General features: G+C 32.6%; 3 protein-coding genes across 9 annotated transcripts; all 3 read left to right on the top strand.

The window, feature by feature from the left end:
• Nucleotides 1-50278: 50278 nt before the first annotated feature.
• On the top strand, nucleotides 50279-126277 carry LOC122720186 (follistatin-A). 7 transcript variants are annotated; one of them, XM_043946712.1, is made up of 8 exons: nucleotides 50279-50293; nucleotides 55665-56116; nucleotides 88237-88425; nucleotides 88770-88988; nucleotides 89581-89817; nucleotides 112990-113286; nucleotides 119386-120324; nucleotides 124997-126277. In XM_043946712.1, the coding sequence occupies exons 2-7, from the start codon at nucleotides 55885-55887 to the stop codon at nucleotides 119502-119504; spliced, it is 1293 nt and encodes a 430-aa protein (XP_043802647.1). In that variant the 5' UTR covers nucleotides 50279-50293; nucleotides 55665-55884; the 3' UTR covers nucleotides 119505-120324; nucleotides 124997-126277. The 7 variants fall into 7 exon arrangements, with proteins under 7 accessions (XP_043802647.1, XP_043802653.1, XP_043802652.1 ...); XM_043946717.1 differs by lacking the exon at nucleotides 50279-50293 and having other exon boundaries at nucleotides 55629-56116; nucleotides 119386-119573; nucleotides 120202-120324; XM_043946716.1 differs by lacking the exon at nucleotides 50279-50293 and having other exon boundaries at nucleotides 55630-56116; nucleotides 119386-119630; nucleotides 120202-120324.
• Nucleotides 126278-137493: 11216 nt separating this feature from the next.
• On the top strand, nucleotides 137494-139067 carry LOC122720262 (putative GPI-anchor transamidase). Its single transcript, XM_043946844.1, has 4 exons — nucleotides 137494-137766; nucleotides 137846-138451; nucleotides 138530-138640; nucleotides 138721-139067. The coding sequence occupies exons 1-4, from the start codon at nucleotides 137707-137709 to the stop codon at nucleotides 138955-138957; spliced, it is 1014 nt and encodes a 337-aa protein (XP_043802779.1). The 5' UTR covers nucleotides 137494-137706; the 3' UTR covers nucleotides 138958-139067.
• Nucleotides 139068-139614: 547 nt separating this feature from the next.
• On the top strand, nucleotides 139615-140511 carry LOC122720221. Its single transcript, XM_043946778.1, has 2 exons — nucleotides 139615-139641; nucleotides 140167-140511. The coding sequence occupies exons 1-2, from the start codon at nucleotides 139615-139617 to the stop codon at nucleotides 140509-140511; spliced, it is 372 nt and encodes a 123-aa protein (XP_043802713.1).
• Nucleotides 140512-144179: the final 3668 nt, after the last annotated feature.

The following is a 144179-nucleotide window of genomic DNA, read 5'->3' as shown; positions in this document are numbered from 1 at the left end:
CATTTGATATTAATTTAAGAATAATTTTTAGACGGTTTTCATTTCAAGTATTTTTATTAACAATTTTTAAGAAACGTTTTGATATTTAATATTACTAATTCTTTCTAATAATAAAACTTTATTTGATAAATATAAATCATGATTATAATCAATATCAACATAAAATAGTAAAAATAAATTTGGACCAATCATTTTTACGCTTCGTCGTTTTTTTTTTAATCTTCAGGTTTACATAGCCATCAATTAGCACTTCCAAAATACGATGTCGTAAATTTCTTTGAAAATAAACCGAGAACCAAATTATTCAACCACGAAAAAAATACGATATTTCTCGAATCGTATTGATGATGACGAATACGAATTGACCATTTTATCATTTATCAACTAATCTTATTGCATCGATATCATTTTTGCACCACGAGTTTATCTTCTGATTAATCATTCATTCGTAAAATGTTCGATTTTATTTTATTTTATATTACTTGTTTGCAAAACGTACGAAAAGATTAAACGTGAATTTAAGAAGATGTTTTTCGAGGAGTATTCCATCTTACTGTCGCAAGTTTAGTATTCTCCCACTAGAAGTTCTCTAAAATATACGTTTTGAGACCCTAAACTCTCTAGAGAGCACTGTCAGGTAAACTTAAGTCTGGAGTACTTGGTCGAGAAGCGCATAAGAGCAATTTCGCGACGTAAAGCAGAAAATCTTGTATATTTTACTCTTTTTTAGACGTGCCCTCGAATACTTCGGTAGAAAAAACGGAATACTTTATAAAATACTCTAAGCATCTTGCGTGACATTCGCGTAACAAGCGTGCAGAATAGACTGTATAATTATTAGTGCGTACAAAGTACTAAAAAATAAATACCGAGCATCACGTAAAAAGTTAATAATAATTTATCTTCTTACAGAGAAAAATGTTTTTATAATTCCTGTGCGATGAACCTTTAAATCTGTTTTAAAATTCATAGATTTATAATGAATAGATATTAAAAAAAAAAAAAAAAATATTGCAGAGTTTCTCATTTGTAACTGTTTTAAGAAAAATTTTTTCTATCAAAAATATATAATATTCTAAAATATATCAAAATTCTTTTTAGATTTTTTCACTCCTAAAAGAAATGATTTTTAATAAACGATTGTAAATTTTTTCATCGCGCTAGAACTTTTCTATAAAATTGAAGAAAACGATTTTCGTGTAGATTTAATAGATAACTGTACAATTATCCAATCAAATCAATAAAATATTAATAAAATTTTGCAAGTGACAAGTTATCGATCCCAAGTACTCCACCAACATATTTAATAGCAAACAAATAAAAGAAAACCATTAAATTATAATTATAATCATCAGGGTTAAAAATTATAAATTAAATTTAACGAAATCAAATCAAAAAAAAAAAATGGCCGCCGATGGTCACGTAAAAATCGTTCACCGTGATCGTTAACGTGAACACTCAGAATCCCTTCGAATCCCCCCAACGAAGAATTACACATCCGCCAAGAGGAAGCGATACGCTTGATAGAGCCCTTGGCGCTCCCCCTTACAACGGCGGTAGTTCACGGGGCAAGAAGTCCCGTGGATCCGCGACGGAGCGTGTATAAAAAACGGCTAAGGAACAACTACGACGAGAAGAAAACGGGAAATAAAGAGGTGGAAAAACACGAGGGCCAAGGTGGTGGGGTGAGAAACGTAGAAAGGGGGGAGGCAAAAAGAGAAACTTAGTCACGCATACAGAAGGAAGAAGTGAAAGGCACTCGTATCTGTGCATCCACGGGATAGAATGGTATTTCGGTCCCCCGAGGTTTGAAAGCAGAGAGAGAGAGAGAGAGAGAGAGAGAGAGAGAGAGAGAGAGAGAGAGAGAGAGAGAGAAGAAAAAAAAAACGGACACTGCGGACAGGACGTCTCAGGAATCTTCGAAAACGTCGCTGACTAATTTTCAGACGGTTCCCTCTTCTCCACCACCCCTTCTCTCCCTCCTTCTCCCTCTCCTCCTTCACCTTCTTTCTCTCCCTCTGATCCGCGCTCTCCGCACCCTCCTTCCCTCTTTCTCCCACCCTCGTCCGCCGTTCCTCTTGCTCTCGTGCCCGCCGCGATAAAAAGTCAATTTTATACCGGTGGGCACCCGGAGCTAATAGCGTCTACCCGCGGGGCACCGCTCGAGTGGACGCCACGAAACTATGTTTCGATGGCCGTTCGCGGACTTTATGAGCCTTATAAAAATGGCACTACGCAACCACGGGCACGGGGGGGCAAAGGGGGAGGGAGGAGAGATTGAGTGAGAGAGCGACCGACGACGATTCCGGGGATCTCGTCGAGGACGGGGCCCGGGAGTGAGTCACGGGGGCGACCGTCTCGACGCCGCGATCTCTCAGTTCAAATAGAAATCATCGGTTTCGAGGAATCTTACCTTGTCCGCATTCTGTTCCCCGTTCTTTCGTCGCAAAATTTTTCCCCATTTTCTCCCGTTTACTTTTGCATAGCTCGTGGAGGAGTCGCTCTCTCCGAGTTTTGATCACTGTCGCTTTTGTCGCTCTATGCTGCTATGATGATTGATTTAAGGATAGTTGATTTTTGGATCTAGATTTCGGAGGATTTAGTTGCCCTAGCGTTTCATTTCAAGCAAATATTGGATTTTTATAATTTTGAAATTTTATATTTCTTATTTTTTCCTTTGCATCTCGCTTTGGAGTTATTTTATGGAAAATTTTATGATCAGAAGAAAAAATATAAATAGTTAATAAATAGAATTATTGTAGCATCTTATTGCAAGATTACAATTTATACTACAATATATTTTGAATTAGGGAATAATTTAAAAGTTATATAATCATTAATAAATAAAATAATCAATAACAATTAGGAATTAGAAAATTTTATCAATGGCAAAATCGATTAATTCGTTCAAAATCTCGAAACGATTTTTTTCCATTTCTGACTCCTGAAAGTTACGATTCGTCCAATGATACTTTCCACCGTCTCGATCGGAAAGCGTGGCTGATGCGGACCTCTGCCGAGTGACCAGTGTGTAACCATAGCTTTGTACGAAGCAATGAAGGGGTTTCTAAGGAAAAAGGGAACGACCAGAAAGAAAGAAAAGGAAAAAAAATAAAAGAAAAGAAGGGAGAGGAAGAGAGAGAAAGAGAGATAGAGAGACAGAGGGAGGAAGGAAGAGAGAGAGAGAGAGAGAGAAAGATAGACAGAGAGAGAGAAAATATACAACACGAGCGAAAGGGAAAGAGGGAGAGGGGGAACAGAAAGGAAGAGGAATAAAAAGAGTGAGTTCGTGAAGTCACCTGCGTACACGTTCGTAGCAGGTACTCAAATTGCATGGCAACAGCACTCGCTCAATCACTTTCTCCCCTCTCTTTCCTTTCCTTCCCTCTTGTGGCATACCTGTCCTTTTCTCCCTCTCGTAAATTCTCCCCTCGAAAGGTTTCGTGGTACGTGCAGATGCGCGCCTACTCGTGAAATCAGTCAAGGTCCTCCTGCCAACGACGAGAAGAAAGCGCCCCTAACCATTCAGGGACGTACGCAAGGGATGCTTCCGGATGCTTTGACTTTCCACAAATCGCAATCACAACTCGCGCTTATTTCTTTCTCTTTTTCTTCTTTTTTTTCTTTCTCTTTCTCTTTCTCTTTCTCCTGTACTGCGGGGCAGTAGTTGATTTTTCCGCCTTGTCGCCCATCGACAGCTCGACAGAGTCAGAATTGTTTCGAATTTTTATGAAAATGAGGATACGTGTTTAACGAATTCGATGGAAAATTGATACAAGTGCATTTCTTTTTTTTTTTTTTTTCGAGTATGAAAATTAATGATAAAGTTAATATTCATTTTAAAATTTATTGTTCGTATATATGTATGTTTGAGTAATAGGAAAAAAATAATGTAGTTTTTTCTCTTCATAAAAGTGGAACAGATTTACTTTGGAAATATTACATCGTGATGATTTAAAATATATTTGTTTCATTTGACATGCGATCATGAATATTTTTCGAAATTTATTACACGTAAAAATTAAACTTTATTAAAAATAACGTGATCCTTTATATTGACGTAGAAATGAAATTAAAAAAAATATATATATCTGAAAATATTAATATACGTAACAGTATCTTTTAGCAGATAATATCGAATTTACGCTTGCGTTAAAATGATTAATTAGTTTCCTAATTCATTAAATTATAGCGATGTTTGAGAAACTTCGAGCTATTAGATTCATATCTAATATTCATTCAATTTTGTTCAGTTTAGTTTTTTATCGCAAACTTCCACTTTCGTTTAGAGCTAATTAATATTAGTTTTAAAATAAAATCAAAATACAATATACATGTATATTTTTTGCGGTCGAATTATCTAAAATTTATAAATCAAAAGTAACTTAGAGAATTATAAATTCAATTAGCTTTGCTATCTCGACTGAAAAATTTAATTCAACGCAACAAAGTAGTAAATATATTTCTGAATAAAATTATAATTATTCTTGCGAAAAATTGTAATTTTTATGATGTGTGAAACATAATTTTTACTTTTTTCTTTTATTTCTGTACAAAGTTAAAGATATTTATTGAAGAAACAATATCCTATTCAAATCTAATGCAGAATTAAAATTCTTTCCTCTTTTTATTATAATTATGAAAATTATAATATACAAATATTTTATTTTTATTCAATAATTTAATGGCTTCTTAAAAAATAAGTTTTATAAATTCCTCTTCTTTCTATATAAATATTAATTTTAATAATTTTAAAAAAATAAAATTGAATTAATAATAATAAAATATTGAATTTAAAAAAAAGACACGAAAAAAGTTTATTCCTCGAGAAAGAAATTTTTCATGCGAGTCGTTATATATCACGGAGTGTATACGATTCATTGAAAACGCCAGCGCAGCTGAATAATTCAACGAGGTCAATCTTCTTAAAGGATTAGCGGGCTTAGGGTGGAGTAAGGGTGCAAAGAGCAACCGATTAATCGATTATCGAAGACAATAGCGTGGATAGATGCTTCTACGGCGATTTCCCCTCGATTTCCCCTCGACTCCCCCTCCCTCCTTCTCTTGAGTCAGTTAGACGTTAAACACGTTCCACAAAAGAATTGAAAGAAAGAAGAAAGAACAAATTTGTATCTGCGATGTCCATAGATGTGTGCACGTATAACATCGCGGCGAGTTCATTTCCACGCCTCGAAATGCATAATTGAAAGACGAGGAGAGCATCGTAAATAACCGCACTAATTGTTTCTAGCCTCGCCAATTTCCTGCCTTCTTGCACGTCCGTTCCCCTCATTCATGTTTGGCCTCTTGCTCCTCTTTCGTCTTTTCTTCTTTTCTCCCCCCCCCCCCTCTTTTTTTTTCTTCCCTTCTCTTCTTCTGTTTTTTCCCCCCTTTTTCTTTTGCATCGTCATCTTCTCCTTCTCCATCTCCTTCTCCTTCTTCTTCGTTTTCTTCTTCTTCTTCTTCTTCTTTTTCCTCTTCGTTGCTGCCTCGCAGCACGCCGAAGCCACTTCGCGTCGCTCGTGTCTCTTTTTCACTGTGCCCTCCTCTGCAGGGATTAGCTCCGTCTTGTATCGTACTCGTTGTCATCGTCTCGTCGTGAAAAATCGCGTTTCCAAACGTTGGAGGATGACTGGAATCGCGTATTCAAAGGATTTTTATCGTTTTTTATAGATTCGAAGACGTTTATTAATGGAAAGAAGATTATGATATCTAATTTTATGAATATTGCTTTTTTCGCATTGTAACATCTTTTATTCTGCGTGGAATATTGTGTAATTAATATGCGATTTTGATTTTTTTTTTATAGACATAAAATAAAGAAATGAAATTTTTAACTTCGAAAATATCGATAAAAACGAATTATTTCTCTCTCGTGAAACGTGTATATATTTTCCTTTAAATGTTTTATTTATACATTTGCTTAATCATTGAACTAAATATAATGATTAAATATTAATATTAGGTAAAGTTATTATATATTATTATTAAATATCAAGTATTAAGTAAGAATAATTAAGTAAGAAATAAAATCATAATTATTATACTTAAAATAATCTTTCAAATAATGTTATTTAAGATAAGCTAACGCAGCAAATGAAAAATATAAAAATCCTGTTTCAATTATTATTTCGTAAAAAATTTACTTCAATAATGCTCAAATAATATTCAAGCCCAAATTTCTTTCTCTTGTTTCTTCTAAAAATGCGCTTTCTAAATGTCCCACGCTTCGTTGTGCCCCAAAAAAATTCCACCCAACTTGAGATTGTTCTTTTAATCGATCGACTGAAACAGTATTCTTTTTTTCCCTTTCTTTTTTTTTTTTCTGCCTCCTTTCGTGCGTAATGCAATTACTAAAGTTTCCTGCGATCGTACACTCGGTTGCCGATACACAACACGGATCGCCGGATGTCTAAGCTTCGCGAGACGAAACATCGGTGTAATTATAATGCGAACGTTCCACCATTGGAACGACTCGAACTGTTTCTAAAATGTTCCACCACCAAGATTCGCGATGCGAATATATCTGTGCCCGACTGTGTCCCTGTTCACGGGTGGATGTCGGTGGTTCGAAATACCTGCGGAGGGAATAAGATACCTGCAGAGGAGTGCAGTGACAAGATGTCATTATTAGGTAAAGGTGAAAACGGAAATCAACGATTAAGGGTTGTTACATTGGAATCGAGGAACGGGTCGCGTTTTTTACGATCGATAAACAGTGTAATTGTAACTGGTTGGTCTGACAATTAGCCATGTCTGCGTGCCACTGTAAAAAATTCGTATCGTTTCCTGCAATTCCGAGGCGTTTCCCTTTTTTTCCTCTCTCTCTCTCTCTCTCTCTTTCTTCTTCCTGGGAAATTGAGCGAGCAGAATGACACAGTAAGTAGGTAATTTTTGATGGATCCTAGAAATCGAATTAGGATAGATACTTTTAATTTTTTTACAGGTTGATCGAAACTTGATTTCGAAATTTTTCTTTTCTTTCAATAGATATTCTATCATTATAGTATCAGAGTTAAAATTTTAATAAATTCGATCTGTAAATTTAGATCAATCTTAAACTAATATAACGATCATTTTTTTTGATCTCATTACGTAAAAAATTCGTGTTAATAAAAATCAACAATCTCCATTGGATTGTCATTATTTGAATAAAAAAAAAAAATCACGTTGAAAATCATTCTCGTAAGTTGCAATAATTGTACAAATTATTCAAACTTCTTCGAAGTTTGTTGCAATTTAAAGATCTCGGTTTCAAAAAAAAATTTTATTCGAAAGTCTCAGAACTGGAATATGCACGATGATTTTTTTTTTTTCTTTCCCCCTTTTTTACTGGTTAAACAAGTTGTAATTTTCGCGTGACGAGGATTTACAGTAATACCAGTATCGACATTCGAACGAGTTGGACTTGCCGTGAGATTAGAGGCATTCACGCGAATGGAAATCGGTCTTGAAAGTTACAATTGCACCGGTAGCCGATCTTCCTGTTGCTCTTCCGTCATTACCACTACGGACTTTTCCAGGTACCGCTTTTCTTGCGTGAACCGCCATTGGGCGCGGTACTGGGCTATCATTTGCCTCGAGTATACGTACCGTCAATTTCTTTGTAATGTTTTGTACAAAGTGAAGCTTTCTCACGACAACAAGTAAGCAAGATGAAATTTTTTACCGTGGGTCATTAACGGATTCTTGTGCCTGTTCTCAGTCACGTATCAAATTGTACATTTCATGTAATGGACGAATCTAATGCTTCGAATTAGAGTCTGTTTCTCACGAAAATAGTATAGAATTTCTAATAGTTGTTTAAGTCCTTTAAGGTCTGAATTGTTTTATGATTATTCTTCAAACGTTTTATAGTTTGAATACTTGAACTGAATTGAATTGAATTGAATTTGTTCAAATAATGGATATTTTATAGATGTTCTCGTTTATAGACTAGATAATGAATGAAAGTTTCGTGAAAATTTTTTTTAATGTGCTTGATCAACTTAAGGATGATGAGATTAAATCACGATTTAACGCTTCCTCGTTTCTTTAAAAAGAAATGTATCAACTATATTAAAATATTTCTTAATTATTTTTCGATTTAATTATATTAAATTTTCAATCTATGTAATTACAATTATTAAATTATGAATAATTTCATATGTAAGAAAATTTAAATCACGAATCATAAAATCCTAAATTTAATCTATCCTTTCAAAATTCAAAGAAATATTTATACATTGGCTATCTAGAAATAGGCAAAATTTCTATTTGAAATTGACAGATTACAAATTACTTCAATGTATAACTTATCATTCAAATCAAATCAAATTATTCGAAATTTTAACGATAGCTATCCAACTCCATATTAAATCCTATCCTGCATCCACAACCATACACCTATCCGTCTACCCATCATCAAGCCTCCTCTAAATCCTCTAAATCGAGGGGAATAAAATCGAGAAAGATCGATTTACGCGGTGGAGCATCACCATGGATGTACAAAAAGGCCGTACAAGTTCGGCCAGGAAACCGGATGGCGATCACGGGCATGCCCGTTAACTTTGTCGAGCGACAAAGCGGCGGCCAGTTCTGGCTGAATAATAACGCTGCGGCCTCGGTCCGCGTTTGTCCAGCCGCGTTTGCGCACCTCTAATGGACGATCGTGGCGGGCCTCGTGCAGCGTAAGCGACGTAAGCCCCCGGTACGTAAGCCTAACGTAATTGAAGGCTAGGAATGCGGACGCACGCATGAGGTAGCAGCCGGTAGACAGAGCGCGCAAGGGGATACGCTTTTGCCGCGCGGTGCTACCGCGTTCGTAGCGTTCGTAGCCCATGCCTCTGAAACATTAATGCGCGTGTCCCTGTTACGGCAGGGCGTGCGTGTGCCGCGTTACACGTTAATTAAGCGGACGAAAACAAGCGGCGGCCGACCCGTGGAAAGCTGGATGGCGCGGAATTGGATGCGATTGGAAATGACATTGGAATCGAGGATGGATGGATGAGGTTGGGTTCGAGAGTGGCGTACGAAGCACCGTTGGAAATAGATATTGGATAATTTGAAGAAAGGTGAATCCATCGTTTGGTCTATCGAGGATGATCATTGAGGAGAATTGAGGGGGGGGATGTTGAATGAATGTTTGTCTTTTGGATTGGATGGTGGATTTGGAGGAAAGTGGATGGAATGATTTGGATGAATGATTCGGGAAATTAATTGTTGGTTATTGTAGATGAAAAGGATGGAGAAAGGTATTGAAGCAATTGTTGAATAGTTTGGAGGAAGTTAATTCAGTTGGTGGGTATTGTATCATTGATGAAAAGATGGAGGAGGATGTTGAATGTGATTGGGATGGATTTTGTTGGAAGAGAAAACGATATAATGATCTATGAAAGAAGATAAATATTATTGTAAAGAAATGGAAAAATTTTTTCTATGAAGGGGAGGAAAATTGTGTTACTTAATTACTTATGGGATAATCATTATTTATAGGAAAATAGGTTGTTGCATATTAAGGGAAAACAAATGAGATTAATTGTCGTTGAAATGTTCTTTTTTTGAAAAAATATGTGATAAAGAAAAAAAAGAAAATTGTAACAATATTAAGTAGATTATTGTTGAAAAGAAAGCAATCGATTTAATCGTGAAATAATAAAAGAAATTTTATAGATATTGAAAAAAAGAAAAGGATTCAGGATGTTGTTAAATGTTATTAAGAAACAATAAATAAAGTAATAGTTGAATGGATTATCGGAAAGAGAAAAGATAGATCAATTTTGATAGGGTAATTTCTATTGTTATAGAGATTTATTAGAATAGAATTGTTTAGAATCGTTAATCTACTTTATTCCATTAGAATTGTTGGAATACAATCAGGTAGATTTGATTAGATCTAGAATTGTTAAGGTAGAAAATTTTTATTTTCGATGAATAAAATTGAATCGATTGTCTTTGATGTATTGTTGTATAAGAAAGAAATGGAAGGTAGAATTATTACAATTTGTTTTACTGTTATGATAATTTATAATAATTTCATAACTAGGTAGATTGAATCATGATATGACCTCGCGATAAAGCTTAAAAAAAATTTCCTGTATACTAATTAATTTGATTTGATTGAAGATTAATTTGATTGGTTGTGCCTCTGGATAGTTACACGGAATATTAAAAAAAGTAAATTTGATAAATAAAGTATATAGATACAAATAGGTGTGGAAAGTTAGATGCAAAGATAGGTGTGGTTACTATATAAATTTGTATATATGATTAACTGATAAGATCTAAATTAAGGAAAGATGTTTATCGTAAAAGATAACTTTATATCCTCATTATAATGTATCTAATAGAATAGAATATTTTTAGAATTATATAAATTAGTAATAACTGTTCATTATATGTAATTTATGAAACAATAAACATATACTTATATGTACATATTATACTAATATATATATATATTTATAAATATGTATTCAAATAAATATTGAAAATAAAGAATATTTCTGGAATATATTTTCATATAATTAAAAATCACAAGTTTTTTTTTTGTAAATTTTTCTTTCTCAAACACAATGAATCTTACATTACACTATAATTAAAAGTAATAAACTAATATAATAATATCAATAATTATCAATGATACTCATATGAAATAAAAAGAATTATATTCTTTTGAAATATAACGTATATTATATATTTTTCATGTATATATTCTTATATACATGAATATTATTCAAATAAATAGTAAAATCAAATAGAAATATAATATAATCTAGCTATAATACTTACATATTTATGTTGTATATGTACATATACAAGCTACGTTATATAAATTTTCTTTTTTTCTTTTCAATCGTTCAGATTTTAATATAGCAACATTAAAAAGAATATCAAACCAATACGATAATTATAGAGAATAAAAGGAATAAGAAATATATATAACATATTTCATAAGAACTGTACTGAGATCACGTATATCCATTGCTAGAGTCTTACCTTAGACATATGAATCTCGACTTTAATTGAAGTGGTCAGAGGTATTAATTAGCCGAAGTAATCAACGATGTGAAGGGATATGGGTATCGGTGTGAAATGAGTAGGTCGGTGATAGCGAAGTAAGACGTCAGACCTCTTTCTCTTTCCTTTTCTTCTTCTCATCGTTTTTTTCTCGAGACCAAGGAGACGATATATCGTTCGAACTCGCGGAATGTGATCGTGATACGTTTATATGGGCATCGGTATCAATTAACGTTGCTACAGGTATTAATTAGTATTAACGGCCGTCTATGTATGTCGCGAAACGTATGCCTGTGCATATTCCAAACGCGTATTGATCCACTCTACGTTTCGTAGAGGATCTCTACGAGCGAGTATCCATCGACTGTTATGATTTTTTTTCAAATGTATTTTTAATTTTTAATGTACATAAATTTTAATATATTCGAATGAAAATTGTAAATAAGTGATAGAATATGTATATTTTGGATAATAGGATTCTTAATAATATTCTTGATTGTCAGAGGTATAGGGGTGTTAATTCTCTATTTGATTAAGGATATATTTAACTTCAGTTCATAATAATAAAACAATGTTATATATCCTTAAACTCTGAAGTAAATAGTGAGAATATTGATCTCGATAATTGTCGTATTCGTGGTAAAAGAGGATGATATATGAAGGTTAATTACACGTGAAATTTACAAGTAAATTTACATATTACATTAAAAATATAGACATAATGAATAATAAAAACCCTTACATGATGTTTCAATATCATAAATAACTGTACTTTCAAGAAATTTATTCGTGAAATTTAAGTTAAATATAAATCAATACCTAGCAATAAAAGATATATTTCTACAATTCTGAAATTCGAATTTGCGTGTATGTAACAAAATATCATCGAAACATCAAATCAAAAGGAAGTTTCGTTCTTCGTCCCATCTCTCGAAAACATTTCTTTTAAGATCAAGCTCCTAGTTCCTCAATGATATCAATAGACCGATAAAATGAACTCTTAACGATACACTTCGAGACAGAGACTGTCAGAGTTCCGAATACTTGTTGTGATGTATCCACCTCGTTTGCTTTTCCTCCTACGCTAGATTAACGTGCAAAACAGGAAGAGCCACTTGTCATAGATTGGGCGGCCCTTTCGTGGACACGCTGTGGCCCTAGTCGGGCTAACAGCCGCGCAACCTACATATTGACCAACACAACACCTTCGTCTCAAAAAAAGAACACGTGTACGACACGAGGTCTTGGACATCGTGTGAACACGATGTCCAAGACGCAGCCCAACACAGGAAGGAATGTCAGCTCTAATCGAGAGATTTATATCGAATAGAATGAAACGTTGACCCTTTTAGAAACTCGACCATCTTGGGTGGGATCTTGCTCGAATGATGGAATAGGGAAAAATGTTTAACAATTTGAATTTTTAATCGAATAATTATACATTAACTAGAAATGGGAAATTTGACATCTTTCGAGATCTTGAAATTCTCGCAGAATATTTAATTTTCTTTTTTTCTTCGATTTCGATGCCTAGAATTAAATTTATTTTAATTAGAATTTAAATTTATAGAACTAGAGTCATTTTTTTTTTTTTAATTTGTAAAAAATCATAGATTTCAAAACAGAAATAGCAAAAGTTTCGAATACTCTAAACTTAATCCTTTTTAAAATAATCGTCAGAAGAAGTTAAACATCTATTTTCAATCGTAAGTTGTTATTTTTCACAAAAGAATATTTTCATCTCAAAAATAAAAGTTAATTTTAATTAATTTAAATAACTTTTCGTTCATTTCATTTTCCTCTTTTTCCATTCATCAGCAATCAGCTCACATCACGCTTGATTTAAAACCAAGTTGCATCTCTCATAATAACTCAAAAAAAAAAAAAAAAAAATAAATGGATTCCTTTTGCTTCAACATCCGCAATTTTCCGCGGCATCATCATCATCGACACGTGCTATACATCGAAGAACTCTCCTCGATCCTTAGATCGTTTACTCGTGCGTAATCGCGTTTGTAAATATACGAACGATCGTAGCCGGCGCGAGTTCCACGGCCAATTAGGCGACGCTTAAGCAGAATCTCGTCCGAGAGGGACCTTCCCGGGATCGCCGATTAAGAGAAACCGCGCTTTCCGATAGACCGATAATTCTTTCATGCAGACTCCACGATCGATCGTGACCGGCCAAGCCGATCGAGGCTTGGCGGGATTTTAATGCGTTCCACCGCGTGATCTATAATTGTTCGATGAAACGGCCCTTTCAGACGTCGACGATTGAGCGATTCAGGCTTGCCCCGATCGCCTCGGATCTCTCGCTCTCTCTTCGTCCGTGAGCGTTCATTGTTTGGTCACTTGATTGCTAATGGTATCTTGGGACCGCGTAATGGTACGCTGTTACATTTTATTGATGTGTTTATGCATTTGCTGTGTGTAGCTTGTGGCTTTGGTGAGCTCGGTTATTTAACGTTGTTTTATTTAATTCATTTTGGAGGAAGCAGCTGCGTAGATTGTAATTGAAGCGGGTATATAGGGTACTGTTCTGTAGGAGGGAGGGGAGGGGCATATAAAATGTAATTATCGCACGTTCCTTCTGATAGGGTATTTTATGCTTCCTTGGGGGCGTGAATTAATTTGAGTTTTTGTTTTAATATTAATGTTGTTACGGTTGTGCGTGTAAATAAATTTCTATGGAACATTTTTAACCCCAATGTCTTGTAATTATTGGTAATTATATTCGGTGAAAAGAATGATAATTTACGCAAAAATTTATTAATTATAATTGCCTAAAATGGAAATTAAATGTCGCATGTATTTGAACATGTTATAATTTAATCATTTAAATAGAGATTAAATCGATGAATAATCTTTTTAAAGAGTTTTCATCAACACCTACACCTGTGGTATCCATCCATTAAGATGGTTAAAAATAATCAAACAATATATATATATATATATCTTCAAACTACCGATCAAATAAACAATCGATTACCACCACAAGGAATAGATGGCGCGCGCATATTTTCCAACTCACCGTCTCCATTTCCTACGTTTATCGCCCGGGAAAAATATCGAGATTATGCAAACGTTCCCCGTAACGATCCGTTCCCGATAATCGCTCGCATTCCCCTCGGCTTCTTCAACGTGGGGCCGCGTGAAATCGATATGAAATCGGATCTGGCGTCTCGATAGTACCCCCACGATCGATACGCGGTGGTCGGAACGCGGCGTAAGAATGCGGCTTCGATCGATATACATTATCAAAACTGTGGCGCGGTGCAAGTGTAATATCAGTTAGTTGTGTCTTCGGCGTGCATCGAAAGACAAAACAACCGGGGGACGGAGGGGGGGGAGAGGAAGAAGAAGAAGGAGGAGGAGGAGGAGGAGGAGGAGGAGGAGGAGAGTATTCACGGTTCGTGAGCGGGACCGTAGGAGAGAGACCGTAGGCGACGCTGGCCTCTGCACCAGACGTGACGAGATAAGCAGATTAGCGCCGGTACCTCGAGTTATCAAAAGGGGACGACGAGGCTCTCGGGGGGAAGCAAGAACTAGACGTTTGAAATTTGTTGATATACGTACAGGGTATCTCGTCGTCGTATGTGGGACATTGTATTATGTTGATTAAATTTTTATATCGGATAAAGCTTTAGGGGAGATTAGGGTAAGACGATGCTACGAGGATGAATCTACTATGAAGAATACTAGAATCTACTATGTTTATATTTGAATTAATAGGCAGACAGAGGCGAATTGTTATTATTTTTATTATTAAAATTGTAAAATTATAAAATGTATAAAATTAGGGATTCTGAATTGAACAAATTTTTTAATGTATAAAAGGAACAAGGAAAGTATCAATAATTGCAGTTTTTTCGATATACTTTCGCCAGTTTTATGGGGTTTTTATTGTTTTATAATTTCTTAAGTGTTTTCGATTTCGTTTCAATACTAAACGTGTTTAAATTTTCTCGGATGAATTATTTTGTGGGAGATGATATGTTTATTCACAAAAATTGGGATAATGTGTTAAATTAGGGATCTTGAATTGAACAAATTTTTTAATATATAAAAGGAACAAGGTGTATCAATAATTGCAGATTTTTCGATATACTTTTGCCAGTTTTATGGGGTTTTTATTGTTTTATAATTTCTATAATAATATAAGTGTTTTCGATTTCGTTTCAATACCAAACATAAACGTGTTTAAATTTTGTCGATATTGTATATTGTATTATATGAAGGTGTCGAATTCGAAAAAATTTTTAACAAAGAAAAATTCTGTTTAAATCGTTCCGGTAATATTTGAATAATGATATTTCTAGTATTAGTTGGGCTCAATCTTGCGTTAATGCAACATTTTATTCTAAACTTTTTCTTTTTTTCTGACAATATATAAGTAATTGTATCATATATTTTTACACGATATGTAATTATAAAAAGGAATTTTAAAAGCGTGATGAATTTTTTTTTCCATGATTTTTATCCTTTTCTAGCTAGGATTAACAATGTTGCAAAATTTTACGCAAATCACTTCAAATTTAGTAGTAGATTCATTTACATACCTAATATTCCTAATATTCCTAATATTACGCATAGATAATGCTGTAGTACGAATAATTGAGGATAGCAACGGTGTAATTTTACTAGGAAAAAAAAGAAAAAATCGCGTAGGCAAATGAACGATTACCGATATTCAAAAGCGGAAACGCGCTATTGAAAACTACTTACACAAGGCTGACGTAAGAAAGTGGTCTCAGTTCAATAAACCTTCTTCAACTGACTACGAGATTGTACATTGTACCGTATATCCTTTGAATAATGAAACAGAATATAATAATGACTCGATATTTCAATATTTTTACTAGATTAATCCTAATCCGTTATTTATTTTATTAAATTACAATATTCTTGCATTGTAAGAATTTATCACTATTAATTCTATTAAAAAATTTTTATTATTATTATATATAATTTTATTATTATATATAAATATATTTATTATATTTTTATTATTATATTTTTTTTTTATTATTATATTTATATACTTTTTTCAATCTCAATCTTGATGCTAGATTAATTATTACGTTTGAATTATAATGAAAAAATGATTATTATTAAAAAATCATTTATAATATTAAAATTTTATTACAATGTTACTTAATTTAACATGGGTTATGTTTCATATAAAAATCGTTATAATAGTTATTTTTATTTGTAACTATATAGAATATAATAGACATTATTATCTATATAACAGTAAAATAATTAAAAATAATCTATCTTTATGGATATTAAAAAAAATATTGGTCGTAAATAATTATACATATTTAAATATTTTATGTTTGACAGATTTCTAATATTTTTTTTATTTTTCACAAAAGATTAATTCATCTCTAGAAGATATAATTGTATAAAATTATAAAAGTTTATAAAAGAGGAGAAAGTTAGTTGGCTATTATAAAAAAGAATTGTACTTTAAAAAATATTAAAAAACACTGATTTATAGGATAAATATTCTTTGAAATATTTGCTGGATATATTAATTATATCTGTATTGAATTGATTAATACTGTTATGAATTTCGATTTTTCTTTAACATTTTTCTTACTCTATTTCTCTGTGCCCTTATATTTCCCTCAATTTTGAAAAAATCGAAAAAAATCGACGATGGATATTTTTAACAAGCATCGAATACATAATATGCAAAAAGAAAAAAGTCCAATTGAAATATATCATTTGTTAAAATCCCTAGGAAAAAAATCCCTATGACAACGTGTAACATATAACATATCCACGAACACATATATTAAACGAAAAATAAAAAAAAATCAACATTTCTGCGTTACAACCGTAACACGCGTTGAAATTTCGAAAATTTCTTACATCCTCCTCGATCCACGTCCCCATCTGCATCTACTCCATCTCACAGTAGGGATCCCACGGACGCGAGAGCCTCCTTCAGTCGTTGAGCGCCGCGAGAAAAAAAGAAGAAGAAAAAAAGAGAAACAAGGAATGAAAGTGCAGCAGCCCCTAATGTATTCTAAAACGCAACCGGTGGCCTTCTTCTACCTGAACGCTTTCTTGTTTCCCAGAACAGGAAAGCGTGATGATCGATCATGCGTGATTTCAGTTCGCGGATACACGTAACCGTTCATTCAGCTGGACGTGGCCGCCACTGTCCACCTATAAATAGGTAGTCTCATTGAGACAGGTTCCAGAAAGTGGAGCCACGGTCCCGCTTCGGGCGATACTTGCCTCTTCCCGGGGACAAAAATATCGCGTAGGTGCACGCGATATTTCCGCCAAAAAGGCGAAAGGGGGAGGAACACGCGTGCTTCTTTAATCAAAGCAACGTGGTCCAAGGGGAGGTCAGCTTCCATTGTGATACATCATCGTTTACTGTGATATTTTGATATATTGAAATTATGAGGTAATAGAAAATAAGGCTAAGTCTTGTGGATTGTTATTGTACCAAGGAATTTGTCTAAAAATTTTGATTAATGAAGATTAAAGAATAATAATAAGGGTTATATATATATGGAATTACTTTTTTTCTCTGTTTAAGGGAATAATATTAATAAATTGTCATAGTATTCTATCGATTATTTGTATCTTTAGTTGAGAATATTTTTTATAAATGTTGAAATATTGAATCTTTTATATAATTTCGTTGTTATTTTAATATTATTATAAAATTGTATTTAAAAATGGATTATTATTGTAGGGGGAATTTGTCTAAAAATGGAAAATTTTGATTAATGAAGATTAAAGAATAATAAAGGGTNGTTATATATATATGGAATTACTTTTTTTCTCTGTTTGAGGGAATAATATTAATAAATTGTCATAGTATTCTATCGATTATTTGTATCTTTAGTTGAGAATATTTTTTATAAATGTTGAAATATTGTATCTTTTATATAATTTCGTTGTTATTTTAATATTATTATAAAATTGTATTTAAAAATTAGAAATGTATTGAAACTTTAAGGATTGGTTTCTGATATCTTTCAAAATGATATTCTATAAAAGAATAGAAACAAGAAATTGCTTAAAGATTTATTCGAAAAGTTTCATTAAAGAATTAGTTATTCAGAATTGAGCTTGTAATAAAGTGTTTGAAAACTTTTGTAATTTGTAATTGATTTTTGTACTTTTGTAATTGTCTATATTCTGTGTATTATATCTTGTATAAAATAAATGTTAAATTATAATAGTGAAGTTATTTATAGATTATTTTTGTAATTCTTATTTAATAAAAGATAAAACGAGAGAATGTGATATTATTATAGATAAACATATATTTTTGATCAGTCCTTCATGTCAAGTTATCAAGAGATGATTATCAATTTAAACCAGATTATATAAAGCAGTTTATTGATGGCTCTGCTTTGTATATTACAATATACAATTTGCTTTTGATAATTCAATCGAAATTTAACAATTTTTTATTAAATCTCAAGAAAGAAGAAGACTTAATTAACCATCTAAATAAACTGAAAAATACAAATCCTCCTTTCTTTGCCATCAATCTTTCCAAACGATATATCTTGTCACACTAATCTCTTAAATGTTCTAAACAATTTAGCACAATTCGAGTTTACTTTAATCATCATCATTCCAAAATGATATATCGACAAACAACTCTGACAATTCTCAAACGTTCTCTCAACTTCTAAAAATCCTATTCCACGCTACTTAAAATCGTCTTTTTAATCGCGATTTTCCACAGTCATCGAAGGATGACGGTCGTTTAGTAACTCGAACGAGAAACGAGATCGAGCTAGGAGCGTTAGCGTCACGAGTGTATTACACGTTCGCACAAGCCCTTGCGTAGTTTCCACGAAGTCATTATTATTGCATTAGCCGGCGGCCGAGCACCGATTTGAATTACATATAAGTTTGCAAATTGGAGGAACGGATAATTACGACGTGGACGGCTAGCCGGCGCGAACTCGTTCCCGTCGTCGACGTTCGGGCCTATGTCGACGTGCAGCCCACTGACACGCGTGTTCCTCCGTCAAGATTTGTATTTTTCCACGGGCCAAAAACCCGTGGACAACCGTATGCCGTGATGAATCTCTCTTGGATACCCACGAGATGGATCGGCCTTGATCGAACGAGCGGAGCGGATTTTGCGCGCGTGCAATTACCACGTTTCAGAATTGCGGACAGTGGGATTCTGTTCGAGCTCAAGGATTTTTCGCGTGTCCCTGTTGCACGCGTGTGCGTTTTTTTCTTTTCTTTTCTTTTCTTTTCTTTTTTTTTTTTAAACAGCACGGTGTCGGATGAGAAAATGATGATATGTTTCGTAAATTAATCATGAATTAATCATAAAGCCCGGGTGTAATTTATACCCGTGGCAAAAATGATTGCGCGTTTGAAAAATGATTTTTTCCAAGGAACATCGCCCCTGCCTTTTGGAAACGTGTTACGTCAAGGATTCGTATTGGACGGTGATCTATGGATTTGTAATAATACGGTTGGCTGGGTTTATAAGGATATAATTTCTTCATTTTGTTGCGGGGGATTTGCTGCGATTTTTGAATTTTGTGGAAACGAAAATGAAAATTTTGATGAAATTACGTATCGTGTAGTTGGATTCCCTTGTTAAAAGATTAAAATAAAATTATTTGCGAATTAAGCATGTTTTTATATGGAAATAGAGAAAGATTGATTATGATATTCAGTTTATTATAAATATATTAGAGGAATATTATTATTAGATGTTAAAAAGGATAATTCCATAATTTTCTTAAATTCTGTTTATGGATATATATTATGAAATTAAATTTTTTGAAGAAATAATGAAAATATTCTAAAACTTTATAGTATTCTTGGATTGTTGTTTAATACATTATCTTTTATCGTTCATTTGATACTTGTGTAGAAAAGGGGGAAATATGATTTCAAAAATAAAAATGAAAAAGTTGTAATCTTCCTTCTTAACATTTTTCTTCCTCTTCGATGTTATCTTCAATATCCTCAGGCTTTATTACATAAATTCACAAGCCATAACTTCGTCAATTTTCAAGATACATCAATGAAATTGTAGAAAAATAAAATAGAAAATAAAAATGGAAAATAAAAAAAATAGAAAATTAATTTGTCACTAGGCAAATTTTTATTGTTTTGTTATTAATCTTAATCTTTGCATTAATAATATTACTACTTCTTGTTAAACGTTTAATTACAATTTTATACTCATATTGAGTAATTTTAAATAAATTCAATTTTTCCAAATTTCACGAAATATAAATTTGTCTAAAAGATCGTTTCACAATTTCAGAAATTAATTCTTTTACAGTAATTAATAATTTGCTTATTTTAAATTCTTCATAATTTTATTACGTTGTTTAAATTTCCTCTCTATTCAATGTAACTGCAATGCAAGAAAATTTCAATGTTTGTGGAAGACTGGATAAGATTCATGTTTATTGGAGGCTGCAATTCGTTGTGCACGTGGATAGCGACATGCACATTGCACGCACGTACGCACACGCTGGGCACATGACACGCACACGCGTACGCACGTGTGGAAGACGCATCGAGCCGATTTAGCGAGGCAATCGGGCTGGACTGGTAATTAGCAACGGTTATGTCAGCTGAAACTTGTCGAGTTCTCATATATCTACAACATGATTCACGAATGGTGTCCCTTTGATGATTAGGATTATGATGTATTATCTTGAAGTTGAATTTTTTTGAAACAATTTTATTTTAATCTTCCACAAAATCCTATTTTTCTTTATTCTTGAAAATTTTTTCATCTCAAATTTTTTCAACGTTCTCGATTTTCAAAAATTTCGAGAAAATTCAGACAATGGAATTATATTAAAATAAGTAAGTGTTGAAATTCTTAGTGATAAAATATATAAAGAAAGTAATTTTTATAATTTTTCTCAATATCACTATCTATATACATAATCTATAAAATCTTATCTTATTAAATGTTTTTATATCATTATTAATAGACATGTCACATAAATTCAAAATCTTTAAATATCTCACAAAAATTATTATAAAACTATTTACATTATGAGTTTTCTTATTATAAAACATCTTTTTCCAAACCTCCAAATTAATAAATTCGTAATGGCCATGCATATACCAAATTAATTACATTCAATTGCATTAAATTTCCTATTATTTATTCAATAATACTCTTATATAATTACGAAATTTCCATTTAAAAAAACCTAATGGAAAAACGCATCATTAGAGAATAAAGAATACGTTAAAAATATACTTTCTGTATCCACTTGTACATCTCTCAACGCAGAACCGAGTGGTACGCGGCGACGTGTTAAACAACCAAACGAACGATCCACCAACGTATATATACCGTTCGTAAACGATCCTGTACACGTAACGAGCCGTACTCCTTCGCGTATTGGCGCGCGCGTACGTAATACGTACGCGAACTGGTCCGCGTAAGCGCGGGCGCGCGCTCGCGGCCGCGACATACACGTGTAACGCGATAGCTATGTAGCATAGAGTTACGCGAACCCAATAATACGTCTGACGGCTGTCTAGACGGGGCCACGAACGATCGGCCGTGTGCGTGTAATCCAACGGGCGGCCACACCGTGGCGCGCGTGTGCGCGCGAGGCCGTACACGTACTTACTTATGTGCACGTTAATGGTTGGCTAGAGAGAGAGAGAGATAGAGAGGGAGTGAAAGAGAGAGAAAGAGATGGAGGGAACAGTGGTTAGAAGAGTGGAGGGGAGGTGTGTGCCGGCTCCAACGTATCCTGTGCGTATCCTGCGGACCTGTTAGACGCGAAAGGATTACACCACTCGCGGGGAGTAACTGGACTGGCTGTGGGGAACAAGTTTTTTTTTGATTCGGTTACACTCGTGCGGTCGGTAGACAGGGTTTATCCAGTTTCATGTTCAGATTCGATGTCTTTGGGAATGTTTCCTAGGGATGAGTCATGGATGAGAAATAATAAGATTTGAGAATTTTTGGTATGAAATAGGAATGATAGGAAATTTTTTTTAACGTTTAATACGTACGACAGATAAGAAGAGTATTTGAATTTGAGTGTATGTAAATGAAATTATTGACGTATGCATGTTATATTGATATTATAGAGAGTGTTAATATATTCGTGGGATAGTTTTTGAGGATTGATTTTTAAAATAAACACAAAAAAAGTCAAAAGTATCATTAAAATAGCAATGATAATAGCAAATAAAAATTAAGAGTTTACGAATTTTTAGAAGTGTGAATAAAAATCTACAATAATTCTGTAATTATTTAAATATTAAGTAAAATTAACATGGCAAAAATATTACAATAGAATACTCTTCTTATTCTATGAAGATTCTTTAACTTTCTATGGAAGTCAAAATCTCTCAAAGTTATCGAATTACTCTCTCTCTCTCTCTCTCTCTCTCTATTTGTTCATTCGTATAAATAGGAAAAATAAAGGATATGCATTTCACGATCAGCATAATCACGATACCATGGTTCGTTCACCTTTCAGTTAGAATCACGATCGTAATTACTTCTCAAGGAAGATACAAGATTCGAGATTCTTTTCATTATAACTAATCAAGTTTGGTATTAACCCTTTTGTTAGATGATCTCGGATACGAAGGCAGGGCCAAACAAATTATAAAAAAGCTGTGTTCATCAGTGAGCGTTATTGGAATATAAAACTTCAAAATGAGTTTAAGGTATCGCATTTACGCGACTTAACGGGTTATCTTTTATTATTAATCTCACGTCGTGTAATTCATTCAGCTGTGCCCTCTCGAGGTCTAATCAATTAAATCTGCTGTACTCATCGAACAAATTATTTCCTTTCCACTCTCCATCTCCTCTTCTTCCTTCGTCCCTTCTTTATTTTTTCTCTTTAATTTCTCATTTCCCTTTTTCTCTCTTCTTCACGCGTACATTTCGCACGTTACACGTGTACGTTAACGTAACGTTCACCTTATAAATTGGCAACGAATGTGTGTATAGGAAGGATTCGAATACGAATATATATGTATATATTCGTGCAGATTTATGCAGATAAATCGATTGAAAATGCATGATCTATGGCCCCGTGTTATTTCACGTGCTTATTCCAATCATTCGTTCAATTATCGATGATAGATCTGCACGCGTTACACTGTAAATTACGCCACGATGGAGCTTCATTATGGCAGAACACAATCAGACGGATATTTTTTACTCTCGTTAATTATTTTTGACAGCTGGGCAAATGGGTGGCTTGTAGATCATCCCGATAACCATTGCATCCATGTTAAATTTGATTTTTCCCAATCTCCTTTTCCCATTTTCTTCTCTAATTAGATTGGTCAAAAAGTTATTATTATTATTAGATAATTCATATGAAATTGAACTGTCGTTTCTCGAAAATTTATTTCTTGTCACGAGATTTTTTTTATAATTATCGAATTATTAAGTTAATGAAGTTACGTGCTTTTTAAAAATTAGTAAATAAAGATCTCGAAGATCCTTGGGTTTTTCTAGAAGAATTGTAATTTGTTGATAAGATCGATTATACGAGCACGAGATAATCTATTTAAAAACAATTAAAGAGATTGTAGTTTAAATCATGATGAAGTTTTAAAAATAGAAATTTAATTTAAGAGAACAGTGAAACTGCAAGTGAAACAGTATTTTAAATAGGACGAATGATAATATTAATAAAATAACATTTAATAATCACAAATATATTATTTGATTAATATTAACATTATAAATTCTAAATAATATCATCATTTTTATTCTTCTTTAAAATTATTACTTTCTTTTAAAAATCCTACATTTTTTACTCCATCGAAAAAGAAGATCAAAGAAAACTCAAAATTCAAAATGAAACTTATATCTCTTTAAAATAACTTGGACATTGAAAAATTGATCATTTCCTTGCCTCACATTATTTGATTCATAAATCTCTTCTTATACATAAATCTGGAAACTGTTTCACGATGAATCAAAAAATTTTCACGAGTTAATTACGCATTACTCAGCCTCTGCGACTTTAAATTAAACAAATAATGATGAATAACGGTCGTCATTAAATTACTGCTGTATTCGATACTCGTGAAAAAGGGCTAATAAGTTCGTTCAATATCTCGAAGACCATCAATGTCGACATGCGCTATAAACTATATAATCCCTTCTTTTTCCCTTTTCCATTTATTTTCACCTCAATATTATACTATAAATCACAATAATAATACCCATGGCGTGTTTCGCGAAGGAAAAAGAAGCCGAAGAAACGAAACTCGAGATAATAAAGCCTACCAATTCGTGTGTTTACGGCAATTTACGTAAATTTATTACATGTACACAAGATATACAAACAGCTTAAAGAAAGATACGGGCTTGTAATATTGATGAAAAATAAATCATCATCGACGATCGACTATAAAACATGACCGGTCTGGTAAACACGAGTGAGATCACAGTACTTACAGTGCTTAACGGCGAAACGTGACGTCTGGCTCGATGCATAAACGAAATCGAGGAAAACACGAAAAAACGCTAGATGGCGGCCAGGTAGAGAAACACGGTACGCCTACTTCCTCTCGGAATAATCCATGCCCTCTAATCCATGCCTGTGTACGATAAAGTAGAGCTCTCGAACAGGAAATAAATAGAAAAAAAAAGAGAGAGAGAGAGAGAAAAAAAGAACGAGTGAAAAAGATTGAAGGAATATATGAAAATAGTTCGTAAAATGTATCTCGGAAGATCCTCTTCTCACGCTACCAGACACATTGATAATAATCGTAATTATTATGTAATAGGTGGTTGATTTCTTGGGATATAATTTGACATTCCCCATTCATTCGATATTCTTTTGTTTAATTTTTATTCTTTCTCTTATTTCACATCCTCGAGAGATAATTTTTTCATATATCCGATGTCTATTTCTGCTAAAAAATCTTAGAGCATCTTTTATTTTTGATGAAATTTTAACGTTAAATGTAGTGACTTTTAATTGTATATGTTTTTTTTTATTATATAAACTTGTATTGTAAACTTATGTATTGTATTGTAAAATTATGTTGTAGAATATACATATCACTAAAAATGAGATTTATATATTTCATTTTGGAAATTAAGTATTTTTTCTTTTATTTATTATATATCACAAATATTATTGTGGAAATATTGCGTGTATCTATTATTAAAAGAAAAAATTAGCTCAAACAAGTGATTTAAGTGATTTTTTTCAAAATTGAAGCTAATAATTTGTTACAATACATTAAACCAAGTTATTAATATTACAATATTTTTTAAATATTTAGAGTAATTTAGTAAAAATATTTCAAAATCGGTAAATTATTAAGATGAAATGACATTTTTAGATAAAGATGTTACTTAAATATTGTAAATGATGAATCGTTGAAATGTTAATTGTGATGAATATTATCAAATACTTAAACGTACGTATGAGTTATTAAGTATGAGTTTGATATTAATTACGTTAAATTTCAAAAGATTATAGGAAAGGATAATGCACTAGCTCGTAAATTATGTTTACGTAAATTATTTTAATCAGGATTGAAACGAAATTAGTATTTCAATAAAAATTCGTACATATAATCAAACAAGATTATGGTATAAGATTACGATATACGATAAGTAAGATTATTTTAGATTTATTTTTAGGTAAGATTGAGTTTAAAATTACTTTAGTACTTATTGCAATGAATAAAAATCTGTTTGTATTCATTTTGAATTTTTTAATCCATTTTTTCTCTATCAAGATCCTAATTTATTCTCATTCATAATCCCTTTATCTTTTATTTTCCTGTATTTATTATTTTATATTAAATATTTGTTGTTTTTGTAACATAATATATGTTTTATATATGTATAGTATTTCTCTAACTTTATAATTTTTCTTAAAACTAGAACAATTTTATTAATTTATTAAATAAATTAACAAAAATGTTTATATCCAGTTTTATATCCAGTTTTTAAAATTCCCTTCAAATATTTATTCTTTAAATCCTTTTTGCGCAATGTTTATTACAATGAAATATATCTTTTCTTCTATATTTATTTATTTTAATTTATCAACATTTTCATTAAAAAAATTTAAATAATTATTTTTAAATTTTTCATAAATTATAATAATAGTTGGTTATTATATTATAATTGACGCCATTCTTACTCTATTATATCACTTCTTATAAATTCCATTTAAAGAAAATAAAATTATTATAGATTAATTCATGAATAATATACTTTTTCTAAGAAAAAATTCATTTCTAACATGAAATTCATCTTGATAGAGATTATATGAAAGCGTATTATAAAATTTAATAATAATATCGCACAAAATCGCATAAAAAATGAACGATAAATCAAAATAACGATAAATTACTCACCATAAAAAAATAGAGATTTTAATAATCAATTATATATAATCATATTATATATATCAATTATATAAATAGTTAATTATGCATCATCTATTTTTATTCTATAATAATTTACAATAATATAATTTTTATTTTACAAATAAAACTTTTTATATCAAAAAATTCTGACTAGATTTGGAATAAAAAGAAAACGAAAATACGAAATATATAGAAAAGTGATATTAACATCTATCAAACGTTAAATTTAGAAGATAAGAGGGAAATTTTTTTCCCACAATTATATTCTTCATTATCCCAATCCCACCTGATACGAGATACACGTACATACATATATTTCGCTATTTATATCGAGATCATAATATCCGTATACCATACCTCATTCAAAAAGAAAAGAGTTAATCGAATATTCTCACAAGGATCACAGGTCAGTATCGGTTGGAATCACGCGCTCGGTCTGGCCGCGTACGTGTTGGAGCAAAGGCAACGACAAAGGGCGGTCCGCTCGGCGCAAAAATACTCGACTCGAGCGTCCCCCAGAGCCGAGAGAGCAACGAGGATCGCGTTCGCGGTTGGATATCGCCCTTCCCGATCTCTGATTGCGAGAGAGTTTGGTTTCACCGCGCGCTCCTTCTCCGCCACGTTCATATCGAGTGTACTTCGCCTCCTCGTCAGGGTTGCGCGACCAAGTACCCCGTGCACCGTGCACCGTAGACTAATGATTCCGTCTGAGTGGGAAATTGACCACTAGGGCGCTGAAAAACCTTCGGCCAGCGGTCGAAGAGAGGAACGGGCTTGGCCCATTGTACTTGTGGCCTTATAGTGGCTTTCAGTTTTTTAGCAGCGTTTTACGCGAAACCCTGAGAAAGCATCTTCCGGTGACGATGAACCCCTTCGCTATTCTCAGCACGCCGGTGATTGTGGCCGCTTGTTATCGGATATTCGTTGCGCGATTGTGGTCGAATTTGTTATACGTATATTGCACAATTTTTAAAATATTCGAAATATTCGAGAATGCTTGGGGATTGGCTAATGGAAATTAATTTTTTTTTCAACTGGTTCTGTGGTAAGTTGTCGTCTTAAGTAGTTTTTATTTATGAGGATAGAAGAAGATTGAAACTCTAATAATAATTAGGTCAAAGATCTGTTTTAGTTTTAATATGTATTTTAATTGATTTTGAATCATTCCTGAGTGGTTTAAGTTTAATTAATTTTATTATTGAAATAAATATTTAAAATTTATTATTTCTCCCTATTTACAGTTACTTTTTTATATGAAACTGATGATTTTATATTTGGTGGTATTTCTTTAATATCAATTTAAACCATTAGAAAAATAAATTGGTTAAAGTATATATATATATGTATGTATATATTGTGAAATGTGCAAGGGATAAATATCGAATGACCTGTTGGTGTTAACCAAGTATAAGAAGAGAAATTATATATACTTATATACTTATCTTTAAATTATACTCACGTAAGAAGAGAACTATTTTCATTCTTGTTAAGGATTTATTATATATGAGGAGTGAATATAGTCACTTATGGGGTAATTTTATAAGGTAATCTTACGATATTATAATAATTGCCTACTATTCAGAATACATTATAGACTAGTTAAAATGATTTAGTATTTAATATATATATATATATATAGATCGATTTTAAAGTTCAGATTAAGGAAAGAGATTGTGGTCTCGAGAAAGAATAATAATTTTTTCCATCTTTCTTATCGTTGAAAATTAACTGTATAAAAAGAATGATTATAGTAATTGATCTTTAAGAACTCGTACTTAGGATAGTTCTAACGATTTATAACCTGAAGAAAAATATAGTCTCGTATAATTATCCGAAAATAATAATTATTTTTATCCTTGAAAGATTTATTATGTCCGATTGTATATAATATATCGTGTATGACTATACAACTTAATTATGTAAATTTAATGAAAAATTTTAGTTATTTATCATAGAACATTAGACAAGAAAGAAACAATTATTTTTACGAATCATTAGCTATTATTAAGGGCTTATTGCAAAACAATTGTAATGGTTCAGCGTCGATCATTTGTAGAATGCAAGAAATGCATAATCAGTTACCATTGAAAATTAATCATCCACGAAGAATTGTCATCTATCATCCGGTATTCATATAGAATAATTATAGAGAAATATAATTGACCGTTATATAAAAGAACAGTTATAATCGTCACACAATCATTTATCAATCAGAATCCATTTAAATTATCTAAAATTGATTTAACAATTCAAGATATAATATATTTCAACATCAAATTTTAACGTAGTCCTGACTTTTTAATTTTTAGCAAATTGCTAGCTAGATTGATAGTTTTATGGTATCTTTTCTCATATTTACGAATCATTGAATTTTATGACCAAAATTTTATCATTTATCGTTATATATATATATTTTAAATTATTAATTTCTTCAACATTAAGCTAAAGCTTTCGCCTCAAAACACTATCGATTGTGAATGTAATTAATACAATAAGAGTACCTATAATTAATTAATGGAATTTTGGTCGTCATGATTGAATCTAAATGACAATTGTTTTTCTCGTAAGTTTTCAAATTATAAAAGATCACGTTAAATCTCAATTTTTAACTTTTCTTTATTCAAATAACTCGATTTTCGCGCCAACCAAGATGGCGCGATCGAGGAAAAAATGGCGTAATTGATGAGTTCGCGCGTCTCGGAAGCGAAACGCGACATTAGGCTCGTGTAAACCGTGGCCCATCGCGGAAAATCATATTTATTGTGACAACGTTCGTATTGTTATCGAACGGGTCATTCATTACATCTGGCGGGGCTATGATTAATGGTCGCCGCGAAGATAAAATGTGGATAATTGGGGTCCTAAGTTCAGCGCACGGCATGGTGATGAATAGTAGAATTCAGCGTAATTTATTGTCGGCCAACACCGTGTCCGCACAATACCCACGACCATAAAATAATGGGCAAGATCTAGCCCCATAGCTAGGATGGAGATTTCTGCGAAAAATCCGGCGGATCGGTTTGCTTTAAAATACAGATTGATCTTTGTAACAAATGGCGATCAACGGCACGTAAAACATAAACAAATCGTAAATCACACGAGCTCGTGTTAATCGTGTTCAATTTCGATTTTTCTGAAATTTTTGAAAAAATAGTGCAAAAGATCTACTTATTTTTTCACGTATAATTTTCCAAGATCTGTTGGATGAAAAATGATCTTGTCTGATGAAAATTGAGAAATTGAGAGAGATTGGATTCGTTAATAAATTGCAATTGAATTCCATCTTGAATTTTATAATCCTGTCACAAATCTCTACATTAAATTTCGATTCTCATCTGACTGTACATTTTCCACAACCACCTGTCCTCGTACGTGCACATTCTCCCTTTCACTATCTCTCTATGTCCTTCACTCACTTGGCGCAAACATTTCTAAAAGACACTCGGATAATCCACCCAAAACCTTAGGAACTGTTGCACCCTTCGCTCACGCGATAATCTCAAGCACTCTGCGCAAACACTCGTCTTTCACACCTCCAAGTCTCTGCGCCAAGCACTCTTCATTCCAACGTATATCACGTTCTCACACCGTTCCCAAGTCGCCCATAAATACGTTATCCCACCGTTTATCCCCGCGCCTTTTTTCTCTATCACGCAACATCAATCTCCTCCTCCTTAACTTAATCAAAAAGAAATTCCTTCCATTCCCAATATCTTCATCAACACCTCCCTTCAATATCAACACCCTCGTTACCCTCGCCAACACCTTTCGTCCCAACCGCGAAATAGCAATTCTCCAGAAGATCCAAAGCGCAACGTTAAACCACAGTCACATTCTCTCCAAGTCCGCCCTCTTCTCGCGAGCACTTCTCGCGAATCCGCGAGCGCATCGCGCCAACGCGGCACAACGCGTAAAGAGGAGATAGCGAGAGAGAGAAAGAGAGAGAGAGAGACGAAAAAGCGAAGGAGGCCGAGAGAGGGCAAGAGGGAAGGAGACAAAAGAGGCAGAGTTGAGGACGCGTCTGGGTGAAGGATCGTACGTATGCGCATCGTTAGAGAGCGGGGCTGTCAAGTTGCGCAGGTGGCCAGGTTGGACGTGGATAGATGGGCCACGGCGTGGGCAGCAACGAGCGTAGCCCCTGGAGGCGGTCGGCGGCCTGGTCTCTCCCTTGCACGACCGCCTCTCCCAGCGTGTTCCTGTTCCTCGCCTTTTCCACCGGCTGCGCCGACTACCACCAACACCGACCACGCGTCGCTCTGACCGCCTTCTCTCTTCTCTCGGCTTGTGGAGAACTCGAAAAGGCCATTCCACTTCGGTCCAAGCCCCGGAAGACTCACTCCCGGCACACACGTCACTCACTCGGCTCGGGTCACTCGCGTTCCCTCGCTCGCCATTATTGCATATATCGCTCTCCACTTCTTCTTGGTTCGCAACGCTAACTGGTGCACTCCAATCACCTGCACGCACGACCACGAGTATATGTATATACACCGTGGTAACGAAATAACGAGAGGAACTCGAGGATGGAAAAGAAAAGAAAAAAGAAAAAAAAAAAANNNAAAAAAAAAAAAGAAAGGAAGAAAGAAGGAAAGAAGAGAAAAGAAAATGTATGGATGTATATCGAGAGTACAAAGTTGCGGGGTCCCGACATCTGACGTGGATCGCGCCTGCCCGGTAATCATCGGTTGCGATCGCGTGTTGGTCTCCTCGCGAGGATGCTGGTCTCGGTTGAGAAGCTGCTCTCGACGCGGCAACTTCCTTTCGAACAACTTGCTACGATGAGGATGATCTTGGAATTGGATGTGTGTATAGTAGATATTTAACGAGGGAGGGAGGGGATGATGTACTCGTTTCGTTAGGCTGTTGGAAGTTTAATGGGGTTTCTGCATTTTTCTTTGGGGATGATGACGTTGAAAATTAGTCCGTGGGATTAAACGGCGATACGAGATGCGATTTAAAACTTTGTTTCTTAATTTGTGCCGATCAAATTTCTTTTATTTCGTTCGCCAACTTCAACTGTCGATTAGATCTTTTTGGGTAACATTGAAATATGAAAAAGGAGGTAAATTATGGGATTTAATTTTTTTTTTACACGTAAAATTGGAAATATTTAAGATTTGTAATAAGGAATGAAATAATATGGAAAGAGATATCTAAATGTGATGCAGATAATTAAAAAAAAGTTGTGAAAAAGTCAGTATATTTCATTTTTGAATCTTCATTATTTTCTTTAACATTAACTTAAGTAAAAATAAATTTGTCTGCATGCGAATAGTCTCACATCATTTTAAAAAATCTTTCTCACCTCATGTATTCAAAGTATAATTTAATTAATTCACATATATAATTTCTATTACTTCGTTTAATTAACCCCTTTGACCCATTATATTGCATTCCTTGCAACAGTAACCATGATTCAATCGAAGCAATATTTAACAAATCGTATTGTCCATCTATTTTTCCATATTGAAATAAAACTTAATACTAATATATGCATCACAAAATCCAATCTCTTGATTTATTATCAAACGAGCAATAAAGAACAATTTGAACAATTGCAATATCTTTCCCATCCAACCTTCCTACCCCACATTCGCCGCAAGATGTCGTCACCCACTCGAGGACAATTTCTTTTCGCGTTTCTCGCCGATTATGGTACGCCAATAAACGCGACAACGTCACAAAGGGCCGCTGAAAAACTGAAAGCCACCGGAAAGCCGCATTTGCGCCGGGCTAATTAAGCCAGGCCAAGGCAACCGATCAGCCGATGAGTCAAGAAGTTTAACTCTACCCCCTCTCTCTCCCCCCCTCCAACTTGTATACCGTCAACCCCTTTAACCCCATCTCATCGACATGTCTCTGGAACACGCACGAGCATCGTATCCGTGGCGACAAAGAAAGAGAGGACTGACAAACAGACAAACCCGAGCTAGGCGGGAGCGAAACAAGCGGAGGAGGCAAGGAAGTGCATGGAGACGAGCGGTGGTTGTAGACACACATCCACCCAGTCCAGGACACGCGTGGTATATATATATATATATATATATACATATATATATATGTATATACACATATATATATCGAGAGAGTATCCGGGATGGGGGGATGGGGGAGGGTGGTGTTCAGGGGTCCAGCCGCGCTTGAAACAGGGTAGAAACAATGAAGATTTGAAGGGTTGACTCGGGCGGGGGGATCAAAGGTTGAACGAAGGGGTGCACGGGTTTCAACAGCCCCACTGAGTGGCTATTAGGCACCCCCAAGCCAAGCAAGAGCAATTTGCTATAATCATTACCATTCAGGATCTCCGAGCCGAGAGGGTCCGTTTCTCCGTGCGTCTCGTGCCCTCCTTGACGAAGAACACCCGTTGTAACGCACCCGTCCTCGATGCCTGGGTAATATCTGGCCAACGTTCCCGCGGGAAAACCTCCACCGTTGTCCGTGAACGAATGAGATCGATGAGAAAACATTTCTGCTCGGCCGAGGTTGACGCGGATTTCCAACGTGATACGTTGAGAGGTTTAATGAGAGGTGTGTAGCAAGGTTATGTTATAAGGGTTTTGAATTATCAACCCTTTGGCGAGTCGGAACAGAGACAAGGACGAGTATTTTTTTAAATGTTTTTTTTTTTTTTTTTTAAATATCTGTCTGTGAGGCTTTAAGTCTAAGCTGATTTATCATTGTCAAAATGATGAATTAAAGGAAAATATTTAGTAAATTTATATTTACAAGTGTCTGTTGATTCGAAGCATTTAATGAGATTTATTTAATTAGTTGTTATTAAATAAATCTAAATGCTTTGAAAAATGACATTCTTCTTAGAATTATTGATAAATTTTTGTTATTTTTTGAATTTATTTGATATCATCTTTGAAATTATCTTTTGAACATTTTTTCATTCATCAATTTCTCCAAATATTGAAGTTGATATAATATGACCCCCTAAAGATATTAAATTTTTTAATTCATTTGAAATTCCATTATTAAATTCTTTTATTTTAGTAACTTCAGGATTTACTGTAACATTAAGACATTATTTTTTAATTAAAAATTATTTTAATTTAAGAAAATTTTATTTAATATTAACAATTTTTTTAGGAATTTATTTTACAATTCTTCAATCAATTGAATATTTAAACTCTTATTTTTGTTTTAATGATAGAATTTATGGCTCAATTTTTTTCATAGCAACTGGATTTCATGGTTTACATGTTTTAATTGGATCAATTTTTTTATTTGTATCTTTATATCGAATAATAAAAATTCAATTTTCAATGATACCATGTCACTTAGAGATAATTGAATTTTTATATGATTTTATTTATGTTTAATTTTATCTAATTAATATTATAATATTAAAAAAATATCAAAATTTAAAATTTTTTGATTTTTTTAAAAAGAAATAATACTAGATAATGATAATAACGATTCGATATATTTAAAGTTATTCTAATAATTATAATTTTTAAGTAGTCTTAAAATTCAAAATTTGAAAAATAAGAAATGTGTTAGTCTTATTAATATTTTTATTAATAAAAATTGATAAAATATTTTTAACGCGAATTTTCATTTCAAACCTTTCACTCTGATCTTTTTTTCAAACATTACTTCACCTTAAAAACTAATCAAAAAATATATATTTCTTTACAAACTAAACCACAAAAATTGCGCAACACAATCGGCGCATAGAAACACTCGATAAGAAAAAGTTCAGACAGGAGGTCAACAAGTGTCACGAACTAGACTTACCACTTTCACGAGAGAAAGCCTCTATCTCGGCGAGTGGAAGAGAGAAGAGAAGAGTAAAAAAGAAAATCCACCGTAAAAACTGTTTCAACCATCTCGCGTACACGCTTTGCTTTCCTAGCCAAGCCAAATCACGCGAAGAACCCTTTTACAACTCGTTCCAGGAACAAGATCCTTTTCTAGTTTGGTCGTTGGCGGTGATATCGGAACCTCGTTCACGAGAAAAGTTGAAAGGGAAAGGAAACAAGAAAGGGTTAGGGAAGGAAGAGCGTGAGAAAGCGCAGTGGAAGGCAGATAAAGAGAGGGTGGTGGTGGTGGTGGTGGTTGTTGCGGTGCCCCCACCTCCCCCCCCCCGTTTAAAGGAGTCGGGCACGCGGCTCGAGGGGGGAGGGGGAGGGGGAGGGAAGGATGCATGAGTGTGGTAGCAAGAACAATTGATGAAAAACGGTGCGAGGAGTGGTTGGGTTTCTCGGAAAGTCTCTCCTCGAGAGGCACGCTGCAAAATGAAGGGAGGCAGGTGCATCGCGGGTGCAGCTGGGAGGCTGCTGCGTGCACCGTCGTCGTCGCAAGACACTCCGACGTCCTCTCTTCTTCTCTTCTTGCGCCTCCACGCCCCCTCCACCCTTCTCCTCACCTCGATCCGTACCTTCGGGAAGGGGGAGGGGGGCCAAGACAAAGCGGCAAATAAGCGGGAAAAATATCGTTTCTCTCTTCTTTCTTCGAATTGAATCGACCAATTTTCTGTTTGGAAATTTTCCTCTTGTCGATTTTCGGGAGCGATCATCTGAGTAATTGATTTAATAGCGACGATCAACATGATTCGCGCGAATAGTTCTATTTATTTTCGCAATATATATATTTCTCTAATTATAATATACATAATTGAGAATTACGAAAATATATTATTTTTTAAAGCTGGAATCTATCGCAGAATCGAAACTTTTCACAACGCATTATAAAATGACATCGATGGACGAAAATGGAATATTTTCCTTTCTCCAGCATTTTCACTTGGTTTCAAGACACTTCGATCCGTCTCCAAGTTAGACGGATGAAAAAGGACGCAGCGAAGGAATCAAGGGATCAAGATAGAGGAGGGGAGAAAGGGAGGGCTTGATGCGAATCGGTAGATCGGCCGGGGCAAGTTACGCGTGGATGCGGCGCTCTCCAAAGGGGAAACAATCTGGTTGGCTACCTGGCGCAGCGACGGTTATAAAACACGGCCGGAGCCGGGGACGTTTATCGCCGCCCTAAAGGTGAATTCACTCCGGTGACGTCGCCACGGCCGGACTCGAGAACTCGCGCAGAGTCTAGACTGCTGGCAGACGTGGCAAAACGACGATATACAACACGCTGGGGCCCAAGCGTGTGCACTCTCGGCCGGCTGGCCGTGATTGGCTGCCTTTGCACGAACGGCCAGATACCTCTTCAGCTACCAGCGGACTCATCATGGCCACGGGGAGGAAGTCGGGGAAGAGGATTGATCGGGCAGATAGTATCCATTATCATGCGTCCACGGATCCACGTTCTAAACGCGACCAATTACGTAATAAACGATTCAGATTTTGTTCTGTTCGTGTATTCGTGTATATAATACAACGGTCGGCCGTTCGCTCGAGCTTTTCCCCTTTAAGCATTTTAAGTGATTTTCTAGATAATTAATTAGTAATTATTTTTGAAACCACTACGGTGAAACCAGGCAATGATCGATTTCGTCTTTTGCACTTCTTTTTTAAGCATATTGCTCTTCGATTCTCTTAGATTGTTAATAATTAACAATGATTGAATTTTGTTATATATTTATTATTGCATCGTATGGTAAAATATAATTTATTTTCTATTTTTCATTTCTATTTTTTTTAATTATCAATTGCGCAATGAATGATTTTTGGCTATATTTTTTATTTCAATTTTTCTTTCTTTAATTATATATATACTTTAATTTTCTGAATTTCTGAAAAAAAAAAGAAGTTTAATCAACGTAAGTTTTAACGTGAAACTAATCGCGCAATTGACTTTTATTATATTTGTACTTCTTCGAATTCTTTGGATTTTTGAGAAGATGGAAATACTTTCGATTATTTTCATCTTTTTTTTTTCGAAAAATTTAAATTAATTTTTAGAAAGGAAAAACTTCGAAAAAGGATAACGATGTGACATTTTATCCCCGATTTGCACCATGAGATCTTTCAATTTCAAACTCCCGCCCCTCCCCCCCATAAATCGTCGACACAATAATAGAAACGGAAACAATAATATCGTCGGAGTAAACGAAACAATTATATCGCAATAAAGTCGTCGATTCTATCCAGACCCGAGTATTATGTAAATCGGCGTATATTATAGTATATTATGGCTTATTATGTAAATCGTGTTTGCAACAGTTAAGCTGGGCCAAGAATGCTCTTGACTTACATCAGATACTAAGATGAGTTCAAAGGGGTAAATAGAAAGGGAGGGAGAAGTTGGCGCATTGATTTTAAGCTAACGTGACGTTGGATCTGATACGCGAAATTACGAAGGTTGGCTCACATGCATAATGCATACTGCACGTCGTGGAGGGGGAGGGGAGGAGGAAGGAGGAAGGAGGGGAACAACAACAGCAAGCGAGAACACAAGAAGAAGATCAAGAGAAGGAAAAACGAGGAGTGGGAACGAAGAAGTGGGAGGCGAAGAAGTGGAGGAAAGAGGAGAAAGAAGAGAAGTGGTGGTAGCAAGTGGTGGCCAGTTTCTTTCTTCAGTACTTTCCCTTATCTTTTTATTTTCCTTTTTTTTTCTTTTCTTTCTTTCTTTCTTTCTTTCTTTCTCTCTCTTTTTGCGATGCTTCTTTTGTTTCGATTCCTCTTCTTGTTTACTGAATTTATTACATGACCAATCGCTGCACACAAACCTTTTGCGCAGCCACGGAAATGTACCCTTGGTTGCATGTTTCTTCTGGTTGCTGGCAGCCTCTTACTCTCGCATCCGTGGAGACTGTTACATGTAAATGAGGAAGAGAAAAGAGAAGATCGTAGAGAAGATCGGAAAGAAGATCGTGGCGGCTGTTTCGAGGCCGTGTTTCGAGGACTCGAAGTGTACGCTACGAAGTATACCAAGTATACTTCGGGACGAAATATTAAATATTAATCGTCGTATAAAGCTTTCTTACTTCGGATTATATTGGATCGTGAACGTCGATAGTGGACGTGGCAAGATTTTATGGGTTTCGAAGCGAGTTGCACGTGTTGCGTTCACGAAGTTGTTGAAAATAATAGGGAAGGTAAAGACGAAGTTCTTATGGCTTCCTCGATTTGTTTATCGAATGTTGCACGGTATTAAAATTCAATTTTAAACAATTCGCGTGTATGGATTCTTTATTAATATTTTAAATTAGTCAATATGCTCGAAAAACTGTGAAAAAACTGTTACTTCTGTCATAGATATTTTCATAGGTTTGCACAAATGTTATTTCTTATTCATCTCTTTATTCAGACAGAATAGAAAGCGTGTTAAATATGCTTATCTAATTAAATAACAATAGCATTGAAAATTCTTCTGTTTTCCAACCTCTATCCCTTATATAATCCTTTGCAAGTTTTATACTAATTTAATTATAAATTAACAAACAATAATTATACATAACTTAGACATTGCTAATAAATACATACTGAAGAATAAAATATGAATAAAATGATCCACAATAACAGATATTCTTAATAAATACTATAAAATATTATAGTTTGTACAATTTTCGAAAACAATGTTAAAATTAGAAACGCATGAAACAATTGCCAAATGGCGAAATATTTTTAATCACGTGAATAAGTACGATATTTTACAATTTTACCCGATCCCCTTCCTTCCAGAAAACACTTATCGAATAACCAAAAATTGTTGTTGTCACCGAAACAAAAAAGAAGAAAAGAAAAAAAAAAACCAGGGACGGTTATATTCTCAGGGATGTTTCAGTTGACATTAACGCACGTGCATCCCCGCGATATTAAGCGAACGGTTGCTTAACTCCAATATCATATTCTTAACACGACGTAGAATATTGCGTCGTCCCCTTGGCGAGGGGAGCACGGTGAAAAATTAAAACGGCATTCCGTGCCTTATAAAGAGTTCTGTTGTCTCGTTACGCGGGATGCACGAGAACGTGCATCGCGGATGCTGTTGGTGCACGTGTGCAACGTAAATCTCTTAACCTTACTGATGTGACCGTGTGTGGAGGAAAGAGAGGAGAGCACCGTGCAGACATAAACTCAGGAATGGGAACAAACACTGTCGGACACACAACGTTCGTTCGTTCCAGAGAGAGAGAGAGAGAGAGAGAGAGAGAGAGAGAGAGAACTTGCTACGTGGTTCGTCCTGGCTAGAAAATATCGAGGGTTGAGATAATACAGAGGGTGTAGATATCCTTTTGGTTCTCGAATATCCAGTTAACCTTAGTGCACAACAGTGTATGTTATCGCGAGATTAAGTTATTTGCAACTTTGTTAATTCGAGTTGAATGAGGATTTTAAATGTTGTTATGTGAAAGATCTTTTTTTAATATTTTTCTGAATTATTCAATTATTCTTTATCCTTTGTATATCTTTATAATCTTTCTTATGCATATTCCATATGCGGAAAAAATTATCGTTTCCGACTTTGCAATAATAATTTATTGTTTAAATTTAATTTTAATTTCATTTATTTAGAATATTTGAATTCCCATTTACGAATCGATGTGATATTCCGTAAAAATATTTACGGAATAAAGGTTGTGATATATAATATTAATTTATATATGAAAGTTAAAGTTAAATTCTAAAAGGAGAGAATATTCTTTATGAATTTTTTTTTTTTATGTTTTTCTTCTTCTTGGTTCCAGGAGCTAATTGTAAAGATTTAAAAGCATTTCACCGAATGCAAATGTTTATTTATTCATATCTATATTCGATGGGAGGATACGATTCATCATTCCAGATTTAAGGAAATAAACGAAAACGATTCTGTGGTTAAAAATATGCAAGTATCTTCGATTATTCAATGCTTACGCAAGCATTTACATCACTATGAGTTAATTTTTGACGCATAGTGTATACGCGAGTTGTTTTTGCGTAACGTAAGATCGGCAAATGTAAGATTGCAAATAGAGAAAGAGAGAAAGAAATGACGAATAAAAAAACAGAGAATACAAACAATGAAATAATAAATGAGGAATAAAGAAGAGAATGCATTAATTTTATCGACACTTTCCAGTTACGTGCATTATAATAGATAGTAAAAGAAATAAAAATTTTTATTTTTTCGAGAAGAAAAATGCAATTAATATTGAAAGTTTAGAAGAATTTGATTATTTAATTGTAATTATAATAATGAAAATTTGTAGTTAAATAAAAAGAGAATAAAAAAAACAAAAAATAAATAATAAATTTTGATCTTTAAAAGATTATTGATAAGAAATTTTATTTATTCATAAATTGTAATTTAAAAAAAGAATAGAAATAAATATAATAGAATATTTTCATTGTTAATTTATCAAATATTTATTACAATAATATTTAAAAGAATATATTAAAACAATTAAATTAAAGAATTATCTTAAATCTGATAAAATTTCTTGTTATTTATGATCTCAAGTAATGAAGAAAAATTATCTTCCACAATAATATTTAAAATCTGAATGTATGATCATTCAATTTTTTGAGATGCTGTATATCATTTAAAAATTATCAATTTTATAATTTTTATTCATTAACTTACAGTAATTTGATTTTTGTTTTTAGCAAATTATTTAACGTTATTATATATTCTTTCATTTTTTAAATGAAAAGTAATCAAGGAATCCTAAAATCTCTTTCTCTCTCTCTCTTTATATATATATATGTATACAAATATCTTTAAAATTAAATACATGACATTTCTCTGAACAATATTCCTGAAAATGTCTACGTTAAAAATCAGACAGACTATACAAAAATACAAAATATTACAGAAAAAGAATCACACAAGGTCGGGGAAGTAAGCCAACGGGCATGTTAAAATTCAAAGGCGGTACCAAGTTAATTTCGTTCACACGTTTCTGTTCCACAGACGAAACTTTCGCACAGCTATGACTCAGACCGTTTCGAATTATGCCATATATTTCAATTCACGGAAGTATTGGCACGCTATTAATCATCTAATCCTAAAATCCTAATATTAATAAAAATCTATATACATATAGAATATACTAGGTCACACGAAGCAATTTTTTTCCTGAATGAATAAAATTTGAAGGGAATGAAAGTTCACCTTCAAATTTTCATTCAACATTTCATTCACGTTACAATTTTAAAACAATATAGATAGACACATAAATTTTAACAAATAAAAAAAAAAAAAATATTGAAATTATAAATTCCTTTCGTTCTCTCGAAACGATATCTTGAAAAAAAAAAAAAAATTTGCATGCATAATTTCGATATTCGTGTTTCGAAACTCAAATCTAACATTGGCACATTCTTATTATTAACACTCTTATTCACGGCGAGCGGCGTTCAGCGTGAGTACTTTCGTAAGCAAACCTGTGCAATGGAAAGAGGAGGAGAAAAGAAGAAAAAAGAAAAAAAGGAGAGAGAACTTTTAAGAAGGACAGAAATGTGTCGAATATAGTTATTCGATTCGGTCGGAGCTCAAACGTTATTCGCATATGACTAGTCCCCTCAGGGATCGTGTAATTACGTAACGCTATTGCTGGTACGGTAGCATAATGTTCGCCCGGGGCTGCTCACGAGTCTCGGCACAGATTTGCCGATTATTCGCCGACAATTCCGCGTGCAGAGAGCCCCGTGTACTTGCATAAGTATATAACGGCGGGCGTATGTACCCCTCGAACGGGTTGAGCTGTTGTCGAGGCCAATCGAACGCGCCAAAATACGACGCGATCCGACAACTTGCTCGATGGTTTAGCGATCGGTGAGCTTCAAATGTTTTGCACCGTTTAATGAGATTTATTTACGCAAACGAATTTTCTCAATGATTAATTTAACGAAGTAACAAGTGGAAAAATTCAAATTCCTTTCGAGAGAATTCGGTTTCGTTAAGGAATAAATTAAGAGTTATAATTGGAAATATATTTTTTTATGTGAATATTGTAATTTTTTCTTACGAAACAGCGTTTGTGATTATTTAAAGTTGAAGAAGATTACCAATATCTCTCACGTATCACTTCATTTTTTCATAATTTTTCTATCTCAAATATTTAATTTAATTTCAAATAGAAGAAAATCAAAATTTTCTAATACATTACAAACACGTATTCAACTTCATCGAATCGACAATTCTTAATTGCTTAGGATCACAAGGAAAGAAAGGACTATTTATTAACCCTTTTGTAATGTAATTACGTCAGGATGCAACTTCATACGGAATAACGAAAGCAAATTGTTTAATTTCAAATGCGATCCCACGGTTGGGATCAAGGATTCTAAACAGCACACGTTAGAATCTCAAGAAAATCTACACGTCACCCTTTCCCTTCCTCTTCTTCTTCTTCTTCTTCTTCTATTACAAGGTAAGGCAAAATGAATGCCGAGATTTTTTAACAAAACTCAAAAGAATCCCCTCGCGCACCACACGGCTATGAAACGAGATATCGTTGAATTCAATCCGCGGCAAATACCCATGGTTTTTCCCCTCCGTGGCAAAGACGATTCGAAGGGCATCAAAATGCATCGGGTGCAATTGCACAGCGCGAATGCGCCTGTTCCCGGCCCCGTGCAACAAAAGTGAAGCCGGAGATCGACGAGGAAAAGGTAAAAAGGGACGGAGAGAGAGAGAGAGAGAGAGGGAGGGGAGGAAGGAGGGAGGGGAGAGAAGGTGCAGCTGCATCGTGAACACCAGCCCATGCAACGGCAATAAAGTCTAGGAAGTTGCCTAGGCCTGCGAGTCGAGCGTTCTTAGCGACTGCTTCCGGTGCACGCGGGTCCTCCTCGCTTCCGGGCCGACACCGTGAGAGCCTATGTTGCGTTTCGAATCTTTGTTCTCAAGGTCACTTTCCCCACCGTCTATGGCAACATTGTGAGAGGTTACTTTCTGATTAATTAATCTGATTAATTAATTCTGATTAATTGTCAAATAATTATCGCTACATTGCTCTTCTTTTCTTTATTCTGATTATTATTTTAGAGTAGAGTATTATTATTTTTGTAGTTAGGTTTTCTTTCTTTTTAATAGTGGGATTATAAGTTGGTTAATGTTAATTATATTTTATATGAGTTTTTCTTCGTTCTTTTTTTTTTTAGGATTTAATTGGTTGGTTGTTGGTATTCATTGAAGATTCATTGTGATCTTTTTTCTTTTTTTTTAATTGTTATTGTAAGTTTATTATAATTAAGTTTCTTTATTGGATTATTTTTATATTTAATATAAATAACATTTTTTTTCTTTGTCTATGAATTTTATTGATTTTAAGTGATTATTTTCTTTATTCTGATTATACAAAATTAAAAATCTTTTTGAAAAGAAAGCAAAGGAAATATTTCTTTTTGATATTATCGATCAACCTCTAATCATATTAATGCAATATAAAATGTAGGATATCTTATAAAACTTACGATAAAATATACATATAATGCTTTAATCATTTAATAAATTACTGTCTTTTTTGAATAATTATAATAATTTTAGAGATAATAAAGACTAGACCTTTCAAAAAAGAAGTTTTTTTCACGAATAATTATTTACAGTGCAAATGATTCAAAGAATTTCGACTCGTTTCGAATCGAACGAATTGTTTCGAAGAAACAGCATCATCATACCGCAGTAAAATTTAATCTTTTCCTAATAACAAGGATTTTATGAAAAGGAAAAAATATGAAATTTATCCTTTCATTTTTATCCTTTCATTTTTTTATATTAAATAAAATTTAAGATCGTCGGTTCTATATTTCAAATAAATTTTTTAATCGATACTTTGACAGCTATTTCACATGAAGATTAAAATTTTTAAAAAATTCTTAAAATATATGAAAACATACAAATTCTTGTGAATGCAAAGAGTAAAATTTTAATGAATCGATTTCGAAAGTAAAAAAAAAAAAAAAAAAAATTATATACCGTTAAATAAACTTAAAGAAATTATATAAAAGAATTTATGTCTTCGAAGAAACTATAATCAAACATTCAAAATTATTCCTTTTTTAAGGAAGATTCGAAATAGTTCTAAATCTTTCGAAAAGATTTTCGAAGAAAAAGAATTTCAAGATTAAAAGAGACAACAGAAGAAGGCCTGGACGCTCACTTACCCTAATAGGGGGGGCTAATAAAACTAAAGCGTCTAGACAGGCATCGCGATCGTGTTGCCTTATATGTTCACATTTATCCGAGACTGCCGAAAATCAGTTTCACCTTGGCTCTCCATGGTCGTTCTATCGTTTCTTCTGCGGACGCCTAAATCGTCACGGGTCCATTCCGTCGGTCTCCTCGTCCCCGTCGAGTTTTTCCAGTTTCACGTGGATTGACAGAGACCGACCGACTACCATATAGAGTATCTAGTCGAGACAGTGGCAGGCATGAATGGAGCGCTGCTCGACTGTCGCATCAGTTCTCGAGAAGTCTCGATCGACGTCAGAAAATTGCAAGAAACGTGGTCGTAAAAACGCGGCGAGAGAATCCAATAAACACGAGACGTGTATGAAGTGAATACGAAAGGACCGTTTTTTTGGAAGGAGATGCTTTTCTTTTTTTTTTTTTTTTTTTTTTTTTTTATGACGCTCGAATGGATACTCAAACGTGTATACGAGTTGTATCAAAATTGGTTCATTTCTACTATTGTGTTCCATTAATAGAATTTAATTAGAAATGAATTTTTCAAATATTGTTCTTCTACGTTTTCCATAAAATTTCCATCTATCATTTTATCTAAAATAGATCCAAGGATAGATAGAAGAAACAATTTTTTTAGCACGATTAAAACAAAATTATTCAAAATTCTATTATTATATTTAGAAAGAAGTTGAAAAATATTTCATTCGCAAAGAATTTAAAAACTTTCTAAAACAAATAAAAACCAATACTAGCCTTCCAATATTCCTATCATCAGTCCTTCTTTGATTGAAATACCTAAAAAATACCTATTTACACAAACAAAGTTAAAAAAAAAAGAAAAACCATTCCAAATCCGAATAACGATGAATCTCCAAAACGAATCCTCCAAAACTTCTACCATTGTCCCTTGCACCATACCCATCATACCCGAAAATGGATCGAGCGAGTGTCACGAATGAGCGAAGGAATAAATTTTCGAGAAACAATTGATCGGTTCGGTTCCCGAGTGAGTGATATCCGTACCTGCGCCACCGGTCTAAGGTCTTCGGCGGCGATCGTGTCGTATCTCTTCCTCGGTTCCTCTCCTCTCGACCCCCTTCTCCCACTCGCCATCCATCCATACATCCATACATACATACATACATACATACATACGTTCGTCCGTCTGCCTGAGATTCCGTCGGCGAACAGTGAATCACGTCCATTGACTGGACGCCGGCCAGACGGACTGGGCCCGACCATATACAGACTAGATTCACTCGTGTCGTCGGTCGCGCGCGAGCGAGAAGTCGATGCTCTCTGTGCGGCCGTTGAAAAGGGATGAGAGAGAAGGAGAGAGAGAAAGAGAGAGAGAGAGAGAGAGAGAGAGAGAGGCTGGAAGGCACCTCTCTCTGTAGCCGCTTCCTGTCTCTGCGCCAAGCGATGCCATTTGCGTGGCATAATGGGCCGATCGTTCGGACGCCGCGATCGTACAGGTGATCGATCATACGGACCCCTTGCCTCCATTTTCGGTTTCGCCTTAATAACAGCTAAGCCCTGCACCCCAGAGTTCGTACAGTTAATGATACGGGCCGTGGACTAATTAGAGGATCGTGCATTGAAATGACTTTATTGCCGAGGGTGGGACCGTTTTTCGGGGACTGGTAAGGGTTTGGAAGCGGTGGAAATTTGGAAATTTTGGAATGTAAATTTTGGGAATTTTTTGGGAATGTTTTTTGGGATTAAGGGAATTGTCGAGGGAAGTGTAGGATGTAAAGTGAAATTATTATATTTTGGTGTTATAGGTTGGTGTGAGGTTGAGATTGAAGTATCTGAATGATAAAATATGAAAAATAGTTGAATGAGTTATTATTTTCTATAATATTAGATATGTTTCACGTAAGCAGATAAGAATTTGAAAAGAAATCTAATTTTTACAACGTTATACGTGCATATCGATCATTTATTATTTGGAATAACTTAAACTGATTGTAATTCAAAAATGAGATATTATATATTAGCATGTTTGTATTGAATTTTTTTCTTATTTTAGATATTTTATTTTATTTTATTTTCCATGTATTAGAGAATTGTATATATATTAGATTATTTATTAATGTATATTTTTAATTAATTCTTTTATTCTTCTATATTTTAAATTATCAATTTTGTATATGTAGATGCAGTATATAGTATTTTGCAAGTTTGTATATAGTATTTTAGTTAATTATTAAGTAATTAAATAAAATATTTCTCAAATTTTAATATATTTACATTTTTTTTCCTTACAAGATTTTGTAATGCTTTTAAATTTCTAGAATTTACCAATGAAAAATGATAAATAGCTATAAAAAAAATTATGTTCGGAATATGAAGCTCCTAAAATTTTTTTAATTGTGTTATGCTTTTAATAATAAAGATAATTTTCCAATTTTAATATATTTATAAACCACTAGAGGATAAAAAACTTTATTTATCATAAAACTTCGAGCATAATTTCGATTACCAAATTTGTATCCGATCGTTGAAACACTGCAGAACCCTCGTTAATTATGTTCAATAAAATTATACCGTGAAAGATTTTTGTTCGATAGGTACTTATTCATTTAATTGGTTCATTTTTCAAAAACGTACAAAGTATGAAGAAAAATTAGGGTTCGAAATTTCTAACGATATCGTGCAACACTTTCACTCGTTTTAAGGAGCAGCCAATAAAAGATGACTACAGGGCGCATGAATTGCGGTGAAGGCAGAAATAATTGGAAAATAAAACTGGCGAAGAAGATACAGTGTTTCAAAGGATACGATCGTTCCTGTAATTTGAACCTTACGTCCTGCAAGATGCTCGTGGCACTGATCGATGCAAAACGATATATAGGGTGCGTCGAAAATTATGGCGCGATCTAGATTGGGATGATTGCTCTTGAAATCCTCGTGAGTGTGCATTTAAAATATAAGTTGAGTAATATAATATCCAATAATATTTAATATTTTAATTTCGATATTTAACAACGAATTGATACAAGCTCCATACTCTTTTCTTTCAAAAACGTAAATCGATGTAAAAATGCCAGAGAAAGAGAGGAAGAATATACAATTTATTTAATTTAATATAATATTTATTCGTAACAGTAAGTTTTTAAATTTTTCTTTCATTTTATTTTATATTCACTTTTACGATTCCAGTAAGATAAATAATTTTAAACGAATGAGAGTGTTACTTTCATATTCATAAAATATATTTTATCCTTCTCTGAATTTATTAACACTCAACGTATATATGAAACAATTGTTGCAATTGGACACACGATATTTCTAACCTAAAAATTTTCGATCAATCATACTACAATGAAGATATAATATCGCAACATTTTCTTTATGAAAAATATTTAAAAGGGGGAGTCGGCCATTTTCGTTTCTCCATTCATATTTCATCACAGCTACGGATTAAGACGAACGGATTTTGGATTTCGGATCTCGGCGAAAGAGAGGCGAATCGACATCATTGAAGCGTATCGGAATCGCGCGGCGCAAAAGCGGATGCACAGAGCGAAGAGATTGGTCGAACGAGGCTAGGCCGCTGCATCCGGTCGCAGAAACTGACCTTGGCTTGCTATTCTTTGGCGATGGACAGAGTGACCACCGAACCGCTTGGGCTATCTAGGCATTCGCCACCTGTCGCGATTCTATCGACAAGGAGGATCGACCACAACCGCACCACGATCCATTGCCTTCCAACTTCCTCCCTCTTTCGTCCACTTTTTTATCGGCTCGAGTGGTGGCGCGCGAGCGCGCTAGACGGTCGCTTCCGTCTGTGACGGAAGCGAGTCGGTGAATTTTTCACGCAGTCAGTCGATAAATCGATGCAACAGAGGTTTTTGTTAGCATCATCCGGGATATCGATTGGTCACCTCGGTGGAATGAACGAGTTACTTATCGTTCAAGTGGAACATTCGATTGTTCGGGTATTTTTGTTTTTAATTTAACAGAGTATCCTGGTAAAAGAGGAGGAGGGATTTATTGCAAGAGATTTGAGAGTTTCAAAATGGTTTTTTTTTTTTTTTTTTTAAAAGTATTACATCTTGTAAATTAAAAATTGTCCCCTGTATTTTTTAGTTTATTTCTCTTTTATGGGAAATTATATATCTTTTCCTTGTAGGATATTTTGTATATAATAATTTGTCAAGTTTATATTAATATCTAACTTGATTCTTTTTTAATTAAAAAATTTTCAAATCTAACTGAATCATCATTGTTTATCATTAATTATCAAAAGATTATTAAAATTAAATAATGTTGAAAATTTTTGTTATTGATGTAAGGATTAATAAAGATTTTTATTAGCTTTTGAAAATTATAATATTATTTGTCACGTTGTTATCATGTAAAAATAATATAAGTTTTCCTGTGCTTGGAATTATTTTGTTTGAATTGTTTTTAAGAATAAAAATTCTTGAATCTATTTAATTTTTCAAAGAGAATTATTTTCTTTTCAATCACTGACTAATATGAAAATATATAGCGATTATCATTTTCATGAATTTTAAATTCATAAAAATTAACTTAAACAAAATCTAAAACTTATTTAATATAATGATTAACTAATAATTTTAAAGATTAAAAAGATGTAAAAAATTCATACATAAATTTTCTAAAAATATAAAGATTTATGAGATGATAAATAGAAAATATAATATGCAAGAATAGGGAACAATCTTTTTAAGATCGAAATAAATTAGAAAACAGAAAAATGCGTAATTTTCGCATTTCCATCGTGTATTTCGCGTAAAACGCATTACGTAAATGAAAAATCTATGATGAATTAAGAAGAGGAACGCGTCTAGACAGAAGATCTTAAAAGGAACGTTTGTTTTTCTTTGCAACGACGGGTTCTTCTTGAAGGTAGAGGAGTAGAAAGAAAGAAGAACGGATGAGGCGAGGATCGTATTGAGATTTCTTGAGTTCTGCTATAAAAGACGGATCGTCATGGAAGAAATTCGATTCGAATCGCGAGAATTTCATTGGGCGGTGCATTAAAATGATAGGGTTCGTTCAACCGTGTTTGCATTTCATTGCAACTTTGTGACATCGTCCGCATTTTATCTTGTCTTTATTTATACGTCTCTTCGAACCCTTTCGAAGCTGAAAAGAAACCAATTCCAACGTGGATGTAATCTTTTGTCGCGAAACCGTTTCTGGGAAGCAGTTTCAAAGGCAATTTACAAATTTTTATGATGATCAGACTTTCTTTAACATTCAACATCGTTGTCATTTCGTTTTTATGAGCAATTCTGTGATCCTCTTGCAAAAGCGAGAAGTTTTATTTCTTTAATTGTGAAGTAAATAACTCGGTGATTCTATTGTATATATATATTTTTTTTTTTTATGTTTCCTTTTTTATCTCCTTTAAATTTCTTTCAGTAAATAAATATCTATTTTCTCAGAATTTTTATCCTTATGCATTATTTAAAATCAATTATTGACTTATTACAGTCAGTCACAAAAGTTTTTAATAATCATTTTCAACTAACAAATGCGTTATTTTTTTTTTTTTTAAATGAAATTAACTGTTAATATTTCAATGTTTCTTTCGCCTTTTAAGATAATTATAATTTTTTAATAAAATAGAATAAATGTTTAAATTATAAAATGTTTTATTATATTATTAATAATATTGATTAATTTTTTAATTAACTTTTATGATTATACTTTTTATTTTATTTTAAATTCAACTTACTCATTTTGAATATAATTGTTTAATTATTATAATCAGTTAAATATAAAATACAATTCATTCATCACTTCTAATCACTTGCTCAAACTCAATCCATCTCCAAACCCAATACTCAAATCAACCCGTAAACCCAATCTCTCCCTACAATATCGCTTCATTGCTCGATAAAACCACCCCCATTCCCTGAATTTCAACGCACCCTTCGATCCACCCAATCTCCTCTTACATCCGTCAACATCCCGATCTATCTCAACACCATATTCCCCTTACCATCTCCAAACAAACTATCACTCAAACCATTAAATCCAAACCTTCCTCTCTTGAAAAAAAAAAAAAAAAAAAGAAAATGTATCAACATCATCAGCATCATCCTTTCCTTTCTTAAAATTATCAACAATCCAAAGTGGTAAGAAATCAGAGAAAGAAGCCATCCCCACGTTTCTTAAAATTATTCTTAAAATTATCAAAATTATTAAAATTATCAATTATCACTCCTCCATCTTTCCCTCTTAAAAAATTATCAATAAAAACACATTCGACAAAGAGGAAGAATTACCCCCTTCCTTCCTTCTCTTAAAAAAATTATCAAACAAGGATGCATCGAGGATGGAACGTCAAGCCACCCCTCGTGTCCTCCCATCCTCCACCTTCCCCCCTTTCTTAAAATTATCAACGAGGTGGATCCAAGACGGTGGGAAGCGGAATTCGGAAGAAGGAAACGGCGAAAGGAAGGACGGAAGGAAGGAAGGGTGCAAGTCCTCCTGGTGGGGGTTCTGGTTGTACCGTTTGAAGGGGATGCGCTGCAAGAAGCGCGTGGTAGGTCCGGCTGCAAAGGTATCGTCACGTGGCCAAGGGGGCGGTACCGTTTTCTCGTGGCCGCCCGGTATAAAAGAGAGACGTAGCACCGGTGCATCCACCAATTACTATTGCACTTTGCCACCGGGACGGAGGCAAGGTCGACCGCTGTACGACCCTCGACTCGAATTGTCTTTACGCGTGTGTGTCACGCTGTCCGCGCTTCTTCTTCTTCTTCTTCTTCTTCTTCCCCGTTCCACCATCTCCATGGGACTGACAACAGCCTGTATCGCCATCGGATAGGGCGTACTAGGCGCCTAGATCGCAAGGATCTCTCGTGTCACGATCCTTGGGAAAGAGGGGCCGAATTCGCGGTGACCGGTGATCGTATGTGATGTATGCACACGTTTCGTAAACAACTATCGCACATTTGCTGCAACAGTGACGTTATTCGCAGTGGGTCGACTGTATAAACTGTGTCAACTGATATAATATATATATCTATATGTATATATGTATATATATATATATATATATATATATATATCTATATGTATGTATATATATGGGGAAGAAAAGAAGGGATAAGGGAGAAAAGATATTTTTTAGTGATAGAATTATTAATTTTAATTTAATATGGATAAAAAAAAAATTAAAATTCAATTAATCGCAAAAGCTAATAAGGATAATTTCGAGGATTATTTTGTACGTAAGCGAGTTTCTCTTTCTTGTAGCATTTTATTTCGATCGTTCAAAAATTATGCCACTGTTTCAGTATAATTGTGCAATATAATATAAACATAGCCTTTGGAACGGTTTTTGGAAACCGAAAGAATTCGATCCTAGGGGATACCGTGTCCCATCTGCCTCGTAAAAGTCTGCCTCCTCGTACTCGTGCAACGGTTCGAGGGTGCTCGGTAAGCGTTAACCCTTTGCTGGAAAGGACGACACAATCTCGGGGGAGGGGGTGGGAGGGATGATTCTTCGCTAGTTGGTTCTTTGGTAGCTTGATGTTTTTAACGGTGTTGGTTTATTGTATTGTAGTAATGTTTAAATTGTTTTTATTCTTGTTTTTTCCTAATTCGGGGAATTTTTGATTACTCTTTGGGGGAAAAATTAAAGTTTTGTTAAATAGTTTAGATAATATTGATTTATAATTTGTAATTATGATAATTTCTAGTACTGGTTCTAGTTAGATTGTTCTTTAATTTCTCTTTGATTCTTCGATTCGAGAAAGGAAAGTTTTGTTATTATAACGTTATTGAATATAAAATAATTTATTTCTTGTTCCTTTACGAGTAAAAAATGCATGGCATTATGTTTCGTAGTTTTTTTATATATTGATTTTTTATTTGGTAGTTTGATGTTAAGTTTTGACACTTTTTTATAATTATTGTAAATATTATGCACATATTGATTTTAACAAGTAAAAGAAAAAGCAAGGAAAATCTTTCTTTTTTAATTCTTTTCAATCTCTTCCTTTAATCAGAAGATTTATCGTAAAATAATTAAATAGTTGCATTAGTGCAAACACGTAAAAGAATTAATAATTATCGATCAACTCTTATTTTAAAAATATTGTAAAATCACAAAATACAATTTATTGAAGTAATTCATCAATCAAACGAAGCAACGATTCGATTGAGTGGAATAATGAATACTGCAAAAAAAAAAAAAAAGGAAAAAATAAATAAACGAAATATTAAATCCAAGAAAGAATCTATTATTTATCAAAAATACAACGAAAAACGTGGACAAATTTGCAAAGAATCAAGAAATGACTGGGGATTAAGATAATCGCTAAAGCTGAGGCAATCGAAAACTTTCTATACTTTCTCATGCACAATTTTATTTTCAAACTAAAATATATAATCCACGATAAAAGTACTAATAACCATCATTAAACACCGAGGGAAGTAGCAAGAAAACAGAATGGACCCATTGAGTGGAAACGGAAACTGAAGAAGCGAAACCGAAACGAGTGAAAGGAGAAACACGATTCTCGATCGTCGACTCTATTGTTTTCTCTGACTACCACTATTATTATTCACGGGGAAAAACGTAGAAGTAAGATTGTAGAAAGATCGACTGAAAAACGATTCTAAACGAACACGAGTTAAAAGTGTCGTAATTTTCTTTTCTTTTCTTTCTTCTTTTTTTCTTTTTGTATGTAATTTGGATATTTGGAAGTATTTTAAAATATTTCAAAATTTATCATCTAGGTGCTTTTAACGAATATATCATTTGTGAGAAGTATAATTGGCACAAGTGTGGAAATGAATTAAAAATTTTTTTTCAAATTTGGAAAATTTGAAGCAAATTGAACAAGTACGTAGTCGCATTTTTACTTATTAATTTTAACGATTTAAAAGACGGAAAATAAGAATTTCAATTTTTGAATATTTTCTTGTATTGATATTTAACATTCTTTATAAAGAAATTTTTATAATTTGACACAATAGGAAACGTGAAATTTTTTTGATTCAAATTCAAAATTTTATAGATTTTTCTTTTACAATATTTTAGTAACTAATATATGAAATGAACAAACTATAAATATACTTTTCAGACATTTTTTTCAAAGAATTGTAAAATTCCTCAAAATTTATTTCCAAAATTCTTATTATCGTAACCTGTATTATTAATTGTTGATACAAAAAAAAAAAAAAGAAAAAGAAAAAGAAAAGAAAACGGAAGGGGAAAAATGATGGCAATTAAAACGAGAAATTGTTATCGCGAAAAATTATTCGTGAAACGCTCACGAAACGAAAAACTGTTTACCCCATACTCTCGATTTACGCTCGAACGCGGGAGAGATCGTCTTTCGTCGCACTTGCAATTTCTTTCCCCTCTTCGCCGCGCGACGCAAAAAGAATCCGAAAAATCCGTCATCGGAGGGACGAGAGTTAACGACCCTCGACGAGGGAACAAAGAAGACACTCTCGGCCACTTTTCCTTTTCTACCGCCTCCCCCCCTCCTCCATCCCTCCGAGCCCCACCCCACCCCACCCCACCCGGTCGAAAAAGGAGGCCTTACACAATTTATGCATCCGAAACAAACAGAAACGCGGCTATACTATAAATATCGCGGAACCGGGCAAAAAATATCCGCACGGTGGGACCCGTGATCCACCTTCTCCTCCGTCCGCCGGCGGAATCGAATCTCCCGCGGCGTGCACAACACACTTTCCACTCCTACCCGTCCAGTTACAAATACCGGAAGTAAACCAGAAGAAGAAGAAGAAGAAGAAGAAGAAGAAGAAGAGGAGGAGGAGCAGGAGGAAGGGGTTATCGCCGGGCCCCGACAAAGGGGGGGCGCATCGCAAAAAAAAAAAAAAAAAAAAAGGGAAGGACGACGAAAAAGCAAGAAGAGGGGGAGGCGAAGAGAAGGAAGAAAGAAACGCTAGCTTAGTGGATATAAAAGATAAGAAATGGGGATTGCGACGTGTTCGGATGAAAGCGATGAAAGAAAGTAGGAGGAAAGAAGGAGAGGGAGTACGAACGAAGTAATGAAGAGGGACAGAGAGAAAGAGAGAGGGGAGGAAAAGATAAAGAGGAAGGAAAGCGTAGGAGGTATCGGGCGCGTAAGAGAACGTGTAAAAGAACGGAGGCGATGGAGCCTCTCGAGGAGGAAGGAAGGAAGGCAGTGTCCGGGGGAGGGGGGGGGGGCGGGGGCGGGGAGGGGGAGGGAGGCGGTGAAGGGAGGATGGTAAAGAATCAGCGAGGAGAAGGAGAAAAGAAGGAAGAGGAGTAGGAGTAGACTAAGGAGAAGGAGTATATGCTCGAGGAGAGGTCGTGGAGAGAAGAAGAAGGAGGCGAAACATGCAATGCATGCATGCATGCATGAGACAGGCAGGCGGACAAACAGGCAAGGCATACAGGCAGATATAGAGGAGGCAGGCACAGGCAAGGCATAGAGGCATACAGGCAGATAGGCGAGCCGGTGCCGCCGCCGCAGCCGCAGCCGCGATCGCGCGCTTCAAGAAGGGAAGTGGGGACACAACATAACACAGCGCGGCCGCGTGTGCAGACCGCTTTTGCAGAGCTTCGCTCGGCACACGGGGAAACGTTCCGCCTTGTATACTGCTGCTGCTGGCTGCTGGCTGCTGCTACTAGCTGCTGCTGCTGCTGCTGCTGGCTGCTGCTGCTGCTGCTGCTGCTGCTGCCGCTGCTGCCTGCCGACTGTCGACTGTCGACTGCTACTCTCAGTCTGCCGGGCGGCCTCGTGCGCGCTTGGTTTCCATCTGACGAATCTGCGCGCCACGAAACTACCCGCGCTCGTTCTCGAGACCCGGAACGGTCGAGCGGACCCGCGATTACGAACGAGAATATAAAGAGAGTAAAAAAGCGAGGGAACGAACGAACGGACGCAACGAACGACTCGTCGTCGTAGTCGTAGTCGTCGTCTTCGTCTTCGTCTTCGTCGTCGTCTTCGTCGCTCGGCCGAGATAAGATCGGGAGAGGTGATCGTCGTCACTCGTTGGCGGACGATCGACGAGGACGATCCGTGAGTGAGGCAGGTCGAGGGAGCCGGCTCGTGCTCCAATCGTTCGCGAGCAGAGGCCCTCGCCAGGCAAAGATACGCGTTTCGCGCCTTATCGTGTCCACGTGTCGCGGCGGACGTTTCGAGATTAACCTTGCTACGAGAGTAACCGGCCACGAGGACTAACAGGAGGAGAAAGAAAGAGAGGAAGGAGATAGGAGAAGGATCGAGATGGTACACACCATGGATGGTGCGTCGTTGTGACATGTGTCAGACGATCGACATGAGACGACCCGTAATTCGGAAGCGGAAGACGCGTGCCCCTTGAAGGAGAAAGACCAAGATATATATATGTATGTACGTATGTATATACGTATATGTATATATACGTACGGAGCTCGAGAAAGTACGCGATTGGTGGTGCACACACGGTGACAGGACAGAATATTGTTGGGTGCTGCTCTAGGCTGGGGACCGTTTGCCGGAACGAAACGGAACGGAAACACGTCGCCTCTTCTACAGGTGTTTCGAATCGATTCCTCGGCTTCCACCGAACGCCCTTTTCCCCCCTCGGTCTCTCGGCGGCGTGCTTCACCTCGTGGATGGTGTGACTGTTCAGTGAGTTCCCTTGGCCGGACACGTGATCCGCAACACGGGCCCTCGTATTCGCTCCTCGTCGCCGCGTGCAGTTTCTCTCGCGTTCACCGCTCGCTCGTGAAGTTTCACCGGAGGAGGAATTAATCGCGTATTCGACGACGACATCCGGGATATTTACTCGACATTCGAACGGGCTTAATAATAACCTGGATAATAATAAATCCAAGTCGCCACCGGAACGAACTTGACACAGTGTCACCATTCTCCTCTTTCATCGAATCGTTGCTTCGAATCGTCGCTCCCCCGAGTGTGGAATCGAGTGGGAGGAAACGAGTGAGGGAAGGAAACGGATATATTTCTATATACTCGTCGGTCGTGTGTCGTCCTTGTGAAACTTTCTCGCGGGAATGCGAGCGACATTAATCGCGTGGCAATCGGGTGTGCGCCTTGTAGCCGCGTGACACCGATTCCTCGGGTACGGATACGGAATTTTTGGGGCCCCGAATTTCGTCACGTCGCGGGCAGATGGGACGATACGCGGGGGGGAGATAAGAGGAACCGAGGAGGAAATACTCTCTTCTTTTTTTTTTTTTTTTTTTTTTCGTAAGCGTATAATCCATCTAACTGTTGGCAGTACAGTATCGTTGAACGCTAATATATATATATTTACACGTTATATCACGCAAGGAGGAACGAGTAGCAAGTGAATAGAAGTGATAGAGAGGAAAAGGGAGGCGGTTGTAAACGATCGAACGTTTCAGCGAAACGGTGTGTTAAATGACGAGGTGGTCCAGGAGGTGGAGGTGGTGGCGGCCCGGTAATACGTGGTAAAACGTTCGGGGCGAGAGAGATTCGGGGAAGGACAGGGTCGCCACCGCACGGGGAAGAAGCGACAGCGGCGTGGCAGATGAGATGTGAAGCACGAGGACTACGCGGCGTGGAGCTGGCGGGAGCGAAGGCGGAAGTTGAGAAGCCGAAGCTGCCGAAGGCGGTCGCAGGGGCGGCGGCAGCTCGAGGGGGCACCTGGCGGGGGCCGCCTGAGATGACGACCCTGCGACGGGGTATCGTGGCACCCCGGTACAATACTTACGTTCTGGTTTCGTTGATCGGACTGTTGCTTCAGACCCAGTCTGCAACTGGTGAGTGGTTGTTTATTTATCAATTAACTTGTTCTTCCACGGTAGTGTTATTTTATATTTTTGATCGATTTTTCGGAGGGGAAAATTGATCCTGTCCAGAGAAATGTAAAAGTTAGTAAAGATTGTCGCTTTGTAAGTTAATAGATGAGTCGTAATTGATAGTTTTTTATGTCTTTTTCGTCTCGATGTATATAACGTAATGAATTGTAGGTTAAAGTTTGGTTTTTAGTTGTAAAAGAGATAATTTTATCCAATGAAAAGTTAAAGTAATAAATCACTTCTACTTGCATAGATAGGATAGAAGAATGAAGCTTTCTTTATTTTTTGTCCTCTTCTTTTCCAAGTAGTTTTATTACAAATAATTTAAATAAAATGTAATTTTATTTATTTTAAATTTTTTATAACGTAAAAGATTATCAATGGATATTTTGTAAAATCTGCAAAATTATATTATATTTTCATGATCATAGAGAATCATTCATTCTCTACAGGAAATGTTCGTGTTTCAAGTATTTAGTATTCAAAGGATTAAGTATGAATAGTCGAGGACAATACAAGATAAAGCTCTCATACGTTGAATTAAATTTAGTTTATAAAGGAAATGGAATAATTTTTAATTATTTCCAGTTTTATCGTAATGCCATATTTTTTTTTTTATTTTTTTAATTGTCGATAATGTCAGGTTTTCTATCTTCGAATAGATAAGATGTTTGATAGGGTGGATATATTGATTGTGTGTTTAACCCATAAAGCATATTAAATATTTTGAAGTTATTTCCGATAGTGGTTCTTGAATTATATCAAACGATTATCTAATTGAAAAAAAAGATAATATACAAAAAAAAATAATTTTTAATGTATGCCATAATGTGAATATTTGATTTGTTTAATATTTATTCAGATTAATTTCCTCGCAAATAATTACTTTAGTATTCAATTATTTCATTCTAGAAATAGGCAAAAAATTATTGATACGTATTAAAAACAATAAAATTTATTTAAAAATTACGGAAATTCCATTTAATTAGCGATAAGAAAGGAGATAATAAAAAATAAAAAAAAAAAAAAATGAAATACAATAATAAAGAAAGAAAGAAAGAAAGAAAGAAAGAAAAAAGAAAAAACAAAATTCATGGAAACCATACTGAACTCCATAATTCAAGGATGGTGATGTAAAAAGCTCACCCCGATTAATCGATAAAAATCAACGTCCCAAATTTCTCGCTTCGCATTGGCTGTATTAAGATGCAGCTGCTCGATATCATAAAAATGTCAGGATATTTCAGAAAAGTAGAACATTTTTGCAGGTTGTTCGTATTTGTACATCTACATTTTTTATTTTTATGCGAAAGATATTCATTATTCCACTTTTACCGTAATAATTATCATTGGATTGCACAAAAATCAGCACAAATAATTTAAATACGTTAAAAATATTGGAGCTCGTGATGCTCTTTATATTCCTTAAATTTATTGTTAATTATGAACAGCTATCGATATAGTTAATAAACGTCACACGATCATATATATTTATTGATAATAAAATATATTTATTGAAGTTTTAACATCACGCCTGTACATAAAACTGTACGGAAAATTTAAATAATTGAATTATTCATATATTCAAAAAATCCAAAATAATGAATAATAGAATTTATATTCGTAATAAAAGTGTTTTAATATCTTTGAGTTTGTGATATGACATCCTAGTAATCCCTCTTCTAAAAATTAATGTCACGTGTATGACAAATATTGCTTTTTAGTTTTCCAAGTATATATGATATATGAAATTTGTTTATGTATATGTAACTATAACATATAAAGAATGAACTACATTTTACTATATTATTACACTCATTACGTTTTTATCCTTTTTTTATTTTTTTTATTATGAAATTACTATAATTAAAGCGAGGAATGTTGCGGTTAACATTCTCCCTAATCAACGATAACGAACGTATTAAGACGACTATCTTCTTGTTAATATGATGCTTATTGCATTATGTTAGCATATATTAAATAAGGATTTATGATTTGTGTAATTTATAGTTATAGTATAAAGTTTATTACTCATAATATAATATAAATTTCGAATGTACGAAAATTAATCTATCTTCTTCACATTTTATACTTCAACAATATTTATAAAATTATTTATAAATTGTTTATTACACGTAACAATGATCAGATAAATGTTTGAATTTGTATTATTATTATAAATTTAAAGATTATTATAAAATATGCAATAAAATAGCAAAAATTGATGTATCCATTTTTCAGTGTAAATGTATAAGTGAAATTTAGATATTTTCAAAAGATAAAATCCATAGTTATATAGTTAAAAAAAGAAGAAAGGTGAAAATTTATGATGTATTAAATCTTTTATAACTGAAAGATGATGTAACGTAATATATCATTTGGCCCATTTTATCATCTTCTTTAACGCCAATTTCTTTTCAATGGAAATAAGATGAAATATGACGTATAGATTTATGATATTTTGTTCTCTTGTGACGATAATTTCTTGTAAAATATAGTTACCACATATTACAAATTTTTCTGATCTAAATTTCTATTACTCTGTTCTGCTTAATATTAAACAATTAAAAAAAGAAAAAGAAAAAATTACAAATTTAATTAAATATTATTTAATTTTTAGAAAGAAATTGTAAAATATTTAAAAATATCGTAATTTTTTTTCCATTCTAAAATTAGACTATCTGATCATAGATTTATTAAGAAAATATTCGTCTTAAAAAAACTTTTATTCCTATCTCGTAAAGATAGAACGTATATCTAGATTATTAATCAGCATGTTTCTTTTTTAGTAATAATCATTGGAAATGTTTCTCATTTCTATCTTTTATATTATCAATACATGTTTCTTCAATTATGAAAAAATTTTAATGTATCGACAACACGCTTATTTTTATTTTTTTTTTTTTATTATACTTCTATCTAACTTATAATACTGAAATTTATATTCAATATCTGATTTAAAAATACGAGAAAATTATCATCTTTGCATAAAAACTACGATACAAAATTTCGATAATCGCAAAGGAAAATGCATCGAGATCGATTCGTTTAATCGAAAACCTCCCCTCCCCACCCTCTATCCATCGCAATCAATTACCGTACACTTTGCAAACGCGACAATAGTTAACGTCTAATGACAACTGGCGTTGACGTAACTCGAAACCAGGGTGTGTTCCGATTGTTATATACCACGACTCCAATTCTCGTTACGCAAACAACGCGGAACAATCGATCAATCGAATTGTTTATTTATCGCGAAGTTTAGAATAAAGTGTGTCACCACCAACTCTCTGCCTTCTCTTCGATTCGATTCGGTTTGATCGAATTGTCGATTCGTTCCGATTTTAAAACGTAACAGGTAGACTAGAGGGTGGGCATATACTTATTTTCGTTTCGACTCGTTTATTTTCGCTACTTCCTGCCGAGAGAATTACGAGGAACATCGTAAGAAGAATTCGTCAAAAATTCACGTGAACACGAGAATGTTATAAAATGAATTTATATTGATGATGAGAGGCATGCGTTAATACGTTAAATAAACCTGATTCGAGATATATTGTTTCGAGAAATGTTCTGAGAAAAATTTCTTTTCGAGATAGATAATCTTTGAAAAATTTTTCTTCTTTGCTTTAGATTTAGAACAAAGATATAAATTTTCACGAGGATATTCAATTTCGATATAAAAGGGAACGAGCGATAATAATTGAAATATTTTCGTTTTTTATATCGTCGAATCGTTATATAGAGATTACACGTGTTAGTGTATAATAATGAACGTGTATGATAATGATATCGATGAATATTCGTGGATGAGAAATATAACTTTTTTCTTATAAAAATTAAGAAATGTTTATTTTTATATTTATCATACTTATGAATTACCGAATAATTTATCAAATTATTAAATCATTGAACAATATCAATAGAAATATTTAATGCAATGAGATTGCATGGCAATTGATACGAGTAGAATACAATTTTATAAAGAAGTTTCGAAAATACTTTAGAAATGATATTTTAAGAGAAAATTAAAGCAAGTTAAAATAATTATTAAATAAAAGGTGATTTTTTTTTTTTAAGTAAGATATCAAGATACCATTTAAATTCGATAGAAAATTTTTATAATTAATCGTTAGAGTAAGAGATCGTTAGAGTAAAATGTTTTATATAGATAATGTAAATTATATCGTTCGGCATTAAGCATTAATAGAGTTAAGCGTTTAATGGTATTTATAAGCGGCAAAATACTTGCGATTCAAGGTTCTTAAATTAAAAAAGTGGACGTGTAGTGGCGACCAGTTGGATTGCATCTGCCGCAAGATAATTACATTGATAATTACATTCGTTGCAAAGGAACTACTTATTGTAAAGGATGCGATAAAGGGGTTTCGGCTCGAAAAGAAAATCGCAAATAAGACGATATGTAGGATACAGCTGTGCATATACCTATAATAATCCACCTATTAAAGTATTCTCTACTTAATATTATCTTTGGCAATGGAGATATGGCAAAAGTACCATTACTTAGAAAATTATCTAAATCGAATATTGTATTATATAAATATTTTACAAATTGAATGTTTCACTGTTCAAATTTAAACCTTTTATTTTATTATATATTAATAATAAATATATTTTCTTCGGTAAAGTATTAAAACGAGAAATACTCTAATTTAAAGGAAAAAATGGAAATATTTTTAAAATTGTTATATTATATAGATATCCTTTTCTCGAATGATCATTAATATTATTTTTTCTTATTATAATTTTTACATTTTATTATAATCTTCAATTTTATTTTTAAATGTATTTAATTTTTATCATATTTAAAGATAATCTAATAATCATCATGTCTTCGTATTAATTTAATTTAAATTTATTAATTTAAATTTTATATTATTTTCTCGATAATCTTAAGATCGTGGATCAATAATGAAATTATTAGGTCCTATTACATTTTCTTTTATAGATAAAATATAGACAAAATACATTGTTCCCATCAAATAGTTGCCACTGCACACTGCCATCGAGCCCAGTTGTGGCACAACTGCAAAAGCGTTAAATGTTTTTACCTCGTGGCAAGCCACGTTAGTCCGTGTTCTCGTTCTATTATTGTCTACTTTGCACGTAATTTAAAACGGCTGCTAATCGACCAAGTGTCGTGAATTACGAGATCTCGGCCTCCCGTACAAAAGAAATCGTACCCCTTCCTTAAAACGCTGTACCTACACTAAGGCAGGAATCCAGAAATGTATATTTTATTCCCTAACGATTATTTCGGTGTCGTAAACCGAAGTAACCGAGACAGAGAAAGCAAGTTTTGCAGCATGCTAAGAGGAATATGCGAATAAGCGAGAAATTGTCATAATTGAAAAGGACGTCTTGGCGAGTGGACTGTGTCGAACAATTTATTTTTACTAGACGTATGGAATTCGTGACGCTGTTTGGGAAAGTTGCTCCAACGATTCTGAGCGCTTTCACGATATTAGGAATTCGAAATTTAAAATTTTTAAATTTTTTCGATTGAAATTTAGAAGAAGAGGAAATTTAGAAGAAGAAGAAAAAAGAATATAAATTCAAACACGATGATAGCATTTTAAAAATTAAATATAATTTTATATAAATTGATAAGGAACAAAATGTTTAAAATTAGAATTAGTACAATGATGGTCAATACGAATATTTCCCTCCCTTCCTCGAATTTTATATCATTTTCGAAAAATATTTAAAGAAAATAATAGATTTAAACAATAAGACTATTCTTCTCATTGATTTTTTTTTTTTTTTTTTTTTTTGTTTCAACGAGAACGGTCTTAATGTTTCTAACGAGGACGATTAGCTCATAGACAATGATACGTCGTGAAATCGAACTTAATCATCTAATGCAATTAATTGGATTTGATTCAGTAATGCTTAATAGATCGTATTATTTGACGCGACGCTTGCGTCATCGTGGCTAGTCTCATTTTTCTTTTCTTTTTTTTGTATTACGAATAAACAATGCAAAAAATTTACAAACGATTATTCGATCCTTCTCAGTTTTCGTTTCCAAGATTTCCTTTTTTTATATATATTATTAAATACACGAATAAGAGAGAATAATTTCGCGTTACTGAGAAAGTTTCGAGCGAAGCTGCAAGCTTGTTTCGTTTATTATCAAAGATTTTTAAATAAATTCAGATTAGCAATATATAGAAAATTTTGAAAAAAATTGGATAAACAGCAATCCTAGACTAAATAATTTTCTTTTTATTTAATTACCATTTAACAATAATTTACGAACTAATAATAATAACAATTAACTTATTAAATTATTAAATTGCAAATTCTCTTTCAAAATTTCCTTAATTTATATTAATAATGATACACGATTTGTGACTCCTAGAACTCAATCTTCAAAATTTTATATATCAATAATTTACGATAAAATTTCTCGAACAATATTCGAACATTAAAGGATTAAATCTCGCGAAGAAACCTATCACAAAAGAAGGAAAAGAAAGACAATCTCCCCTTTCATCATCTTATCTTATCCTTCCCCCCGTATCGAACGATCGATCCAATTCGATCCACGCACTTTATAAATAATAGAGCAACCACCATTATACCATTTCCGCTTATCGATCGCTTGTCACGCGAGAGGAAAACGCATCTCGAAGGTCTGTGATGCCGGCCGGCCGGCATCCACGACGCGATGGACAATCGCGAGCGACGATCGCCAATTATCCGCGCGGTGCCGGCGAAATTAGTGGCGTTGATGCGCGCTGGGTCGGGCATGGAAACGCGTGGTCGCTCGCCTTCGGACAGGCGATAAAGTGCGAATTAATTCAGCGCTAATTCCACGCCTGCCGGCTTCCACCGCCGCGGGGAAAACGCTCACGGCCCGATGAAAACCGAAACTTCATTAAGTTCGACTTCATAATTCGTTTCGTTTAACGACAATGTTCCGGCCTATTGGCATTCTCGAAAATATGGAACCGATTATTGAAGGGGCATTCACCCTCTTGAGTAGTTTAATTTCGATCATTATTGATCGTGATGTTTAATTTTTAATAATAGGTGCATATTGAAGGAAGATAGTGATTCGAACAAAGAAGAAAAGGGGATAGATATCTGTTAGATGTATGGAAAAATTAATGATTGTAATTATAGAAATTAGTGATTTTTTTTAATTTTATTAGGTTAATCTTATCAGTAAAATAAGAAATCATTTATTTTTATAGAATAATGGAAATATTTGGTATCCCTCTGATTGAAATTTTGTTTCAGTGATAAAATAAAAGTTTTTAAGTCTTATATCGAGTACATGGAATTATTACAATTCAAAGTTGCAAATAATAGATTATTTTTAGATCTTCATTTTGGTTCGGAAGCGTAAGATTATGGTTCAGCATTCTGTCGAAACGGTAAAGGTTAAAGATCGTTTGCTTTAAGTCTGCTACGACCTCTGAATCTTTTACGATCCCATTGCGTTCTCGTTTTGGTAAACAACAGTTAAAAGTAAGTTCTTAAAGTAGATAAACGTGTAAATGTTGAAGCATTAAAGAAGAAGATACAATATCATATAACAACACTTTATCTTTATAATCTTCAATAATTGATAAATCCTTAACAAATATAACAAACAACAATGATCCAGATTTAAAAATATTCCGAAGATAACTTAGAAATCTTAAATTTTGTATCAATGATATTTCGAGTATTGATACAAGGATTGACGAAGGAAGGAAAGGAAGGAAAAAACGTAACCTAGATGCAGAAACCTCTACACGGAAAACAAAAATTAAAATTTTTGTCGATCGAAGAAGCAATTGGATTGACGAGCAAAAGAAGAAAAGAAACGAACGAATCAAAGAGAAAAAGAAGAAAATCCCAAAAACCTGCTTGTGGAGGAAGCGAACCTACGCAATAGGATCAACTAGAATGAAAGAGAAAGTGTCGAGTTTTGCCGAATCTTGCGTCAGACACTTGACGAGGTGGATCGTTCCGTAGGGGGTTGCTTGACAGAAGCTTGGCACGGACGTAGCAAGGCTAATTGCAAGTAATTGTAAAAGAGACACAGACGAAAAGAGAGGAGAGGGAACAGAAAAAGAAAGAGAGAGAGAGAGAGAGAGATAAAGAAAAAAGAACACAGAAAGACACAGAAAAAGAAAGGGAGATGGAGAACTAGAGGGAATCGAAGTGATCCGAGACGACGAAACATAGGGACGAAGGGGGAAGAAAGAAGTCGAGGGGGCAGCGGTCGTTGGAAGGGAGGAGAGAGAGAAAGAGGGACACAGAGGCGGAGAGAAAGAGCAAAGGGTGGGAGGGGGAGAAAGCCTGGTGTAATGGAGGAACCAGTTTGCGGGTCAGTGCTCCGCATCAGCGAGTGGAGCTTCAGAGACTGCAGACGCGAGGACGATGCCACCGGGCGAAAGAAGGACGGGGCAGAGGGACCCTGTAGGTCCTCGAACAGGGACGCGAGGGAGGAACGAAGGGCCAGAGAGGCAGATAGAGGGGCCAGAAGGGCCTGGCGAGTCGCGAAGCCGCTCTCTCGACCGAGAGAGAGAGAGAGAGAGAGAGAGAGAGAGAGCAAAGGAGTGTAGGGCCAGCCTGACCAGCGTGAACTACGCGCGAGGGAGAGGACTCTCCACCTTGGTCTGGCTGCTTTTCTCTCTCTCTCTCTCTCTCTCTCTCTTTCTCTCTTTCTCTTTCTCTCTTTCTTTGCTCTGGCGCCATTTTCCTGTCGACCGAAACAAACCAACATCCTTGGCTGCCTTTCGAAAAAAGAAGAAGAAGAAGAAAAAAAAAAGAGGAAGAAAGGGGAGGCTTTCCGCCCTCGTCACGACGACCGACGAAGGGGAACTCCAGAGTCTCCTTGGCCCCGTCACAGAGGGAGGAGTAGCGGAGGCCTTTTCGCCGCTCGTCTCAGAGACCGCGAATCGTAGACGTCGGCGACCGATGATGGTGCTTTTGGATACTCGCGACTGTTATAGGGGGAGGGGGAGGGGATTTCAGAGATCTCGAGATCTCTGACGCGACTGACGACTACTCCTTGTCCATTATCGTTTCAGGAATTCAATTGGGAGAGAAGTGTGGCGTCCAGTTGAGGGGGGGTTGGGAGTATCAGGGAGATGAGATGAGATGGTGGAGAGTATTTTTAGGGATATCGGAGGTGGATTAGCTAGATAAACCGGTTTACGAGTTACTGAATATAATTTTCATTGTAATTAGTTAATAAATAAATGAAGTTTTGTTCATTTTGCAAATTGTAACTATGATGATGAATTATAACATGGCAAACTTGTAATATTAGCTAGTAATGTGAAATATATGTATATTTTGAATTGAAGTATATCATAATAATTGTATTTAATTAATATTAATTAATATTCTTCAGCTCGAGTAATTATTCTGAAATTATAAGGTTCAATGGTATTTAAGAACATTGTAAAAAACTTGGATTTATATTGGATCTGTTATATTGGATTTGATTCAATTATCAGTATGGATAAAAAGACAATTTTATTATAAATATTATATATATATTTGATAAGACGATGTATTTTTCTTCCTTGAATTTTATGAATTTGTTTGAATAGTGATATTGATTTATCTCAGGAACATAACACGTTTGGAGTTGTACCACGATTGAGGAAATGTATTTTGGATTGATAAATGTTGACAGGAAAAGGAAAAGAAAAAGATTTGAAGAAAATGCAAAGTATGTTGTTTAAACAAATTGCATAACGGTTTTTTATAAAGGTAATAGGGAATAGATTGCGAAGTAACACAGAACGGAATTGTTCAACCGTTATACAAAGCAGTATTCAGTTTCCTCGTTAACTCCTTTCGCTCCAAATGACAAATAGGTTGGCGTTAAAACTGCTCAAGGCATCGACCTGGTTTTTGCACTATTGCAACGTCACTTTAAGTGTATAGGAATTAAAGCATTATCGTGCACTGGTCAGTTCAAAGGTGTTGCGTAACTGAACGAAGATATCATTTGTTACAACAAATTTTTATTTGGTTTTTATACTTTCTAGGTATAAAGTGAAATAATTGTTCGAAAGATTAAGTTAATAACACTTATATGTTAGGAATTATTTTGGTTAGGAATTAATTGAAATTAAATATATGCATTTCAACTTATTACGTATCTAATTATTTTCGTCACATAGATCTCTATTATATTTGTTTCCATATTGGAAACAATATGAGGATTTATTCACTATTCATATCTTCGATTTTATACGAAATTTTCAGATATTAAATTCTTGAAAATTTTTTCTTTATTATTTTGTAGATATACGTTAATTATTATAAAAAGTATAAATAGAAAAAGTTTTTTTTTTTTTTTGATTAAGGAGAGTGCAAAATGTTCATGTTATTAATTTGAATGAAATTTTGAATACTAGTCATTTCACCTAAAATTCGCAATTAAAATATTCGTGAAATATTTAATATGTTCCATTCATAAATTTCTTTAATGCATTAACTGATTATCAATTAAATAGTTAATCTTGACTTTGAATAAATTAACAAAAATATCTCTATTCGAAATATCCGATCAAAATTTTCTAAAAATCTTAAAAATTCACAATTCAATTTAATTGCACGTAAACGAAGCTTCTTACGAAATAAGTGAATTTTCGCAAATTTTCTCGCTTATTTAGAAAAATTAATTATATACAGCGTGAAAAGTAAGAAGCCAAGATCGAAGTAAGAAAAGAAAAGAAAAGAAAAGAAAAGAAAAGAAAAAAGTTGCGCTTGCTGCCAACCTCACGGAACGAAAGCGCGGTCTTCCGCGTAGCTCCTCGGAAGCGGCAATCGGCTGCATCACATATTGTAAGTGATCACGTTTGCACGTCGTAAATATGGCCGTTCGCGTGTACTCTCTGTCGATCTTATTGATCGTGCCGGATCGCAAACGTTTCACCAGGTTCGTTAACGTCGACGAAAATATTTTTAATTTCCTCAACTTCTCGTTGCTAAGCCTTAGATCACTTGACAGTGGCTGTAACGTTAGATATAATCCTCCTGTTCGTTATATTTTTAGTAAAATCGGCTGCTTTACGTAATCAACCATTCGTCCGGGATATTTTTCGTCGACGTTGACCGAACAAATTTTTTCGTTTCGTTTCAAACGATAAGTTGAAGATGGGTAAATGTACTCGTTTCTTAGATGTTAGATTCTTGACATCAGGAATTTTTTATTATTATGTCAGAAANTTCACCAGGTTCGTTAACGTCGACGAAAATATTTTTAATTTCCTCAACTTCTCGTTGCTAAGCCTTAGATCACTTGACAGTGGCTGTAACGTTAGATATAATCCTCCTGTTCGTTATATTTTTAGTAAAATCGGCTGCTTTACGTAATCAACCATTCGTCCGGGATATTTTTCGTCGACGTTGACCGAACAAATTTTTTCGTTTCGTTTCAAACGATAAGTTAAAGATAAGTAAATGTACTCGTTTCTTAGATTCTTGACATTATTTTTTATTATTATGTTAGAAATAAAAATTGTCTATTTTTATCTATTCTTTTTTTTTTCTTGAATAACATAAAGATAAGATTCATAAGGTATTGAATTAATATTCGATTTTAGAAGACCTTAAAATTATCAAATAAAATTGTTACAATTTAATGTATTTCTAAAAAATCTTATTGTGATAAAAAACAATATATTGAATAACGAAGTTGTGACAATTCAACGACAACTTTTATTTAAAAAATTTGGTTAATTATATAAAACAATGTTGAAAAATGTAAAACTATTATTCGAAAAATCATATTTTTTGATTAATTATTCCCCTTCGATACAAATTATCAAATTTGATTATATTGATTATAAAATCATTAATACTTTAATCTATTAATGATTATATAATTCATTCTAACTTTTGAAATAATATAAAATATTCATATTTATTCGAAGATTAGAAAGTATAGTTTCCTAGTTCTACGAGGGAAAATTTATAGTCAATCGTAATTTTTTCTCAAAATTTATAAACGAAGAAAATCTGATTATAGAAGATTAATATTCTAGTTCTATCGACTATTGTATCTTGAGTTATACATACGTGTGATACGTACACCGATCTCAATCTCTTCGATAACTTGGGAAAATTCAATTCAGATTCAGTCAACAATGCCTTGAAAACTTGGAGGTTTTAAAGTTTTCTAAACTATGCAAATAAACATCGCGTGTTAGGCGCGAACAAATCACGATTCTAAAATCAATTATGTCGCAGCACCGTTGGATACCGATATCGAGAGATCGAATCGAACGATCGCGAAAAATAACGGACTTGTATATATGCTTTGAAACGGCGCGGCATTACGTAAAATTATGCCAATGCGAGTTCTTTAGCTTGCACTTTGAACGAGTCGGTGGGTGGTATGATATTTGTACAGTTTCTCGAAGAGAAATATTGCTTTCTTGAATCAATTTCAGTTTCTCACTTCTTTTCTTTCTTTCTTTCTTTCTTTTTTTCTTTTTTTATTTTATTTATTTTTTTATTCAAATCTGGAGAACGTCGCGAGTACATTTATTTACATTAGTTATTATTTGACTCAGAATATCAAACGTAATTCCTTGAATATAAAACGTACAATTCCTTGAATATACTTCATATACAACATATTTTATATCTATTTAGGTAAGGGAATATGATTTTTTTTTTCGTTACGAATCGTAAATTTAGATATATAATATAATTATTTAGATATAATAATAAGATGTAATAATATTCTCGAGAAAAGGAAGAAAATAATTTTAATTGGAATTTTTATTCAATCTTTAAGTTGTTGAATAATTTTTACGACATAAGTATGCAAATTTTCAAAAGAAAATATTTGATATCATCGTGCATAATATCGTGCGTCTCGAGAATATATAGAATATACATGATGATATTATAATCTATATCTTTCTCCGTATAATTTTACAAGTTAATGATCAATTGATTGCTTTATTATTATTTATTATTTTTCATTGAATAAAAAAGATTGTAAGTTGTAAAATTTCAAAGAAATTATTAATTAATAACTAATTATTCTTCTTATTAAATTATTATTTTTGATATGCAATTTTTAATTAAAATTTTAATAAAAATACCGCATAAAATGTCACAACAATTCTTCCAACAAGTATAACCAATAACATAAGAATTTTAAATTTTTCTCAATGTTCAAACTCGAGGCGAAAAGAAAAGATTGAAAGTAGCCGCCATTGGATGGTTTAGAAAAAGCGGGAATCGAAGTCTGGCCGAAATTGCTCGGTGAAAATGGAGAATCTTGTTCAAGGATAAGAAACAATAATGCGAGTTCGAGCGGAGTTTTCTGAAACTTGGGCGAAACCGAGTATTTGAACGGACAACGCGACTGGTTCTCTGTACCTAAGCCATGTTTATGTATGTCCCGTGTACACACGTATCGGATTAGCACTTTGACTTGGAGGCCTTTAATATGAGTAGCGTAGCAAAAACAGACCGACATGCATGGCCGAAGGCGCAGTCTGCGGTGATGATGAGGTTGCGATAAAACACTCGAGTTATGCGCGCGCGTGCGGTTAGTTTCAAGTTCCAACAACGAGAGTGATTACTCGAAAACCTGCACGATAAAACCGACGTTATCGCGGCAAGTAGTAGAAATGGGTGCTCGTTGTGTATTGTGGGAATAGGATTCGATTTCTCTTTGCTTTAAGGTTTTGGGAAAATGATACACGAGATGAAAAATTGGACGAGAATTGGTGAAGATTGATCCCTCGAGACGAAATTAAATTCAAATTCGAATTATTCAGTTTTAATTTAATTCCAAGAAATTACCTATAAGATTACTAATAAAAATATGATTTCTATGATTTGGATATAAAGAAATTATACAGATTAGACGACGTTGTATAGTCAATGATTATAAAATCTGCGTTCAAAATTTTAGTACTTATTCATTTTCTTTTAAATGATTAATTATTACAGCAAAATTTTAAATTACGAAACTATAAAAATATAATTATCACTCTATTGTGAAAAATAGTTCCAGATGAAATTATGATGAAAAAAATTAATTATTAATTTCAAAGAGATTCCTTGACAAAATGAACTTCCTTGCGATAATAGCTTAGGATCTGGTATACTTTTAAACTTGTTAAAAAAAAAAAGAACATCTATTCCCTCAAAAAGCTTTCAATTAACATCATCATCTCCATTTCGATTAACGTAAAATCGCGTGCCACGATTCGCGAGTCGATCCGCGATCGCATCGAACCCTCGCATCGAATCTCTCCCTGTATCCCAGCTTATATTTCATGAATACTCCATGAAACCGACGACAAATCGCGGTACAGGAGTAAAAACCAAAAAAAAAAAAAAAAAAGAAAAATAAAGAACAAAAAAGAGAGAAAAAAAGAATGTCTCGGATGGATCGGATCGCGTGAAAGCTGTCGTGCGAGCTAGCAGGGCTAGACATTCTCGATGGGGATACGCGTAATACAATGTAGTCATCAATACCTGATACCCAGTTGACTTTCTAAGATTACCCGATCTCGGTCGACGCATCGGTTGACTCGAGACAGGCGAAGGTAACCGCGACAAGCGGAGGGAAATGCGCTCCATCGACACGGTGAAACGGAAAGGAAGGAGAAGAAGAAGAGAGAAAGAGAGAAAGAGAGAGAGAGAGAGAGAATAAGATAGAAGAGACCAGAAGAGTGAGAGAGAGAAGGGAGGGGTATACGAGCAAAACAGCACGGGAAAAGGGGGAAGAAGGAGAGCATACAACGAGCAGGAGGGGAGGGAGAAGCTTGTGGTTTTGGTCAACCGGTCGGGTCGCCGTCCGCGGGAACAATCTCCGGGCCTTGATGACTAACCGCGTGGCCGTCTTGCCGAGGCAAGAACTCGCCTCCCTACGGCACGTCGCGAATGCCTGCGCAGCGTTTGCCTGGCCGAGTACCGATCTTTTTACCACCTGCTGTCGCCCGATCCCGCGATACTCTTCTCGTGTTGTCCCATGGGGAGGAGGAGAGGGAGGAGGAGGAGGAGGAGGAGGAGGAGGGGGAGGAGGGTGACTGGCGGGATCGCTACCCCGGAAAAGGCTGGCGGGATACGGTTTACCGGTTCGTACTGATATTACGAGAGGATGATGATGGCTGGAACGACACTAATAGATACGTGTGCATGTACGTATTTTTGTACGTGTGTACGATGAGGGAAAGATTTCGTATGAATTTTCGTTTCCTTCCGTAATTGGAAACGTTTGTTAATCGGTTGTACGTGACTTGGTAATAGGAGTATTGCATGGGGCTTGAAAGAAGAAGAAGAAAAAAAAAGAAAGAAATGTTGAAGGGTAACACACGATGTTCGTATAGTTGGATATTAGTTAGTTAAGAAAATGTGAATTGTGTCGATGATTGTTGGTTGGTAGTCCATTATTGGACGAGAAAGTGTAATTTATATGGGAATAAAGAGTAGAAATTGTCGAGTTTGAAGAAAATTTTAATGTAGAAAATTTTATTAGTAACATTGGAATAATATTTTGTAGATAGGTTGTTGCCTATGTAAACACGATCTTAACACGATAAAGATAATCCTTTAAGTTAACTTAGAGTAATTCCAAGTAAATCCAACCAGCTTACACACATACAAAACCATTTCGAAATCGAATACTCGATCGAGTATTAAGCTCGAAGAGCTTGAGATTCTCCAATTAGTTCGAGCAACGCGCGTTATTCAAACGCATCCTAATGCAGTTTCGTAATTTCCTCGATCTCTGACATCACCGTGAAGCCTCTGATCATCCGTTTCACGACCCAGATTCGAACGATAATTCAAACGTTACGTTACGTTACAAGCATAGAACCGAATTGTATCGCAATCTTGAATCGAGATCGATCCTGCCCATCGAACTATCGACGAATTAATCAGGCATTAACGACATTAACGAAGTGAGATGCGCGATACAAGAGGAAATAAAGTTAGTCGGAATTGGTTAAGCGAGTTGGAGTGTTTATTAGGATAACGTTTGAACCGTTTAATCGATCGTCATTCAAATTATTATCGATCGTCGAACGAGAAAAGAAATCCCGTGATATAATTGATCGATCAAAGAGTCTTTGATATATAATAATATCGTAACGAGGGGGGGGGATACGAGAGGATCAACGCTGTTAATTAAAAGCGTAAAATATCTTGTTTATTAACGGCGATGAGGGAAACGTGATGCAATCACGAGAGGCGAGGCAATTCCGGAATGTCCGCTTCGAGAAAATACGCAGATTAGATCGAAACTCATTGAAATTATCCTCAGGATTTACCGTTAATCCGGTGTCAGATACGAAGATGTATATCTGTGCAATGTTATTGAGAAAGGAGCCGCGGGAAAATAAATTCAGTGGTTTTCTGGGTGATGGGGTAATAGTGCATGACTCGAAAGATTTTTTTTTTTTTTTTTTAAGCGTTTTATAAACACCGTTTTGATACCAACTCGATTTTATATCTCTCGAGTCATCTTTGCTTCGATTTGCGTTTTTCCATCAAATATATTTTTAATTGTATCTTTAAATTTTTTTTTTTTTTTTAGGAAAATATACAAGAATCGTTATCGATATCCGTATAAATGAGGGGAGAGAAAGAAGAGACGCGAAAAAAAGAAATGGAACGACGTGCGATAATTTATTTTGTTTGAATAAGATTCAAAAGGAATATAAATGAAAAAGAAATAAAATTAAAGAAAAGAGGGGTAAAGGATCGAATGATCGTCGAGGATTTATTTTATCTTTATATAGATTCCCTGATAAAATGATCCCGGTCGACGATGTTGTTCTTATAATTTATCTACGATTAAACGATAATTTATTACTTAATATGATAACGTAATTCTTTCGCCGGGGAGAATTAATTTACGTGGCCGCGAACAAATGGAAACCGTAGAAGTTAATTGTTCGAATGTTGTTATTTCGAAAGAAATTATTAGGGTCGGATTATACTGGAGAAATTGCGGCTTAATTAAAATGATTTTCCAAGATGTAGATATTAAGGGAAGAGATTCAGGAATTACGAGTGAGTTTTAATTAACATTAAAAATAGGATATAGGAAGGAAACGAGTTACGTATACCCATATCTAAATCTAATGTTAAATTTATTGTAACCAACGTAAATAGTTGTAAAAATAAAATTTTACGATTCGATACGGATGCAAGATGGGAAAAAAGTTGTATCTGTAATAAGCTTTCTATTTTATATATTACACGCTATAAAACGAAATCGTACATCCTTTAATCCATTCACATAAATTATAAATTTGATTTTACCTAATACAAGGAACAAAATTTCAATTACTTTCTTTATATATATATATATATATATATATTTTTTTTCTTTCTCCAATAAAAAAGAATATTCTTGCGATCAATTATTTGCAAACTATAAAAGTCAAACACACGACTGACAAAAATAAAATACAACGATAGATGACAAAACCAATCAACGTTAACCATAAATTATTGGATCTCAATTAAAATTCTAAATGTCAAAGAAACGAAATTCTAAAAAACCTTTTTACTAAAAAAAATAAAAATTTTCATCAAAACGACGAGAGAAAATATCCCCATATTTTCCTCTTTTCTTACAACAAAACGGATGCGTTCATAACGAGAGAATAGAAAGCCACGCTTTCGAACAATCTGTCTTTGGAGAGCACATTCCACGGCTATCAAGATATCCCTGCCTTTTGTTCGACATAACGGCATTAAACGGTGGACAAACGGCGAACCATCGAGACATCTATGCATATATATATATATATTCATATATATATACATATATACGAACGAGGTAGCCGCATTTGGGAAAGTACGCTTTCTGAAAAGTACAATGATCAGGGCCCGTGATCGGAACCGAGATAACCGGTTTCCGGTGTTATCTCGCATAATGGGAAGAGTTAAACGTGCGAACGAGACGAGGAGAACAATGAGACACGCGGTTCCTGTGGCAATACGGAGATCACGGAGCAACACGCGTAAAATGAAGAATTGGAAAAAGCCAGACGGGGTCCAGACCGTGAAAAATTGCGGGACTTTCGCCAGGAACGCGTGGAATTGTAACGTTTTATGAGAGACTTATTTTGTGAGACTTGTAGACTTGAGAAATTCGTAGAAACAATATCAAACAATGGAGAATATATTTTTATGAATTAATAGTTTAATCGATTGTTTTACCACGAGTATTAGATCCTAAGATAGTAAGAAAGTAATATCGTTTTTTAAATTTTATAAATATTATATTGAATGAAAGCTTTTTAATTGGATGTACTTTCATCTCTAAATTTTTAAATTAACAGTAGAATATATAATGGAGAATATATTTTTATGAATTAATAGTTTAATCGATTGTTTTATCACGAGTATTAGATCGTTAGATAGTAAGAAAGTAATATTGTTTTTTAAATTTTATAAATATTATATTGAATGAAAGCTTTTTAATTGGATGTACTTTCATCTCTAAATTTTTAAATCAACAGTAGAGTGAAAGTATAATCCAAGAAAAATTTTAATTTATCATGTACTATCAAATATACTAATATCTTTCAAAATGTCGATACAAATTTTCTTCCACGATATTCCATTCTCTTCTCATCAAATTCTCTTTCATCTCTCCAAACAAATTTTCCCCACAACAATTGGAAACTCACATTTTCAAGATATTATCAGTTAAACTTATTAACATTTAGTGATTCAAAAGGGAATTTTTGATACCAATTTTCCAATCTCAGTAGCTAAGATACGCCGAAGGCTACCGTTGAAAATCTCCAGTTTTTGATATATGAGAATGCATCTACGAAAGGATACGGAATACACACACGGGGAATGGATAGGAACTTTAATCGGCAGCTTGTATCTCGCATACCGACGTGGCTACATCGCCTTGAGGCTAGAGCCTAGAACCTCCGAGTCTAGACCCATAAGTCTTCCACTAGATTTTTCCGGCTCGATCGCATTATCCTCCTGTTTACGATAAAACCGTCTGACAAGAGCGCTGCTCAACCGACCGAGTCTTCCACTTTACGAAAATCTTCTTCCTTATATTTCGTGCAATGAAAAACGACCGCCTCGGATGGACGTTTTTTTTATGAGGATAAATGTTAAGTTCGTTTTATTCCGTAATCTCGAAATTACAGGATATACGGTGGCGGATGGCCGATAAGTGTCATATAAGTGGAATACTTGCCTCGAGATGTTGGATACAGATTTGAAATTATCGTAGAGAGGAGATGGGATATTATTCTTCTTCACGTTGTTGTATGATTGTCGATGGATATTGTTTACGTCCGTTGAGCGTTTCAAATTGATGATAAATCGTGATTAGCTTGGATGTGTGGTGTGTACTTGTCGATATTATTATAATTAATATGCACGAATATTTTCTCGGATACGTAGGTTTAACTCGAATCGTAAATATGTAAATGAAATTATCCCTTTCTAATTTATCGACACTTATTCGTGATTTCATAATCGATTTATGGTATATTTAAATTGCAAGTCTGATTTATGAAATTTCGAGTCGAGGAAATTGAAAAAGAAAGTAGATTTTTCTTTTTTTTTTTTCTTTTTTTTTTTTTTTTTTTGTTATAAAATTTCTGCAGCTATGGCTACGTTGGATGCACACTTTAAATTTCCTCGACGCAGCACCATCTCCTTTAAGCGAGTTAAAGCCATCGTTTATGCGAGCAATTTGACCTTGATGAATATTTGATGAATGTTTCGATTCACTCGATTCGATTCGAACATTGGATTATTTTGAATTATAGGAAAAATTAGAACAATAAGCTTATCATGATGATGAATCAATTGTCATGAAAAAATTTTTTCACGAATATTCCGATGGTACGTGTCAAATTCTTTCCTTCTTTTAAGAATTTTGTAAATTTCGTTTTAATAATGGAACACATTATCGGTCTATGGACGTAGAAGCGTGAGAAATTTAATTAGTCCAGTTAAATTTAGGCGCTAAATTCGACGAAAGTGATCTTCAGACCTACCAGAAAAGCAACGTAACATTTGAGAAAGAGGTTGTAATGTAAATTACCATTAACCTGGTGAACGTCGGTGACTAATGGATAAAATATTCTAAATTTAGAATCACTTTACTACGAATGATTCCCATTCTTTCAGTCGTCTCGTAAATCAAGCAACGTAACATTTGGATGGAAATGGTATTTATTTATAAGACGATAAATTTAAATATATTCCCACCATGCAAATTTCTAAAACTCTACTAGTTTAACAAGATACACCAAAAGTTATATTTTAAACACTATAGAAATGATAAATATTCCTATATACTCCGTTAAGAATAACGGAGCAATCCCCACTATAATAAAATATCCTATAAATATAACAAATCAAAACTTAAATCAATTGCTTAATAATTCATAACTTTTCATTCATCATTTAATCAAACAAGAATTTAATCAATTATTATTATTATTATTATTAGAAAGAGAAGAGTTGTTTCCACGACAAATCATCCCTTCAATCATCCCGTCCGAAGTACCACTAACCACGAAGGGAACGACTTTCGCGCGGGGGAAGCCCCTTTTCGTTCCTCCGCTTGAAAAAACTGCAAGCTCGCGAAGCGGCAGGGGGGGGGAGGGGGGAAGGGGAGGCGGCGTGTCTCCATTTCGTCGTTCGTCAAAGCCGCGTGTCGTCGCCGCCGCATGCAAAAAGCCATTCGCCATTCGCCATTCGAATCATGGGCGAAAGGTGTGTGAAAAGTCACCGTTGACCCGGCAAAACGCGAAAAAATACTCTTCCCCTGTGCCAAAGTCAGTCAGTCGGTTGGTTGCGCGGGAGGGGCCGGCTGCGGCTGCGGCGCGGTGACGTAAGCGGGGAGAAGCGGAAGGACTTTCGAGCGTGAAAGAAGACTTGGCTCAAAGTTGCCCGTTCATCTGGGCCAAGCTCGCAAATAACGAAACTCTAGGCGGCGGCGTTACCTACCGCCTGCGCTTCGTGCACGGCTCCCCGCGAACTGCGAGAGTTCGGGGCGAGCAAGCAAACCGTGGCAGCCACCGAGCGGAGGGAATGGCATCACGGCGGAGTGTGCATTACGCGAAGGGAAGGACGAGGGGGAACCAACCGGAGGGGAGGAAGATAGAACGAAGGAGGAAGGAAGGAGGGGGAGAGAGAGAGAGAGAGAGAGAGAGAGAGAAAGGCCGGAGAGAGGTAGAAGAAGGGCGTAACTGGGCCAAACGGTGGCTGTGTCGCGCGGTCTAGACACCGCCGCGGCGGTTACTGAGAATTAATGCCCCCAGTTCGACCAGACTTTCCTTTTCGCTCCCGTAACAAGCTGGCAATTCCGACGATCGAATCCGTAATCCGTGACGGTACGGGACGGAATTATTAATTATAATGGTGTCGCGCGGCCACCTTTGTCCGTTGAAACCAGGTCGTGAGGGGGAGAGAGAGAGAGAGAGGGGGGGGAGGGGGAGGGGAGGGGGAGGGGGAGGGGGAGGGCTTGAAAGGTATTCCGAGAATTCTTGTATCGGGTTTTTCTGGATATGCTGCGTGGATTTGATCATGGTGTCTCTCTGTTAGTTTTCTTCGGGACAAAGAGAGATTTGCTAGGGGGTTGGGGAAGATTTGATATTGAGATGGTTCAATTGAAAAATTGGTTTTAGGTTAGGTGGATAGATAGATTGAAGAAGGATTGAGGAAGATTAATTTCTACGATTGTCCACGTGTTTTAGTAGTGGATAATTTTAATTTAATTTTAGTTTTGAGTGGGAAATTGGTTTTGGGGTGGGAGGGAGGATTAAGGGGGATAGAAGGTATATGTATATATATATATATATATATATACGGATAATGAAATAATGGCACGAGTAGATCTGAGAGGAGATAGCAGATATAGTAATGAACGATGATTTAGAAGGGTTGAGATAGCTTTAACGGTTCTGGTATAATGAATTATTAGTTTCTTGCACTTGTAGATGGGAACAGTTTCTCAAACGTTTTGCATTTCTTTTATCACTTCTATTATATTCAAATAATATCTTGATTTTTTAGGAAATGTTATCTGTTATTAATATATAATATCTAAATATTATTTCTATAGAAATAAATAAAATTTCGAATTTTTTAAATATAAATATTAATGATTTAATTAATAATTCTTTATAATATAATATGTTTTTTTATCTTACTTGAAATTAATCGATTATTGGAATATTTATATTATAATACACGAGAGGATGTCACATTAAGAGAAGTCGCTAAAATAGCACGTCGTTACTATATTAAAATCTCTAATAGTCGATGGATCGGAAATATAATATAGTTAATAATCCTATCGATTATTATGTAAGTTGGCAATAAATATACGAGCAATAAAGTTCGCCGAGTAACAAGAACCATCGCCAGTAATTTCTGTCGCAAAAAATAGTATGTTATGATATTGTAATACAGCATCGATTTGCGGTAATCGATCACCACAAACATGATCACTAAATCTTTCTTTTTTTTTCTCTCTTTCGTATCACAAAATTTATTATATATTATACATTTATTTTTTTATCGAAAATTTGTATTCAAAGAATTCGAAAAGTTTTAATCTTTTTATTAAATAAATATAAAATTCGTTAAATTATTATTTCTTATTTAATATGTTTAATATTTTACAAATTGTATGAAATTTTAAAATATAAATTGAGATCAAAGGAAAAGAATTTTTTTCCAATTTTTCAAAGATAATTAAATTAAATTCCCTGTATATTTACGAATATAATTATAAATATTTTTATATTCTTTTTTCATCTTTTTAATACATATTGAAATAAATGAACAACATGTATACAAATAATCGCCTGTCGTTCTTATTCTCCGTGTCAAGTCATTTTTAAATGATAAATTTTCAGATCATATTCATAAAGTAAACTAATAATAATAATAATAATAATAATAATAATAATAAATATACAATTCATATTAAAAATAAAATATTGTTTAAAAACGAAATATTTTCGTGCATTATCATTATCGGTTTCCTACAATATTATAATACTACAATATTATAATAATTACGTTTCAAAATATCCCTGAAAAAGATACAGAGAAGAAGAGAAAATGATCTTCAAATATAAAAATAACGGTATTTTAATTGATTTAATTACTCACGAGGAGGAACGAAATTCCCGTTCCCATTTAACATTACTTAACATTCTAACAGAACTCTGAACAATTAAAAAGCTAATGCAATACTTTCCCGCTTGTATGCATAAAAATATATAGCATGAAACAGAGTAAACTAAATTTAAATGCCATGATACTCGTACGTTTCCACGCGTATCTTCCATAACTATCTTTATTATTCATTTTATTATTCCAGTTTATTTTATCGCGTATTTTTAATGTCGGAATGATTTCACATCGTGCCTCGGATCCGTGATAAAAATCTCTTGTCGGCGGAGGGAAAGAGAGGTAAAGAGAGATAGAGAGAGAGAGAGAGAGAGAGAGAAAAGAAGAAGAAGAGAGCGTTTCGATGAAGGCCGTGGATCGAGCAAAGGCATCTCGGTCGTTCTTTGACCGAAATAAAAATAGGCGCTGCTTGATTTTCGTCTGTGTGAAAGAAGGCATTTCGTGCGACGTTAAGGGAGGTCAGTGGCAAAAGGCGAGCCCACGGATGGGGGTGGGTCTCGTCTGAGAATCTTCTCAGACCGCTTGGTCTTTGATCTCAATCCTTCCATCCGTGACCCGCTCGTTTCTAATTAATTTTTTGATCGTCACAGGACTGCGTGTACCTCGCTCTTCTTTTTAATTTTCGTCTGTTTTTCAGTGGCGAAAAGGGTAGTTGGAGGAATTCGTGTTCGAGGATCGAAGTAGCTTCTTCTTTTTTTTTTTTTTTTTAAATATTTCGAAATAATTTTTTTGCTCGGTTTTGAGTTCTTGCTCAAGGAGAATTTTTAATTCAGAAAAAATTAAAATATTTTTCTTTTCGCGAAATCTAGGATATCTAATGATTTTGAAGAGAAAATTTTTAATTAAAACGTGAAAAGAAATATGAAATTTTTATTAATATACATATATATATTATGATTTTTGTTCACATAAAATGGAATATGTGATTATTTCATTTAAGTTTATTTAATTATTTTATGTTTAGTTTTGCTATTCAATTTATCGATTTCGTGCGAAATTTCTATTTTTGACGAATATTTCTTACCAGACTAAACTTTGAAATTTTTTTTGGATAATTTCTAGAACATGGCTATTCGCTTGATTATAAAACTATTTTTATTCCCGGACGTAACACGAACCATTCGAACGAAAACTGTGCTGGGTTTGAAAGGTTCTGCAGCTATTTTAGCTAGCTACAGAACGTCATGCTTCTATCAGCTCATTCTTGTTACGATCAAAGAGATTTAGATTAACAAAATTTTTTATTTCTTCTTCTTCTTTCTTTTGTAAATAAAATAAATGTAAAAAGAAATGTTGTTCATTTTGGAAAATAAACGGAATTTTTTTTAACTCAAACGTTTTTTTGAAAGTTAATTAAAAGAAAAAAAAATATAATAAAATTATGACATAAAATTATATTCTTTTCTATATTGAATCATGCTTTGCTGAATAAAATTTTTCTTATATTTTTAATTTCTAATTTTTAATATTTCTGTGAAATTAAATTCTACAAAAAAATAAATTCTATTTTTAATGTTTAATTAAATTGTTAATATCGGTAATTGTTATATTAAAATAGCCATAGCAAAGTTATTGCATTTTCTTTTTCACATATTAAATTTCTAATATATTCATTTTAGACATTCCTAAGTTTATTTTTTTTAATTGAAATAAAAGAAGATATTTGGAGAGTGGATAGAATTCAATACATTCTGTAGTTTCATACAATTAAACATTGTAATTTAACTCCAATGCGTGCTTTAAGTATCGAGAATCTCAAATTTCACGGTGCGGTGAAAAAAAGAAAAATATAAGCGAAAGTCGCTCACCAGAAAACTTAGTATCGAATCACTTTAGTTGCCATATTTATTTCACAAGAAATCATTATGTATTGATGTATGTTGTTGCTCTATGGCTAACAATAAGACCTATATAAAAAAGAAGTATAATTCATAGTTTATCCCCTTAATAAATTTCAAATTTTTAAGGTAACCTTTATTATCATCATCATTTTAATATTACAATATTATATTTTCAATTTTTTCAAATTTTCTTCAAAGAATCGTTATTAAAAATTGTTTTTTTTTTAATTATTTCTATTCAAAAAATTAATGTGTAAATGTCTTCCAAAAACTAGAGATATATTGTGAAAAAAATGTATATTTTCAAAGTTTTCAAAAAAGAGAAAACTATATTTATTTTATTAGATTATTTTATTAATCTAATAATATTTCAATATATTTAAATGAAAAATACAAGGAATAAAATATCAGATGCAAACTTTTCTTTAAAAAAAACTAAAATTAATTCTAAGAAATATTTTCTAAAAATATTAAATAATCTTAATAGTATTAAAGTTTTAAATTTTTTAAAAAGATATTCTAAAAAAATTCCAAATTTTATAGTATAAAAAAATCTACTTAGAACTAATACATGTTATTTATCCCTCATAGAATTTTTTTAAATTACAATTTCAAATTATTTTTAACTATCTCATCAAATAAATGAAATAAAGTCTATATAATTCTTCAAATCAATAACATTTTTTTTGTATAAGATAATATAATGAAATACAGGCAATATCCACTCTGATTTCACAATTGCCCGAGGATGGATTAAAAAATAATTATGATATAAAATTAGATAAATTATGATATGATAAACTTTACATGTACTTACATACATGAGTTTGAAATGACTTGTTTGACTCTGCTAATTGAAAGAATTTTATCGTTGATCCTATGAAAGCGTGAATTCACTGATTTAATAATTACCAAAATTAAAATACCATAATTATTTATAAAAAAATAAATAAGAAGATTAATTAATACTCGGATAAATGAACCTGAATGAATCTGAGAATATCATATTTCTTTGGTGAACTGATAAATATTGTTTAAATAACATAAGAATAATTTCCTCTTAAAATCGCGAAAGAATTTTCAAACAGTGTTCTTTGAAGAAAACGAAGAATAATTCGTTGCATATTAATTGATTATCATTCCACCTGCAATTAATCTATAATAACAAATTTAAATAAACTAAAAAAATTTAATATTTTCCCAAACATAGAAATACAGAAACAAGAAATAGCAAATAGAATGGACACGATACTTAGAAATCACCGGTCAGAAGTTTCACGATCGAATTCCCCCCCTGTTCTCTCCTTATTACAAGGACGAGGAACCATACACAAAAGACTTGGCATCAGACATGGTAAACGATACACCTTCACAAGCACCTTACCCAAGAAATACATAAACCGCATTTAATCGTGGCCCATGTTGCAGTTGCTCCGGTTTCTTTCCATTGTCTGGAAGGAAACGGTCGACGAACAGTCTGATACATGAAGTAATCGAGGAAGAAATACGTTTCCTTCGGATCAGGCTAGACCGAGATAGACGTTATAATGGAGGAGGAAGGAAAGATGGAACGATGGGGAAAAGAGATAGGGCGAAAGACAAGGGGAGGTCGAGGCAAAAAGGCAGGAGAAGTGGTCGAGGCAATTCGTTGGCAGACGAAGCTTGCGAAAAGACCGGGAACCGGCTGTTTCCAATTGCATTATCGCACGGTGATTAATTGATGCCCGAGGTGTTCCATTGTCTCTGAGGGACGTCTCGGTTCTGGTTCCCGCGGCGTGCCTTTTTTCGCCGCCAGGCAAAACCACACCGTGCGAGCTCTCTCTCCCTTTCTCTGTCCCTTTCTCCGCCACCTTGCGGGCCCCGGCCCGCCACGTGCGTGCCGGAAGTTGGATTTTTTTCCCACTTTGTTCTGGCGATGCGATGTCAATCAACTCACAATGGATGGTTGAGTGTGTCGGAGAAGGGATGTTCTGGTTCATGGAGTTCGGTTTTGGAATTTCTTAGCGATGAGAATCGGATCTTTATTGCTGTTTTTTATCTAATGGGTAAAATTGAATTTTCTCTAGTGTATTACTTATTCGATTCAAATTTTATTATTCGGATATGTTTTAAGTGGAAAATTATGACTCGAATTTCGAAATGCGAATAATTAAGAGTGGTAAGAGTATTCTTTATTACTAGAGTAGAGTACTTGAATTCGGATGGTTAGAAAAATTAGGATTCATCGTACCTATTTTGAAATTTGGTTACAGATTTTTATACGTACGATATACTTTCTTATTATTTTTTTGAAAATTATGAAAATTATACGTGACAAGTAACTGATTTACAGTTCGAAATCTGTATTGAAAGTATCTGTATGAAAAAATTAATTCTAATTTTAGAAAATATCAGATTTTACTTTGCAATGATCAAATCACGTGATCAAAATTAAAGCAATAGCATAGGAATAATTAGAAAACCAAATTTAATTTCGAATGCCAAAAATACCTGCACATTTTTAATATTTACAAAAAAAAAAAAAAAAATATTTCTTTATTAGAATGTACGAAGATTTTATTTAACTCGATACGTACGATCAATAAGACACGTAAAAACTTTACGTCATCATTTTTCCAAAAAATTTCCATAAAAGTAAATGATCATGCGCAATCAGCAGTTATTGCGCGTCACAAAAGAACCTGATTGCAGCTAATAAATATCAATCCACGTATGTAAAACGCGTAATGAACGGACGTGCATAAATTACAAGCTTAAATAAACATCTTGGCAACGCTTCATCACTCCTTGGGAACATCACGTTTGGAAAAAAACGTTGGCGATTCTTTCAATCGAACCGTCGATTGTATTTATCCTGAATCGGTGGCGCAACAATGAATCAGTTTCAAATTATTTTATTTAACATATACCTCCGATCGTAACAGACGTTATTAACTAATCCACTCGGACATCACCGTTTATAACCGTTCAATGACGTTTATTGTTACAACCTCTTACGACCATAATCGCTTTATAAACGCGTTTTAAACACACGCCTTTGTTACCGACGTCTGAGTTGCTGTTTAACTGCATGCAAAGAAAACACGAGCATAGTAAGGAGAACAGATCGCATTACCGATCTGTTGATCCACAACCGGTGCACGGTTTTAAAATACAATTGTGATTCCACCGGGACCCGTGCATACTTTATCTGTTAAAGCTCCCCTTTATTAGCATGATTCATTTCGTATTCTGCCGTTATGTTTCCTTACGACTTCGACGAGTTGAATGGTTAACGCTTCTGTATACGCGAAGTTAGGGTAATCGATATATTCCTTGAATACGTAAGCTCGACAATGATGCGCCCCTTCTTTCTCAGTTCTATCAGTTTATGAACGGAAATTTTCGATCGTAAGTCACAATTGCGGTGGATTACGTGTTTTGTGGGTTGTGCCTCGCAATACTCGTTAATTCGACAATAAAATTTAATTTTACGAGAGAGTAACGGTCGAGTGTAGGAGAAATCAAATTTGTTAGTCTTAAAGGATTCTTAAAGGAAGTTTCAAACTCTTATAACGATATTCAAAATTCTCGACAAGGCTCGATATACTAGGATACTTGAAAATTTACTAAGGATACTTAAAATATTTGAATATAAATCTTTGATCTTTGATAGTGATCGTTCCTTAAAAATTTTTAGGATTTCTAAAATCAGATGCAGAAAATTGAAATTATTTACTAATTTTTAAATTCCCTTATCTTAAATTGTTTCAATATCGAAAGATATTTAAAAATTATTCGATATTAATCTTAGGTTTTTAAATATTTTGGGTATATCTAGAAAACGTTAAATTTTAGAAAAATCCGTGGGAGATCCTAATCAACTCATTCGGATCTTTAATTCGTTTTCCAAAGTTTAGAAATCTTATCTATTTTCGAAAATTGTAACAGTATTAAAAAATTACAAAGAAAAAATTATTGCAAAAATTAAATATAAATAAACATTCTCTATTCTCTTAAAAATTCATTTGCAAATTATTCGATTTCTAATTATTATATTTTAATACTAGTTTCCGCTGCATTTTCATTCTAGTACATACACGTCTTAAATATCCATTGATGAACACTTTTTGAGAAAGAGGAAAACGTAAAGGCATCGAGATTTACTTTGAATGCAACGCGAGCATTATTTAAATATATACAATCGAAAGTGGAAGTAATTAGTACGTTGCGAGGCTCATTGTGGCTCAGACGTTAGCATAGCCTCTAACTCCTCGTCTTCCAGGAATTTTACCCTAAGTCGATGGAGAGTTCGGCAAACAATGTCGACTATTCCTAACTTGTAGCCAGGAATTGGACGAGTCTTCTCGTGTGTGCTGATCATACAAGCTAAAGTACTTGCACACGAGGTTCGCACTGGACGTTTCCTTTATGAGTCCGTGGTGTAGAAAAATACTTTACTTTCCCGTTTCTCGAGACCTAAAACCGCGAACCAGAGTTTGTCTGTCTACCACGTGAATGACATTACAATGAATCTTTTAATTTGCTATTACTGTTATCTCAGCGCGGAAATATAACTGAACTGTAATTAATTGATGACTTTTTTAAGATAATTAATACGTATAAAAATTATGATAATGCGTACGAGCAACCGATTATCTTCAGAGATAAATAATTTTATTTCTAAAAAAATTAAACGTTAATTAGATGTTCCGAGATTTATTAAGATTTAGAAAATGAACGTGGAATTGATCAGTATCATTTCTGAAATACTGCATGCATGATGTTTCAGTTAATGTCGCAAATGAGTTTTAATTATTCATTTTATTATAATTTTAAATAAATAGGTAAAAACTATACGTTGAATATTCTTGGTTTAAGAAAGTAATTTTAGGAATTATTTTCTATTACTGCTAGCTATAATTTTAGTCATCCGTGAAGTAATGATAGGAAATTTGAAATGCAAAATCGCATGAATCATAAAAATTGCGACTCGCTGATAATATTCATTTATCGAATGAATATTTATAAACTTGTTCAAGTTATTGCCAATAATTCCTATATTTTACATGCTGTACTTTGCATCTATTATAAGTAATAAACGAAACGTTATTTTATATTAGAAATTCAATACTGCGTAAAATAAAAAATATTTTTAATGATAATTAATGATAATCCATAATAAATAGCAAAAACATAACCGTACTAAAATTTTACGAATAATAACGTAACATTAATGCACAAATATTGTACATTAATATATATATATATACTTATATTATTTCATACGTTTAAGAATTTTTCAATAAAAAAAAAAAAAAAAAAGATACAAATGGATATTCAAACGTTTATAAAATATATTTACAATCGCCAGAATCGCCACTTCTCCAAAATTAAACGGTCATTAAAATTCTTTTAACTGCTTCAACTTCCCCCAAGAAAGAAAGAAAGAGAAAAAAAAAAAAAATCATTCAATTCCTCGTTTCAAATCTTAATCCCACATTAATAAACAACTTCCAACTTGTACATTATCGAACCACTTTATTTTCACGTTCCCCGGTACGATACCGCTACACGTAATTTCCAATCGAGCGCTCGCTTACGCACACATTCTTATCCCACATTTAATTCACCACGGCCGACTATCATCCTTCCAGTTCATCAGTTAAACATTCGTCCCGCTATTATTTCCTGGAAAAACGAAAGGCTCGTCCGCCCGTTCTTTTACCCCTCCTCCGCCCCCCCCCCTCCCCTCCTCAACCCTCAATATATACCGACGTATATCCATCATCGTGCGGACACGAGCACGACGTGTAATCCTGTCGCGGCCAACAGTGTTTCTTTCGCAACTTTATGACACGTTCGTCAAGCTTTCTAACGAATGTCCGTCGATTTCGCGCCGGGCCTTGTTCCACTTTTTCAAACGCGCCAAGTCGCGCCCGCCGTACACGGCGTCAATTAAAAGTCCTCGAAGGAATTTTCCCCTCGAACGCGTCTCATTAATGCGACGTTCCCGGAATGCTAACGCGAGAGCCGGCTGTCTTTCATTAAGAAAGAGAGACGCGCGAACCCCGCGTTGCGCACCCGGCATAGCTATGGCTGTGATTAGGCGAGCTATGAAACGAATGGAAGAGGAGGGAGGGGAGGGAGGGGAAAGAAGAGAAAAAAAATCCTGTCGACGATTCCCCACGAGGTTTCAACGTTTCGTCATATCTCGAGTGGAATTTTCATAGTTTCATTCTGGGAAACTATGTTCTTGCTCGTCTCGTTCGCGAACGAGACGATCTCGATAAAGGAAGTTATTTTTATTGTTGTCGTACAATTTTAAACGTCTGTTTACTGATCTTTCGTTTGTTGAGGATATTTCAATGTGGTGGGATTAATAATGTTGATTGCATTGTTTGTAAGGAAAGAAGAAAGGTGTGTCAATAATTTTTAATGAGAATGAAATCGATCAGTTTTAAAATGTTCAACGTGTCGAATAATATATTGTTAAGAATATATTTATATATATTGATATATTATTCAGAAGAAGAAAATCTTTAGGAGGGTGAATACGAGATCAACTGTATATATTTTTCTAATTTTTATTAAATTCTAAACTAGTTTTGTTATAGTATGAATTAACTTTTCTCTATGAAAGATGGAAAATATGATTTGATTATGATATTTAAGGAGCAAATAATCTAATATTAACGTAACATAGATTTTTATGAAAATGTTACTTTAATTATTGTAAAACATGATTTAAAAAGTATTGAGAAATATTGATTTAAGAAAAGATTAATGACAAATTTCGAAGTCTTCTTCAACAAACGCTATTAAAAATAATATGTTCATCAAATAGATATATCTATTTCTAAGTATATATTAAATATTGATGTTTTTCAAACAAATTCTAGTTAGATTTACGTTATGCATTAAAAAAAGACTCAACAAGTACTTATCTATCATCAATTATTTAAATTGTAAATAATATTCATCGATAATTAGTTTCTGGTTGAGTTATGATATCATTATTCAAACAACATTGAATAATGTCTGCTTTTGAATAAATCATTTAGAATTAATTTTTTCATCTGATATATGTTACAGGCGGTATATGCTGGTCTTCCATTAGCAACGGTCGTTGTAAGGAATTATTGTCACAAGGAGTGACAAAGGAAGATTGTTGCGCGTCGAACGCTGCAGCGGCGACCGCGTACTCGGAGGAAGATCTCGATAGCGGAAGTCTCTTTTTTTGGAGGGTGCTTGGTGGAGGTGTGCAGTGTCGTCCTTGCAGAGGTAAGTGAATATTTTATTTTTGATTTACTTTTGATCTCAACTTTTTAAAAAAAATCTAAAGATTCTTGTCGAAATATTAGTAGTGTGCAAATGTTTATGCAAAATTTAGATATTCCAAAATCTGCAAAATAATATGAAAAAGAAGAAATAATAGAATATCCAAAATATAATAAACATTACTATATTACATTATTATATTGAAGAGTATTTAAAAGATAAAGAAAAATTTAAGCTCCGTAAATTATTATATTTAATTAAAAATTTAATTTTGCATACACATCCGCGATTATTTTTTTACAAAAATTCAAATTCAATGGAAACTGTTAAACTATTTTTCTTGATAGAAAGCTGCACGGAAGTAAGGTGTGAGGAGGGGAAGAAGTGCGTGGTGCGTAGAGGAAGACCAAGGTGTGTGTGCAGCCCTGAGTGCAAGGCACCAAGAGGCGGTGGTCCAGTCTGCGGGACGGACGGCAAAAGCTACAAAAATTTGTGCAGACTGAAGAAACGCGCTTGCAAGAAAGGAAGCCACGAACTAGCGGTTGCCTATAACGGCCACTGCCAAAGTGAGTATGTATGAAAGAGATAGAATCATTATCATCGCTTTGCAATTGAACGACCATCGACAGAACCACTATAGATATAACAAAATTTGAATTCATGGCTTTAAGGATTATTCTTATATTCTTAAATATTTAATAATCAATTAAATTTAATTTTTATTGCTCGATAAATAATTTGAAATGGAATTCATCGAAGGTATTCAGTTGCAAGGATTAAACAATAACAATTCTCGTTAAGATCAGTAAAACTTTTTATATAGAATAATTAACAATTACGATCGCATAAATTTTCACTATTATTTACAATTCTAAATAACGAAGAAGACGTAATTATATTTCCGACCACTTCGACAACTCATTCTCGTGAATTATCCAACTGAGAAACGTCAAATTTTAAATCCTGAATCCCAAAACAAACCATTTCGAAACAAGGGTCCTGAGTGGTCAGAGATCGCGCGTGCGCGCGCATCCTAGGGAACCGCGCCAGGTTCGCGCGTGCGCGGTCTGGCGCGCGGAAAACAAACAGGGAAAGGCGACGCATCTATCACGGGGGCAGTTTACGACTGTGCGTAATAACGTGTAAAGTGTCGAGCAGGTTCGTGCGCACGGGTCCGGTGCGGCCAAGGCCGGAGCTGCCTGCTGGACCAGAACCTGAGCCCGCACTGCGTGAGGTGCGCCCGCAGGTGCCCCCAGCCGCCCCCGCAACAACGAGCCGCCGCACGCCCCGTTTGCGGGGCCGACGGAAACACATACAAGAGTGCCTGCCACCTGCGACTTGCCGCCTGCCGCGCAGGTCGCGCCATTCCCGTCGCCTATAAGGGCCACTGCAAACGTGAGTCTCCTTTTACTTCTTTCCTCCTTTCTTTATCTTTGCTCTTTGTCGCCACCTTCGTCTCTCTTCCACGCTCTTTCTTCTTTCAACCCTCCCCCCTCCCCCGCTTCGCCCTTTTCGTCCCTCACACCCCCTGTGCTGACTTCGTCGTCCGTTTCCATCGCTTACTCCGCGCTCTGCTTCCTCCCCTTCCCCCGTCTCTCTAGCCACTGTTTGCCTTTTCCTCGCCTTCTCTTTGCCCCCTCTTTTTTTTCTTTTTTCTTTTTTCTTTTTTCTTTTCTTTTTTTTTTTTTTTTTGCCTCTCCTTACCGTCGCGGCCTGCTTTTTATTCGGTTTTTCAACGCAGCGGTGCGCAACTCGGGAAGAGAAGCCCCGCAGGGAAATCGTAAATATCGGATGGGGAACGGTGGCGAGTGCGTCTCCCCCCTCTCTCCCCCCCCCCTGGTACCGTGCCACTCGTTCAGGGAGGGATAACGTCGCGGTGATTGTTTTGGGGGAAAGAGGCTGCGGAGAGGCAGAAGGTTGAGCGATTGGACGATATTTCCGACGTTTTTTTCTTTCTTTTTTTTTTGTTATTTTATCGTTTGTGGTGAAGAAAGGTAGATGGGTTTACACAACCTGATATATGAGTCAATATATCTTATAGTATATTGTATAATGTACTATAGCATAAGATCGTAGGTACTGTATTGTGTTGTAATTTAGTTATTATACACGCTTAATATTGGGGATATTATCGAATTGTATAACGTGTATACGCATAAGGTGCTTAAAAGCGTACCTTTTTGTTAAGTATTTAAGAAAAGAAACTTTTATAAAAATAGGTATATTTATTTTTTGATTATAATTTTTATTAGTTAGTTAGAAATTTTTATGTGTTAATTAGTGAATGAATAATTCACTACACACAAGTTGAAATTTATGGAGTTGATGAACTGTTTCAAAACACGTGGCAATGAAATTCTTTCTCATTTTTTATTTTTCGAAAGAATCAAGTAATTTTTATCATATCGATTTATTATATCAATTTGAACATTTGCATTTTTTAAACAAATAATATTATTTCAATTATCACCATTGCATTGCTGTATTTTTTTAAAGATTAATGCGAAATTAGCAGTTGAATTTTTCTGCGCGAGAGCTCGGATGCATTTCGCGCTTTCTTTCGAAGGCACTACCTGTTGCTTCTCATGTGAAAGTGCGATTAAACGCAGGAAAACGGGTGTAAACCACAGGGTGGCTTTTATATGACCCGACGCAACTGGTGAATAAGAATTTTTTAAATACAAACGAACGCTGAAATTGAATGGCGATGTAACAGCATGCATTTTTATAAAGACGTTCTTTTCTCAATTACTGGCGTACATATTGCGATCATAAATATTTTAACATCCGTAATTTTTATTTCATTAAAAGATAAATGCAATTTTTGCACTTAACGTGATACGCAACAACCTGAAGGGGTAACGAGAATATACGTTTACAAGATATTTGTTGCATTTATATTCTTAATTAATTAAAACGGAGTAAATTATACAAAACGATTATTTAGTTACTACGGAATAATATAATAACTAATTAACAGCTCAAACTCATTTAAATTAAACCATATTTTTAATTATGACACGATACAAATATCATAGAAAATATTACAATAATATTTTCTTATTCGATTGTAAAAATTGATATGCATTATATTAAATTAATTAAATTAAAACTTATTCATTGCGTTAATTGAAACGAGACGCAACAGAATGTTCTCTCTCTCTTTCTGTTGTACTGCCATACTTTGTTCTCACTCACTATTTCATTTAACGTGAATTTATCTCATAATTTAATAAGTAAGCATTCTTTAGATTCAAAAATATTTCACGAATATATATACATTTCATATAAATATAATGAATAAAGAATAGTGAAAAAGTTACATCCTTCCAAAACTCGAGGAATATAATATTCCTTAGAATTAGAGACGGACGTGGATGTCTTGGCTGATCGATGAGAGAGAAAGGCGACAATGAAATCGTGCAAGAAAGGGTGAAGGACGGTGAGGAAGAAGGGAAAGAACAAAACAAGGGGAGAGGGGCAAGTTCGAGTATTCGAGTAGCCAGACTGTTACTGCTTTGCATCGGAATGTACCTTATTGTTGCATGGTTTGCACAGTGCCGAACTCTTCTGACAGGTGTCATAAAGTCACTGAGCGAAGTTATGTCCAAACAAGCGTTTACAGTGAATCGCCTTTTCCCCTCTTCCACTTAAGCTGTCCCTTTCTCACTTCTTCCCTATTCTTCTTCGTTTTCATTGGAACAAAATAAAAACCAATAATCACGAATTTTTTAAATCATGATCCATCAGATTTCATTCTAATGCTAGTTAATTAATTCTCATTGAACGGTTCTTTATGATTATTCTATGACTTTCTCTCTCCTCCCTCCGCTTATAGTTTTATAAAACTTCTTTCCAAGAACGAACAATGAGATCTTCTTTCTTGGAAGGTAAATTCCATTTTATTGTTCTCTTTTCTCGGCGTTCTTTCCCGCTCATTCCTAGTCTCTTGATCTTTCAACCGTTACATTATCCTTCTTCCAGGGATAACAGATCCTGACCGTGTACGTGTATTCCACGAATCGCTTTGTACTTCCTTCGAGCTCGTTCTCATTGTCTTTATCCAATGTCAGCTGCTTTTTCTCTTGCCAGTAATTGATTTCGTTATTGTTGGTCTCACCGATAATTGATTTGAAAGTGTGTTTAAAAGGGGGAAAAAAAAAAAAATCGAAGGAATGTTTCATCTTGTTTCTATATTTTTGTCCAAATTTTGACGAAAGTTGTTGAGTCATTAGAATAAAATGTTGCTAAATATTTTTCTGCTTTCCTAAAATTTGATTCGGTAACGTGCTAATGGGTCTGAGCATCGTGCAAATAAAGGGAACTTTCGCGTTTCGATGGAGTCAAAGATCTTTTTTAACAGAATAAGGCCTTTGTCCACATATGCATTCTTCATGAATTATCAATCGTTCCAACGATTGATCCAATAATCGATCCATTATATGAGTTATAATTAACATTAATACCTGCTATCACTTTCAAGCAGTCAGTGTGTTGACAAGACAGCCGATATTTTGAAAAAATAACTTGAAAAGAATAACTCGAAAGCCAAGAAAATGTTCTATGTATCATCAAATCTCAAGAAACAACGTATCTAACCTCTAATTTCTGCCCACAAAAGTGCAATCTGGAAAAAATTCATCGATGAAATATATTCAAAATATCTTGAAAATGGTAAATCTTAACGAGAGATTGAAGCAGTAGCAATTAATATAAAGGGATAAACATATTTTGACCAAATTCCTCGAGATGCTTGAAATTAACATGATTGATGTATAGATGGCGTGCATAAACGCGTGTCGCAGGAGGCACACGATTTTTCCCCGATGCTTCTCAACTCCGTGTGTCCGACATTACACGGATTCAAGAAGAAAAGAAGAGAAAGAAGCATAAAAGTTAAAAAAAGAAAGAGAAAAAAAAGAGAGGAGGAAGAAGAAACATCGAGAGGCAATCGCGAGATCGTTCCAGAAAGTTCATCGACCGAGACGCGATCTGCCTGGCTGCGAGAGAGAACAAAAAATTATAAAAAGAGGGAATACAGACAGTTGGAGCAAGAAAGAGGGATAAAGAAGAGGGAAGAGGAAGAGTAGAGAGAAGAGGGGCGAGAGGGACAGGGAAAAAAAGGGGAAAGTATCGTTTTCTGCGTATTTCTTTGAGCAAGTCGTAATAAAGCCTGTAACTTTGGACATAAGATCATCAATTGCAACTTTGGCAATCTTTTTTTTTCTCAACATGGTATCACCATCCCTTTAGAAACCTCACGCGATCCGTTCCAATCGTTTCTCCGGCTAATTGTATTGGATCTGTCTCAAAGAGACTTCTGTCACAAAAACAAATGCGATATTCACTGTGCCGTTTGATTGAATAATTATCGCGCTATTTTAAAATATAATTTCATGATTTTGAAAAAATTCCAGAAACCTATCCTTAGAAGAAAAATATATATAATAGATTTGTGATACACAAAAGATTTACTAAAAATTATCTAATTCATTATCATAATTTTAATAATAGATGGACGATATATCGCGACAGAAATTTTATTCTCTATATTCAAAATTAAATTAAATTTATCTTCTTATAGACAAGAACTTCATTTAACGTCTCTACGGAATTATCTTCAAAAATGGAGGATAAAATAACAAGATTGTAATTCAAGGAAATATTTTCATATTCTTTCATCGTCTCCATTTTCTCGCAATCTCGCAAAGGGATCTTCACTCGAATGATCGTTCTTTCGATTAGCAACGTCGTTTGCCGGCAGCACGCGTACGATGTGTTACAATAATGTATAAACATTGAATCAAAAACTCGTTAAGAGAATCAGCGCGAGGAAGGGATGTAACGAGTGTATAACTCGAGGCCGTTGGAGGATAATCCGCAGTTTCATCGTTGATTTACGACGCTTGGAATGCCGAGGACGCGTCAGCGGCGTCTTTCCTGTAATATTATCTCTTTACAATGGAAGATCGGAATATTCTCACCAGCATGCTTTTCCGACCGACGATCGTGCGAGAAAAAAATTGTATCATCGAGTTTGAAGAATATGTTCATTAGTAAAAAATCATTTCAGTTTTTAAAATCGTCTACAAGGAATATCGAATATTTTATTTTTCGATTCGCGTGTTGGTTTAATAATTTAGAGAAGATTAGAGAAGATAGAAGAAGATTGGAAAAAATTATTTCGAAAATTTAAAACTTTTTTTTTAGAAAATTGTAATATTAAAAATTTACAAAAAGATATTTAATTCGAATTTTCAGTTCATTTAAAATTTTTAATTTTAAATTTTGCAAAAAGTTTATTTTAGATAATAATTACATTTTATTCTGAAATTAATTCTAAAATAATTTTGTTTAATTTCATTTAATTCTAAAATAAATTTATGATAATTCCTCTGAATACATTCTTATCATTCGATCGTCACTTATTTTAAACTTCTCAGAAAAAAGACCAATAGAAAGAAAGATGAAAATAACACATTCAGAATTCTAGAAATAATCCATTCAATCTCAATAGAATCGAATACGAAAAATAACCTTATAAAATTTCTTCAATATCTAAATATTTAAAGAAAAAAATAATAATTCGTTCAATTTACAATATTTTAAAGAATTCCACTTCAATCGATTCGAATACTCAATTCAATCAGATTCAATTTAGAAATAAAAATTAAATCCAGAAAAATCCACCAAAATCTGTTCAATTTCCATAACACTTCAAGCTTGTTCAACAATTTCTAGAATAACCAAAATCCTCGGCCTCGGCAATATTCAACCTTCGTCCACGTCTCCTCCCAAGATTCCGACACGAAACTCATCGAACGGAACCCCACCAAACATTCCCTCTTCGGAAGAATTGCCGCGCAAATTCACTCGAAAGAGACACGTATTCACCGTATTCCCTTCCACACGGCCGTTGTTCATCAAATCGAAGAGGCGTAAAAACTGTTGCATCCAACAGGCCTCTTCTTCCGGTTCAAGCTAATTATGCCCCGGCTTCCGGTGTTGCGCCCGGTCGCACGTTAGTCCTTCCGCCGGAGGAAGCGGCATATACGCGAGAGTAATAGCCACGCGTGCATAGTTCATCGTGATATAATAGAAGAACCGTAGAAGGAAGCGTCTGCAGAAAAATGAGGAATGAAGAGGAGGAGGAGGAGGAGGAGGAGGAAGAAGACGAGAAAAAAGAAAAGAAAAAAGAGGAAGAAAAAGAAAAAGAAAAGAAGGGGAAGAGCAAAGAAAAAGGAGCAAGCGCAAGAAATCGAAGGTAGACGGCGCGGTTATCGCGCGGGAAAGGGTTGACACGCGTGCACGTGCACGTGAGCGCGCGCGTAGAGGCGCGCGGACGTGTGTAAGGGCGTGTCCTTGTGGCGTCCTTGCCCTCCGGTCGTTCACCGTACGCACGCACGCACGCACGCACGCATGCACGTAAGCACGCACGCACGCATGCATGCATGCGACCGGAGCGCGCCCACGCAACGCGCGTGCATGTTTGGAAGCCGGGACACGCGGTCTTTTACGTTTACGACACTTACTGGTCCCTTCCACGCTGCTCCTTCGACTAAAAATAACTGGCGACTCGAGGAATTCGGCGTGCATCGATCAGCGTTCAGCCGCTGGCCCACGAAAATCTAATAGAATTTTATTGCCACGACCTTGGCGCCACCATTATTGTATCCGAAAATTTATCGAGGGGAGAAATTGTTTGGGATAATGATCGTGTTGCAAACGGATTTCGAGGATTCTGAGGGAGATTGATGATGAGGTTGTTGCTAGTATATAAAATGGGACGTTAAATGGTCGAGATGTTAAGTCTCGAGCACAAGATTGAAATGAAATGCGTGGGATTTGTGGGAATTATCGAGAGTGTTGAAATGTGGGACCGAACGTTTTATGAATAGTATGTGGTTTTTAGACTTTTTTTTTTTTTTTTTTTTTTTTTTTTTTTTTTTTTTTTTTTACGTAATAAGCGAGAAATTTTATCTCTGATAAAATTCCGTGTAGATATATGAATTTTAATGGCGTTGAAAAATGGTTTTTTTGTGGATAAGTTATTGGTTTTGATAGAGTTTTTTTTTTTTTTTTTTTTTTGATAATCGATGAGAAATCCTATTTTTATGTAAAAATGTAGAATCTTTTATTACATTATTAACGGCGATATAGAATGGGACGATTTTGTGAATAATTTGTTTTCGAAGAATCTTTTTTGGATAATCGATGAGAAGTTCTGTATATCTGTGAACACGTAAAATATATTTCGAATTATAAATGAAGCTATAGAATAGAACGACCTTATAAATAACTTGTAATTTTCGTAGAACGTTTTTTTTTTAATCTATGTGAATAAAAGTAAGAAAATATTTGTAATTCCTGAATTTTAATTGTTATTCATTTTAATCAACATTTTCTCTTTACTTTAATAATATTTAAATAATAAATAATAAAAATTTAATTTTCAATAATATTGCAATATTTAATATGTGATATCTAATATTTCATTTTGAATACGATCGATACTTATTATTCCAATTTTATATATATATAATAGGAGGATTAAAACAAAAGGATTAAAACACAATTTATTATTTTTCAAAAATAGTCACTTAGGATTACACATAGTATTTACAAGCATACCGACTTGTTCTTCGAGCAACAGGATTACAAACAAGGATTCTTTATCTATTTTTATAAAATTCAAACGGTGAAATGATTTTTTTTGCATCGAGAGATCGAAATTGAGGACTGATCGTAATGTTCCACGAACGTGAATAAGCGGAACTACACGAGAAGTTTATTAATCGGTTATGACGTAAGATAATTTTTTTCTTGCTAGAAAACGTCATGACTAACATTTTAGAATGACTAATCTTACCGTGGGTGTAGGAAAGTAGGGATATAAAAAACAAACGCATTTCGAATCGAAAGTTTCGAATTATTTTTAAAGCGGTTAAACGCGATTCTTAGAAGATCGAGAAACTCTTTTCAATCGTGTTATTTGTATTCGATCTCACTTTGGTGATTTAAATCGATTGCATAACGATTTTAAAGAACTGGACGATTATTTATTTACGTCTTACGCGTGAAACGAATATTTTTAAAATTGTACGAAAAGCTTAAACTTATAACTTTAAACTTATACTAAACCTTTTCTAATCTCTAAGCATATAATATGAACTTTTTATAAAATGATATTACATTAAATTCGTTCAACGATTATAATAAAACACAGTTTAATTGAATTCAATCAATTTTATAATTTTAGAAATATTATTGATTTTAAATTAAAAACTTTACTATTATTATTATTAAAGGATTTCGAATTTATTCATAATTTTTTAATCTTTTAAATTACTAAACTAATCATTTTGACGAATTTTGGATATTTTGTTATTATTAATAAAAATATAAAAGAGAACGATTGATAGAAAAATTATATTCGTATTATCGAAAACTAAATCAGTTTTTATTTCAGAACTTTTTATGAAGATTTATTTTTCCATTAAAAATAAACTAGAAAGTTTACATAACTTTTAATAATAATCTTCTAATATATTAATAAAGCGCGTCTGCGTAAAATCAGAAAATCTTCAAGGTTATATAAATCAATCTAATAAATTATTACGAAAATAATACATAAATGCTTGCATCAATCTATCCTCAAATAAACAGGGCATACCCTCTCACAGCTTGGAATACACATTGCGTCAAAACGAAATCGACAAATTGGAACGAAGAAGCATCGGCTAGAACCACTTGGAATAATATTAAAATAGGATCGGAGAAACTCCAGACCGGTGTTCGCATTTTCAAGATTCTCGGGATAATGAAAGGTTAACCAAGGTAGAAGAGGGATGCGAGGATAAGAAGAAGAGAAAAAGCAAGAAGAAATTTCGCCATTATGCAAAGCTAGATAACTTTTAAAATAACAAACTTCGTTTCTGGACTTATTTTCATTCCAATTCCCCGATAATTCGCGCTCTCTCTTTCAAATTTTCAGAGAGTCGGTCGCAGATCCGGCGTTGCCGCGATGGAACGTTACGACCATCTAAATCGGGAACTCGCGAAACAACAAACTATTCCCATCCCGATTTGAAGACCGAAATTTTATACTTGCGACCAACCGACGAATCGCATCGAGCCTCTCCGGGAGGCCAAAACGATGCAGAAGGTGAAAAAGAACTACAAGAAGAAGAAGAAGAAGAAGAAGAAGAAGAAGAAGAAGAAGAGAAAGAAAACGAAGAGGTACAAGAAGAAGCTTTAGCGAAGAGCTTTAACCGACGATGAAAAAAAGTCGCCCTTTATTTTCTGGCGCCTTCTCCATAATCTCTTCCAAAATTCCTGTATCAGTTCCGGTTAAGGAGAAACAATATCTTTGAAATAAATTCCCTAATAGGATCAGAAATTTTAATACAGAATTCCAATTCGAAATTTTTATTCTATCTTATTCGATGATGTAATAAATGATATTATTACGTATGTATGAATATAATTTGCATTATAAAAGCGAATGATTTGATATTTGGAAGGATTAAATCTAGAAAACTCCTATAAAAAATCAAATGCAATCTGTAAAATTTCGTGTAATTACGTGTAAAGAATTACATATAGATTTTAAAGAAATTATATCCCATTCTTTTGAGTTGAATATATTTCTTTTGAATAATTTTAATATTGCAAACGGGAAATTATCATATATATTCCACAATATTCACAAGTATTTACAAAATAGAAAAATTTCCCAAAGTATTAATACAAAGGATCTAAATCTATCTCTTCTATCAGTTCAAATCTACCTAAAATTATTAATCATTTCTTTCCACTCGTCGCGATTCGAATATATCAGCGACATACACAGTACTTGATGCACAGCAACTTGAACCTCATCTTTTATTTCTCGAAAATGATATCTATTAATGGGCGAGATCAAATCCACGATTTTATCGTGGATTATACATGCACAGAATGGAACAGTTTGCTCGTTTCATGATTCTATCAGGTTTTAGAACTTTTTTTCTTTTTTTTTTCTCCTCCTACATCTTCTCTTCTTGCTGCTATTGTTGGTGCTGCTCTTCCTATTTCTCCTCGATGAGACTCACCTCTCTACTTCAGGGGAACAGGTGGGTCGCACGAGGTCAGACGTTTACTCGTCTGAGAAGAAGGCAGAGAGGAGACCGGTAGATGCAAAGAAGGTTGAGTACCTCGCACGAAGAAGGCCTCGTGGCACGACTTTGCACGAGGTATGCCATACGTACCGTCTTTTTCGACTGGTCGACGCCGCGAGAGGGAGAGAGATGGGATAAAGGAAGAAGGAAAGAGAGAGAGAGAGAGAGAGAGAGAGAGAGAGAGAGAGGACGACGGACAGGGAGTAGGATACACGAAAAGAAAGAGAACATCGACGATCAGGAGAGCCAGAAGGGAGTCCTGCATATGCGAGAAAAAAAGGAGAAAGAGAGATATAGGAGACGGTTAGACGAGGAGGAACGAGAAGATGAAGGAGAGGAGAAAAGGAACGGAGCCGATGGAAAAGACGGAACACGCGAATGAGAGAGAGGCGAACGTTTCATCCAAGATTTCGCGAGCAAAGAACAATTTTGGAAAGTGGCATTCGTTGTGAAGATTCCTCAGTTTAATTCTGAGATATGAAAAGACACTCAGATCGATATTTTGAAATTGTCTTAACTTTTATCTCGTCCCATATAAGAAAATATCCTCCTACCAGAAACGATTCATAAAAGAAATCAGGGGATGATTCTTCAATTTACGTGAATTCTGAAACAATTACGAAAAAAAGTATTAAAGAACGTTCAACGAAGGATTGCATATAAACGACGTTAAAGAATTAATATACTATTTCTTCGTGCAATCCATCAAAGCAAAATAAAACTAATACGACAAAGAATTACAAGTAAACGACTCCATAGTAATAAATATCTTACAGAAGAAATCGCGAGCCAAGATTACGATTCTTTAAATATTCCCCCTCCAATATCATCGGGGATCTGACACGAAGAAATTCTGACGCCGAAGCGTCTTCATATCTCGAAGAGAATCGCGCCTATCTCCCTCTAATCCTTCTCTATCGCTCGTACATAGAGGAGCGAGCACGGGCCCGGGCCGGTTCCCTTCGAATTTCAACCGGGGTCCCGCTAAAAAGACGAGGCCCGGTGACACGAGAGCGGCAGGGGCCCTTTTCGAAAGTCGATGTTTTTCTCTCGTGGTCTCGGCAAGGACCACGAGAGGCGCGCTGCTCAGCCTTTCCTTGTCAGTAACACCAAGTGCACGGTGCGGCGTGGTGTCTGGTCAACGGCGAGCGGCGTGGCGTCCGTGCCAAGCTCTTCTTTTTTCGCCGGGCTTGTGCAAGATCCGCCCTCTCTGTTCCACCACAACCACAATCTCTCCACCCGTTTTATCCACCGGCCGAATCCGATCCTCTTCCTCCCTCTCTCGTACCGGTCTTCCTTCCCCCTTCCCCCTCGCTATTCTCACTCTCTCTCTCTCTCTCTTTCTCTTTCTTCGTTTCCCCTGCACCAAGCAAGTTCGTTCCAAGTTACTCGCAACCATATCAACGTCCGCGCGTCTGCGTCCCGACATCGACATTCACCGGCGCATGTCTCCGCTCGAATACTCGCTTCTTGAGGCCGCGAGTCGAGCATCCTCCTCTTTGCCCACGCGCGCATTCTACCCCGCACTCGCTCGCTCGCTTTGGCCCCCTTGCCGCGCCCTTTCTCCTCGACCTTCCATTTCGTGGCCGTTCGTCCTCGCGGTACGCTGCTCAATACTGTAAACAACCGGCGAAAAGAACCTTTGCCCGTATGCAAACCGTGCACCGTCCGCCCGTGACTGCGTTTTACATATCGCCGTGGTGACGGGCCGATGCGAGCTGCATTCGACCACGTACCACGCGAAATCCACCGGATCCCCGACCAGGAGAGCTCAGAAACGTTACTGAAATATTCCGATGGGATAACTGTATATACAGGAGGAGGAAAACATTTAGTATTGGAAGTAATAGGTAGGATGAAAAGTTAAAAGGAATTTAGGAATTTATTTCTCTTTTCTTCAACGATTATTGTTCTTAGGGAGCAATTAATGCAACACAGGATATAAATGAAACATCCTTTTGATTATTTATGAGTTTATTATTGAGCGTTGATTGTGTTTTTATTTGTTCTGATAAATGTCATAAATGGTTTAGAAGGTAAAATATCAATTATATGATGGAGTATTTGAATTGTTTCCGAGTGTAAAGCTTCGTGTTCTTTTGAAATGAAATTCTGACATTTTGCAAGGATTGCAGGTCACTTCGACGAGCATCGAGGATAAATGATCTTGTAAAATTGTAGTTTGTACAATACAATGGTACAATAGATCACGAAAGTATTCGAACTTTATCTTGTAATTCGAAAATCTTGAACTTTAATGGAAGTTTGTATATAATGAATTATACATATAAAAATTATACGTTTACAATAGAATGATTTACAATTTTGCTTTATTATATTATAAAATTATATTTTAAAAATATCTTATTCACCTTTTATTTGTTCTAAAAAAGAATTCCTCCTATTCTTCCTATCAATGAAATTTTTCTTTTTATCTTCGTTATGTATTCTATTTCCCTTCGTGATATTAAAAATGAATTGTTATAATCGACTTCCATAATCTCTAATTTTTTATTACTTCAAGAATTTTTCCAAAAGAAACAAAGATACAGGATTTATTTCTCAGGTATTTCAACATATTTTTCAATATTCACCTATTATTTATTTAATGTTCATAAAAATCTTTATAAATAAAACTGAAAAAAGAAATAATTATCTTTCTTTGACTTTAATAAATCCATCAAGGATTTCAGAAGATAAAATTCCTTCGGTTTTACGATCGGCCATTAAAATCGTACATCTAATTAGAAACAAAAATCGTGCATAAATTATCGAAAGATAGTAACCGAAATCAACGCATCTTCTATTATAACGAAAGATAGAATAATCGTCAAACGAGGCACACGTAAAAATAAATCATTTCGAACCAAATACTCTCTAGAACGTTATGTTTTCGCACAAAATTCCATCGTCCTGTTCAACAACTAAAATACGAAAGAATCACCACTTGGAGGTATCCTAAAAACCACTCGTTGATGACTCGTCTCATCTCATCGATTTTTCTCTTTCTCTCTTCCCATTTCGATGGAATTCTGAAATTTTAACGCTCGCCACGATGGGATCCCGATGAAGCGTAAAAACTTTCCTCCGGATCGTGGAGGCACGAGGAAGAGAAGAATCTGGAAGAGGAGGAAGAGAATACGAAAAAGGAAAAAAGAAGAAGAAGAAGAAGAAGAAGAAGAAGAAGAAGAAAGGAGAGAAAATACGACGAGAGAGGCGGAGATAGGCCGCGAGAGGAAGAAGAGACGGGTACACACGGAGAACAAGGAAGTAAATAAGTAAATAAACCAGCTGGCTTAGCGAGAAGGTGTCGCGATGCAAATAATCGTCTTTCTCGAGGATCCAAGGCGCGAAAGTGCACGTGTCTGTAAATATGCATACGGTAATATGCGCGAGCTTTTCCCAGTCTCTCTCTCTCTCTCTCTCTCTCTCTCTCTTTTCTTCCTTTCCACCCCTTGCCCCCACGGTCCGGATTCTTTGATATTCTCGGATCTCTCGTACACGCGGTGCCATCTCCTCAACCGTACAAGCGTTAAGTAATTTGCTTATTTTTTTTTGCTCCCCGCTAATAGCTTTTCCATACATTGCCATGCTTTTCTCGCGCATCGACTTATCAGACCGTTTTTGACTGGGTTCCGCTAGACATTGTCGATAGAGATTGTGTGTGTATGTGTGTGTATGCGTGGTCTACAGGAAGTTTGTCGTGTATGGGATGAAAGGAGATCGAGTTTTATCCTTATGCAATTTCTTATAATGGGCAATCATCTATTGGATATTTTAATTTCGTTATGTGTTTGTTTTTCAAATGATTGTGTGAAATTTATTCAATAGATCGTATATATAAAATTATTTTTTAATATGAAACGAATATGATTGGTATGATTGAAATTAAAATTGCATTAAATTTCACACATATTGCGAGGTAAAGTAAGGAAATGGAACAATTTGTTAATAGTTCTGGAGAGTATATAATAAATGAACACGTATACAAATTATATAAATTTAATAAAAATTGTTTCAACTCGGATTTTGACGAGCTAGATTCATCACTGGTAGTTTGAAAGATCGGAAATCCGAATCCGAATAATCGCATACAGCGAAACTAAGCCTGAAAAACAAGATTGGGATTCTTGAAATTCTCGAGAATCTTGTCATTCTCGAATCGTGAAATACTTTCGGAAACCCGACCTGTCTTGAACATCGGCTTCTCGATATTTTTGGGTTCTCGTAGTTACACCTCATATTATTACAATAATGATATATATATTTATATCGTGTAAGTGCAATGTATTTTTTGTTTTTCTATTTTAATAATTTAATAATATTCTGTATATATTTCATATATATTAAGGAATTAGTACAAATCAAGATGACTGACATAGCAATCATGAGATCAACTGAGGAAGAGTTAATTTAAAATTGATTTCTAAGAATATAACGAGAAATATTAACATTTACACGTTAGAGATAAGAATTCTGTAAACCAATCGAGTTTTAAAATTATTTAAGTTTTTTGCAATACATCGTAATTGTTGAAATGATTTCATACGTGACTTTTTTTAATAATTTATTACTTATTTAAAAAAATGAATATTTATTAAATATATTATAAATATATATAATACTTATACATTTTAAATATAATAACAATGATCAAAGAATTGCATTTCTCGTTATATCAATCCTTATAGAATTTTAATAGATACTTATCAAATTATTATCAGTTATATTTATAAAATTTTAATATATATAATTTTCGCGACACTTTTAAAAAACAGATTGATATGTCACGATACATAAATCGTAAAACACTCAATTCTTAGCAAAAAGAAAGATTGCACGAAATATAATTCTATTTCACGGATCTTTCTTAAAGAGATTCATCGAGTCATCCTTAAAAAAAATCCATCATCTATCATTCGGTCTTAAAATCTGCTCGAACTTGTCAATTTTACAATTCATGATTATTGTTACGCAAATGCGGTTGACGAAGAGTAAATATAAAATTATAACGAAACAAAGGAGAGCGATCTTATCCCTGATCGTTAATTACAAGACTAAAAACTGGTTTCTGCTGACGTGTCCATTTAATGCCCTTGCTAATTAATTATATCGGATCCCTAAGAGCGAACAAACCACGGATCTGAGCAACGGTTCTATCCGTTGCCTTTGTTACGACTGGCAGAACGAGTTCCGAAAAGAATATGCTTTCAGCATCAACAATATCTCTTCGTTCTCTGTTTCTCTTTAGAATCATCAATAATCGCTTTTCGTTAATTAATTGACGTACGTGTCTCTGCGAATTGCACAAAAATTGCACGAAATCGATCGTCCTTGATTGTTATATCTCTCTATAATTACGTGATCAGGTTATCAATATGAAAACCTGCGAACGTGCATAGAAAGTGTTACAAGAGTGGAATATTGATGAATGAGGAGATAAAAAGGTAGATTTGTATGAAACGGTAGCCGTTTCTCTTATCAAGACTGCAAGAATGTAATTACCTGTCTAATATATTCAATGTCTTTTACCTAGAAGAGAGATCTAATTACCACTTATCAGTGTATCAATCGTTGACTATATTTTCCATTTGGTATTATTTATGTACCATAGAAAAGATTTAATTACCATTTATTATTTGAAACATTGATCATTTGATTATATATATATATATATATATTCCCTATTTATTATTTTTTGCTCTTATTATTTCTAAAATCTTTTTGTAATAATAGACAACTCTAATTTCAATATTTTCCTTTTATATTCATCCAAATCTTAAATGATCGTTATAAGTTAAATTTTTTCTACAACAATTTAAATATCTTATTCGTTCTCATTTAATTTGAAAGTAATATTTGTTTAATCTCGATAAGTGAGAGAATGGAATATTTAAATTATCGTGCGAAGGGGTAAGAAATTATTAATGATAATTTAAAATTTGGAAGATTGAAATTGAAAAAAAGGAATGGAAAATTTTAATAATAACAACATTTCCAAGACGAAGGAGGTCACTCGATCGCAAAGATTTAAAATCTCGGGCATTTTTTTCGTTGGGATATTTAGCGGGATGCGATTTTAACCCTCGGCCAAGTGCACTGTTTTAAATCATGTAAACAGCTGCGTGGGCGTGCGAAATATACCATCGTAAATTGCGTTTAATTTATGGAGAAAAACAAATAAATTTCGCTGAAAGAATTTGTTCGGTACGCAGTTATTACATGCACTTTGACTTAACCGCCTATTAAACGGTTCATTCATCTGCTGTCCGCTTCTCATTTCTCCGTTTCCCCTTCGTTTCTTTTTTCCTTTCCCATTCACTTCGCCTCTTTATCGTCGCGATTAACATTACCACGATCCCATGCTATTTTTAGTTTGCCGAGAAAGCACCAAGCCAAGAAACATTAAGGAAATCCGGATTAACATCGTTATTGTAATTCAAATAACATTGATGCATTTTTAGTATGCCGGGGGAACTCGTGTAACGGTTAATAAACAAGATGATCGTAAGATAATTTTTAAATAACGAAATTTTATGGATTTCTAAATTATCATAATGGTAAAATATATATGAAAATTTTTCGAATGCAAATTATTTTGTGCAAATTTTTATACCTACAAAATTTATAATTTTCAGATTAAAATTGGAATGTTAGATAATTCATTTTGATAGATGCTATAGATAGCTTTGGCATTAACTAATTAAATCCCTAATTAATTCCAAGAATTTGCTTAATATTTTTTTCATCGTCGCTTTTTTGTTTCAGTTCAGAATCGACAATATTAAAAAAAGAAAATGATTTTTTTGTTCTTAAAATTTGAGTGATTTACTTTATCATAGATGAGATTTTATTAAAATATTCTTTATATCTATATTTTGTTTAATGGACAATGTTTTATTATAATATTTTTATATACAAAATGTTTTAAAAAAATATATTGTCTATATTAGGAATATTCTAAATTTAAATATCTTTTTAATGATATTTACATTTATTCCTATACATGTATCTAAATGAAAATAATTATATATATAAATTATATTATTTCACTATTTATTTAAAAAAGCACTATATTTAAAATCTACTTTTTATATCATTTTTAAAAAATAAGAATTAGAATTGGAAAATAATAAATTCTTTCCTTTTTCTTTATTTCGAAACATCCCCCATTCATCTTTTTATATAAGTAATTAAAATTATAATAACATTATTCTCAAATGACAATTTTAAAAAAAAAATATATTTATTCCATCGTTTTTAATTTATTAATCGATTTACTTAAAATTATAATTATATCGTTTGTACGTATAAATATTATGGCACATAATATAAATCACTTTATCTTAATTACATTAAAATGATATCGATATACCCTAATAGCAATAATCTCTTGTTTTGACTTGTTTCAAGATTACTAATTAATCATTTATCGTCGATCATTTTACACTTTCACGCTTTATTCGCTTTCGAACGATATTACGTGAAACAAATAAATGTATAAATAAGACAATATTATGCTTGGAAGACGAAGTATAATTCTTTTTTAACGAGCACGTGCCTCACAAACATATGCCCATTCGCGGGCCATAATGTTTATACGTATACGTAATGGTTGGCTGCGTGCATTCCTTCTTGCGTTGACCCTCGTCACACATATGAATCATAAATCATAACCACGTTATATCGCGGATTTGCAAACAGCCTCGTATTCGTCGAAGACGTCGTTGGTCCCTTACAAATTTACAGCTCTATTGAGACGTTCCGGGTAACATATTGCCATATTTTCTTAGACACAACGGTTCAATATGATATATTTGACGAACTTGCGAGTAAAGGACATATATCGTGCAGATTAAAAGACAACCTCGATTACAACTGAACAGTTGCGAATAATTTATCGAAATTACATCGACTTATCTATCAATATTTGAAAAATTTATTGTTTACTAATATACTCGATATTTTTATTGAACTGATCGTTTTATTATTAAATTTGTAAATTCACGATTACAAAGATATTGTTTCTAATTTTATTGCTGTCTATTAATTTAAAACAGAAATCTAGAATTTTTTAAAAATATATGAAGTAGATAAAATGAATCTAGAAATGTACATACACGTTATTAATATATTTGAATCCATTCTAAAAGTTAAATCAAGTTACACACATATCAATCGAGACTTATTTATTAAATCATAATCATTTGACTTTGCCTTAGATGAAGTGTGACAGAGAAAAAGTACGAGAGATTGCGAAGATATGACGAAGATAGCGCATCTCATTTCTATCCTTGTTCAACCGATATTTTTACATATCAATTTTAATTTGTTTGGCTCTTAAAATTGATCCTCTAAAAGCGTCCTAATAAATATATTAACACTTTGTTGCATACTTAATAAGAAAGTAACGAGACAAGTAAAAATATAAAATAAATCCATTTGACTATCAACTTCCGGAGAAGTTTAGAATTCGTGGAAACGAGAGAGAAATGCAATCATCATTATAAATAGTGTGTAATAATCTAGAATGGTCTAGATGAACTTTTCTTTCGCTTATTTTTCCGCGGCGGAAATACGATTGCTGTTATGTACATAGTGAATGATTTAAATGTCAAAGGCAACGAGTCACTGCGATTTACCGTATCGTTTGATACGTAATGACTAAGAAACTGAACGTAATGTTATGCAATATCTTATGTACGAGGGTCATTGGTCATTCAACCTGGTGTATAGCATTGACACAATGTAGGTGCTGATTATAGTACGGAAACGTGCATAGAACCGACACGATTACCTTGATATCTCTTTACGAAATGACAAGTGAAATGTAGTGTTTGATTTAAGAAGTGTATCTATTTATTCATCGACAATCTTATTTATTGATACTTTGTGATCTACTTTGCGGAATTGTCGTCTTATAAATGCGATAATAAATTTCTTTTCTTTTTCTTGTTTTAAAAAAATTTTAAATACTCACTGTTATTTCGACATAATCACACACATAATTGAGAAACAATGATAGAAATAATAAAATATTTAATTTAAGGAAATTTCTAATGAAGCAATATTTTGGTGGAAAAGTGTCTGAAGACACTTTTAAGACAATTAGAATACAACACATTTATCCTCTTTCTTGAAAAAAGATATTAATATAATTTTTCTAATGAATTTTTGAATTAATACCAATGAAAATAATAGTTTTTAATAGTATTTCTAATACAAATATAAAAATGATATTTTATATTTGTATAAATACGGTATAATTTATAAAAATATTATTATCTCTGAGACAAAAATTATAACTTTTAATTTTTAGAAATAATAGAAAGAATTGAAATAAATAAATTGTACTTGAAATAAATAAAATACTGATAACAGGAATAAAACATCATATATGTCATGATCAAAATCATTATAAAAATAAAAAAAAATAAAATTTGTCAGAATCATATACGTCAGAATAATATGATGTAATGTAACAAGAATTGAGAAGATAATATGATATAACTAAAATAAAAAAAATCTGCTGAGAAATGCACGATAAATCAACGTTCGAGCGATTAATCACCAATTAACGTGTAATCGCATAAACACGATTACACGATGTTGATATATTGAATTAAAAAAAAAAAATAAAATAAAATAAAATAATAATAGATTAATCTCATTAAAAATTTTTCGAAGAAACTTCTTCGTTCGGAATGAACATTATCGATACATTCCTCATATATTTTTTTAATAATAAAGGCGCAGCTCCGTATTCTCATTAGTATAATGTTCGTTGTACTACAATTTGCGTAATGTGTCTTAATAAATTCAATTGCTCCCGCTAAACAGATGTCTCTCAATGTACAACAATGTAACATTAACCAGCATGTAACAGGCAATGAGATCCAGCGGATCGTGCAGACTTTCATATAAAAGTACTCGCACGTAGCCTAAGCATCGTGTCTAACAACATGGATCGCATTACGTGGAGCGTGAATCACTTAATATTAATCTAGTACAGCCACGTGGTACGGCCAACACAGACTACTACTACACAAGCAAGTGATACGATGATTGCTCCGATCGTGGCTTGCACGTGCACTAGGAACCCTAGACCAGACAAAGAATGTTACGTCCGCCATTTTGTACGTCAGACGTCCGGCAGACAACAAATATCTCATACGATGCCCGGGAATAATTGATATTCAACCGTGGCCCGTGACAGATCAATATATGGCATCGTGTTATGGACTTGGACCATCTGTGTTATTGGACTTGTAAATAACGATTAAACGTTACTCCTTTGGAATTAAATTGTATCGTAAATTTAATCGAAAAGGGATTTTTGCTATTTTCTCTTTCTTTTTTTTTTTTTTTTTCTTGATATATTCATAAATTTATACGATTCTTTTTATTGAAGATTTTATTGAAATTATGAAATAAGAGGAGGGGTAATTTAAAGAAAAAGAATAATAGTATTGTTTGAAAAAAATTAACGTTATTGAAAGAATTGATTAATTACAATATTTTAAATTTTAAATTCCTATTAAAAAATAGGAATTAATTATATAGAAATCCTCTTGATCTTTCTTAATCTATAAAAAATTTATGAAAAAAAATAATTTCTAAATATAAAATTGACAAAGAATAAAAATTATCAATATATACCCCTTACTTTCAAAATTTTAAAATAGATTAGCCAAACAAATAATTATATCATGCCTGAAGAACATCCTACTATTCGAAAATATAAAAAAGTTAAAAATTCAAAAGTTTAAAAAAATTCTACAACAATTTATATAGCTGATCCGTCAACCGGTGATTATTTATTCGAAGGTGGACGGTCGATGCACGAATTGCGTAACGTTTCATCGGGTCGCGTACGCGTTGACGACTGGCAGGATGAAAAATGAGCAATACATTACACGATCCCCCCGTGAGAAGTGGGCCATTGACCCAAGTAGGTGTAACGACATATTATTGCAGTAATCGTGTCTGCGAACGAGTCACCGCACGAATCTACCGAGTGGACGAAGATAGAGCGCGTCTAATTCGACGATTGAACCTGTCTCTCGTTTCTGCCTCGTCAGAGTAGCCTTCTACTACTAGCCAGTTCCTTTCAGTGCCATACATACAGTTATTATGTAACGTGCACGTTTCCCGATGATGTCTCGCGTTCGCGAAAATCAATCCACATCCGTGATTTTAGCTGCCACTCGATCTTCCGCGATGAGGAAGGTCAATCAAGGTGTGATTTCTCAAGGTCTTGGTACGAGGAATGGCCGTGAACTTGCATTTCTCAAACGATTCTCGAGCTTTTGTTGTTTCGAAAGGTGATCTAATTGTTATTTTTTTTTTTTTTTATGGAGGATTTATCGAGATTTCGCTTAATGATTGTGTTAGGTGAACGAGTTAATTAACGATTATATAGGAATATTGATCGATGTTGGATTTGCTATGCAAGATAATCTTCATCTTTTCTATCCAATTTAAATCGTTTGTAATGTGAAATTATATAAGTAGAAATGGAATTTGATCGAAATTGGTTTAAAAATGTTTAAATTGAAAATAAGAAAGGACAAATTGGAATGATACGAGACACGAAAAATATGAAATTCTTTAAAACTGGGAAAGAAAGTGATTTATTAGATATAGAAGTACGTGATGATATTAATATTTTGCTTGGAATATTAAACTTTAAATCATGTCAATTTTATTGATCTATAAATATAAGTATGTAGAAAATATTTTATGCGTATAAAATGAAAATTTTTAAATGGAATTATACCTGTTTCTAGAGACAAACAAACATAGAGGGAAAGATTCAAAGATTCTTTGAAGAATAAAAAAATAATCAACATAATAATATAGCACCATATTCCGTTCTTTTCTACATCTTATTGCTAATAACCATACTATTGATGTAACGGCTACCTTAAAGTAAAAAGAAGAATACTCTCGGTCTAAAACCGGATATGTAGTCATTTTATGAAAGGCTAGAGACATGTCTAGAAGAGATATGCCTATATTTAATGATGAAATTTTATTTAAAAAAATAAAATAAACATATATATATATATATATGTGTATGTGTGTGTATATATTATCAAACACTGATGCTGTCATAGAAAAGAATCATTATTGCTGGTAATTTTTATTAGAATTCTATTTTCGAAATTATGAATTTGATATCTCGATGTGATATTTTATGTATTTTTCATTGATTCAAAATTTTTGTATTATCGTAGAAACTGTACGATGTCTTTTTAAAATGTTCCAATTTTCTCCTGAACGATAAAAAAAATCAGTATATAGTATAATATAATTAAATAAAATAATATATTAATTTAACTTGTAATAATTATTTAAAAAGTACAATACAAGCAACAGCAAAAAGAAGACGATTATTTAATTGAATGTAAATAATTATTTAATTGAATGTAATTCCATTATAACTTTTTTTTTAACACAGGAAAAAGAAGATTCGAATGACATCATCCTCCAACGAGACAAAAAAGCAGAAACAGTTATACAAACAAAAACGAATCTCTAACATGACTTAATCCCCCACTAACGGCTTGCAAAATACACATCCCCGGGCTCATAAGCATACATCGCATATCTATAATCTCATCTTGTCTGAAAAATTGTGAAACACCGAAAGATGTACCGTTTTATTCGCTAAAATAAACTCAAGTGTCAAACACATCGATCTTAATCAGATGGATTAAGAATATTTATGCAAATTCATATCATAAAAGATTTGCTTCGTTCGATAATTTGAAAAGTTGAAAATTCTCTTCTAAATAATTTAAATTTTATTTTTGATATTATTGAAACTTTCGCACAATTAAAATTTTCATACTCGCTTAAAGATCTGTAATCTCCTTACATAATTATGATTCTTTTCCTCTTATGTGGAAATTTTATTTTATTAAAATATTCTTTCTTCTGTCCCCCGATTTTACAATAATTATATATTTTTTTCTTGACTAAAAATATCATTAACCTATTCAATCATTTCCATTACACAAACCTAATTAATAGAAACATTTTTAACATTTAAAGATGTATATTAAAAAATTCGCATTTAAACAATTTTTGACACAAGAAGTTCCTATTGCTTCAAATTTCTTCTCTATTACAAAAAGAAAAAAACGAGAGAAAATAAATTTCTCTTATACAAGAATATACAATTGTTCATAAACACTCTGATTTATTCATTTTTCATCAAAAATATGACATTTCTTTCACCAAATGAATAATTAATATTCCCACCCAAATTTCTATTATAAACTTATTACACGATTGTTCAAATCTGTAAATCAATAATCTATAAATCAAGTCTATAAATCAATAAAATAATTTCCAAAAAAGATTCGAGCTGACCACTCTCTTCTTCTTTCTTCCTTTGCAGAGAACGCAGACTGTACCACGATTCGTTGTCGCGAGGGGCAGACGTGTCTGTCGGAGATGAAGTCGGGCCGGCCACGTTGCGTGACCTGCACCTATCGTTGTCCCCGGAAGAGGGAGCGCGTCCGGAACCGGACACACCGTGATCGAGACCCATCGGCGACCATGTTGTGCGCCACCAACAATATCACCTATCCAAGCTGGTGTCACATCGTCAAGGACGCCTGCGTTACCGGCTTCGTCCTCGAGACGCGACACGCCGGCCCCTGCAACGCCTACGACACCTCTCCTCTCTATATCGGTAAGTCCTCGACACGCGATTACGTAGATAACACGCGTTTACTGGTCAATGAAAATACTGTTGTTCCGGCCGTAGTCTATTGAAATTATCTCTGTATTCGAGTAGTCTTGCTCGATGCTGAGCACGTATACGAATATTCGAATATTCTCGATCGGTTTGCACGATTCTTTTTCCTATTTTGTACATTATTATTATCTGTTTTTGCTTTTCTCTTTTCTTTTCGTTTGTTTTCGTTTCAAAATTATTAATGAAATCGATCGAAATTATTACAGTATGATTGCAAAAATTATTTGCATAACATCGTATTTATTGCAACATTTAAATTAATTAGGATTAATTATATCATATTTCATTATCGTTTTAGTAATGGTTTTATATAATTATAAAAATCTGATATATGCAAAGATGAAATCTAGATCAGGAGAAAAATACGAAAATAAGATGTAAGTAAATATTTTTTGTAACTAAATGTTGCAATAAATAATAATAAATTTCTTATTATATTATATGAGAAACATTTACGAAAATTAATACGTTTGTTATTATTTCAATTTTTTAAAATTTCTAATTAAATTAATTACTTAATTAAAAAAATATACTATATACATATTATGTATATTAATATAACATTGAACAATCAAGAAAAATTTATTATTTACAACGTTTATATGTTTTTAAAAAATTGAAATATTTCTACGTAATTGAAATGACCAATTCAATTTTAGAAAATTTTAAATTTTCTAAAAAGTTATTTTTGAATTTGAAATTTGAATTGGGATTCTATTATACGAATAAAAGTATGCATGGAATTCAAATTTACTAATATTCTATCTGAGAAAACATAACGAATAAGAGAAAATGAAAAAAATCATCAAGCAATCAACAAAATTAAAAGAATATCTTCCAATCAATAATCTACAGATATTTGTGTATCTATGAAAAATGTGCAAGAAAAATCTACCAAACAAATATATAAAAAAAACATTCAACGTAAAATACTGGTCATACCATTTCTACGATAAAACAAGCCTTTATCTCGATCCTATTTCTTTAACACCTTAACTGTCAACCTCGAGTACACTCCCAGTAACTAAGCGTAATTGATGTTGGCAGCCAACAATATAATCGTGTTTGTTAAAAATATAAATTTACATAAACATTCGCAGTTCACAAATCAGAGCGGCTCGGAAAGAATAAATCGACGAAAGAGAAACAGAATAAAAACGGATGAAGCAAAAAGTAAAGAGATATAAGAAGAGGAGAAGAAACGATTAAAAAGAAAAAAAAAAAAAAAAAAAAAGAAAGAAAAAAGTAGAATGCTAAAAGAGCGTCAACACGTTTTTCATCGAGAGGGAACGAAACTCTTCTCGGCGTGCATAGACAGTAACAGCTTGGCGGTCGACACTTCCATTCCGATTTCATTTCGCATTTAGCAAGGGATCGCCGATGTCGAGGGGCCGCGTTTCCCATGCCGTGATAAAGCGGAATACGCGTCTGGTCATTTATCTATTTCTCTCGGAGGCGTGGGCCATTCACGAGCCGTCTGTGAAGCAAGCGATCGTCGTAATCCAGCGTGGAATTCGCCTTGTTCGAGTCGCCTCTGAGAATATACGCGCCCACGCGCTCGCTTGTCTCGCCCGTTAAACACAGTCAATCGCGAAAACCCAGAGGAGAGCTAGCCGTGGAATTCTAGAGTTCCGCTTGCCGATGCCTTCCTCTCTCGCGTGCACTCTCGCGTTTCTCGCAACGCTACGCTTCCTATCGTTCTTGTTACAACATGGAAATCGGCAGGGGTAACTCGACCAATTTTTTATGAAACTTTTATTATATTTGTTTGTACCAACTGTTTTCGTTCCTTTTTCAATCTCCCTTCAATAATATATTGGTATACATTGGTGGTTTTTTTTTTTAAATATCTCGATAAAAGTTTCTATAGAAATTCAAGAAATCTAATCTAATTTAATTCTGTACGATGATATTTTCTCGAAGTGCAGTTAAATTTTGTTAACTCGAAGAAGGAATTAAAATCTTCGAGTTTCATTTTATTGAAGAAAAAACGACAGCTTTTCTTTATACTATATAATTATATTATAATTATAATTGGTATTCAGTCTCAGCTTTAAGAATTATATGTAAAATTACTTAATAATCTGTGTATAACTATAATATATATATTTTTGAAAAGTTTAATTTAGGATTTCGTTTAGGTTAGGTTGGATTTACGACGATCGAGGCAAGTTTGATCTATTCTAATTATTGGATGCTTTGTAAAACGATTTGGGTCAAAATTGGATTGTATATTTCAAATTAGATTTAAAATAATTAAAAAATATCCAGTTAAAAATTTATGACAGTATGGATTTTTTACAGTATTTTCTTTCAAGGTTATTTAAGACTATTTTTGCTGGCGTGTTACAATAAAATGGTTAAAAAAAATTCATATGCATGAGGAATGACAGTCACGACACAGGTCGAAACATGAATATGTGATCGGACCCTTCAAAAAATATTATCCAACTCGCTCTTGTCACTTTTTACTTTTTTTAAACGTATTTTCTTACGTTCAAATTCGGTGTCCGGTTTTCAAAAATTTATTTATTACCTACCTCGAACGCAGTCTGAAAATATAAAGTATGATACGAAGTGACGGTTATACGTATAAGGAAAAGTTGTTCAGAATATTATTCCTGACAAATATATTTCAAGGTCACTAAAAGCAACGAAGCGTGGCCTTTTCTATATAATTTCTATACAATTCTCTTGCATGTTCTTTTTTTTTTTTTTTTTTTTTAATAAAAATTAGTATATATATATAGAATAATATATTTTTAAATGAAAAAACTCAATAATCAACTTTGAGTTTTTTAAAATTGAATGGACGATATTGATATTTTTTTTTTAATTTTGCGAGAAAGAAAGTTATTCATCGAATAATTTTATTTTCTAGTTTTATATAATACTAAAATTCAGATTTTATTATTATTTTGAACGTGTCTGTAAATTATGTTAAAAAAAGGGAGAGAGAAAGAAAGGAAGCTTTTAAAACAATTCTTTCATTTGTTTCTGTCGATAAAATGCTTTTGTCCACGCGCGTATGTGTAGACATTTGAGTCGTAGACGTAGAAACCTGTTGCATGTCGCGCATAAACGGGAGAGTTTACGCATCAGCTTCCTTGCATCGTGAATTATTCCGACTTTTATCTCAAATACGACCCAAGATTTTTTTAAATCGCGATAGAATTTATCGAACTCGTGGCATGCTCTATTTACCACATCTACGATATCAATAAAGCTTATATCAGCTTCTGGAATTGCCACTAGTATAAACTTATTTTACTTCGATCACGATCTCGTTAATATTGCCAATATCTATTTATAATCTCTTGCGCCACGATATTTTTGTACCCGTTATTAACAAGTTCGGAATGATTAAAAATTATATTAAATAGAATAGACATGCAGATGAATGTAGTAAGAAAGATATTTCTACACCAATGATATTTTATTATCGTTTATCGTATCATGAATTTCGTAATCAACAAATAATCGTAATAATAAACAGAATAAATAGAATTACTTGATGATGACGATAAAATTGTCAATGATATCTCGTATATCACATTCTAAGTAATTAAAATATATATTCCAATAATGTAAGATCATCACCTCCTTGCATCAAAATACAAGAAACGTGTTTTTATTGCAAACTATTATAAACTATCGATATAATAAAATAATTTTTGATGATGAGGATAAAATTGTCAATGATATCTCGTATATCACATTCTAAGTAATTAAAATATATTCCAATAATGTAAGATCATCAGCTCCTTGCATCAAAATACAAGAAACGTGTTTTTACTGCAAACTATTATAAACTATATAAATAAATAAATAATATATAAATAATATATAAATATATATATAAATAAATAAAATAATTTTCCCCCCGTTTATTATGTTATTAAAGAACGAATAAAACATATTCCTATATAATAATTGTTGAATCAGAAATTATTCAATTTGAAATTTGCATATAATTGCATTATTCGCAATAATATGTGCAAGAATATAGAATTTATTTATGACTATTAAATGGATAATAGAGAGCCCAAGTATCTTAAGCTCATTCTCGCACAATTGTATAATAAAATAAACAAGTGAAATTATATTGTAACGCTTAAAATTTTTTTATAACGATTATAACTTTGTACATTTATCGTATCGCACATCATATTTTGCAGTTACAGTGAAAATAAACAAATAAATTTACGTAACGACGACAGTTTCCTACATTCTATTCCCGTATATCATATTTTTCACGCGTTTATTATTTTCAATAATTGTTCTCTCGCACAATAACGCATAGAGTATAAGCTCCTTTCTCTAAATTATAATGGGCGCAGTTAAACGAGAGTTTCTTTCATGCCGCAAATCCTCGTACATATATATATATCGCAATTACATCAGGAAATAATACAATGACGGGTTCACTGTTACGCAAATTCTAAAAGAGATCGTGAACAGAAGCTTTTGAATAATTTGCATTGTCTTTACGCAGCAAACCATAAAGACGAAGTAACGGTGCAGCGTTTGGGTTTTGTTAGGTCGAGTGTAGATAAATTCAACTTCGTGACACGCATTCGGTGTTGAAATTTTTATTGAACGACAGTGAATAATATCGATGATGAATAACGCGTGGAACGTGGCTCGTTTGAACTGTCGATCTACACGTAAAATATTTATCGAAGTTGTATTGTGCCATATATTATTCTCTCCTCTGTGTGCAACAGCGAAATCACTTTCAATTTTTTTTATTCTTATATTAATATATATATATTTATATATTATTCTATATCGTATTCTACATTGTGAATGAAAGTAAGTCTAAAAGTAAGTCGAAAGGAAAGAGATTTAATATTTATTGTGTGTTACGTCGACTCATATTATTAGATTGGTGCACGTGAAATGTTATTTTCTCAAATAAAACTTTAAACGCGGTTTCTTTGAAAAGAGCCATAATAAGAGAATGTTTCGTGTAAATTGTATCTAGCCATATTCTAAAACGATAGAATAAAATTTCATAGGATATGATTAAAATGATTTCGAGTATACGTTTGATGCAAATGGAATGATTTAAAAATTTTTAAACTTATTTTTCTTTATCAATCTATCAAAATTCATTTACTATATATATTTATTTCGACAATTCGTTATTTTAAAAAATATTTTTAAAAGGCAAGGAAATCATTCATATTTTAAAATTTGTTTAAAATCAAAGTATCTTTTAAACTGATAAATATTCTATATAAATACTTTGATACATTTCAATTTACAAATTTATTATTAAAAACTAAGATTAAAAATAGATGTGGCAGATGTACGAAAAGGCTAGCAACTAAAAAGATTAACTACAATAGGAATCATAATTAATAATGTATCGATCAGTTCAATATCACGTAAAACTAATTAAAATTTTATCTTTGCATCATACCAATATTAGATTAAATTAAATAACTTAAATCGTGTGAAACTACCAACGAAAAATATTATACAATTATTCTACGTACTTATATATATATCTTCTCTTTTACCCTACCGCCATATCGCTTATCCATTCGTCCATAACCATATGGTAGAAAGCAAAGATGAATTAACTCTCGCGTGTCATTTACAATTCAATTTCTCGTCCGCTCACGTGTCACGTCATCGATCAACAAGCACGATAATAACGATCAGAAGGAGAAGAAGAGAAGAAACGCATAAAATCATACGTGATAACCAGTTTAACGGCATTCATTATCGCCCACGATACAACAAATCAACCGTAACCGTACGCGCAGAATCAGAAGAAGAAGAAGAAGAAGAAGAAGAAGAAAAAAGAATAAAAAAGGAAGAAGAAGAAGAAAGAAAGGATGAAAAAATCCAAGAGAAAAAAATCTCACGTAACACTTATCCGATCCACGATTCGTTTCGAATTCTCATCGAATCGAAGATAACGATCGAATTTCGCGGGCAGATATCGAATCGAGGCGGAGCTCAATCCACAACAAGATTTTAATTTAATAACCACCCTTTTGCTTTGCCCCTTTGTTACAGAGGAGGACAACACCTCGAGCAACTATGGCGTCGATCTGGCGGACGAGGACGCGAGATTCGAGGACACGGATTCCCTATCGTACAACGGCCAGACCCATCGCTCTTTGGCGTTGTCGTAGCCCGCGATCGATCGATCGATCGGTCGATCCTGTGTGACCGACGCGACACACGAGTCGTACATTTTCTCCGTAGGTGCTCGCTACTAGGCCAAGGAACCACGCGGATTGGTGTCGCGGAGGAAACGCGTATTGATATTATCTATACTTATCATCGATCTTCTGATCTTTCTGATCAGGGAAGAACGATCGGAGAGGATAATTACGATAATAATTATATTAAATTCCAAACGCGAAATTGGAGGAAATTAAATTATGAAACTGTTCGTTAGGTTAGGTTAGAGTTGCGCGATTATTATATGGATTAAGTTTCGTGTTGTAAGGTTTGATCTAGATAATAGATCGTATTAGGGAAATGTCACGCGAGAATTGCCACGTGTGAATTTCCCCGGTCGTAGCTTCCGGGGAACTTGGAGGAACGACGGAGGGCGGACACGTTTTCTTTGTGCTTCCTCTTTTCGAAAGGTGACACGCAATTTTGGAACGTCATTAAATCTCGAGGATGGCGAGATATTCGTGCCGGATATGTATAGATTAAGGGCAGATCAGTATTCTTTTCTCCGTTTTTCGGGAGGATTTCGAGGTTTCGCAGGTTCGTTCGCGCATTAGGCGACATTATTCTTCCTCCTCATCCCTCCCCCCCCCCCCACCTCCACTTCTTCTCTCGTTTTATTTTATTTTATTCTGTTTTTCATCTCAGAAGGAAGCGGAAAGCCAACGAATCGAGACTAATTAACACTTTCGTGATCGAAGCACGCGATAAACGCGTGTTACATGAGGGTAACGTGTCGCGTTTGCTACCTACCAGGAGCCATTTAAGCAGGTTTGTATCTATTGTTTCGATGTACATATACGTTTCACGAATTTGTGAAATTAAATTAGTTAATTATTTAAAATTGATCTTTCGAATCGATCTTTTAACTCTTTTAGAGAGAACTTTTAACTCTTTAAGTTCTTTGAGAATTGTATTATCGTTATTTTTTTTTTTTTTTTGTTTTAACGCAGTTTATTATTTTAAATATTTGAGAATTATTAATTATTAATTAATCGGCCAAATTTTTCTAACTGGGAAAATTGATCGGGTATTATTTATAAAAAAAATAAAAAATAAAAATTGGATAATAAGTGAAACGAGTTTAGAATTTCTTTTGTATTTCAATTATTTTATTTGTATTTATTTGTGAATCAATTGAAACAAAAAAGAACTGCCATCTCGCGTATACAATGAAATTTCCTTTTTATAATGTAATTATAATATCTTTAAGTGATTAGATATATTTTATAATATGAGACTTGAAAAAAATACTAATATAATCCTAAATTTCTTCGTCTTTTATAAATATATAATTCATAACAGAATTTTCATTTATGAGCATTAAAGAGTTAATAGTCTCATCAATTATCATTGTATTCCTTGTATAAAAAAAAAAAAAAGTATTTTAGAAGTAACAACGTTCATAAATTCGATTTTCTGATATTTTAAGAGTACAATAAATCTTGGTGTATCACATGAAATGTCCATAAAAGTTAGGCATAGTTAGTCTATGAATTATAAGTTGTAAATTGCTGTAAGTATTCTTTCGTCGTCTCTTTTCTTTCTTCTATCTTTCTTCTAGCATTATATTTTTATTCGAATTAGTTTTAATCGATAATATACCACAGTGTTCTTTCTTTTGTATTAATTTATTACAATGTTAATTAATTTATTGTTCGAAATAATACGAATAAACGAAATCTGTGCGTATGTGTGTGTGTGTGTATGTGAGTGTGTTTGAAAGAAAGAGAGAGAGAGAGAGAGAGAGAGAGAGAGAGAGAGATTGGAGAATCGTGTTGAACTTCAACATAACACCAATTTTATTCTTCTTTCGTTTCTCTTAACAGGATAACATGTACACAGTGTAATATGAAGTTTGATTGCCAACACGTAAAATACATACTATTATATCAAGACAGTAATTATACACGTGAAGCACGTGAAATAGTATGTATAAATATACGTTATTTTACACGTTATTTCACGTGTACAGTATTTCACGTATGTTTTAGATACACGATACACATACTATTTAATAGAAATTTCTGTACATATAGTTTACATTATGCTTGCATTATTTCGTAACGTAAGAGTCTCTCATCAGATACTATAAAAAGGAAAAAACAATAAAGTTAACTAAGCTAGCGATTCATTCACTAATCGAAATACTCTTTAACTCGTATATCATGAATAATCAAACTTAACAAATCACAGCCATACAATTGCACTGGCTCCTGATATTCTATCTAACGTTATCTATTTCGTGTCCTGTTCAATCGTGATAAATTAATCGCGAAAGTGTTAATGAACGTCGATGCAGTCATTCGTATATTTCGAAGAATTTTCGACTCAATCAATTCATGTTCATAATCGTTAAATGTCGTTCAAGAGTAGATCATTTTTAGGGCTCAATGGAATGGAAAACGCAGAACTAATATGAAACTTAAGTGATAGTCGCAGATCTGATCATTATCGAACTTGACCTGATCGTCCCATTATCGAAATTATTAGTTGATTGGAAAGTTTCATAATTTATTTTTCTCAAAACTTTTTGATGAACGAATAAACAATTATTAAGAAAATTTCTTTTGAGAAATATGTATGCATGTACATTATAAAAATATATATACAATATACATTTTAAAAATATTTTTTTTTCTTTAATTTAAGAATAATTAAGTTTGCTAAATAAATCATGGTAAATTAAATGTTTATACATATATTCAAAAATATTATTAGTAAAATAAAATATTCTTTGCAATATACAATATTTAAAATTTAGAAAAAAGTTTTTATTTATATATTTTTTCATCTTTATAAAAATATAAATTTGAAAATATGAACATCATCAATTAATAATAGTAAAATTTAGTAGTAAAATTTTCCAATCAACTTACCAATTATACTTCATCAAAACGCTGTTTCTTAATTAATACATTGCGTATAGCTTTTAATAATAGAATATTAAGATCGAATCGCGAAATTACGCTTATGTTGTATCATCACATGCTGACGTTACACGAATTTTATTATGAAAATGAAATTTGAATACGACCAAAGACGTCATTCGAAAGAAAGTCAATGGTTCAATGATTGAATAACATTTTAAATGTCGAAACTGAACATATAATCGTAAGCCATTGTATATGCGAAGACGTTAAGTAATGTAAAATATTTGTCTGTATACGATAACTCGCCAGCTAGTCGTAAAGTGGTCACTAGAAAAAAGAATTTTTCAATAAAATTGCATCCTTGAGAAGGAAAATGAGAAAATAAACGACGAAAGAAATTTTTGAAGAAAAGAGAAAGACTGAAAAACCGATAATGAATTTAAAGAAGCTTTATGGAATTGACGATAAATCTGTGAAACGAGGCTGTACGCAATGTATTAATGGATTTTACTTTGGAAAAAATTTTGATTTAATGAGAAAAAGAACAGGTGAAAATATTCTCCTTCCATGATAAAATGTTAAAGTTTTAAAGTATTATTTATTTATTTATTGTAAATTTTTTTGTACATATTATTTTGCGGAATTTATCATTTTATTATTTCTTTTTTTTTTGTTATTTCTTTGAGTAAGTGTGCCTGTTCTTTTTGACTAATCATGTTATTTCACAAAATGTAAAATATTTTTACACGGGAATCGAACATCTTGGAACGAAAGATTTTTAATTACGAAAAATTAACAAAGAAAGTTCCATCATTTTAAGATTTAGCTTAAATTTTTCACGAGTGAAAATGTTTTTTATGAAAAATAGTAATCGACAGTTTCTTTCGTTTGAAACCAGACAGATTAATTCTATATGAATCAGTATTATTCAACCTTACGCGACGAAGGTAAATAGCTAGAAAATCAGCAAAATAGAGAGAGTTAGATCAATATTAACTCTGAAAAAGCATTTGTTAAAAATTATTTATATTACAAATGCTTTACATATTATTATTTTGTTTTATAATAATGAATCAATAATCAAAAATTAGATATAAAATTTAATTTTTTTCCTGGAATATTCATTAAATAATTTTCTCGTATTAATAAACAGAAACTAATAATTTTTCGATTAAATTCATTTTTTTAATTATATTTATTTTTTCATTAACCCTAGAATATATTATTCATATATTCGTGTATAAAAAAATTACGAAATTTAGATAATTATCAATAATCAAACCTATAATTTCTTATTTAAAAATTGATCTTTACAAAATTTATATGTTTTCAATCTTAATGAAATTAAGAAGAAAACATTAGAAATGAAACTTTCGTCGTGAAAAATATAAAAATTCCAAATATTTAGGTATATCTTCCAGAATTTAATTAATCTAACTATCATTCACTAAATCGTCAATATTTTCATTCAACGAAAACAGAAATAATATAATAACTAAATCGAAATTTCACGTGTAAGCAACGTGTCATTCTTAATATCGTGTACCAAGAATTTCACCCGCCTCGACGAGGAAAGTTTGCGCTCAAAAATGGCACTCTGAACGAACGCAACGTTTAAATTACGCTTTCTTAAATGCGCGTACAATATTACACAGTCCATATCTTCGATATCAGCCCGTTACATTTTCGATCGTTCCAATGCCTCCAGTCTGGCGCCAGTAGAATTCCCATAATATTCGTACTTAATTTATGTTAGCTTTACGGCCTGCGTTAACAGCTCCGCTTATTCGCACACATTTTATTGGTTTATGATCACGTATCTCACATTTTTCCTCTCATACGTTGTCAACCGCTTTACACGTGTCACCTCTCACCTACACGATCGAATAAATTATCGATTATTGCACTGATTCTGTAGATGGAAAAATCGTGGAACTGGAAAATTCAGGAATGAGATAATTTATAGGGGAATGATAAGAGCCCACTTTGTCGATCATTTATTAATTTGTCTTACGCGTGATCGTGTCATATGATTTTCGTGAAATATGATACTGCTGGTTGAAATTAAATTGGATGTTTTGCAATTTTAAGATATTATCGAAGCCATGAGATGAAGAATTCTTGGCATCTCGAGTAGCACTTACTTCATTTATTCCCCTATCAAAGTAGTAACGTAAAAGTATGTCAAGGATAAGAAATATTATATCTTTGAACGAATTGTAAATAATTTTCCGGAAAAAGCATTTTCGAGAAAGAGAAAGAGAGAGAGAGAGAGAGAGAGAGAAAGAAAAAAAAAGAAACAATTGCAATGAATTTTTAACTATTTTATTATACAACAATTGGTTCGAGAAGTTTAAGTTAAGTCTTTTTTTTTATTCGTTAATGTTTCCTCTATTATTATTTATTAACGAAAGTTCAATTTTTGTATAAAGTTTTCGTTATTATGTTAGAAAGAAATTTAAAAAGAGGGAGAGAGAGAGAGAGAGAGAGAGAGAAAATGTTCATAAAATTTTGTGCAATTTGTTCGGACGAAAGTGTTTGTAGAGAATTGTATATTTTATTATTTATAGAGAACGTGATTTATCTACCCATCTTTATTTTATTCTTTTCTTTGCTCGACAAACTCTGTCCCATGGGTCTGATTTTGCGGAATGCAAACTTCTCCATGGCCTACCATCCACGCGAAACAATTAACGTTCCTGACAGCCGCAAAAGTGTTCCAAGAAACGGGGATACGTCGCGACACCCCGCATTGTAAAAATACAAGATTGGAATTACTTTGCAATAACGCCAATTCTCGCTTAAAAAGGAGATACAATTATTTCTGAGATATTTTACAAGGAAACGCGTTTCTTTGGCGTCTCGAACGGTCTCCTTTACGCTGTTCCAATGCCCTTTATTTATCTGTTAATAATAACGAGACGTCTCTCTCAAAAAAAAAACAAAAAAAAAAGAAATTTTCACGAAAAAACTATTCGTATCGATAAATATTTAGCATTACGATATTCACAATTTCTATTCGTAATATTTGAATAGGATTTTTGTAATAAATAATTCTCTATTTATCCACCATGTTTAAGATTCGTTTATATTTCTTTATTTAGAGAATTTTATGTTATGTAATATTTTGAAATTGCACTAATGTTATTCGAATAATTGTTCCTACAATACATAATTGTATAGTCAATCGCGATATTTAAAATTCGAATATAATTTGTAAATAAACAACTCGGCATTTATTTCTATTGTTCCGAAACAAATTTTCGTAATGCACTAATTGATCATTTGCAACATTTTAAAAATTCCGTATCTTTAATATAATTAACTTTAATATAATTAACACGTTGATTATATTTGCGATATTCAAATATTATAATTCAAATTAATTAATTTTAAAATTTTGAGAAAACGCAATACTCAATTTCGTTGATTTTCTGATCAATACGAGTATAAAAATTATTTTAATTCTTCGAAGAATAAGCGGGAACCTATGATACCTCTATTGTTGCAATCCGAATACATGAAACCAATCACGAAATAAAAAAAAAAGAAAAAAAGAAAAAAAGAAAAAGAAATTCCGGCCGGATAATTTCATTCTTGCGTGGTGACATGTGCGATGACATTACAAATCCGAATGGCAATAAATTTATACTCATTTCGACATTTACGCGAGACTACTTGTGCAATTCGGTATTGGATATTTCTATCCAGCCTTTGTCTCATGTATTCTGTTCGCCTATTTCGAGGCTACGCGAACCGGAATGGACCGTATTTATCAGATGAGATCTGTCTATCGTCGCTAGAAGCAAGGTGCAGAAAAGTAAAAAAAAAAAAAAAAAAAAAAAGAAAAACTATGTAAATGCACCGAAACGAACGATTTAAAAAAAAAAGAAAAAGAAAAAGAAAAAAAAAAGAAGAACGCGAACGAGATATTCGTGACATTCGGTTCCAAATATCGAATGTCTATTACCTGTGAACGTTTGAAATCGTTTTTAGATGGAAATGCAATTGTATGCGATAATATAGTTCCTGTATTATACATAACGTATATAATATAAATTTAATATACATAAATTATTCTATTAGTAGAGCTTTAGACTATTCTAACAGTAGTACATTGTGCGAACCAAAAATTAAACGTCACCTTGATATGTCTGCCGTAATTATTATTTCGATATCGATTTAATGTATAACTCGCGAACATATTGCATTAGAATTACTTTAAGCAGCGTTTACGTTAGACAACTTTTGACAAAAGAATCGATCTATGATTTATCGAAATTTAATTCAAAAAAATATAATAAATATTATTATAAATAAATATCCCTTTCTTTACAAATATTAATTATATTCTTTCATCTAACTTAATTTATTATTATTCGAGAGGAAAGTTGCTTTAAACAACTTTTAATCGAGCAACCGGAACAAATTAAATTTTAATTGGGTAAAATAAATGGCTTTGGATCGGTTAAAAATTATTTCATGTAAACGCAGTCTTTTAATCGAAAGACTTTTGAATAATTGGTAATTGAAGGATTAAAAATTATTTCGATTATTAATTAATATTTCGTTCGAAAGAACAATTTTGATCGATTTAAGATCAATCTATCCGATTGTTCGAAAGTTGCCCAATGTAAACGCGGCTTTAAGAGTCTGCTCGAAACTTTTCTCGGCAAGAGGATTCGAGCGCCGAAGACGATCGAAATAAGAGAAAGACAACATACGGTAATGTCGAGCAAGGGACAATAAAGACAACCTACTAACGTTTCTCTTTCGATTAAGTTGTGATCAACATTGCGAAAGAAGAAGAAAATTATCAATGAAAATTCGATTTTAAATTTTTCTTTAGCATATATCTAATTTTTAATTTTTTGATGGAGAAGAGATTTTATACTCGCCTCTTTCGGGGGACTTTATGTTGATAATTTTGAAATATTCAAAATTTCTTGTGATTCCATTTGACAATGAAAACGACAATTGTTAAAGTGTTATCAACCTCTTAAAGAAATAGTTTTGTCTTATTCGAAAAAATTATATCATTCGTTAATTCATTGTCGGAGAAAAAACTATTTCGTGAATTTAGGAAATTAGCGTATTTGTTCATAACATAATTTATAAAGAGTGAAAAATGTAGGTCACTTCAATCAGTGGTGTACTTCAAAAAACGTTCGAATATTTTACTATGTTTATTATGTTAATTCTTTTAACTTTATTCCAATTATCTATCTGTACGATTATTATGTATTATAAAAATATGATCTTGTCAGTAACAATTGTAATGAAAATCTCTACTAATGATATTATTATCGCATATTTAATTCACTAGATATCGTAAATAAAATTAAATATTGAGTAACGAAATTTGCCACTATTAGATAAAAAAAATATGTATATTGATTAAATATACTATCCAAGAAAGAAAAACGCGATATATCGTAAAGTAATTTAACGTGATTATTTGTAAATTTATGTGTTCGAGTAATATAATTTAATATTTCCTATCGTTATCATTTTTATTCATTGCAATACGAATTTAACGTATATTTTTATTTATTTTCGCTAAATATTATTATTATGGAACTTTATTTTAGATGTTTATAATAAATTCTATATATTTGATTCGTTGCTATGTTTAACTTATTTAATAACGAGATATGAAATAATACTATAATCGGTTAAATTATAAACGTTGTTAGTATTCATCAAGACTGTGTTTCTAATTAATTTATTGCGATACTTGGTTTTAAAAATGTTGCCATTTCGTTTCGCGTAAGAAATCGATGCATATCATTAAAAAAATCGGCCATCGTTTCGTAATAAACTCTCTGCATTGATCAAGATAAAAGATAAATGTCATTTGCATATAAGAACTCGAACACAGATATTTCTCTACAATGAGATTGATACCAACTTATATAAACTTCAAACTTGAAAAATATATATTTCCTAAACTTGTTATCGTATATTTTGATACATATAGTAAATAAATATTCATATTCGTATACCTTTGATGAAACAGTGAGAACAAATGGAATGTTTGATACAAGATATTTTATTTCGTTTATAAATATTAATTTAATTTTTTAAAAATAAATTCGATAAAAAATTTTTTTAAATATTAATCTAATTGTTTAGGAAATATATCTTGTAATATGTTGATGAAGAAAACAAGATTGAGTCGCGTTCTATAAAAATGATATTTATCTATCAAATTTTATTTTATACTCTAAAATAATCAAACGTATAAGATTTCTGTTTTCAATTGTGATTACTTCAGTGGCTGTAAAGAAATTTGAATCTTATGATGTTATATTACGAAACTATCTAAAAATTTTATATCTACACATTGTATGTTAATAAAAAAAGAATATAACACGTTTACGACGAAACTTACGGTATTAAACTTGTGATATAATATAAACGAAGAATATACCAATACTTTGATCTTTATTAATGAAAAGAGAAAAATAAATATATCTTTTTCTCACGAAGAAACGAGAAAGTAAAAAAGATTAAAGAACACAATAATCGAGTCTTTTTTTTTTTTTTCAAAATTCGAAGCTTGAGCTAATATTCGTATATCAATAAAAAAAAAAAAAAATAGAAAGCGAAAAATTACAAGACAAATAAATTAGAATAGCACAACCTTTATAACACGATATACATTTTTAATTTACGTTGATATTTCTACGATTATAGCTTAAGTTCAAAGATTGCGATTGTCCATATGCGATTTTCCACAGCACGTGTCCAACGTATCGCATGATTCACGTAAAATCTGTATAATTTAAGGAAAAATAGACCGACGATATAATAGGTGATAAAATAGGAAGCCCGTGTAAATTAAATTAAATGTCTCTTAGCTTCCAAATAACTTTTTAAAAAATGATGAAGAGAGAATAAATAAATAAATAAATAAATAAATAAATAAATAAATAAGTAAATAAATGAAAAGAACGTGTAGAGAAATTGAGAAACGCAAAGCAATGAAACGAATTTCTCAAAGAAGAATGTTTCAAAGATAAAACCCATGCACTTCTGCGTACCTAAAATAATCGACAGTAATCATTGTAAAGAATATATAACGTCGAAAATGCGGTCGTAAATTGTGCAAACGTATACAGGATAGCGTAATAATCATTGATTAATTTCTTAAGTTTCGAGAATGCTTTATCTAGGCGGTAAACGAAATGGGTATAACTTATAAATAAATTGAAACGAAGTAAATGAAAAATAAATTTATATATGTATACATATTATATGTATTTACGAGAACGATCTATCTATGTATACATGTACTGCGCGTATATGTGTATATACATATGTGTTTGTATGTGTGTATGTGAATGTATATACATACATATACATATATATCGGTTAGCAACTACTTTCAAGACTGTGGAACATCATAGGTGTATAAATGTTTAAATAAATTATTATAACGTGGCAATCAATTATTTCTGTAATTATTTTTTCAAACCCTTTTTGAACCCAAATAAATGTTATTCTTTATACTCAATTGATTATATTATTAAAATATTTCTAAAAATTCTAAACTAATTCAAAGAAATCTATATTTAATAATAAGAAATTAACATATTTTTGAAAACTAAAACTTCTCTTATAATATTCTTTTTTATTTTTTTATTTATTTATCAATTTATTTATTTTTTTTATTCAACTATTTATTTATTTATATATTTATTAAATTATTCATGTATTAATTATTTAATTATTATAATTAATCACATATAAACAAGAAGAGCAAAGAAGGACAAAAGGACAAAAAGGACAAAAATATAGTAATCAGCGCCATCTCTAGAAAACTGTAGATGAAATATAGAAAAGGATTGTAAATAATAGGAGGAAGATAGAGATAGAATTGATTGTCAGCGCCATCTTTTAAGTGTTAAAGATATTATTTTAAAGGTAGGATAAAGTAGTATTACAGAGATTCTATGATAGAACTGAAGATCAGTGCCATTTTTTGAATTCTTTTGAAAATGTCTCCAATACCAAAAAGATAGCGCTAATAATCAATTCTTATTTTATCTCTATCCTTTTCCTATTATTTGTTCTCATTTATATTTAAAATTCATGCATTTAAAACATGATATTGATATCTAATTAATTATTTTTTTTTTACTAATCTATTGATTATAAAAAAGAAATTATTTAACTTTTACGATTGAATTGAATATATTTCCTGCATTGTTTTCAAACCATAGATAGTAAATCACAAACAAGAAAGACATCACATACTAACATCTAATAGAACTTTACATCATATATTCTAAAATATCAAAATATCAAAATTTAAAAAAAAAAAAATAAAGTATTTTTTACATCATAGCATGCTAATCTAATTATACTATTTAATTATACTATTTTGCCCATTAATTCTATACTTGTCTACAGTACATTGTATCTACTTAATTAACATTCTTGATTATGCATACACTTAATTTTAAATATATTATTCAATCAATGTTTTTTTATGATGTAATCTTCTGTTCCCGCAAAAGATATTGAAATAAATTTAAATATTAAAACATTTCAAACATCCTATCCCATTCTATCTAAATAAGAAAAAGTTTTTTCTTATTCCTATCTACATAAAAATTAAATATTTTATTTATAAATCTTGCCTGTCAAGAATCTAAAAGATTTTTTTCATATCCTTCATTCATACCTACATTCACTACATTCATACTAATAACTTTATAATTTTTACGAATTTATGGTATGATATGAATCACATATGACTAAAGAAAATGCAAATGAAGATACAATGAAAACTAAACAAACAAACTGAACAAACAAAGTTATGCAGCTATCAAATATTAAGGATATGTGGCCAAAGAAAATTAAGTAAGGATATGCTAATAAAAACTAATGAACAAAGTTATGTAATTATTAAATTTTAAGAATTTGATAGTTAAGAGTGAAAAAGTTATGAAATAACAAACAATTCATGATCATATTGCCTTAAAAAATAAGAATATTATTTCGGCAAACTTTGGATCAAGAGGAAATCAATAGGAAAAGCGGGAAAGAAAAACAAATATACATATATCACTTATAAACCTACCAAAATATTAAATGTCTCTTTGAATTCATTTAATATAAATTTGAAGATTTATCTTATAAAAAGGAAAAAAAAAATAGTACATTCCTTCTGTACTATTCTATTGAAATAATTTCTAAAAGACAACATAATTATACAATAATTAATGAAACTCAATAATAGATAATCAGTTTCAAACAAATGAAATATTATTTTTACCTATATTATCTTCTATTTATTTTTTTTTAATTCGTACCTGTAATAAATTCAATTAGTAAACACAAAATAATTTATTTCCCTTAAAGAGAAACATTAATTTCTGAAAAAAAAAAAATAAAATTAATAAAATATTGTTATGAAATTTATAATTTTCAAAGATACTTACAAATCAAAGATACTTATCCATAAAAAAAATAAATTTTTTAATATTTTTAATAACATCTTCATAAGGAGATGTTAAAAAAAAAGGTGATGAAAAATTAATTAAAAAAATTATCAGAATAAATCATCCACTCAATGTAAACCGATCAAACCGTGAGTGGAACATCTTTTCTATTCCGCAACACTAATATACTAAATTTTTTCAAAAAAAGACACGAAGAGTGCTTTACTATATTTGCAATGCAATTATTGATCAACAAAAAAAAAGAAAAAAGATAAAAACATACATTCTCAAAAACTATTGTGCATATTTTAACTATTTAAGAAACTCTAATAAATTAATTTATGCACTCATTTTATTATACGCAACACTAATAACGGAAGATTGCAATCATATGAGAGATTGCTGTCGTACAATTTTCTTTCTCTGTTGCAATCACAAAGTAATTAATTGTAACAGATGATCCGGAAGCAGGAATATGCTTCTATAAATGGGCATTTAATTAACGCAACACTATTATAAAAAAACGCGATTATTTATCAACGCAACGCTAATTCTTAAAGAGAATTAAATCTAAAATTTACAAATTATTATATAAATGCAAAACTATTTCAAATATTCCGATATCATAAATTAAAAAAAAAAAAAAAAAAAAATAGTCTAAATCACAATCAAAATAATTAAAAGTAATCATCATATTTTTCAAATTTATAATAATTGCAACATTAATTCAAAACGCGAAATTTATAAACGTGATTCTAAAATTCAAACCGTAATTCATTTGTATCGCAACACTAATAAAAAAAATCGCGATGCCCATGATGACTGGATGTAGATGATGGGCCAGCATGCAAATTGGCCAGACAACACAACAATTACTACATATTACTAAAACGAGCACAGTGACAAAATAGTAACAATGACTTCCCATTCTTTAGACCCAAAAAAAGATCCAAAAAATGAGAAGCCATTCGTTGCAGCCCTCTTCACGACAATTTGTCGAGGCCTCTTCGGTCTTCCTCCTTCGGGCGCAATGCCCGCTGAAACTTAAACCTAGGCTCGAGATTCATTAATCGCAAACCAAAGAAAAAAAGAAAAGAAAAAGACTAAATCGCGGATGCTAAGTGTATGGACGACCAACGATCGCAATGATCGTTCTCCGTACATGCACAGAATCTCGAGCGCAACGTTCGTTTCGAAAGCAAATCGCGACCGCGACCACGAAACTCGAAAAATCGACAAGCAAAGCCAGAGACGAGTAGCATTGCTGTCCACTCGTCTCAGCTTTGCCCTCGATTTCTCAAATTTTATTCCCTGAAACAGATTGTCACGCGAAAACGCGCCTACCCGACCAGAGACTGTGACAACCTGCCCGGCCCTACCTACTTATAATTAACATTCGTACCAGAAGTATACTACCTATCCTGCCTAGCTCTATATTTAAAAAATGGCAAAACAGGCACACCAACACACTCGTTCCACGATTCTCACGCATAATACTCGGGCGCAAAAGCCTAAACTAGGGAAACGTCTCGGGACGCCTCCGACACCCGAGCTTGGCATACTACTTTCACACTCTAAGTGTACGTACCATTTTCCTGAAATCGACTGAGGATGGCTAGTGACCATTGCGTGAAAAATACATAATAAAATATATAATGAAATAAATAATGTAAAATAAAATATTACGATTTGAGATTAATTATTATTAATTAATGAATTTGTTATCATATTTATTATCATAAATTCTAATTAAATTAATAATTGTTAATAGATTTATAGATAAAAAACGACGCAATTCCACAGCCTAACCATACACACACACAGTGGAAAATACGTCGTGCACGATACACTAACGCATCATCAGTCGCTGAGAAATTTTTATAAATTTATCAACTAAAGTCATCGTGCCCATCGCCTTTTTCTCACCCAAGTGGCACCTGAGCACGTGAATGAGATTCTGGCAATGAACACGGAAGGGATTAAATCTGAAAATCCTGAGCTAAAAATTGATATAAATTGATATAAATAACGATCTAATAAACTTTATTTCTTTTGTAATTTTATATTTTAAAATTTAATGATTTTATTATAATTAAAATATTATAAATTGTTGATATTTTAACATTTTATAAAAAAAATTATTAATTAAAAGAGAATATATTTATTAAAAAAACGATTGAAATATAATTTAATGAAAATAATGACTCGAAATTAAATATTTTAATGTAAATATCCTCAGGCGATTTTTCATCAAAGCGTATTTTCGAAAATATGAAAGAAATATTCAAAATTAGTAGCTTTGATTTCAAAATCTATCTGTCGCGAAATGTCTTCTTGCATATAATATTTAATACATTTTCAGACAAGAAAAATAAAACTATTTATTATTATTAATACTATCTTGAAAATCAAGTAACTAAATTGTTTAAAATGTCAAATTGTCAAAATTCATGAATTGAAATTCACATATTTAGATATTTAACATTTGCAAATATTCATATTAATATATAGTAATAATTTGATTAATTTTTAATAATTTAACTTTTTCAAATGGAAAATTAGTAATATTTAAAAAGGCAATATACAAGAAGACCTAGCCTGAACTAATAAATAAAACATAGAAAAAGAAAATGTTACTATTCACGAGTATAATATATACTCGTGGTCACTGTGCTCGTGCAAAATTCTACGTATACAACCAATCACTCTGTCGATTTGGATCTTTCATCCTACGACATGATTGAGTGACCGGAGGAACCAAAAAACATGCGACTCACCATTAGATGCGAAGAATCTGCATTTCTATCAGTGTTGTACTTTACAGCAAAGTGTCTGTAACAAAAAAGAAAAATATCTATAACAAAAAGTGGAAATAAAGTGAAATATTATAATTTACATGACAAAAATTGAAATTCTAATAAATATAATAATAATAAATAATGATAATAAAAATAAATCTAATAAATATAATAATAACAAAAATTGAAATCATTAAATAAAAATTTAAAATTTTCTATTGGTTCTGCTGGTTTTATTTTTCAATAGTATAAGTTTTTTCAATAATATAATTCAAAAGTATAAAAATTTAAATAGAAAAAAAGATAATTACCTCTTTACATAATAGATGATCTTATTCTTTTGAGAGAAGCACTGATTCTATCTTATACCGAATACAAATATTTAAAATAAAAAAATAAAAATAAAAAACTATTAACGCATTTGTACAATCGACGAATAAGCACTGATTCTAAGTTCGCGTATGATTATTTTAATTAAATTTACTTAGAACTATTTTGCAAAAAAATAAAAAATACTATTACGAAACAAACACTGACTCTACTAATTGCATTGCACGCAATTACAATAATCTGAAAATAAAATTATATTAGGAAAAGAAAATATAGAAAAGGAAACAAAATATTTTTATATTTTCTTCTTTTTCGTATTTGCTAAAAATATATTGTTATTTTAATTATATTATATCATAATTACGTTATTACAAAAATAATATAATATTTGATAATTTATTTATTCATTTCATTTTTATGTAATTTATAATTAATATCATAATATATATAAATATCATTTAATAAATTAATCATTTAATTTAAAATAAAATTATTAATTCAAATAATTATTAATTCAAAAAAAGAATATGTAGAAATATTTATATATGTTTTTCTTTCCGAAACAGAAATTTAAATTTTACCTTTTCTCTATAATTGTAATGGTATCCACATTAAAAATCCTTTTTTCCACCTAAAATAATTTCAACAAACTAGTTATCTGTTCAAAAAAAATCAAATCCTTAAAATAAATATATAAAATGAATAAAAGGAAAAAAAATGTTTAAAGAATTAAATTAAAATATTAAATTAAATAATCTAACTCAAATCTTATTTTAAAAGTTCATAATAATGGCAACTCTAACTAAATGATAAGTCAAATGAATAAAAAAAAAAAAGAATAAATTATTCCAAAAAAATTATTAATTATATTAATATTCAATAAACAATTAAACAAATATTTAATATTATATATATTATATATATAATATATGTATATTATATATATATAATACTATGTATATATTAATGAATAGTAGTTTAAAAAGTAAAAAAAATAACTGTCAAATAAATATTACAAAATAAATAGATCACACACTTAAAATAAAGAATCTAATCGTTACGAGTTTCGACAACGAAATGACGCCTCGTCGAGCGATTTCAATATGTCGAATTACAAATTGGAGAGGGGATATGTTTAATAATTCGACAAGTCGACGAGAAACGTGTCAACAATAACACAACGTGAATCGTCAATTTCCTAGAAAAATAATTTATAAGAAATGTTTCCAAGCTTGAATGTAAAATCAAAACAAATACAGAAATAATACGATTAGAATAATAACATAAGTTAAACGTACGAATAAATACATTTAGGAAAGGAATACAGACACACGCATACACACACATATATATGTATGTATAAATTGATTATAATGATTAACTATTTCTTTTATTATTTCTCTATGTGAATAAAAAGACGAAAGAAATGTATAATAATTATATTTCTCTCTTAAAATTAGTAAAATCTTATCATACTTACACAAAAATTCATGAATTATTTCTTAATTCTTATCCATGCAACTTTCAAAGCCATCACGTCTTCGAAGCTTCCATTAAACGATAATTTGTCACAAATATTTGATACAATAACGGTTAAACAAACACATATTAATAAGATAAGACTTAATAATTTAAAATTAAACTTAATAATGGTAATATAATTCTTTAACAAATAAAAATTTTATGTAATTACATATTTCTACCGACGAAATGCAACCTGTTACCACAATTTTCAATTGTAAACTGTCATGCGCAGTATGATGCGCATTATAATGCGCACTATACTGCGCACTATGATGCGCACTATAATGCGCATTATGATGCGCATTGATTCGTTTCGCTACTAAATGTTAGCGACTTTCTAATTGGCTAAAATAGTATTCTTTATACATTTTAGCAGCGCGAAAATTAAAATATAATATATTATATATTTAATTAATTTTGAGATTTTTATAGATCTTACCAATTAAAAATATAATGAGTATAGATTATTAGAACTAATTCAATATAAAAATTATTAAAATAATAAAAGAATAATAATAAATCTATTATAATAAATCTAAATAAATCTTTTATATTGATCATAATTTATTATTTTTAAATAAATATATTATAACATAAATAGATCATTTGAAAAAATCATCCACATTACAATACAAAATTAAAAACATAAAATATTAAATATTGAATCTTATATTTTATTATATAAATTCCTTAATTTATTTTAATTAATATTTTTATTAAATTTAAGATTGTAGAATGTTAATACAAATTATAAAATTGTAAGTTTTTCTATTATGTACTTTATTTATAATGTTGCGTTAAAATTTAATTTCAATATCAACTATATATTTTTTTTTTTTGATTGCCTGAATTATTATTTATATCATAACTTATACTTTAATAAAATTTGTTTGACATTAAGGTAGCAGTTTTCGTATTGACTGCAGAGACATCTGATAGTTAATGCTACATTCTTGAATTGTCTATATGCATTTTAGAGGTTATGTTCATTAGATCAGTTTATAAACAATAATAAAGATTACTGTTATAAAAAAATTAAGTATTAATTAACAATAAAAATGAATCAAATAAAATGATTAATTTTTTATTTTAATCTTGGAAATTTCATTATTGTAAATTGTTAATATATATAAAAAGCAATAATAATTTTTATAATTTATGTGATACACAATTAACATGATGTATTTAAGATTTATCATTGCTTTTTGTATTTTTCATTTAAGTTATACTTGGGAGGTTTGTATAAATATATTATAATTTAATTTTATAATATTCTCATATGTTTTATCATCATTATGAAATCTAACCTTTTCAGATATCAGAAAACTTTGCTAAGACAGGGCATTCAAATAATTGGGCAGTATTGGTCGATACTTCACGATTTTGGTTTAATTATCGACATGTAGCAAACGTATTATCCATTTATAGAAGTGTTAAACGCTTAGGTATACCAGATTCACAAATTATTCTAATGATAGCAGATGATATGGCATGCAACCCAAGAAATCCTAGACCAGCTACAGTTTTCAATAATATCAGACAACATATTAATGTTTATGGAGATGATGTAGAAGTAGATTATAGAGGATATGAAGTTACTGTAGAAAATTTTGTGAGATTATTAACTGGGCGATTAGCACCAGAAACACCAAGATCCAAAAAATTATTAACGGATGAAGGATCTAATATTTTAATTTATCTTACTGGTCATGGTGGAAATGGATTCTTAAAATTTCAAGATTCTGAAGAAATTACTAGTAAAGAACTTGCAGATGCATTAGAACAAATGTGGCAGAAAAGAAGATATCATGAAATTTTATTTATTGTTGATACTTGTCAAGCAAGTTCAATGTATGAGAAATTTTATTCTCCAAATATTCTTGCAGTTGCATCTAGTCTAGTAGGCGAAGATTCACTTTCTGTGAGTCATTAAGATTATTGCTATGCATTATTACTATTTCTGTTTGATCATTACCAATATCTTTCATTTTGTTTGTAGCATCATTTGGATCCTGCCATTGGCGTTTACATTATAGATAGATATACATATTATGCATTGGACTTCTTAGAAAAAATAGAACCATCTAGTTCCAAAACATTGGGAGAATTTGTAAGTTATATAGAAAACAATTTTTAAATTAAGATTGCATTTATTATATTAATAATCTACTATTTTAATTCTTTGTTTAGCTCAAAGTATGTCCTAAGCATTATTGCTTATCAACAGTAGGAGTAAGAAAAGATTTATTTAGAAGGGATCCTAATAAAGTACCAGTCACAGATTTCTTTGGATCATTGAGGCCTGTAGAATTAACCACGAGTATAATGACTGTTTTGCCCGTGAAAATAAATAAGACAAAAACAATCGAACCGGAAAGGAAATATTCTTATGTTCCACAATTTCCAGATGTATCAAAATTTACGTGATTTACAGAAATAAATATAAATTTCTTAAAATTATGTTTGCTTTTCAAATATTTAAATAAAAAAAAAACATAAAATAATTAAATATTTAATGTTAATAAAAAAAGGTATTTCCTGAAATTTTTTGACTAATTTATTATATTACCATTTCAAGTATATTTAGAAAAACTTAAAATATTTTTATATAATATTTCATTAGGAAAATTAGGAAAATTAAGAAAAGTATATATATGTTCAAAAAAATATCGATAAATTTGTATATAAGATAATGCAATATTATTAAAATATAATGCTATTAGAACATATGTATAGAACACGTGATATTATAAACTTATTACGTAAATTTCAAATTAAATTTTACAAAAAAAAGCATGTAATATTTAATTCTTCTAATAAATCAGTCATTCATGTATTTTATAATTCGAAATTATCTTTAAAGATCTCATTATAAATATATTTCAAATATATGAAATCTTATTCGTCATTGAAACATTGCCTTGCCCTACAATCATAAAAATGGTCACGGTCATAATTAAATTACCCGAAACTATCTTTCGATGCCAAGAAATAGTATAAACACTTTATGAAAAAAATTTACTATTCATAATATCAACAATGTTTCTTCGTATTGTATTATTTCTACGTATTATATCTATGAATATGATAGATGTTATGTATATATGTCATGTAAGTATATAAGTATGATATCAGACATCCTCTAGATTCTAAACGTTAGTCAAGAAAACGCGGCTGATAGCATCGCGCGTTGTTAATCGATTTAATCGTACGCGGACGAATTTGGAAATCATTGAGATTTTAAAAAAAAATTTATTATTTTTCAAAGTTAGTATATTAGTTATATATATATATATTTTTATATATTTAATTATAATTTTAATTATATTTTTAATTACAGTTATATATTTAATTACAGTTAAAACATTTTTATTTATATTGAAACTAAATAAATATAATTTTCTCATTTGTAATTTTGTAAGTAAAATATCACAATAATTACTATATATTATATTTCAAATATTTTTTAAATTTTTCAAATAATTTTTACCATTACATTATTCAATAAATCTTTTATGATTGATTTTTTGTTTTTTTTAACAAATCAATGTAATGTTAAATAACATTTTAATGTAAAAAGTGTTAAAATTACTATTAAAACTACTAATTTACAATCTATATTTTTTTTTTTTGCAGATGCGTTTCTGTGGTATCTACTTGATAGTTATTTTTACTCTCTGCACACCGTCCTCGTCGTTCAAGCTAAAAACGAATTATATCGAAGTGTACGACATTGACGACAATACCTTAAAGCAGTTACCTCCTCAAGATCCTGCAGTTCATTCTTTTCCAACGATATCTACTGTTCCACTTATCCCTACATGTATGGAAAAAGGATATTTCAGGGATCCTTTCAACTGCAAAAAATTTTACCATTGTCAATACGTGAACGCAGTTCCAAAGGGTTTTTACTGTCGAAGTGATTTGATATTTAATACGATTACCCATCAGTGTGATAAACCTAACTTTGTAGATTGTTGATTAATATTGTATTCGTTAGAAAAATTTGTAGTACAAATATTTTTGACTCTATGATTTTATTTATTAATTCTCATGTATGATTATTTAAGAATTATGAATAATCTATGTCTTTAATGTTACAATATTAATATTTATTTATTATATCTTATAAGAATTTATTTGTGATAGTTTAATATAAATATTATCTAATAACTAATATGTTATAAAACCTCTCTAGGATAAATATATATATAAAATATTATTTGTTTTTATTCATTTATTATTGATGTAAGTGAGGATTGTTAATTGAAATTTATATAAAATTATATACTTTTTTTAAATTAGATTTCTTTTCATTTTGAAAAGCAATAATTTAAAATCTAAGATTAACAATCATTTAATTAAATAAATACCACTTTAAAATCGATGTAAAATTAATATTTTATTATACGTTATCAAGGGATTTCCCGATGTAGATACGAATAAATTAAGTAAACATACAAAGGATATAATGAATCATGATTTTATTTGTTATATAATAATATCTACAATAAAAATACCACATCGTTTGAAAAACAATTTTCGTTACAATTATATAGTGATTTTATATAATAATATAATATTTAGGTTTTCGTTCCAAATAAGATGTAGCGATGAACATACACCTCGCAGTGGGAGTGAGAAAATACATTTTTTTTTTTTTGTTGCAAATTCCACATTGATTTCTTCACTCAGTGTTATTTTTTTTCTTTTTTTTTTCATCTTTTTTTTTTTTCAATATGTAAACGAACACACTCGAAATGTCACCACGACATGTGTCTTTTTTTATTATCGCGTTTTCTTTCGTCATTTCTAGTCCATGCATAAATGATTTTCAAGATGAAAAGATACACTTCTTTCACCGATCGAGGTGCAAAGGAACCGTTTCGAGTGTTTCGTTCCTATCGTTTTCTTTTTTTTCTAGTTTTTGTCTGTTTTTTTAAATATTTCGCATTATTTGCGCGCTGGCCCGCCTTCTCTGCCATTTTTACTTTTTTTTTTTCTCTCTTTCTTTCTTTCTTTTTTATTTTCATTTAGCGAGATTTATAGAAATATTGGACTAGAACAATCCAACTTTTTCCTATCTCTTTCTTGTAACGCGAGCATCCGCCCGCCTAATTTTTTTTAACTACACTTAGTTAATAGTACCGTAATGTCATCTCAATATATATCATTGTATTAGTTGTCATAATATATAGAAAATACATATAACAATTATTTAAATGACTCACAATCAATCATTTGTTAGAATGTATATATATGTGTATACATACGTGCAGATATGTATACATATATAAATACACGCATACACACATGTATACATACATATATTTATATATATATATTTATTTATTTATTTATTCATTTATTTATTTATATTTATATTTATTCATTTATTTATAATATTTATATTTATATTTATATTCATATTTATATTAATCGGTGTGTGTGTGTGTGTATTAATTTTACATGATATTTTTTTTTACACTCGTCGTAGAGAGGGAGGAAAAGGATGCCGAGGAAGGATTCTGCAAAAGGAGGAAGGAAATATATTCTGAGAAAGATTAGGAACGGGCTAGGATGAAGGGGATAATAGACCTTTCATACATTTACATTGTTTTCGTCGTACTACTATATTTTTAAAGTGAAACTCCTCAGAACTTAGTCGATATCTTACAAACATTTCTCTTTTTTTTTTTTTTTATTTTGTCTATCTTGTACTGTTGTACGTATCCTCGCTCTTTTATTAACTATTATTCTCTCTCTCGTCACACGTTTTGGCAAGCGAAAGAATAGATGGAATTTTTCTTATTATATTTTATCTTTTCGCATGATTTTTCACGATAGTCTAACGATAGTCTTTCTTTTTTCTCTTAGATTTTACAAACAAATTTTTGCCTCTCCTGCTCCAAACACCGGACGCTTTGCTCTTTTTCTTCTCTCTCACTCTCTCATTCTCTCATTCTTTCACTCTCTCTCTCTCTCTCTCTCTCTCTTTCTTTCTCCCTTGTCTATGATTCTCTTCGTTAACGGGATATAAACATTTACTCGCGTATAATATCTAACATATTCGTGTATCAATATTTAGGTAATCCTTTTAGCGATTTTTTTTTTTTTTTTTACCCCATTCTATCATCGAAGTTTCAACTATGAATCGTTTCGATTCGATTCTTAGCTGGCGCATTCTCGAAATTTTCTCGAACTATAATAGTACAAAAGGACGATAGGGCGATATTTGTATTTTCTTTTGGAAAAGAGCCACGATGAAATTGTTAAATGCGTTTTATCTCGTGTGACTCGTGTTGCAATTTTTCCCTTCAATTCGTTTGATATTCCCTATAATTATGAAAAAATGTTTTCCAAGATTCGTATGTTTATCAATTCGCGCAATTAATTGTTTATCAATTATACAAATAATGCAATTCGAATGATGTCATGTTTAAAAACTTTAGAATCGTAACGCGATAAGAAGTTCAGTGATTTATTGTACGATGTCAGCTCTTTTTAATTGTCAACCTCAGGGTTTAAAAGCAATTTTACACGCTATTGTACGTGACGAGGGTCCTTTCTCTCTCTCTTTTTTTTTTTTCTCTTTTTATTGTTAAAATTGTTCGCCGAAATATCTACATTCGCCTACCGTCTCCGTAAATGGCATCGAATTCTTTAAATTCGTCGATTAAAAACATTCTCAAAACATCGTTATAGGTTTTTCTCTTTCCTTATTATCCATATTGAGCGGAAAGGTATTGCTGTGTGGTTTCTCATGAAGAAGAATCCTGTCTTTTTGATATGTCAAACGTCTAATTCGCTCTTTCTCTCTCTCTCTCTCTCTTTCTCTCTTACATTAAACATGCTCTCACTCTCGCACTCTCTGCTTTCGATCTTTCATTTTTGATCTTTGATTCCTGTCGAATTATAGAGGATCAACAAGCTTCGACTCTATTCCTTCGAGTGAATATTTTTCATCGATTTCATATTTTTCTCTTCTTTTTATATAAATTTTATTTATTGTAAAAGGATAAAATGGAGGATTGATCTCGAAGCTCGTTTCGAATTTAGATGCTCTGAGCCTGTAATTCGTAATGTTCAATTGTAAATTTAGAACAATGATTATTCTCAATTGATTATTTTACAAAATTTATAAATACGTTTCATGGTTTTTTTTTTTTAATAAGTGTGAATATCAAACATTTGATGAAAAGTTTCAAAATCATTCGAAGGATTTGCTCAATTTGGAAAAAATTGAGAATTCTTGATACAAAGAAATAGGACTAGATTTGTTGTAATAATTGTTGTTGTAATTAGCCATTTCTTTTTTGTTAACTAACATTCTGTGGAAAGATCGAAATATCTCTGATCGATCTTCTTTCAACATTTATCTTCTTTCAACTTTCATTATGTAATTCTAAATGATTAATGTTAAATGTCAAAGAACACCGATAAGAAATTAATTCATTATAAATTAATTATCTTAAAGAAGAATATCCAGTCCTATCATTTGATCGTTTAATTATCACTTGCTTTTGATTTTTGTTACATCAAGCAGGAACGATAAATTTTTGCAAAGCGAAAACTTTCTGACGATTATTGTAAATTCTCTATTTCATCCCAATCTCTCATTATTAATCAACGAATTAAAAAAATCGTGT

This window comes from Apis laboriosa, unplaced genomic scaffold (assembly GCF_014066325.1).
Source record: "Apis laboriosa isolate Shangri-la unplaced genomic scaffold, ASM1406632v1 scaffold122_cov146, whole genome shotgun sequence".
NCBI lineage: Eukaryota > Metazoa > Arthropoda > Insecta > Hymenoptera > Apidae > Apis > Apis laboriosa.
This window is presented reverse-complemented; position numbering and strand designations above follow the sequence as displayed.

Excerpts from the sequence above, each read along its gene's own strand:
- LOC122720221 (XM_043946778.1), top strand. The coding sequence starts at position 139,615 with ATGATAGATGTTATGTATATATGTCAT. Across the intron at positions 139,642-140,166 it reads ATGTTATGTATATATGTCAT|ATGCGTTTCTGTGGTATCTA; the intron begins GTAAGTATATAA and ends TTTTTTTTGCAG.
- LOC122720262 (XM_043946844.1), top strand. The coding sequence starts at position 137,707 with ATGATGTATTTAAGATTTATCATTGCTTTTTGTATTTTTCATTTAAGT. Across the intron at positions 138,452-138,529 it reads TAGGCGAAGATTCACTTTCT|CATCATTTGGATCCTGCCAT; the intron begins GTGAGTCATTAA and ends TTTTGTTTGTAG. Across the intron at positions 138,641-138,720 it reads CCAAAACATTGGGAGAATTT|CTCAAAGTATGTCCTAAGCA; the intron begins GTAAGTTATATA and ends TTCTTTGTTTAG.
- LOC122720186 (XM_043946712.1), top strand. The coding sequence starts at position 55,885 with ATGAGATGTGAAGCACGAGGACTACGCGGCGTGGAGCTGGCGGGAGCG. Across the intron at positions 88,989-89,580 it reads CTATAACGGCCACTGCCAAA|GTTCGTGCGCACGGGTCCGG; the intron begins GTGAGTATGTAT and ends AGTGTCGAGCAG. Across the intron at positions 113,287-119,385 it reads CACCTCTCCTCTCTATATCG|AGGAGGACAACACCTCGAGC; the intron begins GTAAGTCCTCGA and ends CCTTTGTTACAG.